General features: G+C 37.1%; 4 protein-coding genes across 5 annotated transcripts; 2 read left to right on the top strand and 2 right to left on the bottom strand.

Moving 5' to 3' along the window:
• Positions 1-29,042: 29,042 nt before the first annotated feature.
• On the top strand, positions 29,043-76,279 carry MSH6 (MUTS homolog 6). Its single transcript, XM_089982081.1, has 21 exons — positions 29,043-29,847; positions 30,476-30,572; positions 43,700-43,802; positions 43,884-43,937; positions 44,022-44,096; positions 55,533-55,601; positions 55,828-55,911; positions 56,049-56,246; positions 56,774-57,297; positions 57,375-57,504; positions 58,524-58,615; positions 61,502-61,680; positions 61,773-61,975; positions 62,058-62,159; positions 72,827-72,989; positions 73,466-73,755; positions 73,858-73,995; positions 74,168-74,247; positions 74,384-74,483; positions 74,555-74,684; positions 75,561-76,279. Exons 1-21 carry the CDS (start codon positions 29,043-29,045, stop codon positions 75,800-75,802), a joined length of 3,858 nt encoding a protein of 1,285 aa, XP_089838207.1. The 3' UTR covers positions 75,803-76,279.
• Positions 76,280-78,990: 2,711 nt separating this feature from the next.
• On the bottom strand, positions 78,991-83,099 carry LOC149820676 (uncharacterized). Of its 2 annotated transcripts, XM_089982082.1 has the most exons (7): positions 82,842-83,084; positions 82,683-82,754; positions 82,476-82,546; positions 82,087-82,228; positions 81,867-81,947; positions 81,015-81,110; positions 78,991-79,436 (listed from the first exon to the last, which is right to left on the bottom strand). In XM_089982082.1, exons 1-7 carry the CDS (start codon positions 82,971-82,973, stop codon positions 79,308-79,310), a joined length of 723 nt encoding a protein of 240 aa, XP_089838208.1. In that variant the 5' UTR covers positions 82,974-83,084; the 3' UTR covers positions 78,991-79,307. The 2 variants fall into 2 exon arrangements, with proteins under 2 accessions (XP_089838208.1, XP_089838209.1); XM_089982083.1 differs by lacking the exon at positions 81,867-81,947 and having other exon boundaries at positions 82,842-83,099.
• Positions 83,100-89,673: 6,574 nt separating this feature from the next.
• On the bottom strand, positions 89,674-90,102 carry LOC149820677 (uncharacterized; the record flags this gene model as incomplete). The annotated part of the gene is made up of 1 exon (XM_089981841.1): positions 89,674-90,102. A coding segment is annotated over one exon (429 nt), but the record flags the coding sequence as incomplete, so codon positions are not given.
• Positions 90,103-101,966: 11,864 nt separating this feature from the next.
• On the top strand, positions 101,967-109,379 carry LOC149820678 (universal stress protein PHOS32-like). Its single transcript, XM_089982766.1, has 4 exons — positions 101,967-102,246; positions 107,466-107,572; positions 107,704-107,822; positions 109,122-109,379. Exons 1-4 carry the CDS (start codon positions 102,057-102,059, stop codon positions 109,201-109,203), a joined length of 498 nt encoding a protein of 165 aa, XP_089838892.1. The 5' UTR covers positions 101,967-102,056; the 3' UTR covers positions 109,204-109,379.
• The last annotated feature ends 34,800 nt before the right edge of the window (positions 109,380-144,179 follow it).

Genomic DNA, 144,179 nt, shown 5'->3' on the forward strand with positions numbered 1-144,179 from the left:
TGAATATATTGAAGGTTAAATTTGCTGAAATATGTTTTGGTTTATACGTGGGTGGTATCATATATTTGATGGAGGCTTAATCTTAAAATTCCTTGTATCTATCTGCTGGATGCTTATTCACGTTTTTCCTTTCTTAAATATTTAGAGTTGTGAATCTTGTTTGTTCTTTGTAGGCATCTCTTTTGAGAAGCCATTGATGTTAAATAATTTGTGGACCATTGAATTCTTTTCCAAGAAACAATTGCCTGCCTTGTTTTTCCTTGCTTTTTTCTCTCTTTCATTTTGTAATTTTAGTTCCTTGTTTTCCCATTTCTACAACAAAATGCATTTTTGATGTCTCAACTCCTACCTGTGATTCATACCCAATTGTAATTGATGCTTAGCAGAAGTTCTTCATGAGTAGAATCACGTGCTTATAAAGTTACGCAGAAGCAGAATACATGTAATCTCAGAGTTTAATTGCCCTGTGCAGCTCTTTGAGATGCCCCTACTTTGGTTGCCTGAGCAAACCTGCCAAAATGAAGCTATTATGAACTAAAACAAGACTACATATGGATAAATTTTCTTGAAGCCAGTCAGCATTTCAGAACCCGTTTTTTTCTGTTTTTAAATGTCAAACTTGATATCATGCACTTGAAAGTTAGTGGATGATGTTGAAAATGCAGATTAGTTTGAGCAGTGAAAGAAAAAATTTGACTCACAAGTTCAAAAAAAAATTAGAAAATATGATGGACATGAATTTTTTAAATTTTTAAACAATGAAAACTAATATTTTGATAATTTAATGTTAAAAAATGCATTTGATTAGTGCATATTTTGTTTTATTAGCAATATTGCAGGAGAAGAACTACCATTTTGTTAGCACTTGATTAGGAAAAAAAATTCATGCACAAATAAACATGCAAAAAAAATTCTTGTATTATTTTTCTCTTCTACACAAACAAGATTCACAACTTTCTAAAAGGAAATGTTTCCATGCCAAAACTTCTCATAGGCAAAATTTTCTTTTTAGATGAGAGTTTTTCTTGCTTCCAAACATGCCCTTAGAGTCTAAAGGAGTCGTAGAGAGGATGCTTGGGAAACAAAGGCATTTTGGGCTTGTCATTAGTGGAATTCAAATTTCCAACTAGGCAGTAACAACTTGATCCTCACCCGTATGGTGCATTTGCTTTCCTCTGCCTCAAATCTCAAATTTGAGGTGATATGAGATCCCAAAACCCAGCGTTTGAGGAGGAGAGAGGTACAAAGGGAGGCAATGAAGAGTGAGAAGAGGAGAAATAAGGAAAAACGTGAGTTACGGCCCTTATGCTACAAGTAAATGAAGAGTAAGAGAAGGTGTTTTGAGGATCTCAAGGCTATGAAATTTCAAACTGAAGATTTGGTGTGGGCTCCACATCCAAGGTGTTCAAATCTGTTATTATTCAAATCTCCTGTTATTAACCCACGTGTGTCGGCGTCTCTTGCCGCAAGGTCTAAACTGGGTGTACTCCTCGGCAGGGGAGACCTCAAGGATTTTACCAATGTGCAGTCAGGGGGTGGGGGGTTTCATGGACTGGGAAAAAAAGTTTCTTTCATAAGAGAATCCTCACAGCATATACAAGGAAGTTGCATTATGGAGCAAAAGTGCAATTTCTCAACTTAACCTAATAAATACAAGAAATCTCTTGTCATGGAGTTACAACCCTTGCAAACTTGTTGGCAGCACCAACAAAACTAATTGTGGGCCAAAGAAGAGGAATGTTTGTTGTGTTTACTTTGGAAATGGCCATAACTCTTAGTCTCTTAAAGTATTTTTTTTTCTATGACGAGCCGTGATGAAAACCCTAGCTGAGGCCCCAGGATCACCCTTCCTTACGTGGCCCACCTCTAAAAGCTATGGACACACTTGTGCGCAAATGGGGTTTGATCCAGCACCTTTATCTCCATACCCTCACAACCACCCCGTTGATCATGCCGACAACCCACTCTCTTAAAGTTGAATTACCCAACGGCATAAAATCATGGTGCCCCCCTCGATCCCTTGGAATCCTCCAGCTTTGCCTTAGGGGGTGCCTACAGGGAGACTCGAACTCATGATTGGAGAATATCTCCCTATCTCTCATTAAGCTCATCGTAAGCGCAATGGACCGAGCTGGCCCGGGCTCAGTCTGGAATCACCAGGCACAGAGAGAGAGTCTTCTCTTCAATCCCCTCAATCAGGAAGAACGAGAAAAAGATAGGGGAGAACGAGAGAGAGAGAGAGAGAGAGAGAGTCTTCTCCTCTCTTCCCTCAGTTGGGAAGAACAAGAGAGGAAAAGAGAGAGTCTTCCCCTATTAACGTATAACTAGGCCAACAAAAGCAAGTTTAGATTCCTAACAAATTAACCATACTGTAGAGCAAAATGCAATTTCTCAAATTCCTAATGAATACAAGGAATCTCTTGTCTTGGAGTTACAACCCATGAAAACTTGTTGGGGCAAACTAAAATACTTGTGGGCCAAGAAGAGGAATGTTTGCCAGTGTCTTTCAGGAAAAACACAACATTCTTTAACGGCCAAAACCAGTCTCATAAAGTTCTCGTTTTTTTACTGGAAAACTAATTCACTCGCTATTCGCACCTCTACTGGGCTCCTAATTGTCAGATCTCATTAATTTTTAGGTATTAACAAATCTATGAATTGCGCTGTTTTTTTTTGACAAATCCCAGAAATAGTGACAAATATCTCGCAAAAATATCATGAGAAATTACCCGAAAATTAAAAACGGCAATTTCTAATGGTTTTCCTATCAGAAACACAAATATCGTGCCTTAAATGCAATATTTATGTTTTTTTTTCGTCAGGAAACCTACCAAGAGGTTCCAGTTGGAACCACTTGATCCTGCACATCAAACACAGGACAATCTGCCCAGGCAGCCACTTTGTCCATGGGCAGGAGTCGTCCTGCATGTCAAACACCACCTGAGGGTACGTTTGAATATCTAAGGCATTCAAACTTCAAGGGATCAGATATCTGCCCCAAGGGGGGTTGGCGTAGTGGGGTGGGGCCTTGGCTGCTAGACGAGCAGTCAAGGTTCTATTTTCATGGGTGTTGTCCCTCTGCACAAGCCAACGCGTTGCATAGGCCCTTGAAGTTTTAGGCTGCCGGTACGACAACCGTAGGAATGGCAGGCTGAACCAGTGTGAGCAGGTCTTTGTGCCGGGTGCAGTTTCTTGGGGTTATAAATCCAAAAAATCGAGGATCTCTCATCCAAGCCCATCCGTTGGACAAGAGATCCTTGGATCTCTCGCTGTTTCCCTTTGTATCATGGATTTCAAATCGCCGATACAAAACTGCCATTTGAAACACCTCAGACCTTGGCATGGGACGCACAATACATCAGATCCTCAGATCTGAGGTATTCAAGTATGCATGTTTAACCAGACAACATACAGTTATATGAGCACGGAAACAGAGCAAGTTGATTGAGAATTTGATGCAATTCCGGAGTTGGAGATCGTGAGAGAACAACTAAGTTATGCTACTACTACCAAAAGCAAGAATAATGGAAATTAGTGAACAACTAAGCATAGAATTAAAGAAAATCTCAATAGTTCCATCCAGCACTATAATCAAGAAACCTCTATCTTGAGTATTTATTTATAAATGGATCCATTGAAAAAAATATCCAATTCTATACAAACCAAAATAGAAACACTAAACCAAAGCAGATTCAAATGGATCTTTTATTAACCTGAGCTGCATGCTGCTTAGCTCCTGCATCAGAAACCCACTATTTCACAATAATCTGCTAATTTTGTCACTAAAAGTTAAAAACGAGGACTCATCAGAGTATCAACCATCAGCTGCTTATCTTTTCTTTCCTTCTTTATCTCCACAGGTCCATGTTTGCTTTGGTTGTTTGAACTAGACAGCATGGAGAGGACATGTATCAACAAAAGATCACATGATGGTGAAAAACAAACTCTGCATACCCACCTTGGATCGTCTAATAAACGCATCCAAGCCAGGCTAAATAACACTCAAACCATAGGACCAACTCAATTTCCTAACAGACTCGGTTTCAAATAAATGGACATACCTGAATTTCTTTTGTAGGCCTCTATTGATGTTGAGTGATACCTGATCACTCTTTGGCCAATAGATGTAATTCTTTTTATGAATCTCTAACGATGACTTAAAATGTTGCCGTTATAGAGTCTATAACCCTTCTCCTAAAAAAACCTAACAAAGGGGAGGAGATTAGGGCACAACACCCTCCTTCCCCGACCTCGATGCCTCCCCCCTTCTCTTATCCTCTCCTGCTCCTCTTCCCCAAGCCCTCCTCTCCTCCGATGGACAGTGGCAAGGCAACCCTCCTCTCCTCTTCTGTCTGCAAGTGCAAGGTATCTCTCTTCATCTTCCTTCTCCTCCTCTTGTCGTTGCCGTAGGTGTAGAACCCAGCCCTACTGGTGTAGCCCCTTGTGGGTGTTATTCTTTTAACTTGTGAAGATGTGGTGCGGCCCCTTGTGCAGGCCAGACACCTTGACTAAGATAGTGATGCTCTACTACTTATCTAGTATTCACATTCGACCCATTCTTAGTTGGCCATTTGTTACTTTTCTAGCTTTGGTTTTGGTCAAGTCATTGGGCATAGTTCTTTTTATGAGGCTGCTTGTTTAGTTGGTTGTCTGGTCATTTTATTGGAAAATGATACCTATGTTTGTGAATGACTCTGGCCTTTGGGTATATGCACTCTTTGGTTTCATATTTTATTATTAGCAAGGTCTGTTAGATTACTGACAAAATGTTGATCTTGGTGAGGGCGAATTCCCTGGGCTAGTACTTACAGAGAGTCACTGGACGCACACATTCGTTGTTATTTTCACTTGTTAATAGAATTTGTTTGGAAGAACCTTGAGTCAATCGATTGGTGTATTTGTATGCAGATTTCTTCTCAAATGTAGCCGAATTCTAGTGTTTGTATGTTGTGTTTTTTAAGAAATTGTTATTTAAATTTATGCTATTTGGTACCCATATTATGGTAGAGTTTAGTATATTATTCTTCGTTATATATGATGTTATCCCTTTATACTAAAGTATGCATGTACTTACCCTCATAGTTGGCTTTGATTGTTTCTTCCTATATTTTAGATAATATTGGTTACTGTGTGTTGATTCAATAGCAAGATTCAATGAAGTTTACCATATATGTTGCACATTAATTCTTGAGACTGATATGGTTTTTTGTTTTTCCTCTTCTATTTAACCTACCTTGATTCTCTGGGTTTTGTTGTTGCAGTCTCCATCTTTTAAAGTTTTAAACTTTGTGGGTTAGAATTGAAATTCTCATAGTGTAGTCGTCTAAGGACATGATTATTAATTTTCACATGTAACTTTGCTTTTGCATCCCCTGCTGGGCTGGGTTTAGCTCTATCGAACACATCCCAAAGGGTTGGGTTAGGATCTGTCGAATACCTCTTCCTCCCCTCGTTGTTGCAGAGCCGAACCCATAGTTTCAGCAAAGCCAAACCCATGGGTTCGGCATAGCGTATTTCTCATGTGAATTCTTATATCTTGATTGAAGGCCTATTTAATAAACTCACTTAATTTGGCCATATGATTTTGCATTAGCTTTATTTCTCATGTGAATTTCCATATCTCGGTGGATTCAAAATTTATAGGGCCGATTTCAATGAATCTTTAATTCTACTAGTATTTTTTCACTTTTAGTTTTCAGTAAAAGTAAGAACCAAAGACATATGGATCAAACAATTGTCATGGTATGGAGTCTGGAAACTGATGTTGTGTGTGAATTTTTTTAGCATATCATCCTTTGCACATATACAGAGTGTGTGTTCTATGTGTGGTTATATCTATTATAAATATATATTGTGAGCAAATTGCCAATGTTCAAACTGATTGGTTTGATAATAGGCGCATACATAAAGACAAATACTAATAAGAGGATGATTGATAAATATTTTGATGCATTGAAGATCACTTTATTTAGAGGATTATTGTGGGCATTCAAGTTTGTTTTTATTTTTATGATCATGTACATATTTTCAGTATTAAGACAACTCTATGTTACACCAAATTTTGTAAATCCGAGTATCATATTCATGATTTACTAGTAGTAGTGCATGTAATATATAGATCTTCTTATGACATTATAATGTGACCTACAATTGTTTAGATATATCAGAGCATTCTAAACCTAATATATGGTCCAACTTGACCCATATATAAGATACGATTATAAAAATGTATTCAATATATAGTTGATGGCATGTCAATTATCATAATCTATTTATGGTTTTTTAATTTTATTTTTAAATTCTTACCATACATATGTTGTCAGAAAGTCCTAATTTGTTGAACTCATGACTAGACCGAAAAATTGATATTAGTGCAATTAAACATCTACCTATTGAAGAGTTGACAAAGCATCTAGGGTCACAAAGAAAATGTAATGTAAGTACCTTTGTATTATTTTTTCTGCTTGAAAACAGGTTTAGAAAATGTATATGACCCTTATTTATATTCTATAATTATATGTTATCTTAACTGTATAATCTTGTTGTTGTCGTTCATTTGATTAAATGTTGTTCTTGTATGATAGTGGATATTCTTATATGATTTAATTTTGTAGAGTGTAGCATGAGCGAATATTATTTGCATAAAATTAATATATCGTTCATGACAATGAGGTGGGTGTTCTTCTTCACCATAGATCAATTCGCCATATGTCAGCCAAAGTGAACACCTAGACGAGATCGACTTCAAATCACAGGTGGGTGATACTTTAAGGGAGGAAGAGAAGACCCTCCACACACCACAGGTCACTGCAGCTTCAGAGTCGTCCACTACGGCCTTTGGTAAATATTAATTCAGTATTTCTTTAGTACAATTAAAAATTTATTACTGTCATTCTTACTAATATTTGTTTATTACAGCAAATTAAAAACATGAGAAGAACAAATGTGTATCCCACCAAAAGTAAATCAAGCAACAAAAGACTTCAATAACTTTCAAGTCTGGGATGCAAAGAGTCATGGGCGAGGGCATCTCTGTATTCTCTAAGAGGCTTTCATGCATCGTTAGAGAGCGAACCAACATCACTCATAAGTCATGGATAAATGTCCCAAAGGATGAGAAGATGAAGTAGCGTGAGGAAAGTTTATGTAAGGATATTACCTAACTATAGTTTGATAAACATATTAATCCATAAAAAAAGTGTTACTAACTATATTTTGATAATTTGGTGTAAGTTGAGTTTGATTTAGACAAATATATAGTTGAACATTGTGCTACTATAGATAATCAACTTTAGCTATCATACTCAAGAGTGTAAAAAGGGTTTTACAAGCATTACAAGAGGTTTGAAAACCATGACGAAGCAACAAAACATCCTCTCGAGGGAGTCGACTCTGAAGTATGAAAAGAGATTTGCTGTTTTTTTACCAAAAACTATTGAACGATAAATATTATATATATATTCAGAAGTAAATAAATGTTTAAATATGTAGATTTTCGTGAACTAATTGATCTTGCTTTAGTTGACAACAGACGTTGGAGAAAAATTTTGCGAATAGAGCAAAACAGACGGTCCAACATAACAGTAGATTGTTTTTATACATCCAAAGGTTTCATACGACAATTAGTTTCTTATTTCTTAAGTTTAGTGTTTTTTTCATATAGTAGTGTAGTGCTAAATATGTTTAATTTAATAGATTCTATTTTTTTTTTTGCATACTGAAATAGAAGGACAAAAACCGACAACGAGTGCATTCTACAAAAGAGATACACACCCTTTCAGATCATATGACATTTATCAAAAGTGAACCAGAAGATACCGTTGTAAGTAACTCACACTTTATAGCAGCGAAACAAAAGCCACATTCATTCATTCTATTTTGTATATTATCATTAGTTAATAATAACCAAATATTAACATCATGCAGAATAAGTTGTACTATGTAGAGATTGAAAGTAATGAAACATGTTTTTTATAAGGAGACTCGTCGATGTCGTAGCGAAATATCTTTGCCAAAGTCCTCGAAGAGCGGTCTGAACATGTAAGAGGAATAAGTGCATTTGACATTTCATCCAAAGGCAAAACATGTGTTTCAAAGCTATCTTCTCAGCTGGAGGCAATACAATGGGAGCTCCAACAATTAGAAGAAGAATAAAGGACAAACCAAGTTTAACGGGAGCGAGAGAGAAGACTAAGAACGAGAGAGAGGGGAGAAACTAGGAAGCTCAAAGAGCAGATGCACACCTTCATGGATTCTCTCAAACTGAACCCCCCATCCTAGATATGTCTTATTTCTCATAGATAAGACCACTAGATGTTTATTTATTGGATGAACATGTCATAATTTTTTATGTCATGTTATGTTCTAAGGACACGTGTTTGTTTATATCTTCTTTTTCTATTTGGCTTGTAATAATTTTTACCATAATAGAATATAGTTAGTATGAAACCGATTATATATATATATATATATATTGAATTGAAGTTGATATCCTCTTGAATGTGAAAAGATGTTTTGTTAATGTTATCTTTATGCTTTTCTAGATTCTCATGAAAGTGTACAAAAAGGCGAAAACATTATCGAGTCTTCAATTGTAATGTGATTACAATATCTCTAAATTATTAGACTGAATTTTTATATGACTATCATTATCATTGTCATAATTATTTTTTTTTACAAATTTTTTTGAATTATCAGATTGTATTCTTTCGTGAAGTGTGTTTATATTATTTTTGAAGATGATGCATATTTGTTTTTTGAAGTGTAAGTTTATATTTAAATATATGTTTGAAGTTGAATGTTTGAGGTGGTTGGAGAGGATGAATGATTGAGGATGTTAGAGAAGTGTATGTTTATATTTGAATGTATCTTTATGGATATATAAACACTGTGTATGTTTATATTTGATTTAATGTTTAAAGTGTGCTTTTATATTTGAATTGATGTACGTTTAAGGAGGTTGGAGATAATGAATGCTTGAGGAGATTGAAGTATATATTTATATTTGAATGTATGTTTTAGGATATATAAACATTAGTGTATGTTTATATTTGAAGTGTATGTTTATATTTGAATGAATTTATGTTTGAGGATGTTTGATGTATATATTTGAATTGTATTTGCCGTTTTGTTTAATATAATATAAAAATAAATAAAACTAATATAATTTGTTTTGTAAGTTTAAAGCCTATAACGGCGATATTTTTTTATTGCCGTTATTTGTCTTAGAATCTATAGCGACGACTTAATTGTTGCATTAATAGCTTAAAACAGTGACTTCTCGCTGTTATCGAATATAACGATGAGTTAATTCTTCTAGTTATAGGCTATAAAGGCGACACAAAAATGTCATCGTTATAAGTATGTCATCATTAAAGGTAGGGGTGATCGGTTCCAGGATGGATGGTTCCTATCCTAGAACCGAAAACCATCCGCTAGGGGCCGGTTTCACAAATTGTGAACCATGAACCACCCGCTCGTTTCATGGATCCAACCAAGAACCGAACCACCGATCCGGTTTGGTTCCGGTTGGATCCCGGTTACGGTCTTAATGCTTACCCAATTTTCTGCAAAGAAGTTATGTTTTACCTTTTTTGTAAATGGGACTATAACCATAACATCCCGAAACATCTTGAAATGGAACATTTTTTTTAAATGGATGTATACAAAGGCCTTGAGCCTGTTTGACTTATAAACCATGACATATAAATGAAGTCCGGGGAGAATTAGCTGAGACTCAAGACTAGAGGAGGACTGAAAAAAAGAGGTTGCAGCGAAGGTTGAGGAGTTGAGGGTAGGGTTTTTTCATTTTGGTTTGGGCTGCTTTTCTTTTGGACTGAAGAGATGGGCCTTCGGGCAAATGATTTCATTTTCAAAAACATAAGTTCATATTATATATAGGACCGGTTCGGTTGGGCCGGTTGGGTGGTTCTCACCCGAAACCGGAAACCGAACCAGTACCCGCTGGTTTTGAAAAATTAGAACCAAGAACCGAACCATACCCACCGGTTATGATCCAAAATTAGCCGGTTGGGTACTGTCCGGTCCGGGTTGGTTGGATCGTGGTTTTTTTGCTCACCCCTAATTAAAGGGTGGGTGCCAGTGTTGGTTCACAAATTAATGTCGACCTATTAATGTTGCCATTATTACTTAACTAAGGCAAAAAATTGGTCATTTTTTGTCGCCGTTATAGACCTATAGCAATGATAAATAGGGCAATAACAGTGAGAAAAGTTGCCACTATTGACCCTCATCCTTGTAGTGATAATTTTGTTGAACATGAGAGAAATTGACAAAGTAACTGAGATGAAAACAAACATTAAAAATTGTAAGGCACATGTGCGCACACATGTACATGTAGAGAGAGAGAGAACTGTTCTCGTTGAATTAGAGGCTTTCTTTTGCAAAGGAAGATTTACTTTTATTATGATTTTTATTCTTTACAAAATGCATTGCAAGTTTTATTTCTCTGTATATATAGAATATAAACGTAAATCTTTTTTCTTCAAATCTTAACAAAAAACTATATAATTGCTTTCATTTCAGGAAACCACAATTTTCTTTTCCTTGTTTTGGACGGGTCTTAACATCCCAATACCTAGTACCTGCAACGAGATTAATATTGGTTGAACTTACAATATTGATGATAGCTTTGAGAGCTCTATGTGGATAACAAAATCTTGCAATCATTAACAAGAACTTTGTAGACATTTAATCTTTACAATAATAATAGTAAAAATTTAAAAATGCACTACAAGCTACTCATTTGTGTGACTTTAAATGTGAGTGTATATACATTTGTGTGACTTTAAATGGGAGTGTATATACATTTGTGTGACTTTAAATGTACTATACTTCATAAGTAAATCAATTCCCTTTTTAGTGTTTCAAACTTTTTGATCTTCTTGAACTTTACAGTATTGAGGCATAAACCTAGTTTAGCCTTGAGGTTATGACCTTGCTTATAAGATATTCTGAAAAGATGCTCCACCATACCTCAAAAAATCCAAACACAACAAAAAATAAGAACTAAGTGTCCGATGCAGAAGCAACTAAGTTCTAACGAGGATTAAACTTTGAAAACAAATATTTTTTTGTTATTTTTAGAAAATAAGAGGGAAATTATGCTAAGTTCACTATATATATATATATATATATATATGTGTTATTTGCAATTTAAAACAACTTTTAATGGGATTTTTGCCTTTTAGGTATGACAGTTTGCACTCTTTGGAATTCAGTTTGGATGACGGTCAAACTCTAACAGGTAGTGTGCAGGAATATCGCAAGCACGTATGCAGTTCTGAGATTGTAATTTTCAGGAAGCAAATCAGATGGAACAATCCTGTTCGACACCAGACGTCACGCTGGGTCGTGGTTGGAGCCTAGCTGACGCTGAACTGAGTTCATTGTGGCCGTTCCACACTAAGCCACCAAGATGCAGCTGATGCTCAGTTGATGACAAAAAACATGGAGCAACAACTGAGTTGCTGGTCGATATTCGCACGCGTTTATGAACACCAACACCCCAATAACAAAGCGATAACAGTTGGCGATTGAAACTTTTATGCACAACACAGATTTAATGCGATAACAGTCAACAAATTCGACGTCCAGAAATATGCTGCATGTTAACAAGAAATAAACTGTTGCAAGGAATGGAAAATGTGCAAGAGCAACAGTGAATTTATATGTAATTGGAACCAGTCCAAGAAACACTTACACGAACAGATTCTTGAAGGATATTTTAGCTGCAAACATGTGATAAACTGCAACTGTCTAAGTTCAGATTGATACGCCAACTTCAGGAATATTTCAACAAGACATGTTTGGGGAATATAACCCTTAAACACATACAACAATCACCTAAACTAAACACAACACACGACTTTGATCGGACAATGGTAGCAGCGATTCAAACAATAGTTCTCAAACAGGAACTTAAGCAAAACAGAAATGTTGATTTTTATAAGATTCGATGAAGATCAGTTAAAACATTGTTTTCTTTTGAACAACAATTACGAATTTCACAAACATGTCTATTTCACCATGCAATAATAAACAAGTAATTTCAGTTGTGGAAAAAAAACGTGTATCTGATAAAACACAGCCACTAACACAGTTCTAGCAGCAACTGTTCGCCACAGAATGGAATGCGCACGACCTAGTTCAACACTAGCTCGATTCACGCCTAGTCACAAGTTTCATATACGCCACAAACTCGGTTCATCCCAAAAAATGATCCAGCAAACAAAGTATAACAATAATGGACAACAAGGAATGGTGTCCTTCACGTCCAGCACTGTGACACGATGATGAAAGCCGGGGCAACTCCAAGTTCAGCTGAAACCCAAAATCACTTTTTCCTTCTTCAAGTTCCTTCCAACCTTTTCAGTTTTTTTTTTAATAGCAAAAAGACTCCATTTTTTTTTTTAGGGAAGCAATGATGGCTCGACTCTCATTAAGCTTTTGGGAGGTCACCTTTCAAAGAGACCAATGAGAGAATAAGATTTGAATCTCCTTTTGTCTCATTGAGCACTTTGGCTGACCAATAAAAAGCCATCAAAATTGAAACGAAGGCTTAAAGTGAGCGGCACCTCTAGAAGCCAGCAATGGGGCAGACAGTGAGGTAGCCGTCTCAATTTATGGCCAATCACAAGAGGCTACTTGACACGTGGATCTACATACAAAATGGATTTAGATTTAGATCTAAAATAAAAAATCTACTCAATAAACTCACTACAACTTCTACTGAGATTCTACAAGGCACTAAAACTATCCAGATTAGTAAGATTCGATTCCTAATAAAAATAAAAATATTTTTATGTGATTCTAAAAATCATAAAAGTGAAACTAAAAATGTATTTTCCTAATATATGATACCAGAAACCTCAAAAAATCAATACATGTAAAATGATTAAAGTACCCTTGAGATCTGATTAAACCCAAATAGATCGAATTTGGCTTGGATCTTCTTCAGTATGTTCATGTATTGGTTTGTCAATGGCGGATCATCCTCTAGATCCTCGAATATGTTGGGATAATCTGGATGCTCTACATCGTGTAATTGTTGCAACAAAAGAAGACATATCTTTTAAGAAATTGTTGTTTTCTTCGTTCTATTTGATAATGGCATCACAAACAATTTGACCCTTGTTATAATGACTGCACAATGCAACAAAACAAAATTCAGGTAAGTAATCAGTAACAGTCTGAGCATCAAAAGCATCATAAGAGTCCGATGAAAAAAGACAATCAATCTTTATCCAATTTACCAGTCACTTTGCAAATGTATGTTTACAAGAAACTCCCGTGCAGAAGCAAAGTACTCCTGTGCGGTGCTTGCAGAGAGAGTTTGAGGATGGGACTAAAAAATTCCTATATGGGCTTCTAAAATCCCAACCTTTAGTTGGTTTTTGTATTCAGTCATTTCATTATCATCAGAGTGATATTGCTGATTCATGAAGCAATAACTTAAACCGAAAAATCCCAACCTTCAGTTGGTTTTTGTATTCAGTCATTTCATTATCATCTGAGTGATATTGCTGATTCATGAACAAGCAATGACTTAAACCGACCACTCAAAAAAAACGCCCCTCCCATAACAATAGGATGAAAACAAGAGAGAATCTAAAGCTTACCAGATGGATGCAGATTGTTACTCTCTAAGAAATCCAATGTTAGAAAAATCGTGTGGGCCTACATATGATAAATCACATGTTATAGGCCGTCTCAGGTTTAGGCCCACATATTATGTGATCTAATATGGTTGGGTCATGTGATATCTCATATGGTATGGTGTTATTATGTGAAGAGACATCTTATGCCCCTTTCTATCTATTTTCAATTTTATGATGGGCTGAATTGAAAATATACTCTTACGTGGTTACAATTAGGTTATGGTCCCCAAACCTTATATAATGGTCTTCTCTTGGGGCTCTTCATCAACATAAAGATAAATCGGTCCCTCTCTCATAAGGTTTAGAAAAAGGCAAGGGCTACGTATAAAGGTTATGAAAGATCATACCCGTCAAAGATCTACCAGAGCACCAGTGGATTCAGGTACGCTTTCGCATCAAGATTCGGTTTATATTTTGGTTTCAACAATTCAGCACAGACAAGATTGATGAGAAAACTCCAAACAGAAGATTTAGAGTTTAACTCTAGACCTTTCCAACAAACTAAATTTTGGATTTTTTGGAGATTCCTACGGGTCTCTACAAATTTTTGAATTTCTGGTACAGTAGGTTTTATCTGTTGTAAAACATGAACTAATGTTCTAATCATGCAATCGAACTAACAGGGATTTCAGGCATTCAGATGAATGAATCAAGTAAAACCCAGAATAACAATAAGGCTCAACAAGATGTGAACTAACTAGATCAAGTTTTAGCTTTAGAATTAATGCAGTGAATATCTGGATATTAAAAAAAAACATAACCCTAGTAAGGATTTTATAATAGGATTTTTTTTCATGACTTTGTGATAAATACATAAAGATCAATATGTTTGAGTTACTTAATGGATGAATCAACAAAAACAGTAAACATGAAAGTTATAGACCCACGTCTTAACTTTTCACATAAATAAACCACTCACGATTTCATGCAGGAAATAGGGAAATAACCAGAAAATATGAAACATTGTCAGAAGTGTTCTGTACTAGACAGGGTACATAAGGGTTCCAGCTCTCTGAGACTTCACAATGATTTTTAGGGATACAGACGGCCAAATGACACAGAGGCCTTAACATCAAAGTTGTAGGTCGGTGTATTAGCTTTACAGAAATCCCAAGAACACCAATCCAACCAGTATCCAAGGCGTTATGGTCAATTTACTAGGGTCGTGTCTGACAACCTGAGTGAGAAAAAAAATGTGCTTCTTGACAGAAACTAAGCTTAGGCAAATCACAAAATGTCGGAAGCTATAACGAGATTTTGATAGCAACCAATAACTTAAAACATCAGGAGATTCATTCATAGATCATAAACTAGTTTCTTGCAGGCCACAATAATCAGGAACAACAAACACTCATAAGTTGTAGAAATCACAAAAACTTAAACACGAGAAAAAAAAAACAAGAGTAGAGTTTGTTTATCTCCTTTGCAGCCACTAAACGAATATAAGTTTGGCTTCAATGGCAGACCACGATCAGACTGACGTCGCCAACGTCTCAAACACCAGCACCAAGGTTTTCAAACCTTGATCACACGGCCAACAACACCCTCACACGCATAGCCGCACTAGGCTTTGCATCACCTTCTTCCTTGATGTTATTAGAAGACAATTTATTCAGGATTTTAGTGACTTAACCATGCTAAATCAAACCAAATGGTGAACAAAAAACTTGTAGAGCATGATCTTAGCTTTTCAACAAGCTAAAGATCATGCAATTTAGACCAATATTTAGGGAGATATGGTCAAAATACAGGGATTGTGTTCACCCTTCAAATAACCTCTTTCTATCTCTCATCACCATTTCGAATTTTCTTCACCCAAACTTAACTTAATACCCTTTCACCATTTTTCTGCTAGGATTTAAGGGGCTCAAAAGGAGAAAAGCTTCTCATTGGCCACATGAGAGGCAAACTCTCTTGAGGCTAGTGAGGGAGCTCTTTACAAACAAGCCTCACCACTCATTGCACCTCAAGTTGGCCCAATGATACAATACACTTTTGAATTGATTGGACCAGCTATGTGGCACCTTAATTACGCCCAATGAGGATGGACTGATGTGGCTGGTCAAGGAAAGCTTAAATATCAATAACCCAGGTCCATCTCTAGGGCACCAATATGGATCCAGGTGGTGGTATTGGATCTTGTCATAAGATCCAAGACTCAAATTGGATCTTTACACACATATTACTTTGGATCCAACATCAATATTATAAAAAATTAAAGTAAAACTACTCAATTACCCTGTATACCCTCTAGTATTACAAAAAGATCCTAGAGGGCACTAGAACTATTCGGATTCGTAGGATCTGACACCCTAAAAAAAAAAAAAGAAATATTAATTATAATTCTCAATGTACCAAAATGGAATCAATATTATAAAATATAACAATTGACAGAAATGGATAACTCTGAGGATCCAATTAGACCTGACAAGTCTTGAATGGAATTGGATCATCTTGGGAACTGTATTTCAGATCGAGCCTGGAGAGTTGGATTCGCCTCCAACTCGCCTTCGATGCTCAAATCATTTGGATGCTCTGCATCAGTTGTACTGGACACCTTGTGATGGGGTTCATCACAATTTAAATATGTTATTTTATGTTAATACATGTGAAAATATATTTTAATCATGAGCTTGTTTTGTTCTTGATTCAGTTAATACTTCTACTTCTACGATATTTGTAAACATAAATTCGATCTCTGTTCTGAGTGATTTTAATTTCAAGAACTGAAAAGAGAACGTTATGATTATTCTCGGATGTATAGATTTGAATCTTGCAATATGAAAGGATCAACCACCTGCTCTTAAAGATAGGAGTTTTGCTGAGGATAAAAGAAACTCCAAGCGGTAGGATTGATTTAATCACATGAGTCTCATGATCATGAAATGTGCAATTCATGAATCCTTAAGGGGCACTATGTCTGAAGAGGTAAATGCCAAGAGGTTCCTTGGAGAAATAAAAAAAATGCTAAAAATAAAAAGGATGAGACAAGCACTCTCATTTCGAGTCTTGTTTCTATGATGTATAAAGGTAAAGAAAACATTAGAGAGTATATTATGAAAATATCCTATCTTGCTTCGAAACTAAAGACACTAAAGTTAGAGCTATCTGAGGACTTGATTGTGCACTTGTTTTTTATATCTCATCCTGCACAATACAGTCAGTTTAAGATCAGTTATAACTGCTATAGGATAAATGGACTCTTAATGAACTCATTTGTCACTATATATGTGCAAGAGAAAATAATGAAGCAAAAAAAGACAGAAAGTGCCCATTTGGTAGTAGCCTCTAAGAACAAGTTTAAGAAAAAAAAATAAGGAAGCTGCAGTGGACCCTCAATCGCAAAAAAAAAACAGAAAAGACATCATGATCCAAAGTCCATTTGTTTCTTTTGCAAAGGAGAGGGTCACATGAAGAATAATTGTACCAAGTATCACGCTTAGCGTGAAAAGAAATATACACTCATTACTTTGTTTTGTTTTAAGGTTAATTTAACTTTTGTGCTCGAACACACTTGGTGGATGGATTCTGGTGCTACCACTCACATAAGTGTGGCTATGTAGGGTTGCCTAAGTTGTCGACCGTCAATTTATGCTGAAAGATTCATCTATTTGGGCGATGGCAAATCAGTTCAAGTTGAGGCAGTATAAACATTTAGTTACTTTTAAAGACTGCGAATTATTTAGATTTGAAAGAAACATTTATTGTGTTGTCTTTTAGGAAAAAATTGGTTTCTATTTTCACTTTAGACAAATATGGTTATTCTTGTTTATTTAGAAATAATGAATTTAAATTATTTTTTATTCAAATTTTATTGAGACTGGTTCTTTATTTACGGTTGATAACCTTTATTTGCTTAATATTGTTGCCTCGTATAATGAAACCTTACATTTAATTTCTCATGGTACAAAACAAAATTTAATAAATGAGAATTTCGCTTTATTATGCCACAAACGCTTATATCATATTTCTAAATAAAGAATTGAAAGGCTTGTGTCGAGTGAGATTCGTGATTCTCTTGATTTTACCAACTATCAGTTTTGTGTTGAGTGTATAAAAGGAAAATGAATAAATATAAAGAAATTAGGTATTGAAAAGAGAACAGACATCTTAGAACTAATTCATACAGATATTTGTAGGTCATTCCCTATGACTTCTTGGAATTATCAATAATATTTTATTACGTTCATAGACAATTATTCTCGTTATGGGTACCTATATTTAATTCATGAAAAGTCTCAGTCCTTGGATGTTTTTAAATCTTTTAAGGCTGAAGTTGAAAACTAACTTGACAAAAGAATTAAGGTCGTTAGATCTGACCGTGGTAGTGAGTATTATAGTAGATATGATGGATTAGGTGAACAACGTCCAAGGCCTTTTGCTAAATTTCTAAAAGTATATGGAATCGTCCCTCAGTATACCATGACAAACACTTGTAGCATGAATGGTGTTGTTGAGAGACGAAACATGACCCTTAAGGATATAGTAAGGAGTATGATTTCTCATTCTACTTTACCAGATTCTTTCTAAGGAGAGACAAAAGATTGCAACTTATGTATTGAATAGGGTACCATATAAAGCAATAACCAATACCTTTTATGATTTGTAGACATGCAAAAAATCTAGCATGAAGTATTTTCATATTTGGTGATGTCCAGCTGAGGCTAAGCCCTACAAGCTACATGAAAATAAACTGGATTCGAGAACTGCTAGTTATTATTTTGTTGGGTATTCTGAAAAATCAAGTGGCTATAAGTTTTATAACCCTTGGAATAAGTTCTTTTTTGAAATGAAAAATGCTTGTTTCTTGAAGGGTGCTAAGTTTGGGATGAGTGATAAGGTAAAAGATATTATTTTTGAAGAATAATGTCTTTCTCTTTCTACAATTGTAGTTGACAATGATCAGATTTTTAATCCTGACATTATTCCTACAAATCTAGATCAAGGCAATGCTTTAGATCTCCCTATCCAAAACCAAGCTTTTACTCCTAGAGTAAAAACTCAACAACCTCAAGAACAAATGCCATTAAAGAAATCCACTAGAGAGAGGAGAAGGGTAATTTCAATTGATTATATTATTTTTCTATAAGAACGTAAGGGTGATACTGGCTTAAGGGAAGATGATCTAATCAACTTCTATCAAGCCATACAAAGTTTCAACTCTTAAAAGTGGATTGATTGAATGCATGAGGAGATTAAATCCATGATGAACAATGACGTGTGAGATCTTATCCCATTACCTAAAGCTGTGAAACCCATTGGTTGCAACTAGATATTTAAAACCAAAAGGGATTAAAAGGGTAATATGGAAAGATATAAGTTTTGTCTTATTACAAAAGGGTTTACTTAAGGAGAAGACATTGATTACACAAAAACTTTCTCTCTGATTTCTACGAAAGACTCTTTAAAGATAATGATGACACTTGTGGCTCATTATGATTTGGAGCTGCATCATATGGATGTAATGATTGCATTCCTTAATGGTTACATTGATCAGACAATATATATGGTGCAACCATAATATTTTGTCTCAGGCAATGTCAAAAAAATTGTTTACAAATTAAAGAAATTCATCTATTGAATTAAGCAAACTTTTCGTCAATGGTATCATAAATTCTATCAAGTTGTCCTCTCATTTGGTTTTAAGATGAATGTAGTTGATGAATGCATATACCATAAATTCAATGAGAGTAAGTATATTGTTCTGCTTTTATATGTTGATGACATATTGCTTGCCAGTAATGATATAGGCATACTGCATAAAACCAAGAGATTTCTGACAAAGAAATTTGAAATGAAAGATCTTTTTGATGCCTCTTTTGTATTAGGGATCCAAATACATCGAGACCATTCTCAGAGTATTCTTGGATTATCGCAAAAGAGCTATATTGAAAGGATTCTAAACAGATTCGACATGAAGGATTGCAAACAAGGTGATACTCATATTACTAAGGAAGACAAGTTTAGTCATGCTCAGTGCCCCAAACACCAGTATGAAATTAATGATATGTAACTGATTCCCTATGTATTTGTTGTGGGGAGTCTTATGTATGGTCAAGTATGTATGCGTCCAGATTTAACGTACATTATTGGGATGTTAGGCAGATAACTTAGTAACCCAGATATGAATCATTGAAAAGCAATCAAACGGGTTATGCAGTATTTGTAGAGAACAAAAGGTTACATGCTCACATACAGAAAGTCGGATCTGTTGAAGATTATTGGGTATTCTGATTCTGACTTTGTTGAATGCAAGATAGTTGCAAATCCACGTCAGGTTATGTTTTTCTTTTGGCCGGATAAGCTATTTTCTGAAAAAGTGCCAAGCAAACATTCATTGCTTCTTCCACTATAACAGCAGAATTCATAGCCTATTATGAGGCATCCAAGCATGGAGTATTATTATGTAATTTTGTCATAGGGCTGTGAATTTTGGATAATGTTGAGAGACCGCTAAAGTTATTTTGTGACAAAAATGCAGTAGTGTTATATTCTAATAACAATCAGAGCTCATCGAAGTCAAAACATATTGACATTAAGTTCGTTTTTAAAGAAAGAGTTCAGAATAGTCAGATATCGATAGAACATATTGACACAAACTCCATGATTATGGATTCACTTATCAAAGGTTTGCCACCCAAGGTCTTTCATGAGCACACTGCTTGAATGAATGTTTTATCATTTTATGATATGCTGGTTTAGTCAGAGTTTGTATTTGGACGTTCTATGATATAATAAAGTTCTTTTTACCACTTCAGAATAAAATTAAAGTTTCAGTTTCATTTTGTATTCATATATTGGGATCTCACTAAAGTTTAAGGAAGAACCAGTTGGAAATAGACATGTTTGGATAACATTACATGTAATTTCCATGCTTCACATTTATACTTGATCCATGTCATTTGGTTATGTGAATATACGTAATCATTGATGGATCTAACTATGTTATTTGTAATGAAGACTACTTTGGTTCTATGTTAACATGGTCAATAGACCAGATTGGTAGAGATATCAATTGATAAGACAATGTTTTTTAGCTCATAAGGTTCTAATGTGTGATTATAACGTTACATATGTAGCCCAAGTGAGAGTTTTTTAGAAAAATTATGTGAGCTTACATATGATAAATCACATGTTATAGGTTGTCTCAGGTTCAGACCCATATTATGTGATCTAATATAGTTGGGTCATATGATATCTCACATGGTATGGTGTTATTATGTGAAGAGACCTCTTATGCTATTTTCTGTGTATTTTCAATTCAGATTTTCAATTCTATGATGAACTGAATTGAAATTAGACTCTCAACTGGTTACAATTAGGTTATGGTCCCAAAACCTTATATAGTGGTATTTTTTTCATGCTCCTCATCAGCATAAAGATAAATCAATCTTTTTTCTTATGAGATTTAGAGAAGGGCAATGGCCATGTATACAAGTTATAGAATATCATACCCGTCAAAGATCTACCAGAGCACCAATGAATTGAAGTACAGTTCCGCATCAAGATTTGGTTTATTTTTTGGTTTCAATGATTGAGGGCGGACAAGATTGACAATCTTTTTTATTTTTTTATGGTGGATTCAAAATCCAACATCAATGGGATAGTTTATAATTCTTTCAGAGAAACTATATCAACACTATGACTTCACATTCTTCATGATTCTGAAGACCCTTTTCTATATATGGATATAATTATTGCATATATATATATATATATATATATATATATATATATATATATATAGTGATCATCCCTTCTGCATGTTGCTTGAACAAAAGTGCTCAATGCAAGCATAGCCTCCACACGGTCTATGGTGCTCCCCTAGTGGAACACGATACATATAAAATGGAACATATGACGAATGTGACCACACTTTCCAAATTTTTCGAGTTCCATTTTCCTTCAAGATGCATTCACGTGAGCATCGGTAATGAAGAGCAAGCAAGTTCTTCTTCCATTCTGCATCATAGCAAGGTTTATCCTTTCCAACCTCATCGGGTCTATGCTCATCCCAAGGCCTCTTTAACAATTTCAGCCAATATCTCATATACCATGTACCCACAATGAGCAACAACATCTTGAAGAGTCTTATAATGAGCCACAATATCAACAAACAAAGAAAGCCCAAAAGCATGGTGCGGAGTAGAAAGGCAGAGACCAATGACTTGGGCGAGGTGGGGCAGGGTAGGGCCCTTTTCTCCTCATCCACTGCCATCTTTAAAGAAGGATTGGAGAAAGGGCGAGGCGAGGGCAAAGCGGAGATTGGAGACAGGGACAGGGCAGGGCGGTGAAGTCCATCTTTGCCTCCATCTTTGCACGAGTTTTGATTTTAACCTTCGTCCCCATTTTTTGTCGTCCATCCTCGGCCCAAACAGAACAAGGCGAGACCCCGTTTTCTCTCGGTCCACAACCATCTTTATAAAGAAGACCATTGGGCAAGCAATCCGGGTTTCATCCTTACGTTCTCGGCCGCAAGGTCGATAGAAGAATCACAACAACATCACACTCTACAGCCAGCGGGCGTTAGTCTGCGGGCTAGGCGCAAACCGCTTAAGGAGGCAGTTGCAGGGATTTTCAGACTCACTGTTGCTTGTTCGCTATCATCTTTCAAAACTTCAGAGGGAGTGGAATCACTTTCTTTAGAGGCATACCCCGAAAGGGGTATCAACAAACTTGACAGTGTTGGATTAACCACCACTAAAGTAGTGGTGGTTATCCACGATGTGGATACACCCTCCATTCGTGGTGATCCTTCCGATAAATCAACACATGATCAAGAGGGAACTGTTACGCAAACTGTTCCCACCCTATGCTCTTTATATATATGGGTACCATGAGCGACCCAAATTCATGAGAAATATAGGAAAATCGAGAGAGTGAGTTTTCTTCTAAGTTTTTAACTCTCTATACAGTTGATTTCCATTAGCAGGGAATAGATCCTGCTCACCGGTTGCATAAAAAGAGCTTGCGCTCGTGGAGGCTACAGCCCAATTGAGGAGAAACCATTCCTTGCTTGATCAACCACTGCTCATCAGCTCTCCTCTGCACCAGTCGACCTCCACCATCGGCAACAACCACAATCCATCAGTGGCTGCATCAGGTTTAAAGTCTCTCTTGTTTGTTTTTTGTTTAACACAGTTTCTGCTGTGTATTTTCCTTGTTCCTGTCTGCGAAGGCTATCGGTAAGGAGGAGCATACTTCAACAATGGGTTATTGGCCCACGCCCCGTATCCGCTGTGTGGGGTGTGTCTTGGTTATCCGGATATGCAGATCGCCGTGGAGCGACGCTGCAGTTGGTCGCCGACTTTCGCCATAGGGCAACAGAAAAAAAAGAAAGAAAGGGCTTACCTCTATTTTGGGGGTTTTCTATCGGGCAGGGTGCGCCGACTGCCCCACTGCGGTTTGTTCTCCATCTGGTGCTGCAGAGCCGACGCAACTGCCGTCAGCGACTATCGAGTTGTCGGAGCACAACAACCGGTGCTGGTTTTGGCTGTTTTTGCCCCACCGTCAAAAGCAAGTGACCGTTGGGTCACTGACGGTGGCGACAACTTCATCTTTGCCGTCAAAACATCGAAAATCATGAGATTGTCGGACTGCCGAGGCCGGCGACAGCCATCTCCCTTTGCAACTGGAGAAGAAAAGTGAAATAGGGTTTGAAAACCCTATTTTGTGTTTCAGTCCCTTTTTAAAGATTTTCGGGTCCAGGTTTGGATCCGAACCCACCCACCTGAACTGATCCATAAGGTTATTTGGATCGGATTCGGGATTCAGGTGGAGGGCCTATTTCTTTCTAGATCTCTGACCTGCAGTGATTTTGGGTCTGGATCAAATCCATGAGTTGATCCGATCTAAATTATCCAACCCGATCCATAAAGGTCTCTTTGAATCAGACCAGTTTATTAGGGGGTAATAGATCCAAAATCCATATGACCCAGACCTGTTTTGATTTTGGATTCGGTTTGGTTCTGTAAGATCCGTTTTGGATCTCTGAAACCACACCTGATCCATTAAGTTCTTTTGGATCGAGTTTGCGGTTCAGACCCAGATCTGATGACCCGTACTAACCCATGATGATAATCCAGGTTGGATCCGGATGCAGATCTTTGGGCCTCAGGTCCTGAATCCAATTAATGTTATCTGGATTGGATCTGGGTAATCCAAATCCGGTTCTTTCATTAGCAGATCCGGAATTCAGTTAAAACCAGATTATACAGTTTTGGATCAGCTTGACAGAACCGATGCAATCAGCCTGTAACAGAGACCGAACCGGTTCAACCTGTTTATGAACCAATCCGGATCTCTTTGGAATCAGTTCTCATACAACTGAGACCGGTTCACTGTTGCAGAGACTGATTTAGAGTGTTACAAACCTGGTTCGATACATTTTGAACCAATTCAGAGCTTCATATGACCGAATCATCCTGTTTTCAAACAAGTTTATGGGTCATATGACTGGTTCATCTAGTTTTCGGACCGGTTTGTGGGTCATGTGACTGATTCATGTAGTTTTCAGACCGGTTTGTGGGTAATATGACCAGTTCATCCAGTTTTTGGATCGGTTCGTGGGTCGTATGACTAGTTCATTCAGTTTTCGGATCAGTTCGTGGGTCATATGACCGGTTCATCCAGTTTTCGGACCATTTCAAGGCGTTGTTTCATATTGGCATTAACGATAGTTAGATGACTTAGTATATCATGTCACCAAAGTGACTAAATATACATATGTCATCAAAGAATTTCAACACTATCATTTAGTTTATGCCGATATCAACATTGTACTTAGATTCATGAAACGATAAACGACCCAAAGGTAGTTTTATCGTGTTTAGAATTTAAGTAGGGTAGAATAAGGTAAATGTGATGAGATACATCGCACATGTGTATCCAAAAGTACTTTATGTCGATGATCTAACTTCACAAGAACCTTAGTTTTATCAAATATGGTCGGTAGGCGAAGTGGTTTCACGTGTCGGAGCTCTTACCAAAGTAGGACTCTGATGACTCCCTTCATTCACCTGGAAATAAGCATATTAAGGGTCTTTATTCTTTTGCTTTTTTCCATTAAAGTTTTAGTCTCATACAAATGCTTCCTCATATATGTCTTTTGTCATGCAGTTTCTAGTCCTGTGATTTTAGATGACTCTAGTTGTATACATTTTCTAGATGGATCAAATTTTAGTGATTGGAAAGAGACTGTACTTTTTACATTAAGATATATGGATCTGGATCTGACTCTAAGGATAGAAGAACCTGCTGCTCTAATTGATCAAAGGACTATTAATCAAAATAATGCTTTTGAGAAGTGGGAGTGCTCGAATAGACTTAGCCTGTTGCTTTTGCAATCTAAGGTAGCTAAGAATATTCGTAGTGCCATATCACAATGCAGAACAATTATAAAGTTTTTAAGTACTATTAAAGCACAATTTGTGAGTTCAAATAAGGCCAGAGTCAGTACCCTGATGTCTAAACTCATATCTATGAAATATATTGGCGGAGGAAACATTCACCATCATATTTTGGAAATGAGGAACATAGCGTCTCAGCTAAATGACATGAAGCTTACCAACTCTGATTCTTTCCTACTGCATTTAGTTCTAACGTCCTTACCCTTAGAGTATGGACCTTTTAAAATCTCTTACAACACACATAATGATGAATGAACATTCAATGAACTTATGTCCAAGTGTGTTGAAGAAGAAGATAGGTTGAAAGGGAAGAAGGTGCAGAGTGCACATATGACTTCTCATGCATCCAAGGTAGGACCAAGAAAGAATGCATTTAAGAGAAATGCTATGAAGAAACAAACAGGGGATAAGACATCCCAAGGCAAACAATCCGGCTCTGATCTCATAAAGTGCTTCTTTTGCAAGAAGAAGGGACACAGGAAGATAGATTGCATAAAATAGAAAAAGTGGTTGAAAAAGTGAGGTAATTTGTCATTTGTTTATCATGAATGTAATTTATTATAAATTTTTGAAAATAGTTGGTTTATTGATTCTGGTGCTACTGTTCATATTTTCAACTGTCTACAGTTGTTCCTGAGCAGAAGGAAAGCAACACTGCATGAGAAGAACATCTATTCGAGAAACAAGATGCGTTCACATGTGAAGGGTGTTGGAACCTGCAGGATTACTCTAGATACAGATGTAGTTTTGGATCTTCATAATATTTTTTATATTTCATCATATATTATAAACTTAATTTTAATTTCAAAATTAGATAAATTTGGATATTGTTTTAAGTTTAAAAATTTTAAATTGTTCATTTATAAGAATTCAATTGAGATTGGTTCAGCATCAGTTTATGATAGTTTGTATAGATTGAACGTGAAGATCTAAACTCAGGAGTCCCTGACTTCTGAATATGCATTGGTTGAAAATAAATGTAGCTTAATAAATGATAAATCTTATATGTTTTGGCATTAGAGGTTAGGTCATATCTCTGAAAAGAGAATAAAGAGACTCGTAAATGAAGTGATCTTGAAATATGTAGATTTTACCGACAATGACCCATGCGTTCATTGCATAAAAGCTAAGCATACAAACACATATAAAGAAGGTGCCAAACGCAATAGTGAAATATTAGAGATAATTCACACAGATGTATGTGAACCTTTTTCTCCCTGTTACACAAACGAAAAATATTTTGTCACATTTATTGATGACTATTCTCGGTATATGTATCTCTACTTGATCTTTGAAAAATCTGATGTTTTCAGATGTTTAAAGAATTTAAGAAATAAGTAGAGAAACAAACCGATAAAGTTATTAAAATAGTCAAGTCTGATAGAGGTGACGAATATTATGGTATGTTTACTGAGATGGGGCAATGATAATGACCATTAACACGATTTCTCATAGAGGAAGGCATTGTGCCTCAATATATCATGCCTGTTAGTGCTTATCATAATGGTATAGTTGAAAGGAGAAATCGAACGCTTAAGAAAATTGTGAGAGCTATGTTAAATTATTCAACACTTTCCATTAAGTTGTGGGGTGAAGCCTTAAGGACAAATAGATCCTGCTCATCGGTTGCATAAAGAGAGCCTGCGCTCATGGAGGCTGCAACCCGGTTGAGAAGAAACCATTTCTTGCTTGATCAACCACTGCTCGACGACTCTTCTCTGCACCAGTCGACCTCCACCTTCGACAACAACCACAGTCCATCAATGGCTGCATCAGGTTCAAAGTCTCCACTGTTTGTTTTTTGTTTAACACAATTTCTGCTGTGTATTTTCCCTGTTCCTGCAAAGGCTACCGGTAAGGATGAGCATACCCCAACAGACAGTTCCATGAGCAAGGCAAACAGAGAGAGCGCTAAGAACTGTGCAACATTAGAGGGGAAGCATACACATCATTATCTTTCCAAACAAACAAAACCAAAGTCTGTTTGAGAGAGAGGAAGAAAGAGTGAGAGGGAGCAATGATTGCCTTAGCTCAAAAGAAGAAGGGGAAAACCAAAAAAAGATCACATCTCTGCCAAATTAAAAGCATCAACTGATGGTTGATATTCTTTCTATCGTTTGGAAGTATAGGTAACTCTTTCAAGGATCCAGGCTTCCAACTTCTTTGATTCCCCGCCATGTTTGGTTGTGCGTAGTTGTGAGTAGAGGTGAGCAACAAGCAGGCCCGTTCGGCCCAACCCATCATGAATCAGACTTGGGCTTAGAAATTAAGCCCAAGCTTGGCTCGAACCAGACCAAAATGGGCTGGGTTATGGCTCGGCCCAACACGTATGAATATATATTTTATATAATATAATAAGTCCAATCCGATTAAGAGAATGGGCAGGTAGTGGCTGAGGGTTTCTCAACGGGCCAGCCCAAACTGGGCTGTTGGCCCAGCCCATCAATTTGGGGGCATGGCTTTGACTGGTTGCTCGGTCAACAGCTCGATTGACTCGGTCTATTAGTTTGCCAGACCCAGTTGGCCCGCTGCTCAACTCAAATTGTTAGCTTCTTAACAGTCAATAATAAGGTAAAATATAGAATTTACTAAAGTAATAAAAGATTTATGAACCCAGCAAAATTCTTGTGATTCAAGGAGTTGCAATTGATTGATTCCTATCAGACAATTACACTTTCTTTCACTTTCCTTTTTCAAACACCCTTTAAATCCGTTCAAACCCTACCACATCATGTAATCATCTCTTATACCCTCTCAATTCCTCCGATACCCTTATCCCAAACAGAACCTTATGATTGCCGGTAGGTGGGTTGGGTTTGACCCATCACTCATATGGAACCTTATAATCAAGGTTTGGTGATAAAAAAAGAGGCCTGATTAAAAAAATACATGAGATCCAAAAGATTCTATTAGATTGGCATAAGGAGCGAGCCGAGTATGGTTTGTGAAATTTCATGCCAAGCCAGGCCTCGGTTTGACTCGAGTTCCAATAAAGGTTCACACAAATTCAATGTAAAAAAGACAAAGTATAATTTTATCGTGTACGGGTTAGGTCTGATTCATGTAATCTTTATAGGACCGTATCATGTTTTTTACAGGGTCCGTTTGTGTGCCCCGAAAAATTAGGGCTTACGGCCTATGTAATAAATATCGCGAGATTTATAAAAATCTTTCGATAATATCGCAAAAAATTGCTTGAAAGTTTAAAACGGTAATTTCTCATGAGATTTTCAATCCATGACAAATATTACGATATTTGCCAATTTAACAGATATTTATCGTGAGATTTTCATTTTTAAATGTGTTTTATTTATAACTTTTTCATAAAAATTATTTTTTATTACCGAGTTTTTGCCAAAAAAATGCGAGATTTATGAAAAATTTCTAAATTTCCCAAGATTTTTCCGTTTTTAACTTTTGTCACTATGCTTACCGCAGCAACTTGCCACTTGCCAGGACTAGATCTCATCCATCACCCTAATATTCTGCATCAATCTCCGTAAACGAGTCCCAACCCGACTCACGGGTCCAACAAACCCGATGTCTGATGGGTCCGTATAATGGGCCGGGTCGTTTCTGCCGACCCACATACAATTATCTCTCTCCGATTCTCTCTGATATATATATATATCTGTCTCTCTCCTCTCGCCAAACCATCGAACGCTATATGCTGCGTTGTGGCGGGAATCCATATCCATCTCTCTCTCTCTCTCTCTCTCTCTCTATATATATATATATATGTCTCTTCACCTCCCGCCAAACCATCGAACGCTCCACGCTGCGTTGTGGCGGGCATCTCTCTCTCTCTTAAACTCACCGAGCTATAGTACCAGTGGAAACTAGTCTCTCGCTGTCTTAAACTCACCGGAGTTGCAGTAGAAGAGCAAATCAGTCTCTCTCTCTCTCTCTCTCTCTCTCTGTGCGTGTGCGTGTGTGTGGGAAACCTAGTTGGTTGATGGCGCCCACTCGACGTCTTAGCAATGGAGGGACGCCAACCCCAAGCAGGCAACGGCCCATCACCTCTTTCTTCTCTCCCGGGACCAAGCCTTCCCCCCCAACCCCAAACCCTAAGCCCGCCATCCTCATCCCATCCCTCCAACAATCCCCCCCCTCAGACCCCTCCTCTTTCAACACCCCTCCCCACTCCAAACCCTCCCCCTCTTGCCGCCAGGGAGACGAGGTCGTCGGTCGCAGAATTAAGGTTTTCTGGCCGCTCGACGATCAGTGGTACGAAGGCTGCATCGGATCGTTCGATGCGGCGACAGGGAAGCACTCGATTCAGTACGAAGATGGCGAGGAGGAGAGCTTGGACCTCGGGAACGAGAAGTTCGAGTGGGCGGAGGTTTCTCCGTTGCGGAGCTTTCGCCGGTTGAGGAGGATCTCGATCGGCAGTGGCGATAGGAGGGATTCTCCGGTCGAAAGGATCGAAGATGAGATTGGTGAGGAGGTGAAAAAGGATGATGATGATATCGATAACGATTCGGCGGACGAGGACTGGGGGAAGGATGTCAGCGAAGACAACGAAGGGGAGGAGAATGCGGACGGTTCGAACGAGAAAACCCCGGGGTCAAGGAAGCGGAAGCGCGACAGTGGTAGAACACCGGGTAGCGATGGTAGTACGCAGAAAAGGAGGGTCCGGACAATGAGAGTGAAGGATGAAGGTAAAGGTCTGGGGATCAAGATTGGTGAATTTGGGGTTTCGCCCTATGACAAAGAGAAGAGAAATGGGGAGAATGGTCAACCGTTTAATGCTGGATTGGGTAATGTTGCATATGAGTTCTTCTTCTTCCTCCTCTTTCTTTCTCTCTCAAATTTCATGTTTGGCTTTAGAAATAAATGAATAGTTTTTGTACTTTTGAAACTTTGGTTTCCAGAGAAAAAGAAACCATGATCTTCTCATTACGTTGCTAAGCTAGTGTGAAGTTCACTAGTACAGTCTCATATTTAAGATGAACCTAATGGAAGTAGCCTGACCATCTCTTTGATGCCTTTGAATGATTAAAATACCAAATACTTTTTTCTTTAAATACTATACATTTGATTCCATCCGTAAATCCATTTTTCTTCCCTATGAGTTCCCGTATTTATAAGAATTTGAATTGTAACCATTTCTACTGTTTCTATCCTGTTAATATGTGTATACCGACAAAGATGATGCGATCTCATTGATATGGAGACATTTCATGTCTAAGACGTTTAGGTTTGTGCTTTAGCTAATTACGTTGTTTCTCTGGGCGCCTGAGGTTTGTATTGTATCCTGGACATGTGATTGACTGTGGAAGGAGTGCAATATTAATAGATCCTTCTGTTTTTGTTTCCCTAAATGGAAATGAGCTAGGTATTTACATTCCAGTTTATGGGACTAAACCATGCTCCAATTTGTTTCAGGGGGGTCTATAGCATTTGGAATGAGTACCACTCTCACAGGAGATGCTGCAGAGCGGTTTGGTAGGCGTGAGCTGGAGAAATTCGAGTTCCTCGGAAGGTAGTTACCAGTATCTTTCTATTTTACGTTTGTTTTTTAATTTAGTCATGCTGTGCCTCCTGAAAATTAGAGTTATGGGGACCTTCATTAATGTAATTAGCTTGAAATGCTGTTAATTCTCTGTACGTTTTGTGGAACAACCAATATGCTGAATGAGTATGTGAGAACGCCTCAATTTTCCTTGTGACGCAATGTCATGTACAATTCACGATAAGTGTGTGATGGCTGACAAGGCTAAAATTTGAACATGAAATCTTGTTATGCATGTTTGAGGTACTTGCTTTTCAATGGGAATTCCAAGAAATGCATATGGAGTGGAAGCTTGGTTCACAAAAGTAGGAGGTATGCGACTACAAAGGTTAGAAGAGAAAGCTATCGAGCACGGTCCCTCAGGTTCTGGGTTCCAGGTGCCTATGATATGTGGGCTATCCGGACAAGAGACCTCATTATGCTACTGAATTATGGTTTCTGGTGTAGGTTGCAATCTATGTCACATGGGTGCGGAAAAAAATAAAATTATATATATATATATATATATATAGATATAGATATAGATATAGAAGGGGGTCCGGGTGTTCCCCCTGCGCAGGTCCCCCCCCCCCCCCCAAGTTTTTTTTTTAAAATTCCGCAGCCCATTTCATAGGGCAATTTAAAAAAGAAAATAAAATCCAAAAATGGACCAAAATGACCATGGGTGCGTTGACCGCACCCAGGGTCAGGTTGACCGCACTGGGTGCTGCACCCGCATCACGTCGACGCGGGTGCGGCACCTGTCTGGCCGAATCCCTGTGACATAGGTTGCAATTCAAATTAAGGGACATGATTGTTAAGATATATATATCTATCGGAATACCCATCAAGGGTATTCCGGTCATTTAAGTTGTAATAGGCGTCAGCCCATTAGGGGATGACTATGTACTTTATTTTATTTTATTTTTTTTGTACCTTGTTACTTTTTGATAAAGGTACTGGGGAAGCTCCAACTAGCTGTTGGAGCTGCTCCCAACTGTCACAAATGTGACCTTTGGGAGCAGCCCAACAGCTAGTTGGGCTGCTCTCATGTGGCTCCTTGTATTATAAATAGGCTTCTAAGGCTCATGTATTTTCCATGCTTCAAGAGAACATTTTATGCAAAACGAGAATATTTTTGACCTTTGTGTGGGTGGTGTGGCTTGATCAATCAAGTGTTTTTCTTGATTGATTGTGTTCTTGCAAGTCTATAAGTGACATCTCTTTATATTTGTTCCATTTCATTATATAGTATCAGAGCTTTGGTGATCTTGAGGTATTATAAATTCAGATAATATCAAGAGGAGGATCATGAGCTTGGTAGAGCATTGGTTTGTAGATCATTGCATCGAGAAGCGCACTATCGAAGAGCTCCTCAACAAATCTTGTATTATCTTCCTTTATTTCCCTCTCTCCTCTCCTTGTTGTAAAACATGAAGAATGAAAGAGAAGTAATCGTCTCCATTCCCGTGCGACTCAATGATATGAACTATGTGACGCGAGCATCCAGGGTGAAGTACAAAATATGGGAAAATGATCTATGGGGCTTGGTTGATGGTACCGAAAGAGGGCCTAAACTCATTCTTACCAAAATTGAGAATGGAAAGGAAGTAACTCTTCAAGGAGAAGAGATGTTTAAGTCCGTCTTCGATTATGAAAAGAAATGAAAATAGTGGAGGATGGGTCATTCCAAAATAATTGGATGACTCATCAATAGCATGGACATCCACAAGTGCTCTAGCTTAGCGAAATTTGATTTCGTTAGTGATGCATGGAAATATCTTAAAGATATGTAGTCTTAAGGATATTGTTCAGGTATGCAATGTGCAAAACAAAGTGAGAACTATGACCTAAGGAGAGATGAACATTATGGAATATTACAATGCACTCTCTCTTCTTTGGGATGAATTGGCTCTTCTAGAGCCAAAATGACATTGCCCTCAAGATATAGAACTCCGTGAAAAACAAATTAGAATGGAGCATTTCTACCAATTTGTTAATGAGCTTATACCCGAATTTAAAGAGACCAAGTCGGCCTTCATTCATAGAGGAGGTGAGCCTACCATAGTTGAAACTCTTGAAGAGTTAACTATGAAAGAAAATAGGTTGAAAAAACCATCCGCCTCAAAGGATGAAGAATCCGTGCTTGCTATATCAAAGCTCAGAAACCATACTAGGAGTTATAAACCTTCTCACTTTGTAAAAAATAAGAATGGAAGAGATTCCAATGACTATGGAAGAAGTTAAAGTGATAAAAGAAGCGATCATGAATACAAGAAGGGTGGCAAAATCATATGTTACCATTGATATGAACCGGAACAAATCAAGCCATTTTGCCCCAAAAGAAGGAAAGAAGATCAAAGAGTTGATAAAAGGGTTGCTTCATTGGGACCATCCTTTAAAAAAACTGGTGTAGACGACTCCAAATGCATCGGCTAATTATTTTTGACGCAATTAATGAAGGCACTACAACTAATGTTAAAAAATCAAGCTTCTTCCCTCTGAGGGGCGTCTTTATATATGACTCCAAATGAGTCTATATTATCTAAATGTCATACTAACCCAAATAACTTTTATGTTTCAATCGTCGATGAAACTTCCTTAAAAATTAAAAGTTTTGGGTTTTTTCAAAAATAACAAACCTTCTTTATACCAAATATTAGAGAAATACCAAAATTGAATTTAAATGTTTTATCTGTTTCTCAAATTACAGATCATAGATGAAAAGTTTTGTTTTCATCTAATGATTGTTTAATACAGGATCTCCAGTCCGGGAAGCCGATTGTGTGAGGTCATAGAAGAGATCTCTATATTATAGATAATCTTGAGTTATCAAAACATACATTTTGGAATTTTGTGAAAAAAAAGATAATAGAAAATTGACACAAAAGACTAGGACACCTAGTGTGTCTAAATTACACTTTGTTTTCATTTCTTACAAGTTATAAAAAAAAAGATTTTGTTTGTGAAGATTGCATCCTTGGTAAAACAAAGTCTTTACCCTTTGGGCCAAGACGTTTTATATCTAAAAATACATTTGAGCTAGTACATTCGGATGTATGGAGACCAGCTTCGGTTTTTCCAAAGGAGGCGTATCTTATCATGTTGTGTTTGCGGATGATTATAGTACACTCTTAGATATTTTTTCTTAATTTTTTAGAAGTATTTGATTGCTTTAAAAAATTTCATTGTTATTACAAAGACTCAATTTAAAACCAATATTCAGATTTTTAGAACCGATTCCGGGGAAGAATTTATATCAAAAGAGTTTAAAAATTATCTTGACCTATATGAGATTATCCATCAAATATCTTGTCCTTATACTCTTCGACAAAATAGACTAACCAAAAGGAAGCATAGATATATTGTTGAGACCACTAGAACACTTCTTATATCAAAAAATGTTTCAAAAGTGTTTTGGGCCGAAGCCGCCCTTACGACAGTTTATTTGATAAATAGATTGTTTGCAAAAAACATTGAAAACATCTCTCTTATTGAAAAATTATTTAAAACATCTCCCGATTATAAAAAGTTGAGTCTTTGGTTGTAAATGCTTTGTCCTTACCAATAAAAACTACAAACTTCCACAAAAGCAATTCTTTGTGTTTTTTTAGGCTATGCCGAAAATCAAAAGGGATATAGATGTTATGACACTAAAGGGATCAAATTATATATTTCAAGAAATGTTACTTTTCTTGAAAACAAAAATGAGTTTGACAAAGAGAAAATCCAAGAGAATTGTGATTATTCATTTATTTTTGACCTTATCAATGAACATGAAAGATATGAAAACATTCTTACGAGCACACTCATGATGCACATGAAAATGTGAATGAGTCTTGGTGATTTAGACCTATCTCATAATGGAATATAAACCTATACTTGACGTACTGAAGACCATCCACCATGTGCTTTAGAAAGATATTTCCAAAATCAAGATTTAGATTCTTTTAGTATTAGAAAATCCATGAGAATTTTAAAAGCTCTTAATAGATTTGTATCCTATGATTATTTTGAATCTAGGTATAGATCGTGTCTAATGACTATACACTCGTATATAGAACCAACATCCTACCACGATGCTAAAAATCATCAAGAATGGATTAAAGAGATGAATGGTGAATTAAAAACTTTAGAAAAGGCAAAAACTTGGAAAATTCAACTATTACCTAAAAGAAGAAAAACTATAAAATGTAGATGAGTCTACAAGATAAAAACTAAATGGGATGAGACATTAGAAAGATATAAAGCTAGGCCAATAGCAAAGGGATACAATCAAGAATATGGGATAGACTATGACGAGTCATTTGCTTTAGTCACTCGAATGACAACTGATAGAACCCTTATTTCTATAGCACCAATTAAAAAATGACAAATCTTTCAAATGGATATAAAAAATATTTTTTTAATGGTAATCTCAATGAGGAAATTTACATGGATCCTTTACTAGGTTTAAGTTTAGCACATGGAAAAATCCTTTTGTTACAAAAAGCTTTGTATGGTTTAAAACAAGCCTCAAAAGCTTGGTATGATAGGTTCAGTAGTATGATGACACAACTTCATTTTAAATCTTGTTATACTGATACTGTATTGTTTGTTAAGTTTTCTAATGCAGTAATTATAATATTACTTCTTTACGTGGATGATATGATTATCACATGAGGTGACAAACAAGAAGTTAATCATATCAAAGATGTGCTAAAAGACAACTTTGATATGACAGATCTTGGTTTTTTACGATACTTTCTTGAAACAAGAGTGACTTACTCACTTCGTGGTTATTTTTTGTCGCAGACTAAGTATGCAACAAAGATCATAGAACGGTCAAGACTCTCAGATGAAAAACGAGTTGATAATATCTCTCAAGGATCCAACTCCATATAGACAAATGATTGAAGTTTTGTGAATCTTTCTATTACTCGTCCTGATATTTTTCATGCTATTCATTCTATCAGTCAATTTCAACATGCTCTCACTACAATACATATGAGTGTTGTAATGATAATTATTATATATATTAAAAATTCTATTAATTATGGATTATTGCTTTCATCATCTTCTTCGTTAGAAGTTATTGCATATTCTGATTCTGACTTGGGGATGGTGTGATCATTGCAAAATTTTTCCTTTTTTCTTTTCCTCTTTTTTTTTCTTTCCTTTCTAGCCTTTTTTTCATTTTTGAAGGGGATAGAAAGAAGGAAAGAAGAGAGAAGAGAAATAAAGAAAGAAGAGAGGAACTCTTTTGCAAGGTCTCACTTGACCTTTATTTGAAAAGATTTTGAAATTACTCGCCTCCGTTTTTTTTTAAAATTTGCGATAAAAATGGAGAGACATGATTCACTCGTCAGTACGAGGTTCAACCGTTCCTGTCGCCTTTAATAGGGGTAATCGAACCAAGGATCGAATAAATGCCTTTTGCTTTGCCTAAATATTGTCTAAATAATTATTTTAGAATCCTAAAATGCACAAAGAATCATGCTTGTGCAATGAAAATGCAAAGACGTATGCTTTTGATGAAGTATTTCAGAAATTTTGGGATTTTCCAAGTGATTTTGAAATTAAGACTAATTAGAGAAAACCGATTTTGAGACTCAGAGCCAATTTCAAAACTTGATTTTGAATTTCAAAGTGAATTGAATTTGAGAATCAAACTCAGAATTTAGATAGAACTTGGAGGTTTTTGGAGTTTGAAATGGAAACGGAGAATAAAACTTGAATTCAAACTTTGAAATTTGAAATCAGAAGGGAATTTCAAAGTTGAATTTAACTTTGAAATTGGAATATTGAATTGATTTTGAAATTGAATTTTTGAATTTGGAAACGAATTTGGAATTTCAAAGTTGAATTGAACTTTGAAATTGGAATATTGAATTGAATTTGAAATTGAATTTTGAACTTGGAAATGAATTTGGAAATTGAAGTTTGAATTTTGAAAGAAGATAGAATTGAGAATAAAAAGATGAATTTTAAATTGAAAGATGATTTTAGAAATATATTTGAAAATTTATCTCAGAAATTACTTGGAATTTGAAAAAGATAATTTAAAAAACGATTTGGAAAGAAATGCAATTCTATCCTAAATGATGAATGCTTTGAAAGGATTTAAAAAATGGAATTGAAAAACATATTTTATTTTTTAGGAGAATTGAAATAAGATTAGAATTATAATACATTCATGACTATGGTTACAAATATATTATAATAAATCTATATTTAAACTCTAATAAAGAATAAAATAAATTTTTGGTGCCTTTATAGGATTTGAAATGAAATTAACCTTTAATATATCCTGACTATGGCCATGAATATATTTTAAGTTAATTTACAAGTCAAATTTTGATAAAGGAAGAAAATTTCATAGAAAATATGATGATTTTCAAAAGGAGACCCAAGTGAAGGTTAAATGTTATTCCATAAAAGATAAAAATCCTAAGTATTGTTCATATTTTGACTATGGCCATAAATGAGAATCATTTACTTAGGATTAATTACCTTTTATTAGAAAGGTACACGTGCCATTCATGTTTCACTATTCGTGAATTTTTGAAATAAAAAGCAAAAATGAGATGAAACAGGCAATTCCATGAAAAATGCATGCTCATACATTCTATTCTAATACAGGAAAGATAAAAATTCTCATTAATATCTAATTATTACAACTTTGAATTGAAATTTAGATGATAAAAATCCTAATTTTAAGGAGGAAATTAACATTCTCTATTTTTTTTTGCAAAACAGAGTTAACACAAGACAAGATTGCAGGATATGGAGGATAATGACAAATATTAAACAAAGTCTAAATGTCATGCTTATACTAAATGGAAAATGCATATATGAATGTGTTTATCCAAATGAAAATACATCTTGTCTAAATGGAAATGAAGATGCATTTATCTAGATGCACATGAGAATATATTTACTTAAATGCACATGGAGACCGGAATTTAATGTTCTAAGGGGTATTAATGCAACAGGGCAAGTGCAAATGTACAGGTGACAGGTGTTATGCTGTGTGCTTGTTGTGTGGAAGATGCTGCTGCATGTAGATGAAGGCAGCCATGCTGATGGTGCTGCTGATGCATACTGTGCAACCAGCCTTAGGGATATTAAGTGCAGCAGGCAAAGGGGAGGAAGTTGCTGTAGGTAAGTGCACAGGTGGGTAGTGTGTGGGTAGTGTTTGGAGCTGTGAAGTGGGTGTAGCTGCTGTAGTGTGTGCAGGGTTGCAGCAGGTACAGTGGAATTGTTATGTAGCAGGTGTGAAGGAGGTGAAAAAGGTGACAATAGGTAGCAAGGCATAGTGAGGAAGAGTAGCTGGTGGAAGTGGAAGGCCGTGCTTGCTGTGTAACGAATACACAGGTGCACAGGAAATGCCAATGCTAAATCCAATGTATACCTGATGTGGGTGCTAAGTGTAAATAGGTGGAGCTGGTTGGAAGTGTAACAGTGCTGCAATGGAGTGGGTGCATCAGGTATTATGACAATGCAGATGCAGCAAGTAAATGATATAATGTGCTTGAAATGGCAGGTAAGCGGTGAGGGTGAGTGTGTTATAAAAGTGCAGATGGTGGTGCTGTGCAAACAATGAAGTGAGAAGACATGTGCTCGCAGATGGATGCTGTGCACAAGAAAATGCAGGTGCAGCTGGAGGCTACTGGTCACAGGTGGCTGGAGTCTATGGGTATTAACGGGAAGGTACAGCAGGAGGGATCGAGTCTATGGGTGTTAACAGGAAGGTGACAGCATGTATACTGCAGTAAATGCAGTGGTGCTGAAAGTGTATAGAAGATGTGGCTGTAATGTGATGGAAGTGTGCAAGCAACAAGTGAATGTAAGTGTGATGTACAATACAACAACAACAACTACGCCTTCATCCCAAAACAATTGGGGTCGGCGATACGAACCAAAAAAGAAAATCATTCTGGGTCTTCCACATGAATCCTTCTCCTCCAATCATTTCTATCCAATGCCATGTCCTCGGTGAGGTTCAAAGCATTCATATCCTTTCCTATCACCTCCATCCATGTCTTCCTAGGCCCACACCGATCTCTTTTAACTAATATATTTTCTCATTTCTCCATCCTTCTAACTGAAGTATCAATAGGCCTTCGCCGAATATGTCCAAGCCACCGTAAACGATTCTCTCTCATCTTATTTTCAATGGGTGCAACGCCTACCTTCTTACGTATCTCCTCGTTTCGAATCTTATCTTTTATTGTATTTCCACACATCCATCTCAGCATACGCATCTCAGCTACACTCATTTTTTGAATATGATGTCTCTTGGCAACCCAACATTTCGTACCATATAGTAAAGCGGGTTTAATAGTCGTCCTATAAAACTTTCCCTTCAACCGCAATGGCATTCTACGATCGCACAATACTCCAGTTGCACTTTTCCATTTCATTCACCCAACCTTTATCCTATGATTTACATCTCCATCAATTTCTCCATACTTTTGAATGATAGATCCCTAATATTTGAAACAATCATCCACCGATATTTCTTGCTCACCAAGCTTCACTACACTCCCATCACTACTTCGTTGCTTACTAAACCGACATTCCATGTATTCTGTCTTATTCTTACTCAACTTAAAACCTCTTACTTTCAATGTCTGTCTCCATAATTCTAACTTAGCATTAACCCCAACTCTAGACTCATCAATCAAAACAATATCATCAGCAAACAACATACACCACGACACATTTTCTTGAATTGATCTCGTAAGCTCATCCATCACTATAGCAAATAGGAAAGGGCTTAAAGCAGATCCTTGATGTAACCCAACCGTTATAGGAAAATTGGTTGTCACCCCTCCACAAGTGCAGACATTGGTTACTACTCCTTCGTACGTATCTTTAATTATAAGTGTGATGTACAATATTCTTCAAAAAGCATGTTATGACGCGTAAATGAATGATCACTGATCATATCATCAGTATATTCTCTTCCTCTGATGAAAATCTTTGCTTCCTTTTACCTGTTTCAATACAGGTGGCTGTTGGTTTGAAAGATTTTCCATCACGTTTTGCAATTCATTTCTTTCTCAGAGAGGATCCCAACTCCATTCGACAACGGAAGATCTAAAAAGGCTTCATTAATTTCCACAATCACATTTCTTTTGTCACGGGAGCTTGAGACAAGATTTGTGGCTGGATCCAATATTGATTGATCAGAGACGGCTGTCACTGGAGAATCAATCTTAAGATTCAAAACGATTAGATATGATAGTGATATATCAATGTCAAGAATATCAAAATTTAGAACATCATCTATATCAATATTTCCCCTTTGTTTCATTCTCAGTAGCAGGAAGAGAGGCTTTCAGCTGGACACCTCCATGAGCATGCCAGAATCATCAAAATCTAATCTACCTCTCCATGTACCAAGCTTTGACTTCTTTGCACCAAATTTTGAAAAGTAAGATTGCTGGAGGTTTTGGTACATGCTATAGTATGAAGAATATGATATATCTTTGTTTTGTACCGGATGAACACAAGATTATTTGATAAAATCGCTTCCAATGATCGATCAAACTATCGAATCGGGGATGATGATGACGACACAGATGTTGCAGATGATGCTATATGCCATTAGTGGAATGTAGAGGTGGTATGCAAGTGTACAGAGAACTAAAGCCGGGGTGCAGAAGACTAGTCACTGCAGAATGCAAGTGGTGAGATAAAGATGCTATTGATGATGAATGATAACAAGATATAATCAAAGTATGGGGAATATAATGCAAAACACACCCAGGACATCCAGACATAAGGCATGACATGCTGAATAAAACTAAGTACGATTCACTAAAAAAATACAAATGCAACTCTAACCGAGATATGAAGGTACATTAAATGACGTTCAACATATGCTCAGTAATGTTGAGGTGAATGGGAGAACAGGAAGCATTGGAATTAATGGGATGTGGCACAAGGCAAAAATGTAAGTGAATTAACATACAGATGGGATGCAGTATATCAAATAAAAGGAAAACGAAGAAAAAAAATGTGATATAACAATGAAGATGGATCGCTGAATCAACGAAATGCAAACGATGTTGCTGCGACGTAAAATTTACTGAATGAAGATGGGATCGGATGGTGCTACAGGGGACGTTGATGCATAAATTCTCTGCAGCTTCCTTGTAGCGGCAAGGTTTACCAGTAAATTTCTCTCACCATGAATCTGCATTGGTTCATAGTGGCATCGATGCGATCTAATGTAATATACCATAAGATGTGATGCTGCTAAATCGAACTAAAAGATTGAATAAAACAAAAAATAGTACCAGATTTTATAACGGAGAGTATGAACAAAAGTGAACGAGATGCAATCAGATGTTATCAAAACAAGACACCAAATATAAATAGATGATTAGAGTAAAACAAGAAATCAAAGTAAAAGAAGAAAAAGGAAATGGGATCTGCTTTATGATGATTAGAGTAAAAAAAATAAAATAAAATACAAAACACAAAGAAAAGAAAAAAAAGAAAAAAAGGAAAAAAGGAAAAAAGAAAAAGAAAAACGACAATGCTCGATCAAGATGGAAAATACAGGGGAAATGTATTGGAATGGGGAATCGTAATGGAGCAAAATGCTTAAAGCAACTGAAATGCAGTAAACAAACGCCATTTGATGCTGTCAAAATTAAAAATCAAATGCTAAGAGATAATCACAAGGGAAAACAAAAACTCGTTATATATAAAAAAAATGTAGGAATGCTAGTATTTCGTTGCTGTAGCAGCAGGTAGATCGACACTGCTATATGCAGGTCGATCGACACTGCTATATGCAGGTCGATCGACACTGCTATATGCAGGTCAATCTTACCATTTGCGCCTTTGGATAAAAGAAAGAAAACGAAGAATGAAATAAAAAAAACAAAGAAACGATCAAATAAAGAAAAGTTTCACAGAAAATCAGAAGGGGGAAGAAGATGATTACTTACCTGTAATTGCAGGTGCGTTCGACCTTCAGCTGCTTGAAAGGGAAAGCACCAGGGAAAGAAGAGAGCGGAAATTGAAGAAATAAGAGGGGAAGAAGAGGATGATCGTGAAGATCGAGAGGGGGAAATGCTGGGGTGAAAACGGATCAAGCGTGAAAGGGGAGGGGTGGAGACGGATGATCAAGGATGCTCCCTGTGGTCTATCTTTATAACGAGAGACCATTAGACATTTTACAAATTGGGTCCCCTTTATTTCTGATTTTTTTCACAATAGTGGTTCATTTTAAAAGTTTTCTCAAAAGAGGCTTTTAACCACGGAAGTGTTTTCAAAAGGGGGGGTTTCTAGGCTATTTTTTTCGTATTTTCTTTTCTTTTTTCTATTTTTTTGTTATTTTCTGTGTTTTCCATATTTTTTTGTGTTTTTGAAATAAAACTTTATAAAACTATGGAGGAAATAAGGGTTTTTGAAATATTTTGTAAAAACTTGAAATTTTTATAAAAGAGGGGTTTTATGAGAATACAAGGTTAATCTTCGGGAATTTCTTCAGAAAACGGGTCTGGATCCTGAGTTTTGAGAAGATATTCGAGTTTTGGACCTCAAATCAAGGAATACAGAGCAGTGGATCCAAATGGATATCGGATGAACTGCCTGAGCCATTCAGAAAACTATTTTTGTATTTTTATAATTTTGATTTGAAAATTGGATAACAAGACTCAGAATTGGATTTTGATATCAGATCTGAAATTGGGTCAGATATGGAAAATGGATTTGGATTCCAGTGAATCCGAGAAATAAATGATATTTTGATAAAAAGCTGACTCAATTATTCAGAAAATGGGGGCCAAGGGCAAAAATAGAATTTTTTATAATTTTTGAAAAATTTGGGGTGTTCACATATGCGAATGATAGACGCTCAACCACTGGTTCCTGTGTTTTTTTAGATGATTCTTTAATTTCATGGCGATGCAAGAAGCACCAGAAGGTGTCACTCTCTTCTACTGAGTAGAGTATCGTGCCATAGCAACAACTACGTTTGAGTTATTATGGTTGAGACAATTATTAGAAGCTTTGAGAGTTTACATTGCAGAACCCTCAAGATTATGTTGTGACAACAAGAGCGCTGAATACGTTGCAAGCAATCATACATTCATTGAGAGGATAAAACACATTGAAATTGATTGTCACTGCGTTTGTGAAGAATTCCTGAGAAAGACTATCACGTTGCCTTCTGTTCCATTTGAGTATCAACTAGCAGATTTCTTCACCAAAGTACTCCCGTCACCTAGATTTCACTTCTTACATGGCAAATTCTCAGTTGTTACACCATGAGTTTGAGGAGAGGTGTGTGTGTGTATATATATATATATATATATATATATATATATATATATATATATATATATATAAACTGGAATACCTATTATGGGTATTCCTCTCATTTCAGTTGTAATAGGCATCAGCCCATTAAGGGCTAACTATGTACTTTGTTTTATTTTATTTTTTTGTACCTTTTTACTTTTTGATAAAGGTAATGGGCAGCTCCAACTAGCTGTTGGAATGTGATCGTTGGGAACAGCCCAACAGCTAGTTGGGCTGCTCCCATGTGGCTCCTTGTATTATAAATAGGCCTCTAAGGTCCATGTATTTTCTATGCTTCAAGAGAGCATTTCTATGCAATACAAAAATATTTTTGACCCTTGTGTGGGTGGTGTGGCTTGATCAATCAAGTGGTTTTCTTGATTGATTGTGTTCTTGCAAGTCCATAAGTGACGTCTCTTTATATTTGTTCCATTTCATTACAGTGATAACTATGTTAGATAAGTCATTTATCTAGGAAAAATGAAAATATGCAGAGTTTTCCTAAGGTTAAAACTGTAGAGCTTTTGAAATATGAAGTGGGACAACTCTAGGAACGTTTGAGGTGCTTGTAATTTTATTGTCATCTCAATGGCTTACTCTAACAATATTTGATGCTTGATATGTGCTTTGCCTTATTGTGCGATATATATTTCTAGAGTGCAGCTGCTGAATAAGTTTTTGGCATTTGTAATGGAAGTTGGAACTAAGGCTACAAATGGAAAATCACTTCAGCCCTGTGTCTCGATTATAGTGTTTTTCGATTATAATGTTTTTTATGTGTTCCAATGAACTACTGTTGTTTGTGATTGTAGGGGGCGCAGGGATGCCAATGGGAGAAAACCTGGAGATGAATACTATGATCCAAGAACTCTTAAACTACCTAATGATTTTTTGAAGAGTTTGTCCGGTGGTCAGGTACCTGTGATTGTATCCAAATTTTCTATTTCAATTTTATAGTATTGTACTTTTGTGTTATAACTATCCTTGTGTTTGTAGAGGCAATGGTGGGAGTTCAAGTCAAAACACATGGACAAGGTTTTGTTCTTCAAGGTATAGTATACCTTATGTACTGTTTGGTTATACATTTATGGAGCAGTGTTAATTAATTATGACTGATTTATCTTTCTGTGACAGATGGGAAAGTTCTATGAGTTGTTTGAAATGGATGCTCATATAGGAGCTAAAGAACTGGATCTGCAGTATATGAAGGTAAGTTAAGAGTGCACAGACAAATATTATGCTACTGCTTTGTTTTCAGATTTAGTTTCAATTATCTTTAATGTTCAATGGCAACAGATAGAGAACCCTTATAAAGGACACTGACACCATATAGAAACAAAGCCAGCAAAGATTGCTGTGTCTTTTATCTTTTAAGCTGTAAAGAAGACACTTGTGCTCATCAAATATCGACACAAGAGGAAGTCATCCTGTGTTGTGTTCAAGTACCTTGGAATATGATTGAAGCCTAGAAGAATATGTGAACTTATTCTCAATGTTCTTTATGGCCGCATACCAGGATTGTTCTAAAATATTATGGCAGAAACAGAAGCTGATATCACTTGATTTTGATAAATTTGAGTTCTTGTTTATCCTCTACATGTTCGTTGTTGGTTCAGTTACGGTAAGTTGTATGATTTGCAAAAGACTGGATTTGTAGATATATAATGACTCGGGGCCACACCTAACATGCCCTTGGTCAAATGCAAACAAGAAAAAGAATAAAAATAAAAATAAGAAACCCAAAAATGTCCCTAGTAGACTTGTCTATTTACATATGATAAAAAAAAGTAAATTGCCCCTAGTGGGCATTACAAAAGATGTTCATAAAAAAAGTATATATATATATATATGAGATTATCCATATATTCTAACACCCTCCCTCAAACTGATGGTGAGATCACCGATAGTTTGCTTAGGAGAAAGTAGAAACGGGGGGATGACAAAGCTTTGTTTAAGAAATTTGCAAGCTGATAATCTAAAGTGACATATGATACTTGAATGGTGCCATACAAAAATTCATCCCGAACATAATGAGACACTCTTGTTGTCACAACACAACTTTGAAGAAATAGAGATGATGACTTTAATATCTTTTAGCCTATGTCACATGGGTGCGTGTACGGGTGCGGCGCAATTTTAAAAATTTTGGACACGGGGACTAGGCTATATAATAATAATAATAATAATATATCCTGTGTGCATATATGTGGATATTGTCCTCTAAAGTTTGACACCAGCATGAGTGTTTTTATAAACTTTGCAAGTTGTACTTTTGCCCTTGCATAAAGGGGGGGGGGGGCAGCGCCCCCCGAAAATTTTTTCTGGGGCTTATGTTTGAGACTCATGCTATATATATATATATTTTAAAAATATATATATAAAAATATTTTTTTTTGTTTTTTACTCTAAAAATGGACAATTTTTGGAGTCAGTCAATGTTGACAGAGTCCAAAAAAGGATGGACTCAGCCTCGGTGCGTTGACCGAGTCCGACTCGGCGTTGACCAAGTCCGGGCTATGTCCGAAGCTGCACCCGTGTCGGGGCGTGTCGACTCGGGTGCGACGCCTCCCTAGCCGAGTCCGTGTGACATAGCTTTTAGCAGACTTCTTAACCAGACAAGTTCAGTTATAGCTGTAGCCATCGTCCTATACTCGGTTTCGTAAAAGATAAATGCACATTTTGTTGTTTCTTTCATCTCTAAGAAATTAGTGATTCTCCAAGAAAAACATAACTTTTAGTAGAAACATGATCATTGGGTTACCACTCCAATCAGAGTCAGTATAAGCAATTAAATTGGGAGAGGATAAAAATAGTTTTTTTTTATTGTTTCCTTCGTATATTTAATAATTTGCATAACAACCATGTGAATAGCAGTAGGGGCATTTTGAAATTGACTTACATTGTGAACGACATGAGCAATATCTGACCTAATAAATAGACAAATTTGTTAGTGACCCAATAATTGACGATAAGGAGTGAGACTTATAAAGGAGTTTCATTATCAACTCTTATCTTAGCATTGATTACTTTTGGAGTCTCCATTTTATTTTCGTTGGTCAAGCCAGACTTAGCAATAATATCTGATGCAAGTTTTATTTGAGAAAAAACATGTTCTCTAGGAGAATATGCAACTTTAATCCTTAAAAAATACCTTAAAAATTCATGGTTAGACATATCAAAATTATTTTTAAGAACAATTTTAATAGAATCAATGCCCCTTTTATCATTTTTTAGTGATGATCATATCATCAACATATAATAACAAAATAATTATGTAATCACCTGCATTCTTAACAAAAAGCGAGTATCAATATAACAAGTAAATTCACTATCAAGAACAACTTTACTAAAGCGGTCATACAAAGCTTTTGGAGCTTGTTTAAGACCATAAAGAGCTTTATTAAGCTTAAGGATTTTTCTTTTTTCCATCTCAAGACTCTGGAGGATCCATATAGACTTCTTCACAAAGATATGTAATGAAATACAAGTGTCAAAGAAAACAATGTCACAAAGTGACTACAAGAAGACACAATCACATAAGCACAATGCCTCTAATGGACTAGATACAATATGCCATAAAGGGCAAACACCAAACATACACAAAAAAGATCAGAAAACTTAAAAAGCAATAATGGAATCTATTATTGAAATGCTTGGGAAAGCATTACTTGAGGATGTGGTCAAGCACCCATATTTATACACAACAAGGGACCCAAGGGGGCTCCCATAGAGTCGTTGGGAGGCCCCCAACGACTCTAATGAGGTCCCCATTACATGGTTTAAATAAAAATTTAAAATTAAAAAATAAAAACTAAGAAAAATAAAAAGAAACAAAAAAAGTAACCCTAATGTACATGCAAGTTTTAAAAAGAAATAAAAAATACTAAGTTGCCCCTAATATGTCCTGGTTTGTTACAAGGGTGGCAAACAATTTTTCTTTTTCCACCATTGTTATTTTTTCAAAAGTGAGGAGGTTTATATGTCCTCATGTTATTTTTTGGTTTAGATACTGCATGGACTTTAGCAAAGTCCTTTTTAAGAGCCAAACGAGTTTTTTCTTGGCATAAGTCGGCAAGATTTTCACTAAGCGGAGTAGAAGCCCTATGAAGAAGGGATCCTGTTAGTTGTTTAAATTCAGGATGAAGCCCATAAAAATAAATTGAAAAATCTTTCACCATTTGCTCTTGCTTCATGGCAATAACACTCCCTTCACATTGAGGTTTAAGGAGAGCAAGCTTATCCCATAGAGGAGATAAAGTACTATAATAGTCTCTAATACTCATATCGTCTTGCTTGGTTCTTATTTTTTCTTGTAAAAAAAATGCTTAGCAAAGTCCTTTTGAGTATACATACCTTTCATGAAGAACTATGCTTCATTTGCCTTCTTGAATTTGGCTAGATTAACACAAATTTTGAGCTCCACGTTATTCATGAACCATGCTCAATTTCCCAATCTTCAATTTTGAATTGCTATTCTTCAATAGCTTTGATTTTTTTTTATCACCTAAAGTTTTTTCTTCATTCCCTTCTTGGTGAGCTTTAATTGTGGTTCTGGAATGGTACCACATACATATTCCAAAGTTTCTTGCCTTTGAGGTTGTTTTTCGTAGCGGCTGCCCACATTCTATAGTTGGTCCCATTCAATTTGAATGAGAGGTCAATCATTGCATTTTTGTCGGTTGTGAAAGAGTTAAAGAACATGAGTGTGAAGCTTAATCACACTCAAATACAAAAAAAAGAAGTCCCAAGAGTGTTCAAACACCTAGGGGCTCTGATACCATGTAATGAAATACGAGTGTTAAAGAAAACAATGTCACAAAATGACTACAAGAAGGCACAATCACGTAAGCACAAGCCTCTAATGGGAAAGATACAATATGCCACAAAGGGCAAACACCAAACATACACAAGAAAGAAGAGAGAACTTAAAAATAATAATGGAATCTATTTTGAAATGCTTGGGAAAATATTACTTAAGGATGGAGCCAAGCACCCATATTTATACACAACAAGGGACCCAAGGGGGCTCCCATAGAGTCGTTTGGTAGCATTGTGACATTGGGGGGTATCCCAATGACTCTAATTAAGACCCAATTACATGATTTAAATAAAAAAACAAAAACTAAGAAAAATAAAAAGAAACAAAAAAGTAACCCTAATATACATGCATGTTTTTATATAAAAAGACTAAATTTCCCCTAGTGGGCATTACAAAGGACAAAAAAATGATATATATATATATATATATATATATATATATATATATTAACATGATCCCCATTTAAAAAAATATTTTTGACATCTAATTGGTAGATAGGTCATTGTTTAATAGATGCTAAGGCTATTAAAGTTCTTTTGTTAGTCATCCTAGCAATTGAAACAAAAGTTTTCTCATAATGAGTTTCATATTCTTGTGCATATCCCTTAGCAACTAACACAACTTTATATCTTTCTAATGGCCCATCACTTTTAGTTTTGACTTTATAAACCCATCTACACCCAATAACCTTTTCTTCCAAAGGAAGATTTACAATTTTCCAAGTATTAGCTTTGTTGAGTGCTTCTAATTTTAGTGTCATAGCATCTATCCAAGGTGAATGTTGCTTAGCTTCTTTAAAGTTGGAAGGCTCGTGATAGGAATGAATCATCATTAGACAAGTTCTATAATTTAGTGAAAAAGAGTCATATGACACAAACTTTTGTTGAAGTCTACTACTCCTTGAAGATAATCTAGGTTGGGATTCCTCTAAATGGTTCTCTAAGGAAAGATTTTGTGAATACATGTCAAAAGTATTTTGATATTCATTTCCCTCACGCCCAAACGCCCAATATACATTATGTTTCATTAGAAAGTGATGAGAATTGTTATCACAAACACTTTCATTATCACAAATTGTATCATTAGATTTTTTAGAGTCATTTCTAGGTAACAAGTCAAATAAGAAAATCTTGGGTTTTTGATGTTCAAATCCATTTTGTTCTTGAAGAAAAGTCACATTTCTTGAAACATAAAGTTTATTATTTTGAACATCGTAACACATTTAAGAGCTTTTGGTGAGAGTTTATCTTGTCTTTGAAAAAAAATAAAACATTTGCAACCAAATTTTCTTGATCTTTTGAAATCCGTAGATATTTTGAATAAATTTTCAAAGGGAGAAATATTTTTTAAAGATGAGGATGATATCCTATTTATAAGATATATTGTGGAAAGCGCGGCTTCGCCCCAAAAATTTTTTGCAACATTTTTAGAAATGCGAAGAGTTCTTGTTATGTTGAAAAAGAAGATAATGAATTTTTTTCAAGGATGCAATCAGTACATGTAAATTCTTTTTCATTACAAAATTTCTCAAAAAGAAGAAAAAGATACATCTTAGAGAGACTAGGATGACCAAGCCTTTTGTACCAAGTGGTAATATCCTTAGTTTGAACATGATTGCAAAAAGACTTAAATGGTTAAAAAATTCATATAATATAGGTCTTTTCTTCTATGGCCTTGTCCAATCGGCTTTCCGGACCTTAGATCCTGCACATAGCAATTTGAAGATGAAAAAGAGATACTACAAGCAAAATCAGGTATTTAAGAAATCAAAAAAAGATTTAAGTTAGATTTTTGAATAATTCTATTTTTTAAAATAAAGGATTTTTTGTCATTGCTCAAAATTATTTCAAGAGTTCCTATCCCTTTAATATTCAAGGATGTACCATCGATCGTAAAAACAAAAGATTTAAAAGAGCTAGTTCTTGGTTTGGATAAAAGAGATACATTTGGTGTCATATGAAAGGCATATGAAAGGAAACAAAAATCCAAGGAGACATAACCGAAGTTGATGAAGCCGCGACACCGAAAGTAGAAGGTGTGAAAGAGTTGTTTCTCACGAATTGTTGAAATGGTTCTGTAAGTTGAGCAATGGAGTCCTTGATGTCTCTATCCCTTTTTGATCTTTATTTGAATTGCTTGAGTTATCTCCAAGAGAAGCCACTTTTCTCTTAAGCATAGGACAATCGGGTCTAACATGTCCCGGTTCATTACAATGATTACACACGATTTTTCTTCTACCACTATTGTTGTTATAGTTATTTTTCCAAAAATAAGGAGCTTTATATGTTTTCATATTATTGCCCGGTTTAGATACCACATGCATTTCATCAAAATCCTTTTTTAGAGCCAAGCGAGTTTCTTCTTGGCATAGATCGGCAAAAATTTCACTAAGAGGAGTTAAGCCTTATGAAGTAGGGATCCTTTTAGTTGTTCAAATTCGGGCCTAAGCCCATGAATGAATTGAAAAAATCTTTCTCTCCATTTGCTGTTGCCTTATGGCAATAACCCTTCCTTCCCATTGAAGTTCAAGGAGAGTAAGTTCATCCCGTAGAAGAGATAAAATACTATAATAATCTCTAATACTCATATTTTCTTACTTGGTTGCTCTTACTTTTTCTTGTAAAAAGAAATACCTAACAAGGTCGTTTTTGAGTATACATATTTTTCATGAAGAACTGCTCTTCATTTGCCTTCTTGAATTTAACTAGATTAACATAAATTTTGAGTTTCACATTATTCATGAACCATGCCAATATTTTGACATGCTCAGTTTCTCAATCTTTACCTTTTCTTTATCATTCAAGGCTTCATTTCTTTCCTTCTTGGTGAGCTTTAATTGTGGTTCCGGAATGATGCCACATAAATATCTCCAAAGTTTCTTGCTTTTGAGGTTGTTTTTTATAGCGGCCGCCTACATTCTATTCTCAATCTTCAACTTTGGATTGGTATTCTTTAATGACTTTGGCTTTTTCTTTATCATTTAAGGCTATTTCTTCATTCATTTCCTTCTTGGTGAACTTTAATTGTTGTTCCGGAACGATGCCACATACATATCTCCAAAGTTTCTTGCTTTTTAGGTTGTTTTTCATAGTGGCCGCCCACATTCTATAGTTGGTCTCATTCAATTTGAATAAGCGATCAATCTTTGCATCTTTGTCGGCCATTGCGAAAGAGTTAATGAAGAACAAGAGTGTGAAACCTAAATACACTTAAGTACAAAAGAAAGAAGTCCCAAGAGTGTTCAAACACCTAGGGGCTCTCTGATACCATGTAATGAAATACAAGTGCCAAAAACAATGTCACAAAGTGACTACAAGACGACACAAATGCATAAGCAAGATGTCACTAATGGACCAAGTACAATGTGCCCCAAAGGGCAAACATCAAACACACACAAAGTGAGAAAAGAGAACTAAAAAATATAACTAACAATGCATTAAGAAATGCTTGAAAAAGCACTAAGAATTAACGGGGTATTCACCCCTATTTATACGACACATGGGGCCTGAAGGGGGGCTCCCATAGAGTCATTGGGAGCTCCCCAACGACTCTAAGGTGAATACCCAATATGCCCTTGGTCAAAATGCAAAAAAAAATAAAAAAAATAAAAAACCCAAAAATGTCCCTAATGGACATGTCTATTTACATATGATAAAAAGACTAAATTTCCCTAGTGTGTTTTACAAAAGACATTCATAATATATATATAGATGATTCATAATATATATATAGTTATACACTGCCAGTCCCAAGCCCGGATAAAGGAGGAGGGTTGCGGTAGGCCTGTGACAACCAACATAAAAACTTAGTCATACCCTATGAAAATGAACCAATATGAGAATTTCGTTGGGGCATTCCCTACTGAGCGACGCGATGTACTCTCTAGGCCCGGAGGCAGTGATAAATGGGCAAGGGTTGCTAGGTCGTCGCCCAGAAGCGACGCGTCACACCGACGCCCGGGTGTGGTGTCAAATAGGCAAGGGTTCCCTCACTTTGTTGGACGGGTGGGGGTAAAGAAGTTAGTCCAAGACCATAAAATTAGGTTAGCCACTTGGAACATAGGGTCTTTAATTGGTAAGTTGGTAGAGTTAGTAGATGTTATGTGTAGGAGAAAGATTGATATTTTATGTCTACAAGAGACCAAATGGGTAGGTGAGAAAGCAAAAGTGATAGAACCTTGGGGATATAAGATTTGGTATACAGGAATAAATAGGAATAGGAATGGAGTAGGGATTGTTATGAGTCGTCAGTTTATAGATCATGTAGTTGAGGTCCGTAGGAAGGGTGATAGAATTTTACTTATTAAATTAGTATTAGGTACGGATATTATTAATATTATTAGTGTTTATGCACCTCAAGTAGGTTTAGATGATTCCATTAAGCATCAATTTTGGGAAGATTTAGATGGAGTAGTACAAGGGATATCTTATGGAGAAAAGCTTTTCATCGGCGGTGACCTTAATGGACATGTAGGCATTAGTAGAGATGGATTTGAGAGTATCCATGGAGGCTATGGTATAGGAGAAAGAAATGAAAGTGGAGAAAGGATTTTAGATTTTTGTTTGTCCTATGATACGATCTTAGCAAACACTTGGTTTAGGAAGAGGGAGTCTCACCTAGTAACATTTAAAAGTGGGGTTAATACGAGTCAGATAGATTTTTTCCTACTTAGAAAGAGAGATAGAGGTTGTTGCATCGATTGTAAGGTTATACCGGGAGAAAGTGTAGCTACACAACATAGAGTCTTAATTTTAGATCTTAGAATTAGACAATGCCGCAAAAGGGATAGACATAGGATAGATCCTAGAATTAAGTGGTGGGCACTGAAAGGAGTTAAACAAGGAATGTTTGTAGAACAGGTAGTTAAGGAAGTTGATTGGTGTCTCGAGGAGGATTCAGAATCAATGTGGAATAAGATAGCGGGTGGCATGAGAAAAGTGGCTAAGGAGGTATTGGGTGAGTCTAAAGGCGGTGCACCACTAGGTAAGGATACATCATGGTGGAATGAGGATGTCAAATTAGCTATTAAGGTTAAAAGAGAGTGTTATAGAAATCTAAGTAAGAGTCGTGATAATGAGAATTTGGAGAAGTATATGATAGCAAAGAAGGAAGCTAAAAAAGTAGTTCGAAACGCGAGGGCTAAGGTATATAAGGAGGTTTATGACAAGTTGGATACCAAAGAAGGCGAGAAGGATATTTATAGGCTTGCAAAGATGAGAGATAGGAAATCGAGGGATTTAGGTATGGTTAGATGTATCAAAGATGAAACGCAAAGGGTTTTAGTTAAAGATGAAGAGATTAAAGAGAGATGGAAAGATTATTTTATAAGCTATTTAATGATAGTCATGCTCAAGATCTTGGAGACTTCTCCATTCCTTTTCATGAGATAAATCGTGACTTCATGCGCAAGATTCAAAAGAAAGAAATTGCAGAGGCTTTGAAGAAAATGAAATCTAGAAGGGCTGTTGGACCAGATGGTATACCTATCGAGGCTTGGAAATGCTTGGGAGAGAAAGGTTTAGAATGGTTGACAAATCTTTTTAACTTGATTTGGCGAACAAATAAGATGCCTAATGAGTGGAGGAAGAGTACTTTGGTGCCTTTATATAAAAATAAGGGTGATATACAAGATTGCACAAACTATCGTGGTATAAAACTCATGAGTCATACTATGAAACTTTGGGAGAGGGTGATTGAGTCTAGGTTGAGGATGGTTGTCATGATATCGGAGAATCAATTTGGTTTTATGCCTGGAAGATCAACTATGGAAGCTATACATCTTCTTAGACAACTTATTGAAAGATATAGAGAGAGGAACAAAGATTTGCATATGGTTTTTATTGATTTAGAGAAGGCATACGATAGAGTACCTAGGGACGTTCTCTGGTGGACAATGATGAAGAAAGGTGTTTCCCTAAAGTACATTAGTATAATTAAAGATATGTATGAAGGAGTAGTAACCAATGTCCGCACTTGTGGAGGGGTGACAACCAATTTTCCGATAACGGTTGGGTTACATCAAGGATCTGCTTTAAGCCCTTTCCTATTTGCGATAGTGATGGATGAGCTTACGAGATCAATTCAAGAAAATGTACCGTGGTGTATGTTGTTTGCTGATGATATTGTTTTGATTGATGAGTCTAGAGCTGGGGTTAATGCTAAGTTAGAATTATGGAGACAGACATTGGAAGCTAGAGGTTTTAAGTTGAGTAAGAGTAAGACTGAATATATGGAATGTCGGTTTAGTAAGCAACGAAGTAGTGATGGGAGTGTAGTGAAGCTTGGTGAGCAAGAAATACCGGTGAATGATTATTTCAAATATTTGGGATCCATCATTCAAAAGTATGGAGAAATTGATGGAGATGTAAATCATAGGATAAAGGTTGGGTGGATGAAATGGAAAAGTGCAACTGGAGTGTTGTGCGATCGTAGAATGCCATTGCGGTTGAAGGGAAAGTTTTATAGGACGACTATTAGACCCGCTTTACTATATGGTACGGAATGTTGGGCTGCCAAGAGGCATCATATTAAAAAAATGAGTGTAGCTGAGATGCGGATGCTTAGATGGATGTGTGGAAATACAATAAAAGATAAGATTTGGAACGAGGAAATACGTAAGAAGGTAGGTGTTGCACCCATTGAAAATAAGATGCGAGAGAATCGTTTACGGTGGTTTGGACATATTCGGCGAAGGCCTAATGATGCTCCAGTTAGAAGGTTGGAGAAATGGGAAAATATATTAGTTAAAAGAGGTCGGGGTAGGCCTAGGAAGACTTGGATGGAGATGATAGGAAAGGATATGAATGCTTTGAACCTCACCGAGGACATGGCATTGGATAGAAATGATTGGAGGAAAAGGATTCATGTGGAAGACCCAAAATGAATTTCTTTTTCATATCGCTGACCCCAATTGTTTTGGGATGAAGGCGTAGTTGTTGTTGTTGTTGTTTGTTGTTGTATATATATATATAAACACAAACAAAAGAACGGATTGTACTGGACCCAGAAAAAAATAAAAGGTAGCTCCAGGCCTGAGAAGCTGATTTCCTCCTTTTGGGTAATAACCTGCTCTTGATTAGCAGCTTGCAGAAGCTGTTCCATCCTTCCATAACTTCTCTACCTAGATGGGAATGCAATTTCTTAGTTTATATTCTATGCGTAACTTGGAGAGAGAGTGGTCTTAAGTCAATCAAAACTGTATCTGTTTTTAAGGTAAGATTTATTTAAGAGATATGTATACCTAGCAGTTTCATAGTTTACAGTCTTGTTGTATGAGTAACTTGCAGCAACAATAGTCTCAAGTAAATTCAGATTGCACTTGTTTTTAAGTTAAGTTTTATTTAAAAAAATATGTACACCTATATGTGCATCAGTATAATTGAAATGCTGATGAAATACATGCTCTATATATGCAAACGATGCCTAACTACACCTATATTCAACACGAAAACATGAACAAATGGATGTATTTACACGATGATTTGGTAGATATTTCTCCATGTTCATAATTTTGATATTTGTGGGAGATCTGTTTCTTCTCCCAAGGCTATCTATCCCAACTCTCCTGTGTTGGAGATCTTGCTCATAGCTATCATTTTGTATTTTACTGAACGCTTTAACTGTAATCAATAGTTGAAGCCGGATAAGCTTGACAACTTCCATAATTGAATTCCTTTGGGAACTATCAGAAATACTTTTGTCTTAAATGTCTTATTAAAAGTTTAAAGCCACTCTCTCTCATGGCAACATGCACCACACATGCATGGGCAGAGTCTCTTACAGAGCTGTAATTGGTTTTTGACGTGAGAGGCTTGTGTGATTTGTAGGGAGAACAGCCTCATTGTGGATTTCCTGAAAAGAACTTTACAATGAATGTGGAGAAACTCACAACAAAGGTAAGTTTTGATGCAAAACTCTCTTTTCCTCAAGGTAAGTTTTGATGCAAGACTCTTTTCCTCTAGTATTTTTTGTGGGGCTGTTTATACTTTATATCACTCTTGAATTACCTGAAAATAGCTAAGGGCATATCCAAATACATGATTTTCTACTCTTATAATTGCAAGTTTAGGAGTTTTTGACTTCATGAATTGAATAATCATTGTTTAAAATTCCATAAATCAGGGTTATCGAGTTCTTGTTGTTGAGCAAACTGAGACACCTGATCAGCTCGAGCTTCGTCGCAAAGAGATGGGTTCGAAAGATAAGGTAGGTTGGTTTTTTTATGTTCTCGTCCAAGAATTATATTTTAGTTAAATTTTCTTAAATGTTCACTTCATATTTTCTTTTGCTTATGTCTAGTTAGTTGTCATTCATACATGACTGACGTGTTGCCACCTATGAAGGTTGTGAAACGTGAAATATGTGCTGTGGTGACTAAAGGAACACTGATTGAGGGGGAGATGCTGTCTATGAACGTTGAAGCTAGTTACTTAATGTCAGTGACTGAAGGGTTCAAGATTTCTGGAAGTAGTGAAGATGGTAGTCTAATTTTGGGTGTTTGTGTAGTTGATGCCTCCACCAGCAGGTTTATGCTTGGACAGGTAAATTTATGCTACTTTTACAATCTTTGTTGGGCAGTTGTTTCGCTACATTTTCTTGCAAGATAATCTCTGTCTTGACTGGTTGGGCTCATCTGTCCTTTTTGATGTGTTCAAGCTCATCTGTCCTTTATGATGTGTTTTTCTCTGACTTGTCTAAGAAACAACCGAACATGTCTTGGGCAAGTCAAACATGAGGTAAGTTGCTAAGATAAACAATGTCTGTACTAATTATTTATCATGTTCAATGCATGATAGCTCATGCATAGTCAATCTGATTCAGAAGGGAAGAACTTTGCATCACATATCTGTGTATACTGTATACTTATTCTTGAGAATCTCTTGTTATTTGTTCTTGTTCTTGTAATTGCTCATTTTTGTAGTTATTTCTTTTTTCCTGACTTAGATTTTGTGGTTCACTAGCGCCTTCATTTCATTTTTGACTTGTTTGTCTGAGTAATGAGTTTTGCATCTACTCTTTGATTATTGTAGTAAGCCAAGGCACTCTCTCTCTCTCTTTTCTTTTACAGTTTGAGGATAGTCAAGGACGACACGTATTGTGTTCAATACTCAGCGAGTTAAGGCCTGTTGAACTTATCAAACCTTCTAAGAAGCTTAGTCCTAAAACTGAAAAGGCATTGCTGGATAATACAAGAAATCCTCTGGTTAATGATTTGATTCCAGATGTAGAATTTTGGGATGCCCAAAGAACTCTTTTTGAGGCCAGAAGGATTTTTGAGCAAAATGCATTAAGTAAAGTAAGCATTTCTGATAATGTTAATGTTCTTGAGAAGCATATGGAGTTACTGCCAGATGTCTTGACTGAGTTGGAAAGTGCAGCTGAGAATGGTCAATATGCCCTTTCTGCTTTTGGTGGCTGTCTCTTTTATCTGAGACAAACATTATTGGATGCATCATTGCTTCGATATGCAAGATTTGAGTTTCTTCCTTATTCTGGGTTTCTAGATGCACCTCAAAGGTCATATACGATGCTTGATGCCTCTGCCTTAGAGAATCTTGAGATTTTTGAGAACAGTAATGGAAGCTCCTCGGGGTATGGCTATGCTATTTCTATTAAGTTTGTCTTGTCTTTATTACTCGTGGTTGTCCTAAGACTAGTTATCTGAACAGGACACTTTTTGCACAATTAGACTACTGTGTGACTGCTTTTGGGAAAAGGTTGCTGAAGAAATGGCTTGCAAGGCCTCTTTGTGATGCCAAATCTATTATAGACCGCCAGGATGCTATTGCAGAGATGAAAGTAAGTCTCTTTCTTTTCTTTTTATTTTTTTTCCTTTTGGTTTTATGCATGAAGTTTATATTAGCTATTTACCGTGCATGATCAGCATGCTTATTATCATCACATCTCTTTTATTCTCTTCCATGAAGATATGTTCCGTTGCTCTATTACTGATAGTAGTTGAGGTTTGCCACTCAATTCAATGTCAGTTTACACTGCCCACATTAGTTTTTGAGTCTCTTTTGTCTCCAAAACATGTTTGCACTTTAGCATGTAATGCCATGAACTGCCAAGGATAATGAATTTTCACTGTTCTTAGTTTTTCGGAGACTTCCTCTTTCTCCGCAAAACATGTTTTGCAATTTGGAATATAATGTAGCCTGCAACTGCTTAACATGGTGAATTATTTTCAGGAGTTTGCAGCATCTAGCTATAATGAACAGTGGAAATGCTAAAAATTGATTATGGAAGTTAAAAACAATTGAAGTTGCTGATAATTAGCTTTTCTTTTAAAAGCTATACCTTTTCACACCCAAAAGATGACACTTTTAATGATCAAGATGTTCATGAGCACATAAGAAGGAATGCCATAACGCACCTTGTTCCTTATTGTGAATAATTGTTCAACTGTATCTGCTAGTCAGTAGTTTGTACTATTGTTTATTGTGAATAATTGTTCAACTGTATCTGCTAGTCAGTAGTTTGTACTATTGTTTCTTAACTTGCAACAATGGCTAACAAGGTAAATTTTTTGGGAGTTACATGGATGTTTGCTAGACTCCTCTAGATTGTCAGTAATTTCAGTTTGTATTTCTGGGTGGTTTTGATATTAATCTCGTGTTCTCTTCCTCAGGTTTGTCAAATTGTGCTTAGCCCATTGTGTTACTACACTTTTGGGGGCTTATTTTTTTTCACTTGCACACACACTTGAGGCACACACATTGATGTGTGTTTATAGAGATGATCTAGTTGTTATAAAATCTCATTTCTGAGATATTTTACTATAACACCTTACATTGGTTATTTGATTACCTTAACAGGATGTTGCTTTTGATTCTGTTCTTGAATTCCGAAAAATGTTATCCAAGATTCTGGACATGGAGCGCTTGCTTGCACGTCTTTTTGCCAACAGGTATATTTGTTGTTGAGTTTAGACCTTGTGATGTTGATGATATTGTTAACTGGAAGCTATCCAGAAAAAAATCTGTGAATAAGGTAATATAAAGTACTTTGCAAGTCTTTGGTAAAATTGCAAATTTCATGTATAACACATGGCCAGCATATATCGAATTTGGTGAAATAATTCTTTGTCCCAGAGGAATTCCAAATGATTACAATCTTCTTTCTTGCTTCTTATGCATTCACTAGGCAAGATGTTGACTATGAAGGGATCTAGTTAAATACGGCGCCTTCATTTCAGACAATTTGGTTTCATGGTGTGGTTTGAAGTAAAGAACTGTACTAAGATTAAAGTACTGAGGTAAGGTAATTAAAGAGCATGGCAGCTCTGACTAATGAGTTAACCTAAATCAAATAGCACAAATATTTCCTTGATCAAAGAAATATGTAGCAGTATCTCTACCATGACAATCGATTCTCACTCCAGTTTTGCTTGCCCACTCTCTCCCTCTTTTTGTCTCCTTTCATGTGCTGCATGCACAAGTAATAGGAATTTTCAACATTTTTACAAAATCATGACTACAATTTTTGTATTTTGGAGAAAATTCTTACATTGATTTCTTTTCTTGCTTTTCCTTATTGTTTAATGTCTTCTTGTCTTCTTTTTTTATAAGCCTTCTGTTGATTAAAGTTTACAAGATACTCTTGTTGGTAATCAACAAGACAACAAGTTTTTTTTTTGGTTGGGTTGACAAACAGCAAACCCATGTGTTGAATTTAGATGATCTTAGTTGTTTGGGTTCTAGTTACATGCTAGCCTGCAATATGTGACCCATGAAATTGATGGCTGTAGTAGGAAGTATGATTGTGCTCTCATTTCTCTTATGAGAAAACCCTATGAAATCTATGTTTTTCTAAGTTCAAATTTACAATAACCTCATCTCCGGGTGAAGGAAGTCATAATACCAGTGGAAGGCAAAGGATTTCTGTATTAGATGATTAGGATTTTAACCAAGCTTGTTCTTTGTGGACAACAGGGCATCCTTTGCTCTAATCAACTATGTGATAGACTTGGCCTTGATTGTTGGAGGAAGCATATATTGTCTTTGATGGTCATGGATAAACATTAGTGAAATAAATATTCTTCTTGGTCCTCCCTTATGGAGCATATAACGAAAATGAAGTTTACATGACTTAAAAATGAAGCTCGATTCAGCTGGAAAAGTGGCTGCTATTCTAATTTCTCTATCTTGTCTTATATTTGGTTGTACCTTTGCCAGATGGATATGACACCAAGGCTATATATGGTCAGGGGTTCTGAACACATGTCTAATTCAAGATATTATTTTTTATTAGATTCTGCTTTTGGATTAGATCTTTCTTTTTCATTAGATCTTACCTTTGGATCTTTATAAAGATCACTGCCTAGTTTACTTTGTTTCTTCATTTAATTGACATGGTTGTCCATTTGGTTTTCTTGTTGCTTCTTGAATACCAAAATTTGATTTGATCAATGTTGTAATTAAAATAATGTCATTTTATTCTTAGTCTGTTTCTGGTTATCTGTTGTTGATTGTTTATTGTGTGACTCCTCGACCCATTCACTTGACACTTGACATGCGTGCTGTTATTTCTGTGCTTGCCATTGTGCAGTCTTTCTTTTGATCTTCTTTTTCTTTTCTTATAGCTTTTGTGATTTTTTTATTTTAGAAAATTTCTTCCAAGGCACACCTCTTAGTCTTGTTCTTCTAAGATATCTTGATAGTTATAACCAGAGTTACCCCAGTCGGGGAAGCGGGAGCGGGAAGCGAGGCACTTTCAAAAATTTAGGAAGCGGGAAGCGTGGGATGACGTAGAAGAAAATTACGAACCGTCTCGGAAGCGACCTAGGAAGCGAACCGGAAGCAACCTAGGAAGTGAGGGGGAAGCGAAAAAAAAAATTGAAAAAATGGGGAAGCGTGTAAAAGGGAAACACACTTCCCATTTTTGGAAAGCACACTTCCCAAAAAAAAGCGCGCGCTTCCCTGCACGTTTCGGAAGCCCGACGTTTCATGCTTCTGAAATGCGCTTCCCCATGCGCCTAGGTGCTTCCGGTAACTCTGGTTATAACCTCAAGTGTGCATTGTGTCTTGGTCATTCCAATTAAGGTTAATCATGAAAACTTGCTGCATGGAACCAAATTGAACACATCTTTTGTAACAGGTAGATGTAAAATGTCAAGAAGGGACCCAGGTGAATATATTATTCCTAAATTCAAAACTTGAATGTTATGTGATTCTATTGTCGTAAGAGAAGTGACAATTTTCCATGCTTTGTTCATGTACCAGCCTGGATTGGTTTTGTGGTAGTTCAGCAGTTTCAGCTGAAATTGCTGAGTTTGCAGTCAATGATATAGGGTTTGTACTTTGTATTGACTTCAATCTTTCTGATCATTCTATCATTGATGAAAATTTCTTATGTGGCTACCGTATTTTTTTATCTTCACCTAGAGGGTGACTTCTGGCCTGCTTCCTGACAAGACAGTCTGCTTTTTTTACCCTCACTATATATGCATCCTAAGTGCTCTTCTTCAGTCCATCTCTAAGTTCAGAGAAAAATAGCCAACCAGTTATGTTTTGTCTTATTAAGTTTTGCATTTATTTGTCAAAAACTCGAATGTGTATTTCCTTTTTGGGCAAAAAAAACTCAGAATGTGTAGTGTTATCTCCCAAGTTCTATGCTGAAATCTTGACTAAGATTAATGGATACTGCACTTTACTTTTGGTTAGCTGGTGCCTATTAATCTTGATGCTGAGTACTAATGCTATAATTTGGAATAAGATTTTGTTCTTTAATTGATTGAAGTGCTTTCAAAGTTTGCTTTTGGACTAATGTTATATCTATATTTGATGATTTGTAGTGAGACTAGTGGAAGAAATGCGAATAAAGTTATCCTTTATGAAGATGCTGCAAGAAAACAGCTTCAGGAGTTTGTTGCTGCTCTGCGAGGTTGTCAGCTGATGGTTCAATCATGTGCTTCATTTACCAGCATCCAGGATAACTTAAGATCAGCCGTACTAAGGCGCTTGCTGACAACTGGTCCAGTTGATTTCTTTCATATCTCGGGAAATTTTGTATGTATTCTGTTACTATCACCATTTACACCTTATGTTTTGTAAATTGAACTGCAGGTGATTCTTTTCCTGACATTGAACCAATTTTAAGGCATTTCAAAGATGCTTTTGACTGGTCAGAGGCTGAGCATACTGGACGTGTTGTACCTCATGAAGGGGTTGATATAGAATATGATTCTGCCTGCAAAGCAGTTGACGAAATTGAAACTAATTTAGTGAGATACGAGAGAGAACAACGTAAACTGTTTGGCGATAATTCGGTAATGACTTGCTAAATGCTTGTGCATCTTTTTTGAGTCCTGTATTTTGGTTTCTGAGCTTCTTCAAACTGGGTATTCATAGATTGCTTACGTCACTGTTGGGAAAGATAGATATCTGTTGGAAGTACCTGAGGACTTGCAAGGAAGTATTCCTCCAGAGTATGAGCTTCAATCCTCAAAAAAGGTAAATCCTTGACGTACCCCAACTCTAAATGAAAATATACTCATCTGCATGTAGGTTTTATAGAAATTCCAGTCCCAAGGACTATATTTTATTGTTATTGTTTATGTTACTTGCTTGTTCTTTTAAAGTGTCTATAAGTATAGATATATACAAGTAATAATTGTAGAAAAACTAGAATTCATAGATAGTAAAAATGTGTGCTGTATTGAAAATTTTACTAGATGTATCGACAAAAGCACATGGGAACTTGAGGCCAATATGCGAGAAAAGTACTCCAGTCTTTTCGAGTAGTCCTTGTACAAGAATTTCGAGGACGAAATTCTTTTTAGGGGAAAAGGATGTAATACCCATGTTTTTTATCGAATAAATAAGCTCAAATCATTATTTTAATTTTGATTCCAATTGGATCTAGGACACATTGTATTGCAGATCCTTGCATCGAAGATGTATGGATCAAGGTATATTTGGGTGGATCCATAGTTATTTTGGAACCAAAGTTTCACCTCATGGTATTAATGAGAAAAGATTTGGATCCTGAATCCAGATTGGTGTATATGAGCCCATGTATCTAATGGATCGAGGATCCATACCACATCAAAACCCATTAGGGGTATTTTAAAGCCTGTAATAATTTGAATCCTCAGATGGATCCAAATTGCACAATTGTGTGGACCCATTGAAGATTTGGGTCACGGGTCACGAGTGTGGCCAAACCGAAACCGTACCCAATTGGAGGTGTTAATATATATATATATATAATAAAATAAATGATAATAGTAATAAAAATATAATAATAATAACATAATAATAATAATTATAAATAAATATTTTGGATCCGAAATTGGATTCGTATGGGACATCGGACCCAAACCATCGATGGCCTGCGGATCCACATTGCTTGAGAGACACGGATCCAACACGCGGTTGGATCCTGGGTCTCGGATCCGGACCCGGGCCACGCCCCGTGTAAAACAAAACAAAAAAAATGTTTAAGTTAAGGGGCCGCTATAGGGCCTGCCTGGTAAGAAAGGGCGTTAGGGTTCTCTCAGAACCCTAACGCAGGGTGATAGCAGAGGGGGCGGGGGGCAGCGCAGCCGCCGGGGAGGAGGGAGTAACTGCCTCCTTTTTGGGGGCACCCTCCTACAAATCCCCACCCGAACCCTCTTCCTCCCGAGCTCTTTCTTTCCCTCTCTGTCTCTCTCTCCCTCGTCTTCTCGCTCTTCCTCTCCCTCTCTCGTTGCGGTTTCCAGCAACTCCCGCCGCCGCCTCCTTTTTATTCCAATCGTCGTCGCTGACGACCTCCCATGGGAGCCCGACATCGATGACGACACCCCCTCTTCCAGAGGAGCGGGTGTGGCCGGTTGCATTTTCGAATCATGACTGTTGGAGGAAAGGGGTGGTCGGCAACACCTCCATCCATGGCATCTCAGAGGAGAAGCACCAAACAAGTAGGATTCTGTATTTTTTGGGGGGTTATGAAGTGTGCTTGAGTGTGTGTGTGTGTGGGAGACCAAAAATCCCCAAATCGGAGAAGTGGGGGGGGGGGGGGTCGAATTGCTGTTCAGTAAGGGGGGTGTACTGTGAGGGCTGTCGAAAATCCCAATCGCTCGATTTGGGGATTCCGACTGCCAAGAACCAATTGAAAAAAAAAGGGTTTTGATTACGGATTATAGGGGGTTTCAGAATTCTGTCAAGGGGGGGGGGTTCGATTTATGAAAAAGGGGTGGTTTGTTTCAGATGTCTGTTAAGAGGGGGGGGGGGGATTTCAGGCAGTAATCAGGAAACCCCGAATCTTTGATTGGGGGTTTTCAGATTTTCCGTTAAGGCATTAGGCTACTGAAAACTCCAAATCTCTGATTTGGGGGTTTTAGGATTTTCTTTGATAGGGGCATATACCTTGATTCGTGTCAGCCGTGACTTCCCTGCTTTCTTTTTTTCCTGAAAGGATGTCGCCTATGCACGGTTGAACACCCTTCCCTACAAATTTATTTGATCGGTCTGTGTATTTCTTTCTCAATAACTTGATTATGTGTGTGGCTTAAACTGATAAGTGGAAATCCCTATTTATTGTTTTCTTACGTAGAAAAAAAAAAGGAATTAGATTGTTATACCATTAGCATGATAGCCTGTTAAATTTTTCTGACTTCGGTTAAGGGGTTCTTGGATTCCTAATAGCCTGTTAATTGTTTTGATTTTTGTTAGTTGGGGTTTCGGGAAAACCGAGCACTCATGCTAAGCCTTGCTCGGATCAGTCACCACTCATAATTTTCTAGTGATGCATCATTGCTGTGTAGTTAAGTAACTGTAGGTATATGCATGTGGAATTTTAACCCTGGAAAAGTCTATTTGTTACCTAAGTGCTAATTTCTATAAGAAAAAAAATGGTTCATATTAGCTGCATGTTATTCAAATGTTGGATGTCTAGTTAGCTGCATACTATGATGCTATTCTGTTTCACATGAAATTGTACAATAATCTGGTGCTCATTGCCTAGTTAGCTGCCTAATTGATGATAATATTCCGTTTCGTAGGAAGTTGCATATCAAGCCGAGTTGTTATCCGAGTTAATACTCATATGCTAAACCTTGTTCCATGTTTAAGTTACCTCAAATTCAGAAATGCTAATGCTCGGGCTATACATGTTCTAATTAGACTCTATATCTGAATTGTTGTAAGTTCTAAAATGGTAACTGTAGCGGTTCATAGTTATGTATTCAACATTGGGTCTGCATATACCAATATGCTTGAAACTCTTAATAATCCTTGGATAGGTATCCCAGTAATGGAACCTGGATATAGCATCATTTTTTTTTTAGAATTGTTCAGAGTTAGGTATTGTAGCAATGAACCGATACACGAGTAAAGTTAAAGTCCAACTGGTTTGATAATACTGCGGTACCTTAAATGGGGAATTTATTAAGTTTCTTATTATTGGGACATCTTGCCTAATGGGCAGTATGGGTTGAGTACCTGATGTAGGTACTTGGGCTGATGAAATTACACTGGTAAGGAAATTAAATGTTAAGTTTTGTTGTCCCGATTGGTTTAAAGGTACCGGGGCTTGTGTGCTTGACAGTTTAAATGTACCAGAGCAGTCTGAGTGGATTTGTGCAATCAAATAAAAGGAAATTGGTTTGTATACCCTTGTGCGTCACAAAGGGTGGTGATCTACTACTATTGTAGTAAATTTTTTAGGAAACACCCCTGTACATCGGAAAATTTAAATAAATGAAAAGATCAACCCACTCATTTTTCGGGCTTACCTTGGAGAGGGTAGGTGGTACTAAACTCCGGGGACATGTTTATTGTTTCGAGCGACAATGGCTCGTTGGTCTCCAGTCCTTGGAGTTGAGGGACCCGAACTACGAATGTGTCCTAGGTGGTAGCTCTTTGTTCTTCTAAAGAAGTTAGAGATGCATCCTGTTTTGGTTTTGGGCCTTTGGAAGGTTCTCTCGGTCACTTACCAGTCCCTTAGGATTTATAGTTTCAGTTAGAATATTCGGGTAAATAAAAAACCAATGAATAATAAACCCCCTAATGTTCTCTTTTGAAATGGTTGCCTTGGCCTGCGTGTACCCGCGAGATAATTAAAGATAAACATTTGAATTAGATCATCTTAGGTATCACATCTGAGTAAGTAGTGTCAGATTTACAATTGTACACATAAACAATTACTTTTGACATGTGAGCATTTACTTTTAGCATGCAATGAAATATGTAGTTATGAGAGATTTACATTTTGCTAATGCTTTTATCTGTTAGTTACTTTTATAACTGTGGTTGTCGTAGTGTAGATTATATATTTGTTATTGTATTGCTGAAAATCATACATGACACCCACGTTACATACTTGACACATGATATACTTGCAAGAAAAATTACAACATTTCCTACTTAGACAGTTGTAGTTTAATTCCAATCAATTTACCATTTTTCAGGTGAAGAATAGAATAAAGTTTATGAGCGACTGCAGGATGAGGCTTTGATCGAGATTTGATTTATTGTTCCTGCGATAATTTGATTTCCTTTTGATTTATTAGTTTATGTTATTGAAACTCTGATGTCGTTATTTATTTGATAAGGAAATAAAATAAGTGATGTTGCTTGCTCTTTACTGTTGTGGAAGGAGGAAGCAGCCACCTGAGTATATATATATATATATATATAGAGAGAGAGAGAGAGAGAGAGAGAGAGAGAGAGAGAGAGAGAGAGAGAGAGAGAGAGAGTTGCACAGAAAACTCAATACGTTAATTAGGCTAGGGCTTCTCTCTATATTAAATAGAGAGAGGCAAAAAGGAAAAATTACATATAAGCCCTTATGAGAACAAAAATTCAGAAAGCCTCTAATATAAGAGAACTTAACATAAAACCACCTATTCTCAACACTCCCCCTCAAGCTGGAGCATAGATATCAATCATGCTCAGTTTGTCACAACATTTTGAGAAGTTTGGCCTAGCAAGAGGTTTTGTAAACATATCTGCAACTTGGTCTTCCCACTTTAGGTATTTGGTTGTGATATGACCAGCTTGAATCATATCTCTTACATAGTGACAATCAACCTCAATGTGCTTTGTTCTCTCATGAAAGACAGGATTGTTTGCTATATATGTTGCCGCTTTGTTATCGCACATCATTGTCATTGGAGAGGTAACCTTCACCTGGAGATCATGAAGAACAGTGCGAACCCATATCAATTCAGCAGCTGTTTGAGCCATAGCCCGATATTCTGATTCTGCACTCGACCTGGAAACCACATTTTGTTTCTTCTCCATGAAATCAAGTTGTCTCCCAAAAACACACAGAATCCTGTGGTAGACTTTCTATCTACTACAGATCCAGCATAGTCAGCATCAGAATAGGCTACTATCTCCAGAGTTCCACCTTTCCTGAACAATAACCCCTTTCCAGGAGAGGATTTTAGATATTTGAGAATCATTATGGCTGCATTCCAGTGTACCTCAGTTGGGTTGTCCATAAACTGGCTAACTTTGCTTACTGCTAAAGCAATATCCGGCCTGGTCACAGTTACATATAATAACTTCCCTACTAGGGAGCGATAGCTTTTGCTATCAACAGGTTTTGACCCTTCTTCAAACAACTGAACTTTATGGTCCATGGGAATATTAGCTGGTTTAACTCCCAACATGCCCGTTTCCTTTAATAAGTCAAGAACATACTTCCGATGAGACAAAACCATCCCTTCACAGCCTCTAGCAACTTCTATACCCAGAAAATACCTGAGTGAACCAAGGTCTTTTGTAACAAAGTGTTTTTGAAGATGAGCCTTTGTGGCTTCAATAGCTTTCACATCATCTCCTGTAAGAATGATGTCATCCACATATACTACCATAACAACTATGCCAGAGCTAGTTTTCTTTATAAAAAGGGTATGATCTGCTGCTGATCTATTAAAGCCAAAGCTTGACATCACTTCAAACAACTTTTGAAACCATGCACGAGGACTTTGTTTCAAACCATAAATCGCCTTTATCAATCTACACACCTTCTGACACTCCCCCTCAACCTCGAACCCTGGAGGTTGTTGCATATAAACGGTCTCAGATAGATCCCCATATAGAAATGCATTTTTCACATCTAATTGGCACAAGCTCCAACCATGTTGAACAGCGACTGAGAGAACAAGACGAATGGTACCCATCCGTGCAACAGGAGAAAATGTTTCAAAGAAGTCAATTCCATATGTCTGAGGTCTGAGTATACCCTTTCGCGACTAATCTGGCCTTGTACCTTTCAATAGAACCATCAGATTTATACTTTATTGTATATACCCATTTACATCCAACAATGTCAGCATCAGCTGGGGAATCAACCAGATCCCAGGTATGCTGAGATATTAAGGCTGTCATTTCTTCTTGCATAGCCAGCTTCCAGCGAGTATCAAGTTCTGTCTGTTGATAGTTCAGAGGAATAGTTTCAGCAGATAAGGCTGAAATAAAAGTCTTCATCTGATGTCCAATGCGGGCATGGGAGACAAAGTGAGATATGGGATATAAGGTACATTGTTTTGTCCCCTTTCGTAGAGCAATAGGCCTGTTATCATCATCCTGGAGATCACTATTGTCAGTAGAACTTACCTTAGGAGAAGAAGAAGATGAAGGCTCTTGCGGAAGTGGAGCTCTACGCACATATACCAATGGAGGATTATTAAATTTGGACGTGGATGAAGTTTGGTTCGATAATGGGGGCACAGATTCCAAAGGAAAAGGAGGTATAGGTAATGGAAAAGACTCAGCTGGATCAACCTGCAGCGAGGAACTGGAAATAGAGTAATATGGAGAGGATTCCAGGAAAGATACATCCGCACTGACATACTTTCGGCGAGAAATAGGATCATAACATTGATAGCCCTTTTGATTTTTTGGATAACCGATAAATATGCATTTTGTAGCTTGAGCGGCTAATTTATCACGGTCAGGGCCAAGTTTGTGTACAAAACAAACACATCCAAATATTTTTGGAGATAAAGAGAAAAGGGGAGCATTAGGTTTTAGGATATGTAATGGAATTTGATCACCCACAAAAGACGAAGGCATGCGGTTGATCAGATAGCAAGCTGTGGTAATCGCATCACCCCAGTATGACGCAGGAACATTGGATTGAATCATAATGGTCCTGACAACATCAAGGAGATGTCGATGTTTTCGCTCAGCCACCCCATTTTGTTGAGATGAATAGGCACAGGAAGTTTGGGGTTGGATGCCATGATCTTGGTAAAATTGTAACAGACCTTTTGATTTAAACTCGAGAGCATTATCAGTGCGAACAATCTTGACAATAGATTCAAACTGAGTTTTTATTTCAAGAATTAGGGATTTTATAATACTTGGAACTTCAGATCGTTCTTTTATTAAAAATACCTATGACAACTTAGAGAAATCATCAACAATAACAAGATAATAACGACACTGAGTCCTAGTAGGAATCTTACTAGGACCCCATACATCTGCATGAAGAAGTTCAAAAACTTTATTACTAGACTGACTCTGACTCGAAGGAAACGAACTTCGATGATGCTTGCCCAACTGACATGCCTCACACTGAAATGATGTGGTGGAAGGAATCTGAGGAAAGACCGACCGAAGCTTTGACAATGAAGGATGACCAAGACGACGATGCCACTGAACAGGATTGAATAAATGTTCCACTGCAGCATGAACAGTACCCATTGGATGATGTAGGTAGTAAATTCCATTTTCTTCATAGCCTCCACCAATCTTCTTCCCCGTCAGCAAATCCTGAAAATGACAACCCATTGGATCAAATATTACTCTACAGTTTTGTTCTTTTATAAGGCAACTAACAGAGAGTAGACTTTGAGGAAAATTTGGAGCATGAAGAGCATTTTTCAACTGTAATGAGGAGGATATAGAAATATTTCCCTGACCAACAACCGGGGAGGAGCTCCCATCGGCTAAGGAGACTCCAATCTGAGCCTTAATATCCTTTAGATCTGAAAAAACACGAGAATTGCCACACAAATGTCTAGATGCACCCGAGTCAATAACCCACTTACTATCAGTCGGATGAAGATGATTTCTGGTTGAATATGCAACACCAGCTACAGGAGGAGTGAAACTCAAAGGTCGAAGTGCGATCAGCTCATCATATTCCGCACGACTAAGGGTGATACTACTCTCATTTTCAGCGATATTCTTTTGTACATTTGTAGCCTCGATAATAGTCACATTTGCTTTAGGAGTATATGACTTTGATGAAGAAGAGGTTGGCCGACCATGCTTATCCCAGCAACGATCTTCTAAATGTCCAGATTTTCCACAGTATGTACATTGAAGCTTTCCTCTGCCACCCATACCACGTCCACGTCCTCGTCCTCGTCCTCTGATATTCTGAATATTTCCACGCCCATAACTAGATGGAACCACAAGAGCATATGACTGAGTTATTTGCTGAGATTGTGGCAGTGAGATAGCAAGTCTACTCATACAATTGTAAGCATCAGCAAGAGTGGGAACATCTGATCCAGTCAACATTTGAACTTTTGCAACAGAGAAATCTGAAGAAAGACCTGTAAGAAAACGAGCAACCATGGTTTGTTCTTGATGATTCTTTTGCTTCGAGCAACAAAGAGGCCTGTGAGCATTAAGTCTTTCAAACGCAGCTTTGACAGAGGCATAGTACTAGGCCAAGGTCTGATCTCCCTGTTGCAAGTTATATATTTCCTGTTCGACTTGCAGGATACGACTCACATTCGTTTCTTGTGAGTATGTATCACGAAGATTGTCCCACATCAGTTTGGCTGTATTATAGTAGATCAATCCATCTGCAATATGGGGTTCAACACTATTCATGATCCATGACATAACAATGTCATTATCTTCATCCCAAGTAACATATTTTCCCAATTTCTCAGTGGGTTTGCCTTCCAACAAAATGTGTTTTCGACGATGTCCAGATACCGACATCATAAATGTTCTGGACCACCTGGCATAGTTGGTTTCATTCAACCTTACAGAAGAGCCATACGAGAAGGGGTTGGCAAAAACCTTATACTCCCCAATCTGTTCCATTTTAGAATCACTTTTCGAATTTTCAGCCATACTGTTCACTAGAACAACAAGAATCCAAGTAGAATTTTCAACACTGTAAGGAATCAGCCCCGCTGTTTCCAAACAAGAAAACAGTCCACAACCAGCAGATTATCACTCTTGCTGCCCTTACGACAAAGGGATAGCTGCACCAAATACACCACGGCCAACAATAATATTCAGTTGCAACACTGATGAACACGACAACTGCTGTTCCCCAAACATATAAAGCATAACTACCAATAAGTCTTCAGAAGACAATTAACTAGAGCAATCATATCTCTATCATACACAGCAAACACAAAAAAAATCCAGAATCACGCAGCAACACAGAAGCCAACAGCTCACGGCTGAACAGAAGCCAAACAGCATGAACAACCAACAGCTACAACACGCACCAGCAGGCCAAACAACATGCTGGAACGCAGCAACACATAAGCCAAACAACATGAACAGCCAACAACTACAGCACGCACCAGCAGGAACACGTCAATCTTCAGAGAATCACGACAGGAGATGACAAAACAAACCCCACGAAAAAAAATATTCAAAGGAAATGGTTACGGCTCCAGGGAATCACGACAGGAGGAGATCCATCCTTAGATCTGACGACAAAGAGCGTGACAACCATGACATTCACGACAGCATGCTGTAAATCACTACTGCTAACACAGGAGGTTCATTTCTTCAAAGAACAAACAACCATACGAAGGAATACAAGTCACGACAAGGGCACGATAGCCAGACCTGAATATCGCTCCCTAGTTGGTCATTAGATCTGATAACAGATCTGGACCAGATCTGTCATCAGATCTAAAAAGTAAATCCACACCTGGTTCGAGATCGTTGCAGCAGATCACGCTCCTGATGTGGGTCACGCTCCTGGTGTAGATCACGCTCCTAGGATCGTAAGCTCTGATACCATGTGGAAGGAGGAAGCAGCCACCTGTGGAGAGAGAGAGAGAGAGAGAGAGAGAGAGAGAGAGAGAGAGAGAGAGAGAGAGACGGCTGCACAGAAAACTCAATACGTTAATTAGGCTAGGGCTTCTCTCTATATTAAATAGAGAGAGGCAAAAAGGAAAAATTACATATAAGCCCTTATGAGAACAAAAATTCAGAAAGCCTCTAATATAAGAGAACTTAACATAAAACCACCTATTCTCAACAAATGTAATGTTTTGGAATGCTTAACCTTATAGTATTAATTGTTTTCGCTGTTATAAAAAAAAATTTCTCAAAAATTTGGGTTAAAATTTCAGGGCGTTACACGAAGAGCTTCTGATATGGTACCAGGTTTTGTTTAGTACGTTAGCAGATTGTATTTGATTCCAGTCGGGGGTTCACACTGCATTACAAGTGAAATTTACTGGGGTGAGGTGGTTGTGACAACCCTCACACCATATCCTTCCTTTAACGCCAACCACCTCTCCATTACTGAGTTGTGTTCGACCCTTTTTCTAGAAGGTGACTGACATATTATTACGACCCATCCTAGTCATCCCTTGAATCCATTCACATAGAATTTGAATAGGCTTCTGCCTTCACGTACACTTGTCATTTTCATATTGTCCTTTTATCTTCTTGCTTTGAAATTGGTGTGCTACATCTCAAAAAGAAAAATTGCTACCATTTGTGGTGATGCCCTTTAACAATGATATCGATTGGATGAGACCTCAATATTTGCCAAAAAGTTCATGAGTACATTTTCCATGCTTCATTTGCTTCCTTTAGCATCTAATCACCTATGTCTTGGGAGGTTTTCTTATGTTCTTAGATGTTATGCGGGTTGTGCCATCCCCTTCATTTATGCAGCTTTATGACTATTGGTTCAATGATTGAAACCTGCCTTTAGGGCTTGCTAAGGGGATGGAAACTGGTTTTATTGGTTCTTTGAACTTGCTTTCTTATTATTTTTATTTTTTAAATAAAAGTTGGTGCTTTGGATTCTTCTACATTGAGCTGAATGATATTTCAAGAGAACAATCCTGTCAATGGACAAATCTTATTTTGAGGTTAATTGTTTGAAGGTGCTTTGTTAGGTCTTATTGGCCATTGGTTTACACGTGTTCTCACTGTGTTTATTTATTCAACTATCATAGGGATATTTCAGATACCGGACTCCAAAAATCAAGATGCTCTTAGGAGAACTTTCCAATGCTGAAGCTGAGAGAGAATCTAAACTAAAAAGCATCTTACAGAGATTAATCATCCGCTTCTGTGAGCATCATCTCAAGTTACGACAGTTGGTCTCTGTAATTGCAGGTCTTCCTCATCATTTGTAACTTATATGCTGCATCAGCTGCCTAAGTCTCTGCTTGTTTACTTTTGAACATATTCTATAATCGCTCAAATGTCTGCCTTGGGTATGTGCACTGAAATAGAGTTTTGGGTCACATCTTGGAACACTTAGTATAATTTTGTTTCTTTTTATGCCAAATGACATGATATCATCCTTTCTGCAGTGCACAGTTTTACAACTATATCAGTTATAAAGTTTTTTTTGTTTTTTATTCCAAATTATATATAGTTACAGACTTTCAGTATTTATTTTAAAATGTAGAACTGGATGCTTTGTTTAGCAATTGCAAGTGCTTGAAAAAATTATTGTAATTTTGTTCTTTTTAGGTCAAACGATGTGCTATCATCCTTTCTGCAATGCATAATTGTCCGACCATATCAGTTTCAAGTTTTTTCTATTAGAGCTTATATTTAGTTCTACTGTTTATTCTAAAATGCAGAACTGGATGCTTTGTCAAGTTTAGCATTTGCAAGTGACTATTATGAAGGGCCAACATGTAGGCCCACCATCCTTGGTATCTCATGTTTGAAGGGGACTCCAAGCCTTTCTGGTAAATGTTTGGGACATCCTATCTTAAAAAGTGATTCAATAGGCAAGGGATCTTTTGTTCCCAATGATGTAAATATTGGTGGAGCTGGAAATGCTAGTTTTATCCTTCTCACTGGTCCCAACATGGGGGGTAAATCAACTTTCCTTCGCCAGATTTGTCTGGCTGTGATTCTGGCACAGGCAAGTGTTATTTCTGTTGCAGTTTTGTTTTTTTAATCTTTGATTTTTTCCCATCATATGTAGTTGTCAATTGTCTTCTCATACTTGAATTTTGTTGCCTAGATTGGAGCACGTGTTCCTGGAGAACGCTTTCAGCTGTCACCTGTTGATCGAATTTTTGTTCAAATGGGTTCTAAGGATCACATTGTTGCAGGCCAAAGTACATTTCTTACAGAACTGTCTGAGACTGCAACTATGTTGGTAATAATTCATTGCCCGAAAATGTTTTAGTGGTATCTGCAGTGAAGAGCTTTGAACTCCTGTGTGCCTCTTTCTCCTTTCAACAAAATGTTCTTTTTAAATTTTGCCATTCCTATCTTTCTATTTATTCTATCGCCTTGTTTACAAAAGTGTCATTTTGTGCCTCTTACAGTTATCTGCTACTCGTAATTCTTTAGTAGCATTAGATGAACTTGGTCGAGGAACATCAACTTCAGATGGTCAGGCGATTGCGTAAGTGCAAATTCTGATTTTCTTTACCTGTCACTGCTTAATGATTTTGTGTTGATTTAGTTCTCTAAAATTTGCTTTTCAGATCAGTTATTATTGGCACTTCTCTTCTCTTGTTTTTAACATTGATGTTCTGCAGGGGGTCTGTTTTAGATTATTTTGTCCACAAGATAGGATGTCGAGGCATATTTTCTACTCATTATCATCGGTTGGCTGTGAAATATGAAAATGACCCGCAGGTATATTTTCATGTTTGCTTGCTTATGACAAGTTCAGATAATTGATTAGTTTCTTCTGTGCTTGATTGTAGGTGTCATTATGCCACATGGCATGCCAAGTTGATAAGGGTGTCTATGGGATTGAAGAAGTTACATTTCTCTATAAGCTGACTCCTGGTGCCTGTCCCAAAAGTTATGGTGTTAATGTTGCACGTTTGGCAGGTATCTAAGCTCAAGTTGCCTTGTCATTCCATGGTTTCTGCAAAACATAACATTTTCACTGAATAAGTTGTAGAAACCACGAGGGCTGCACCACTAGTCATGCTTCTTACAAGAAGCTCCGGCCCGATCATTTCCTTAATATTTGGTCAGGTTGCCAGTTTTTTTTTTGGGTTGTTTTTCATGAAACTAACATTACAGATGTGATCTAATAGTTTGGTTAGTGGGAATTGGCTCTTGCCTTGTCTGATCATGACACAGGCATGATTTTATGAGCCTCGAAAAATCGATTGCTTACAACGTGCAATATTTTCTTGGCTCATAAAACCATCCTTTTTGTCGAAAAGAAAAACACAATCCAGGAGCTGATACCTAGCGTTTGGACCATACTGAATCCATCTATGAGGTCTGATTGGATCAACGCAATCCCGTACCTATGATTCTAGCTCATTCAGAGGTTCAGGTCATCATGGCTAGATATTACCCCTGCACACACTCTGTAGTCTGTATGAAGGGGTCCTTTTCTTGAAGTCCTATGCCAATGCTTTTAGTCTTTTCTCTTGATTACAAAGACTAATATACAGGCTGCTCCATACTGCTTTATTTGTTTGTCTGAATTCTGAATCAATTTTCGAAAAGATTCAGAGAATTGGCTGATTCAGGCTTGAATGTAATCGGGCTGAATTGGTTGGTATAATGTTTTTTAATCCAAAATCATAAAAGATAAAAAAAATACAAAAAAGTGCCCATTCAACTGTAATTCCGCCAATTCAGGGTTGAATTGGCCAATTTTTTAGTAGGAACAGATTTGACCCAGGAGCATTCTTTTGGGGCCAATTCTGTTTCTGGTTTGATTTGTTAAATTGGCCAAAACTGCAGGTATCCCCGACTCTGTACTCAGAAAAGCTGCTTCGAAGTCCAGTGAGTTTGAGGCAGTTTATGGTAAGCACAAGAACAGATCTGCAGAGAAGTTATTGGATCTTGACGGTGAGAATGGAGCTGTCCTTTTCCAAGATTTACTGGAGATGATTGTAAGAATGAGTCAACAAGATGTACAAACATGTAAGGATGCAAATTTGTTCAGTGAATTTCAGCAAAGAGCTAGATTGCTGTTGCGATAGATTCATTCAGGTATCAAATTTATCTTGCATACATTTTGTGCTCGTGTGCGAGAATGATGTGATGCTATAGGCTAAGTTTCTAGAAGCTTGCCTTTTTGAGAGGGGGGAAAGCAAGCCCTCAGTTCAAGCTTACACTTATTTTCCTGCTTGGTGCACTCTTAAGGGAAAGAGCAGATCAGGGGGGGAGATGCCACACTAAAAACATAAATGGCATCAACAACAGCTTCTCTTTGTGAAATGTGGAGTGAAACGTAGGCTGATGACCAACCCCATTTGGATCTGTATGCGTGCTGCTGAGTTTTTGTTTCTTCCTATTTTTGGCCCTGATTATTGTGAATTATGAAAGTCGATGCTTTCAAGTTGTCATTTATAGGAGGCAAAAATGTGATAATTCTCAACCATTTTGAAAGTTTGTATAGCATCCCTGACACATTCATGTGCTAGGATGAATTTAGTACATGCTGTATTTAAAGGGGGTTAAACAGGTTACAGTGCCTTGTCTTATGTGTACATGATCCTAATTTTCTTCCGGAGCTCTTTGGTTTTTTCTCACAAAGCATTGGCTGCATTTGAGTGATACATGCTGCCTGCCTTCACCCAAAACTGAATTGGTCGTTTTTCTTGTGCCAAATGGTGCAGCTGTTTGTTTGTCACAGTGATTTTGTTGGAGAGAGAGAGAGAGAGATGGTTCGGCATGTGGTAAAATTGGACACGTTTGTTCCTCAAGAGATTGGATGATTCTATATCATGATGTCATCCAATGGTTCACATTTTTGTTTGTATCGATCTATCCACCAAATGTCAGATCTAATCGTACAAATGTGTTTAGCATTGATTTATTTATTGTATTAGGTGTTATGTGTAATGCATCATAAAGTTTAATTTTTTGGGGGTTAGGCAGATGTCTCTTAAGCCCCATGTGGCAGGGGCCTTCAGCTTGGCTCAGGACCCTGCTTACTGCATGGGATACTACCTCGGTGGTTGTAAAGTTCATTTTTGGAATGATAAAAAATCAACTACTCACAATTCATGAAAAGGGTGATATAAAAATGCCCGAAAACATCATTTTGAGTCAACTTTAACACTTACAAATATTTAAGAGAATGTGCTAAACATAGGGATGTCAATAAACCCGATTTTATACCAAATTTGATTCTATTTTGTTGTATTTGCTTAGTGAAAACCATATCTGATGTGGATATGGTTTTGATTTATTTGCTAATGAAGCTGAAGTGAATTTGATGGATATCCAAATTGTTTACATGTAAAAAAGTGGATCTGGTATAAGTTTTTCTTTCCACCTGAATCCAAATTCGAATTCATTTAGCCAACATCTAATTAGTCAAATACGGAATTGATCACATCCGAATGGTTTACATCCCTACCTAAACATGATCAAAAGGTTAAATTTTGGTTTTCGAGCTTTGGCTTATGCAAATCAAGTATGCACCACGATAAGTTATGGAGGTACAGTACTATTATAGAATCACTTAGGGTTGTCAACCGGTCGAATCTGAGGTCAGGTACCCGATTGATCCAGATCTGCAAATTCAGGTTTGGTATAAAAAATGAAGATCAGAATAAAATGAAAACTGGTTTGGGGGATTATTGAGTTAAACCTATCCAGGTTCAGATCCAGATATGTGCAGGCTTATAATGGGCTCGGGTTGGGCATGAAAGGACCTATTAGTCCGGTACCCGATCGGAATTAGCATGGAGTATCTTATATGTTTTTAATATAAAAAAATGACACTGACTAACTCGAACTCCTCAACTCATTTTAATAGAAAACACAATAATAACCACTACACCAAGATGCCAGTAGTTGAAAATAATTGAAAAAAATGCTCACATATAGTAATATTTTATTCCCTTAACCAATCAACCCGACACCGATCAGACCCGCTGAAAATCGACCAGGGTTGGTCAGATTGAGGTTTCTTCATAGTTGACTCGATAAATATCTGAACTCTAACCCGAACCTGCTTATTAGTTAAATGGGCGGATCAGGGTCGATCCTGCCCCAACCCATTGACAGCCATAGAGGCATCCATATTATATTTAAGGGTGTCAATGGGTCGGGTTTGGTTCGGACTCAGGTGGAACCAAACTTGGACCAAATTTTTGGGTATGGTATCAGTCTGGACCCAGGTCTACTATAAGACAAACCATACCCGATAAGAACTACATGAATCAGACTCGGTAAAATAATATTTTTATCATTTTTACATTGAAAAATTGTGGGTCTTAATCGGAACTCGGGTCGAGCCCGGGTCTAGTATAAAATTTTGCAAACTATACCTGGGTCCATGTATTAATTGGACCTTTGGGTCCGGACCCGGGTCTTAATCAGATCTTCTTATTTGTCACCATACCCAGACCCTATAGAGTTTGGTCCGGGTAAACCCGACCCGTTGACAACCCCTATTTATATTCCAGGGAGAGTAGAGCGAGTGAGGGTGTGTTTAGGTGTTTGCAACAGCTTGGGCATTTGGTGTATATCCCATTTGCCAAATCATATTCTCTCATTTGAGATCTGAGGTACTCAAACATCTTTTATTTTATTTTATTTTATAGGCAAGCTGGGGTTAGGCAGACCCCTACCAGTTATACAATGGTACCATTGGGATTTGAACTTGCAACATCCCAACACAAGGTGACTTGCACTAGCTGCTCCTACCAGACAAGCGGAGCCCCCTGTAGGTATCTTTTAAATATTCTATATAGATAATCTTACAGTAACAGTTTATAGTTTACATACGGCTGTGCTCGTAGCTTTCAAAGGTGGGCCTTGTGAGGCATGGTCGTCGTGGGGCCCTACCGGGGTTTTCCTTAGGTGAGGGTTCGGTTCATCATCATTAAAAAAAAGTTTATAGTTTGTATGAAACTTGCTGTATAATTTTAAATTGTTACTTTATCTTTTGTGCGCCCGTTGTGAGTGGGTGTACTCCATAAATAAATATATGTATAAATCAGAACAAGAGACTTAGATGTGATTCAGACTATTTATGACGCATTGCCCAATATAAAATATTGCTCTTGTTTTCTTCCTCTTCTGTTTTACTTTATTGGACAATGTGGGGCCCACCATGGTGGTGATCAATAAAAAAGAACATGCAAAGTTAAAAACAAATTCAAAGTGGGCAATGGATTCTCACTGTGTAGTTGAAACTCAGAATATGCAGCAGTGAAGAATAACTAATCTTTTTTTTTCTTTTTCTTTTTATGAACATGAATACAACTGTATAGCCATCTAAAATTGAGGTATAAAAATCTAAAAATAGCCCCAAGTCCAAAACAGCTCTCAGATGAAGCTTCATGGTTGTAGGCAGCACCTAATGCTGTGTGTTTTCCTACGCGGTTTTTGTTTGAAATTTGGTTCCTCCTTGGAGGGTTTTGAGCAGATTGTCCATAGGCATGATATTGAAGCCAGAGCTTTGCTTGACTTGGTGCAATATCAATGAACCAGATCTCTATATGCTACCATCTTCCATATGAACAAGCGCTAGACTTCAAGCTGCTGCTGCTGCTGTACATCGTCGCCATCGTCATTGTCATCGTCGCCATCGTCATAGTCATAGTCATCGTCATCATCATCATCTTGGTTCCTTTCATTGTGTGAACCATCATACTCCTGAAACAAAGGATTCAAAAGATGGATGACTTAGTATGTAGTAAAGATAGCCAGCATTGATCATGTATTCTGGTAGGGTCTGCTTAAACCCATCTGGTCAATAAAAAACTTTTGGCCTATTTTACAAACTGAAAAATATTTGCTACTAATGAAGGTAAGGAACTAATGAGCTAGAAATCATAGGTCCAAGTTGTATCGACTCAATTTAACCACATAGATGTGTTCAGCATGGTTTGTTTGCTAAGGATCAAGCCTTGGATCATACTTTTCTGATGTAAAAATGTGATATTTTGAGTTATGAAATTTTGGCAAATTGTGGACTGTTGATTTTTCTACCCCTTTAAAAACCTAATTAGTTTTCATAATCACATGATTCAAAACAAGTTTCCAACTAAACAAACCATGTAGATCACATCTGTAACATTTGATCTACAAAAAATTGGAAATTTTTGAAGAAAAAATGATTTCTACTCATTAGTTCCTTACCTTCATTAGTAGCCAATATATATCCTTTACAAAACATGACAAACTTTTGAGAATTGTTTTGTTAACTAGGCATGTATTCATAATATTTCAAAAGTTAGGCATGGTTTTTGTAAATTTTTCAAAAAAGAAAACAGATACCATAGTTGATCAGGGTGAGCATCAGGATGTTCTAGAAGCCCCTGGATGTCGCGAGTTTGATCATCTCTCAGATCAAACCTGCGGCTCGGGTGGAGCAGCACTATTGGGCTGGTCCATTCTTTCTGGGTTTAACACTATAGGGTGGGGTCAATTAGGGCTTGATCTTTGTGGTTCCTTGTTATAACAGAGGAAAAAAAAGGTACCCCACATTAGATACCACACTTAAGAAACGCAACAAACTTTTTATACCAAAGAAACAAGTGAAGCATCAGTCATATCAGATGACCATAATATCCTTCCTATCAATATGGAAGTATACTGTTTTTTCTCATACTATTAAAAATTATATTCAAGACTCAAATTAGATACCAAAATTAAGGCTAGGTTTGAAAGGCAACTAACTTTTTATTGTAAAAAGGACCAAGCAAAGCATAAAGTACATAGAATGACCATAATATCCTTTGGATATGGGAAGGCACTGCCTTTTCTCAAACTAATTTAGTATTAAACAGTAGAAAACCCTACATTATGTATAGGAATCATAAAGATTCCAGGTAAGTCAATTAAAATTTGATGAATTATGTACCTAATGTGGTTTCTCAAAGAAGGCTGTGCCATTTTCATATTCCAATTATATGATCATAAAAGCCATGTGAAATTCTTGAGGGGCTTAAGGAAACAAAACAAATAATCTATTGGGCTATACTTCAAATGGATGAAAAAAAGGGTTTTTGAAGATCTTATTATAGTGACAGTAGCTATGGCTAGTTCAACATAATCTGACACTACCATAGTACTAGAGGAAAACCAACTTGTTTGTCTAAACAATCATGTCAAACCTGTGATGTCTACATATATAAAACAAGGTCACGAAGATTATGTGTTTCACTTGTATATACCCTTTACACACAATAAATAACAAGGGGGAGGAAAAGAAGCAAACACAAAGCTCACCTGCAAATGCTCTTGTTGTCGTCGTTGGATTGCAGAGATTGCATGAGCCATTATGTAAAAGGGCAGTAGAATTCCACTGGCTCTTAGAAGAAAGAGCTGAAAATTTTACCAATGAGAAAAATTTAGAGATCCCTTTAACTAAGACCCCCCCCCCCCCCCCCCCCCCCAAAAAAAAAAGAGAATAAAAAAGCATTCAAGAAAGAAGAATTCTTGATATGGTTTTGTTTACGTGAAGCCAAAATGAAAGCAACCAATTGTGTGCTATGTGGGCCAGCATTTTCCCCATAGTATCCTACCAGCCAATCCAAGGCTAGATCTAGAAATCCAATTGCTTGGTTTACTCAACCCATTGCTTAGAAGGGCATTTCATAATGCTATATTAGCTACATTATGATAAGGACAATGATTCGAGTCCTACGAGTCAGAATCTGAAATAGTAGCAAGGTTGTATAGGATGCACCATTTTCATCAAGCCATGGGCAACAACAGGTCAAGCTGGTCTCCAGTTTGACCAGTCAAGTTCATCCCTATCAATAACAACAGTAGATGACTGCCCCCTCTGATGGCAGTTAAAACAAGCCTCCACGATTGGCTACTGCCACGTGGCAGCCATTGGACATGCTTGTTTTCTGAATTTTCCCCATTACCTTTAGCACTAGTCTGATGATATCTCCAGTCAAACCGATGGAACCAGTTTGATTGTCAGACTCAGCTGAGTCATGAAATTCGAATTGAAGGGATTTGGCAATATGAGTTTAGGTGAAAAAAGGAAGGACACAAAAATAAGATAATAAAATAGGACCAAAAAGAAGCAACAGAGAAAGAGGAAGAAGAAAAGGAAGAAAAGCTTACAGTGAACAGTGTGAAAGCATACTGCTCTCCTCCATCACCCAACAGAATAAGAACATGGCGTATGAGCAGGAGAACAGTAAACTGCAGTTTAAAACCACACCAAGAAACATATAAATGAAAAAACCAAAATTTCCCAATTGCAAAGAGAAAGAGCTCTAAGAAGTCAAAAAAAAAAAAAAACTCAATAGAAACAATAGGGGAATTTGAAAGACTAATCTACCGTTAGCGCCACGGATCGACAACATGTTGAAAGAGAGCTCTCCCTGTAGTTGTGCTCAATAAATTCACCATCTGCTGCAACGATTGCAATTAATCCTGGATTTTGGAGCTCCAGGTCCTCTCTAATGGTATGAGACTCACCCCTGCAGAGTCATCATTTTTCATTGTCATGGATTGCAAATCTAAGCCCAACAGCCACAAAAATCAAAATAGTTTTTCCTTTTGTTTTCCTCTCTTGTGAACCTCCAATAAGCAGGGCAGAACAGAATAACTACTAAATCCCAAGAAATTCTTTTTTTCAAGAAAACAGGGGAGGAATGACAAAAGACACAAACAAAACCTTTCAAGAAACCCAACAAAAGAAAATTGAGAGAGAGAGAGAGCACAAACCTGATAAATAGAGGTATGCGTCCAAAACCATATGTTTTTTTAGCAGGTGCTGTGTACCCAGGTTCAAATTTCTGCAACCTCCCAAAACTCAGAATCTTCCTCCAACAAAACAAAAAAACTCACCAAAACCCTAAAAACCCCAAAAAACATCTAATATCTATAACCCCAAAAGGGAAAAGAAGAAAAAGAAGAAGAAAAAATCCAAACCTGGAGGCAAATCTCGCAAACAGTATCCCCTTTCTCATTACACCATCTCTGTATGCATTTCCTATGAGCATACTGCAAACAGGAAAACCACTTTCAATAAATTTGAACACAATCAGATACCTTTCCCAATGAAAAAAATGGTTCAAAAACAAAAAACACCTTGAGAGTGCCTGAACAAGCACAAGGGCTCTCCATGTTCTTGGGGTCTTCATCTTCCTCTTCATGACAAATCCTACACTGAGGCACAGAAGGATTGCACTCATCCACAAGCAACGCAACATGATCCCCCATCTCGTCTTTTCTTCTCTTCTCTTCTGTGGGATTATTTTCTCCCCTTGTTTTGTAAACTTGAAATGATTCGTTTGAGAGACGTTATCCTTCTTGGTCTTTTTATTGCCTTCTCCAGCGTCCAACTTGGACTTTAGAAATTGTCAAAGTCAGGACAGGCTACCAATGTCCACAAACTCACCACCTCGGGCTTCTTATCCTCTAATTCACATTCATTCCCTCTTTAAACAAAATTGTCAATCATTGGTCTTGTCCTCTAAGCAAGATTTGCAGTGGACAGATAATGATGATCTGATTAATGGGTGGTTTTGAATTTGAATCATAGATTATCATAAATTTAATCCCAAAATACCATTCAAAATGAAATCCTTATATGCCCCCAAAGGGGTTTGGCTTAGAATAGTGGACGAAACCTCGTCCGCTAGGCAGGTGGTTTAGGTTCAAATTCCATGAGCTTCACCCCCTTGTGCAAACGAAAGGGTGGCGAGATAAGCCCCCGAAGTTTTGCACTTGTAAGTATGGCAGGCAGAGCCAATGCGGCTAGGTCTCTAATTCTGAAGGTGGTTTCTCTGTATAAATATGAAAAAAAATCTAAAATGTGTATATATATTTTGCAGTTCGGGTTCAGATCGAATGCAGTCAGTACCATATTCAACTAATGGGATGTTGGCTAAACATATTCGGAATCTAATGAAGAAAAGCTCATGCAAAATCCACTTTTTTACATGCAAATAGATTCCCATATCTTTCGAATTTGGATGTGTCATATCCATTGACCAAATATAGAAGGCTTAGACTTGGTCTAGTTGGGAAGTTTCACAACTTAGTTGGGTGTTGATCTAGTTGGGCAATACATAATTGACCTCTATGTGCCTTCCCAAGTCAACTGGAGACCTGTGTGCCTCCCTAAGTCAGTTGGAGATCTGGGGTATGTGGGGGGCAAAAGCCACAACAGTTAAAAACGGCAAAATATCTGCATCCAAAAATTTGTGAAAAATTGAACATTTTTTTGAAAATCTCATGTTTTTTCAACAAAATCTCAGTAATAAAAAATATAAAGAATACTTTTTATAAGGGAATATAAAAAAAAACTGTTTAAAAATAAAAATCACACTGTTTTTTTTTACGATAAATAGCCAATAAAAACATAATTATCATGCTTAAAACATGATATTTATGTTTTTAACAAAAAACTTACAAAAAATTGAAAATATCACAAAAAATTACCGTTTTTAACTTTCAAGTTATTTATACGATATTTTCAAGTCTCGCAAGATTTGTCACTATGATATGATATCGGGTATGGGAAAGGTTGAGTCTAAAGGTCTAACCTATTAGTCTAAGATGGCTGCCATGATCAACCAAGTCATTTTATGGCTATCTTTGGACCACCTGACTAAACCACAGAACACAGTTTTTTTTTTTTTTTTATGATCAAGCCGGGGTTAGGCAGACCCCCTAGCAGGACAACTGCTCTCTAACATGGCAGACCACAAATCAGAACCTAAAATAACCAATCTTGTGGTTTATCCTTCCACATTAACCTATCACAATCTAAGACTCCCAAGCTAACAATATGCTCAAGTATATGGTTGGCTGAGATTGAGTCCTAGACTTATTTTTATTCTTTCGGTGATCCAATTTGGCAGAGTTCAATCCATTTTTTTCCTTTATTAAATAAAAATACTTCATATAGAATCGAAGATCTGGCCGCGCTAGTCTTAGCCCGGCCATATCTATGATCACCGTCTCGGCAGCGTAAAAGTCTGTGAGTGCCCCTTCAATTCTTAAAGCGGCTTCTGTTTCGTCTAAGTGTCCACATGTAGACTCGAACTCGGGATACAGAAAAAAACCTCTCTATCCACCAGCCTAAGATCATTAGTTGAGAAGTTTTACATGGTGAAGTTCAACCTATTGTCAGACCCAAGGGGTTTGGGGTAGTGGGATGGGGCCTAAACCGTTTGACGGGCAGTCTAGGTTTAAATCTCTATGGACATCACCTCCGGCGTAAGACGAAGCTTGGCAACTCCTTGGGTCGAGGGGTAAGCCTTCATAGTTTTATGCTGATATGGACGGCGATACGTAAGAAGGTAGGTGTTGCACCCATTGAAAATAAGATGCGAGAGAATCGTTTACGGTGGTTTGGACATATTCGGCGAAGGCCTAATGATGCTCCAGTTAGAAGGTTGGAGAAATGAGAAAATATATTAGTTAAAAGAGGTCGGGGTAGGCCTAGGAAGACTTGGATGGAGATGATAGGAAAGGATATGAATGCTTTGAACCTCACCGAGGACATGGCATTGGATATAAATGATTGGAGGAAAAGGATTCATGTGGAAGACTCAAAATGATTTTCTCTTTTGGTTCATATCGCTGACCCCAATTGTTTTGGGATGAAGGCGTAGTTGTTGTTGTATGGACGGCGACCGTAAGTATGGCAGGCTGAGCCAGTGCGACTAGGTCACTGAAAAAAAAAAAGGTTCAACCTATTATCTGAACTCATGTCATTTGTTGAAAAGAGAAGGGCACCCTCATCATGTTGGTGACAACAGGCCGTGTGGGGTTCACAAATTCCTTTTTTTTTTCTGAACGTTTTAAAGTTTGAATGGTTTTGAAGCACCGGCTTCTAGAGTTCATATTTGAATTTTGAAAGGGTTCTGGATTTGGTGGGGCCCATGATGTCATCTTAGCTTAGCTTTTCCCACTGCTGACTTGGTACTTATCCCCATTCTTCATTCTTATCAAAATATGAAGCTTCCAGTGGCTCTTCAATATCAAACAAAGAAGCGACCGTTCAAGCCATTCCAAACAATGACCTTACTCCAACTTCTTGGTCCTTTCATTGTAAATACATCCTACCTGCACTGCCTGCCCTACTTACGATCGTTGTCCAGGCGCCTGGGTTTACTTACCCCTTGCCTACTACATGGAGTCACCACACTTCTGCTTGAGTAATGGGTGATGCCCATGAGATTTGAACCTAGACCACCTGTTTGTAGCCTAGGTCCCATCCCACTAAGCCAAACCCTTTTGGGGCTACATACATGATAATTTACATACAGGCACCTAACATATTACAAATTTAAGTTAAGCTGCCTCAAAAGGAGATAAATACCTATCTTTAAAAAAAAAAACAATTCTGGGCTGAATGATTGAGTTGCTTTTATATAATAAAATTACTTATTTACTTTTTTTATTTTTTTATAACTCTAATAAACCATACCCAGCATTAGGGATGTCAACAGGTTGGGTTTACCCAGACCTAACCCTATAAGGTCCAGGTATGGTGACAAATAAGAAGACCCGATTAAGATCTGCTTCTAGACCTAAAGGTCCTTGTCAAATTTTATACCAGACCCAGGCCCAACCCGAGTTCCGACACAAATTTTCAATGTAAAAGTAATATATTTTTTATTTTACCGGGTCTGGTTCATGTAGTTTTTATCGGGTGCGAGTCTGGTTTCTCTTATAATAGACCCAATTAAACCCAATACCATACCCCAAAATCTGGCCCAAGTCTGGTTTCACCTAGATCCGAACCAAACCCAACCCGTTACCCGGCATGAACACTTGGTCGATTGTCTCAGCCTGCCATACTTACAATCGTCGATAGCTACAAAAGTTACATTGAACGATTTAAAGAAAGAGAAAGGGGGTTTAAAATGCCATTTAAAAGAATCAAGTATAGTTTGATGATATAAAAGGTAAACTCAATCGCCAATTAAGAACTTTATTAAAAACTTAAGGGATTATGTTAAATATTTGAAAAAATGAAGCAACTAAATATAAAATTTTCCATACATTAGGCATTTATATGTAAATTACCCTTGAATTGATTAAAGCAAATAGCAATCAAGAGACTTGGAGAGGTTCCGAGCTCGGGTCACATTTGAGGATGCCAATGGATCAAACTCCATGCTTATTTAGTACTTAGACACAAGTTGGGAATACCACTCTGGCAAGTCGATTCGGGTGTGTTTGAATTAGGGGTGTCAATGGGCCAGGTTTGACCCCAGACCCGACCCTTACCAAAACCTATAGGGTCAGGGTTTGGTGATAAATAAGAAGGGCCGATTAGAATCCGGGTCAGACTCGAATAGTCCAATTAATATATGGATCCGACTATGGTTTGTAAAACTTCATACCAGACCTGGTAAAAAATATTATTTTATCGGGTATGGTCCAGGTCTGGTACATGTAATCTTTATAGGATTCGGGTATGGTTTCTCTTATGATGGGACCGATTAAACCTGGATCCAGACCCGGTACCATCATCTCAAATCAGGTTTGGGTCTGATTCCACCTGGTTTCGATCGGACCAAACCCGAACACATTGACACCCCTAGTTTGAATACCTCAGATCTCTAATGAGTGTATTGGATCTAATGTACGACCCATACTAAAATCCAATGTGAATCTCATACTCGCACCAAAATGAGGATTTGAGATTCAACAACCTCTAGCCCTTGGAACCAAAATAAGCCAAGCTAGTGTTCAAGCTGTGCACTTTGCTATGGATAGAAGTGTGGCACTAAGTTTGATAAAGTATTGCATACAAAAATAGACTCAAGGGGTTTGGCGTAATGCGATGGGACCTAGACGGGCAGTCTAGGCTCAAATCTCATGGGCGTCACTCTCCTGCGTAAGCCAAAGCTTGGTGACTCCCTGGGGTTGAGTTGAGGGGTAAGCCCTCAGAGTTTTACACCGATATGGATAGAGAACATAAGTAGGGCAGGCTGAGCCAGCGTGGCTAGGTCTCTGCGCCTGGGTCGGTTTCTTCGAGTAAAAAAAAAAAAGTATTGCTTTAAAAATGATATACTTTGTTACTAAGTTTGGTAAAAGTGTTGCCTAAGGATGCTATACTTTGTCAACAAAAGATTAGAAAATGTGTGGTAGGGAAATCATGGTTGTCTTGCTTGAGTGCATGCCATCAATGGGCTTAAGGCATGCGATCAATGATTGTGCAGGGAGCATGACTTGCACCTTTTTCTTGAGCAACTTAAAATTTCCTCTTCTTTTTAGTAAAGTGTCCTTTTAAAAAAATGAATAATAATAATAATCTTGTCCTTAGTTACTGCATGTGATAACAGCACTTGTGCTGAATTTAAGATCCAAGGTCATGGGAAAATTTGGGTCTAGGGGTAGTCAGTGGATCCGATTCATTGGGTATCTGACTTTATCTGAAACCAAACTTCTAGATATGGACATAAACGTACCAGCCCGAATGTTGTTCAGGTCGACTAGAGCCCCAGCTTAATAATATTCACGTTGGGATCATAGTGACAAATCTCGCGAGATTTATGAAAATTGCATGAAAATATATATCATGAGAAATTACCTGAAAATTAAAAACAGTAATTTCTTGCGATATTTTCAATTTCTCGAGAGTTTTTTGTCAAAACATAAATATCACATTTTAAACACTATATTTATATTTTTATCGACTATTTATCATAAAAAAATGTGTGGTTTTTTATTTTTTAATATGTTTTATTTATATTTTCTTGTAAAATTTTATTTTTTGTTGCCAATATTTTGTCAAAAAAAAACACGAGATTTAAAAAAAAAAATTCTCACAATTTTTTGGCTGCTGATATTTTGCCATTTTTAACTTTTGTCACTATGGTTGGGATTGAGCTATGGATCTTATTAGAAAAGTCAATAATACAATAACTCAAAGCTTGGGTGGCTTCTACAATATAGCTGATAAGTTAGGCAGTTCTTTATTTTTTGAAGAATGATGTAGATGACACTAATTTTTGAAACAATACTATAACTGACTGTAAACTAGAAAATATAACAAACATGACTAATTTACTTTTTTCTTGAACAGTTTTGTTCTTTTGTTTGGTCGAAATCATGGTGCCTGATTTTTTCAGGCGATAACTTACATTGCATTTGAATTTTTCAGACTGACTGAAGGGTGAAACCATCAACAAAAAATTAACTCAGCAAATGTGTCATATTTTGGGTCATGAATTGACCATATTTGTCTTTTTTTTTGGTCCGGACTAAGGGTACGTTCGACCGCTCCTTTCAAAAAACATGATTTAGAATCACTTTCTAATTTGCTTGAGATTTAGAATCGCATGGGGGGTATCATGTGATTTTGAATCTCAAGCAAATTAGAAAGTGACTCTCATTTGCGAAGGCAAATAAGTTTCACTTTCTCGCAGCTTAACTTTTTATGTTCGACTGCTTATACAAATCGATTTACTTTTTCATTCAAATGAGAAAGTAAATCAGAGTGATCCTACCCAACCACCACAAGAAAAATGCTACTTAGCGACGAAAATTTGGGACGGATTTTTTCCGTCGCCAATTTGCGACGGATTAGCGAGCGAAAACTATTTGTCGCTAACGTTTGAAATATTTGCAAAATCAGCGACAGAAATATCTCCGTCGCTAATTAGCGAGGGATTAGCGACAACATTTTTTCGTCGCCAAAACACTACAAAAAAATGCTAATTAGCGACAGAATGTTTCCGTCCTTAATCCGTCGCTAATTAGCGACAGATTAGGAACAAAAAAATTTCCTCGCTAATTCCGTCGTTAATTTTCGTCCCACCTGAGGCGTGAAATTTTCCCTCCCTCCGTTCAAATTTTTTTCTCCCTTTGTTTTTCCCTCCCATTTGATTTAAACTTGGAGCTTGCCGGAGTCGAAGAGAGTGGCGACGAAGAGGAGGCTGCTGTTGGGGAGCCACTAAAGCCTGTCGGAGTCGCCGACGCCGGAACACGCCGGTTCAACAACATAGGCGTTGTAGTGCATTATGAATGCCAAGCACAACACCACCCACTCCAAGCAAAATATGAGCACGCAGAGACCCCCCGCGAGCTTGAGTATCACCTCTGCGTCGTCTTCTCTGACGTACGACTTGAGGGACTGCAGGAAGTCTCCCGTTCGCGTGAAGATGAGCACCGACACCGACCCCTTGAATATGGCTATCAGCATGGTTGACACCATGTGGGAGGTGTACCAACGTGTGTGCGAGGCAGCGCTGGTGGCCGATGCGCAACCAAATGTGGCAGCAACGATGGTGGTCACGTGGAGAAGGAGGATGAAGAAGCCGTAGAGTGAAGGGAAGAGGCGGAGGGAGAGGGTGAGGAAGATGCAACTGGATGCAGCGCCGGTTCATCGCGATTGTTAGGGGAAGAGCGTCCCGACGCCGGAACGCGTCGGTTGTGCAAAAAAAATTGCTTATTGCCGGAGAACGCGCCGGCAACGAGCAATTTTTTTTTTAATTTTTTTTTTAAAATTTAATGACGGATTAGCGACGGATATGATCCATCAGTAATTTAAAATAGCGAAGGACTCGCGATGGATCATATTTGTCGCTAATCCGTCGTAAATTAGCGATGGAATTAGCGGCGGATAAGTTTTGGCACTACTTAGCGTCGGAAAATTCGTGATGAAAGTTTTCTGTCGCTAATCTGACGCTAATCCGTCGCTAAACTGTTTAGCAACAAATTTAGGTCGTCGCTAATCCACAGGTTTCTTGTAGTGAACGATACCTAAAACACAAAATGGTGTGCGAGTGCCATCTACATCTGTGTCAGTTTTTTTTTTTGTAATTACTCAATAACTACCATTGCATCAATGGGTGTACAAGTCGCACTAAATCTCTTAAATACAAGTCAAAATGCACATAATAGTAACTTATGATGCCTAAGAACAAAAAAATAATTGGCCATATTTGTCATATTTTGGGTCATGAATTGGCCATATTTGTCATGTTTTTTGGTCTGGGCTAAAACACAAAATGGTGGCAAAAGCAAGTGTCATCTACATCTGTGACAGTTTTTTTTTTTTAAATTACTCAATAATTACCATTGCATCAATGGGTGTACAAGTCACAACAAATCTCTTTAAGTACAACTAAAAATGCACATAGCAGTAACTTGATTCAGAGGAACAGAAAACACTATCAACATCTTGAGTTAAAGTTGATAGGTTGGTGGGCATTTAATATTTCAGTGGAAAAATGGAGGTTGATGTTATTGATTGGAACATGATTTTTTTTTTTTTTTTATGATGAGGAACCCTTGCCCAAGCTAGGAAAACCCCCAAGTGGGGCCTCAGACCACCGGCCTTACGAGGCCCGCTCTGAAAGCTATGGACACACCGGGTGTCAGCGGGGTTCGATCCGAGGCCTTCAACTCAACACCTTCACAACCCCCCACTGTTCACGCGGGCGACAGGCTGTCGCGGTCACCTGGACTCTTTATGATAAGGACAGGTGAATGTAGAGATAGGGCTGGTGAACAAAGTTGATAGCAACACATAACTCGTGCATTGCACACACAATATATGCTTCTGTATAACGTTAAAGAAAAGGATGCAGGGTGAAAGATTGTAGATGAGCATTGAAGATAAGCCAACATATTAAACATGCAAGACAAGGATTTGTGAGGAGAGATGGAGATTCCATTCAGGAGGTGGAGCAACAAATTTAACGGCAATATAACGGAAAGTTTAAAAACGAGGAAGAAAAATTGGTTGATTTTTTCCATTTATTTTTGTAAATAAAGCCTGCATACATGTTAATTAGAGGTGTCAACGTGTCGGATCCAGTGGTTCTGAACTCAGGTCTGATCATGTCCACCAAAAGCAAAACCATACCGGGGTCCTGTAAGGATTACATGGACCAGATCAGGTCTATACCCGATAAAATAATATTTTTTATCTTTTTTATACTGAAAAATCATAGATCTTATTCGAAACTCGGCGGGACCTGGGTCTAATATGAAATTTTACAAACCATACCTGCCTCCATATACTAATCGAACCCTTTAGGTCTGACCTAGATTTCAATCAGACGATTCTGACCTTCTTCTTTATTGCCTAACCCTCACCTAAGGTTTGGAAAGGATTGGGTCTGGGTCAAACCCAGCCTGTTGACACCCCTATACACAAACACAAACACAAACACAAACACAAACACAAACACAAACACTTGCATGTGTGTATGCGCACGTGCACACACACAAAGGGGAAGGCTTTCAAAATCTTACAAGGTAGTGGTTCAAATGGATTGGATATAGTCAGATATCTTTTCCAAATCCAACATGTTATTTCTGGTTTCATATCCATAAAGTAAGGTCTGAAGCTGCATTTGGATTTGATATGGATTTGGATAAGATCTTGAACAGTATTTTAGGTCTAATACAGGTTCAGATCAAAATCTGATCTGATTGCATCTTTGATCTTTCACATGTAAAGAGTTTTTTATTTTCGATCATTTTTAGCGATCCAGTATTACCACATATGCTTTGGGGGGATCCAATCCTACCTCATCTGACCTGATTCTTATCCAGACTTGGATTTGGATCTGCAGTTTGCATTTCAGATTCACACTCAGATCAGGCATGATCTGGCCCACATCGGATCCTATGGCACCAATGGTACAAAGCCATCTTGATGAAATAAGATGGCAGTTAGGCTTAATTTATAGGCATATGCAACTTAGGCTTTCAATTATATGGATTTGGATCCAAACTCCTACTAAGAGAAAAATAAAAAAGATGTCTAGTTGGTCTTTCTGGCAGAAGATAATTTAAATAACTAACAGCATTTAAAACAGATGCAATAATCTTTGATCTTTACTTGGTTATGCACCAGATATCCGGACCTAGGTCCAAACTTCAGTCACCCATGTACATTTTGATCCAGGTCAACAAATTCCGTACATTACTATCCATCCAGGTGTCCAGGACAACACCTAGCCCTGCATCATCTAGATTCAGCCCCAGTTGCACTGAAAATCGCCAAAATGGACCGTAATTGTGGATAGCGCTATCCAATCCGTGAAGGTAGGCATACAACTGGGATAGACTCCATTCTGATTTGTTGCCTGTCACATGCTTATACATGGTTTCAAATCCGGATCCAAATATACCTATTCCGACCCAGATTCCGATATTGACCATTGAGCGGGATGATATGGGCTGGATATGTTTTGGATCCAGTTTGAAACTCCAATCCATTTGCATCCCTAGCCCTAGGGATTTCAATGGGTCAGATTTTTTCCGATATCTGACTGAATCCAACTCCATTTAGTAGGATTTGGTGAGCCAAAACCATATCAAATTATAAGCAGATGCGGATATGGTTTTGAATTCAAGCTACTGAATCCCATGAATATCCGGATTTAATGGATATCTGAATCCATTTACATGTAAAAAGTAGATTTGGTATGAGATGTTCACCATCTGAATCTGAATCCGTTTAGCCAACATCCCATTAATCGGATATGATTTGACTACACCTAATCTGAATCTGAACCGTCAACATCCCCAAGAAAGTTTAGCCTTATCCATAATAATTCCGTGTGACCCACATTTTATCTAGTTCTGGGTTCTGCTCTATTTCAAATGAACCAGTGGACCCACCGGTTTGTATCCTTATGCCTGCTGATATGTGCTTTTCTAGATATTATTTGCACAAACCAATGTGAAGGGGCAATGCATAGAGTGAGGCATCCAAAATTTCAAGTCCATATCTGATCCAAATGTCCCGTTCCATGCCCATGAGGGCTCCCCTCATCTTTTAGGATGACGCTTGAACATTACCAAGTTGATGGGATGTCACAATTTCGAAACCCACAGGTGCACATCTCTTGCTGCAAGGTTGAAGCTAGGTGAACTCTATGATGAGTAAGGTTGAGTGGTCATGTCTTCAACCTAGAGTTTTACCTTGTAGGGGGCGAGCCCATTAAGTGACTCAATTCTTCTTAGTGAGGGTTTTTTGATGCAGGAGTGGAGTAGCGTGTAGCTCGGGTTTAAGAGATCCATTCAAATCTAGTTTTAGTTTAGGCTCTTATTTATATTTAAATCTTTTCAATATAATGGATTCATCTTGGATCCAAAATAGACTTAAAGGTTTCTCATGTTTTCTTATAAATACTTATTACATAGTATTTCTGTTTGCTTTGATTCTCTCTAACTAGAATATCATAGAGATTTTTTTTCATCTTTAGGATTGAAGCATAGTGTGAGGCAAAATCTAGTTTTTCAAAAACTTGCAAGAATTTGAAAAGTTTTCATAAATCTCACATTTTTTGGCAAAATCTCAGCAATAAAAAATAAATTAAAAACTATAAAATGTATTTTTATAAGAAAATATTAATAATAAATATTTAAAAATAAAAATACATGTTTTTTTCATGATAAATAGCCGTTTAAAATGTAAATATCGCATTTAAATCATGGTATTTATGTATTTTTCATAAATCGCATGATATTTATGTTTGTTTCATAGATCGCATGATATTTATGTTTTTTTTCATAAATCTCACGATATTTTAAAAATCTCAAATTGCCATTTTAAACTTTCAAGCAATTTCTCACGATATTATCACTAGATTTTCATAAATCTCGCAATATTTGTCACTATGGATTGAAGGTGCATCAGTTTTCCTTTATCATAAAAGAAACCTAAGGTTTTACACCAATAAACAAGGCCAGAGAGGCATGTTTTTTTTATGATTATATAAAAAAAACAAAAACAAAAGTCTCCCTTTCAAAAAGAGGAACCTTATCAGATAGAGGAAGAGCAAACAATGAACCTTAACCAGCATTTAAGAGTAAGGGCAAAGGCAATGCATGATTGTATTTGATGGGACTGAACAACCAAATATTGATTGTATTTGAAAGATGTGGATCCCATGCTGCCAATTTCACAAGCCCACAGCATTATTAGGGCTTCAATATCACACTTACATCTTTATTTTGAAATGCATTGGATACAATAAGTTAAAATGCACATTGAGTACACTTAAATTACTAGTAAGGACGTAAATGGGTTGGATTTGGTTCCCATGACTGATTATCTGAGCCAAATCCGACTTAACTGGGTATTGCACAATCAGATTTATAGGCAGATCCAGATTCAGGTGCCCAACAAAAAAAAAATCAACTCAAGGGAATTTGGATCCGACTAACTTAAATACGTAATTAGACATGTAAGCACACATATCCTTTAGAACAAGATTTGGATTTGAATTTGAATGTAAGACTATATATAGTATCTGAATCTGCTTGTTTTTCATATGTTTCTTGCTAACCAAATCCAATTAAACAGATTTGGATCTGGCTAGATATTAGACCCAAATCTGAACCTTTCACATCCCCACTCAGAGAGAGAGAGAGAGAGAGAGAGAGAGAGAGAGGTATTGGGGTTGAACAAACTGAACAGAGGGTATTCAAATTCAGTTCATTCTTGTGACAAATTGAGCCAAGCTCAAGCTTATGGCGAGTTCGTGTTAAAGGAGCCGAACTCAAGGTAGCTTGTTAACAAAAGAAATAGATTTTTAAAATTGAAATAATAAAAATTAGACTCTAAACCTACTGAGCCAAGCTCAATTTGGTTCATTTACAAAATAAATACATTGTTTCAAAGCTGTAAGCAATAAATTTGAACTCTCAACTTACTGTTTATATGTGAAACACTAACTAAAACTATCTAGATTCTATGATATAAAAAACATTTCAAACCTAACCACCACAAGTTTTATTGGATTTTTGGTGTTTTTTTTCTTTCAAAAATTCCGACCATCTAGATGTGATCTGTATGTTTGGTTTTATAGGAATCGGTTCTTGGAGCATTTGATTCCGATGCATGGATAGGTTTTTATAAGTTTCAAAAATAAATTTTTAAGGCTTCAAATACCATATTTTTATCCAAAATTCATGATCTAAGTGTCGATTTCTAGTAAAGAACACACATCTGTACAGTCAGAATTTTGAAATAAACACAATTTTTTTTCTATTGGGTAGGTTTGGCATGTTTTTTAGTGAGTAGGTTTTCATTCCTCTATGCAAATATATATTTATAGTTAACAAGCTGAGCCGAGCCAATCACTTGTTATTTGTGTTTGGCTTGCCGAAGCTATTTCGCGAGTTCGAACAAGCTCTTTATGACCAAACCATGAGCAGCTTGTCTGGTTTCCCAACTTGGATCTATGAAATTTGAGTGCACGTCAATAATCTTTCCCAATAGCTTAAATTCAGTTGATACATCTGTTATTTTTTTTTAAAAAAAAACTTGCCAAATTACTTTTTTTTTACTTATGACACAATTATCATTGGTACTCTTAACTTATTTTTTTCTCTCTTTTTTGGACTTAAGTTGCAATGAAAATAAAGCATCAACCCCGTTCAACTATACTATAGAGTTTTGGTGGAGACCAGAGAACGCCCAAAAACTGTTCTATGACCTACTCTTGTGGCACAATCGTCATGGTTAGTCCTTATTTGCACTTAGGGCTGTCCCGTTCAACTATACTATATTGTGTGATTCCATTTTCATGACCCGACAAAACCCGAACTCAAACCCCATCTTTAATTATATGGGTGGGTCAGGGTCGACCCTGACCCGGCCAGTTGACAGCCCTATTTGCACTCATGTCTTATCTCCTCGGACTTCAAGTTTCAGTCAGACATTACTTTCAATTCCTAATGGAAGGTGTGCAGCATCTCCTGATTCTAGGCTGAACCAACACCAAACTGTAGACCCCCATTAATGCGAAGAAATCCAGGATTTTAGTCTGAATTCAATGACCAAAATCGAGATCCTGGTTATTCCAAGAGTGCGGAACTAGCCAAGAAGATCCTGAACTAGGAACAGTTATGCAGTTAAACACGGTACGATTGTAAAGAAAAAAATATGCTGCGAAAATGTATTGATTATCTATACATTCTATGAATATATAGAGCAAAAATCAGATCCCTTGATATGCGGTCACAAAAGATCGAGAAAGGTATGCTACGTTGAATTTTGAAAATCTTCTCGTTGTCACGCTGGCCTGCCTTGCTACCAGGGGTGGCAATCGGGTCGGGTTGGCGGGTCTGCATACCTCAACATGAACCCGACCCGTTTATTAAACGGGTCAGCTGTGGCAAACACGAACCCGACCCATTTATTAAACGGGTAACCCGACATGACACGGTTAACCCGTTTAATAAACGGGTCGAGTCGGGTAAACGGGTTGGCGGGCAGATTGGCGGGTCAGGTTTGGGTAAACGGGCTGACCCGCCCGCCTAACCCGTTTATTAAACGGGTCAGCCGGGTTGGCATACCCCTAACACGAACCCGACCCGTTTAATAAACGGGTTAGGCGAGTCAACCCGTTTACGACACGAACCCATTTAAGCCAAACCGGAGCCCGGCTAAGAAGCGGGTTGGCCGGTCGTGACAGATTTTGCCACCCCTACTTGCTACATATTCATGATGGCCTTGCCATATGGTAGATATTCATCGACCATTCCATATTTTTCGCCCATTAAATTGGCTCGACCTCTACCTTGGAACTAGTGTCACAAGAATGGTTCTCAAGGAAATCTTGGGGAGGGGAAATCTAAATGTATTTTCAAAAATCTAGTTTTTTTAAATGAGAAATATGTTGTGAAAATATAAAATTTATAAATTATAAATAAGCATATAAAATAAAAATTGGTCAAATTTTGTTTTTGACACATTAATATTACAATTTAAATATGCTATTTTCTATATTTAAAACGAAGTAGCCGCACTCGACAATGAACCGCGAGTGGCCATCATGGCGAGGTAGATCAAACACGATTTTGCATCAAATTGTTGGATTGCTTCCTCACCGATATATATATAAGGCCAATGAGTCACAATTTAGCCCCATGTATTTTTTTTAGGAAACGATTTACCCCCAATTAGGGAGTTCAGTTTTACTCATTCCCCATCTTCATACCTCTCTTAAATCTTATGATGCAAGTTGTTTTGATCAAATCTGACCCTATAATTTAATAGTAATCGACCTTTTGATCGGGGTTTTAACAAAAAAATATGAATTTTTATATTACAAAAATTTTGTATTTTGTCATATTTTGATTTGTTAATGCAAGTGTGATTTCAGCAATTTAAAGATCTTCACTAAATGATCGATGTAAATCACAACTGTAGAGTCCTATTCCATCAAAACAACTGGCATCAATAAAATCCCAATGAGGTGTATAAATGTAGGGATGACATAGGGGATGAGTGAGACCGATTTCATTTAGAGGCATGAAAGTGAAATGGAGGAAGGTTACCCACTCTAATACTATTTTTGCTCAAATGCCTTCATCTTTGGAGTTGTGGTGCATTAGTTGCATCTGGTGTTTTGCTCAAATACACCCATTTATGTGTAGTTGCATCTGGTGATTTAAAGTTAGGGAATTGTTTTGCTTAAAATACATTTTATGTGTAGTTGCATCTGGTGATTTAAAGTTAGGGAATTGCATAAGATGGAATCACACAATATTCACCTCAACATTAGTTTCTCATCTATATATGAGATTCCAAATAACTTGTTTGGTTAGTTGTGCAAAAGAGTTTCGCTCAATCATTTACGTGAGATTTCAAATCGTTTGGTAAGCTATGCAAATAAGATTCATTCTATCATTTGCATGAGATTCCAAATCACAAGTTTGGCTATGCAAATGAGATTCATTCTCTCGTTTGCATGAGATTTTGAATCACTTTTAAATGCAACCAAACACAAGTGAATCTTTTGTAATTCTAAATCACATGGTGGAATATGTGAGTTGAAATCACATGACTTCAAATACACCCACCCGGATTGCCCAAGTGGGAGTAGGGGTGGCAATCAGGTCGGGTTGGCGGGTTGACGGGTCGTGTCGGCGGGTTGGCGGGTCAGCATACCTCAACACGAACCTGACCTGTTTATTAAACGGGTCGGCTGTGGCAAACACGAACCCAACCCATTTATTAAACGGGTAACCCAACACGACACGGTTAACCCGTTTAATAAACGGGTCGGGTAAATGGGTTGGCGGGTTAGTGGGCGGGTTGGCGGGTCGGGTTCAGGGTTTTACATTGAAAAGTTTACAAGTTGGCGGGTTAGCGGGAGGGTTGACGGGTCGGGTTTGGGTAAACGGGTTGACCCGACCCGCTTAACCCGTTTATTAAACAGGCTGGCGGGTTGGCATACCCCTAACACGAACCCGACTCGTTTAATAAACGGTTTAGGCGGGTCAACCCGTTTACGACATGAACCCGTTTAAGCCAAACCCGAACCCGGCTAAGAACCGGGTTTGCGGGTAGTGTCAGAAATTGCCACCCTTAAGTGGGAGCGGGCTTAATGTGAAGGTGCTGATCTCTTCATCCCAGGTTCAACTCCCACTGGGTGTGTGGTTGTCTTTAATTGGTGGGCTTCTTAAGGTCTTTGGTGTCAATAATCCCAACCGGGTTTACCACCCCGGAGGGGGAGGTGGGCAAAGTCGGCCCGGTTCTCGGTGAGGTTCCTCCTCTTAAAAACAATCATATGACTTCAAATCACATCTATTTCATCTCATGTGATTTACCAAACATACATGTTTATTTTCACAGCATGGTTGGTGAGGATAAACTCATGGTGCACCCTCATTGTGGCATAGACATCGAGTTGAGTACCTAATGGGTTCCCAATCCAGGATGATTGTGTTTCAGCTAGGGTTGGAGACAGATCGAATACTGGCTGGATCCTATCCGATCCGAGTTTGAATGCAAATTTTGTACAGTAGATCCGTAAATTCAATCAATCCGATGGTGTGTGGTTGAATCTAGATCCTAAAGATATAAGAAAAAGACTGGGTTCGATAAAAGAAGACTAGAATCCAAGGTTTTTACATGTAAATTGTGTAAAAAGTCTTGGATTTTGATTTGAGGTCCGAGCAAACCCGGATCTGTTTGCACCCCTAGTTTAGGCTGTCTCTGCATGACGTGTCCTAATAGCGATATCTACAGGTCAGATATAACCTGAAATCTGACCCGAATCCGAATCTAATTAGTCAGATTAAGTTGCTAAATTCAGATTCGATTAATAATCAGATTTAGGTTGGGCATTGAGTTTTGCATTCAAGACCAAACCTGATTCCAAACCTCCACTAAAACTCGAAACCCAACTAAAACCCAACTCGATTAAGTGTAAATACCGGGTTTTAAAGACAATTGGATCTGGATTTCGTTTTATTTGATTTCATCCGACTCCGAATATGATTCCGATTAGGTCAAACCCAATTATGTTGGACTCGGTAATGCCTAGATCCAACCCGAGTCAAACCAGTTTACATTTCTAGTCCCTAGCTTTGACTGCACTCTGGATTGGGTGAAAGAAAAATTCAACATGGCTTGACCTGATCAGACCCCAGCACAACCAAGTTCAATAGGACCGAATCGGCCCCGAAACGATTCAATTCGGGGGCAATTGAAGGGTTTAAGAAAATCGGACGATTTTTATTTGAATCCTGACCGATACAGCTTGAATCGGCTGATTTTAAGGTCTTTTAGTATCATTTTAAAATCTATTTTTTTTATTATTTTTGACGAAAATCACGTTTTAAATGTTCCGATTCAAACATATTTGATTGTACTCAGGTAGATTTTTTTAATCTTTTAAAGAACCGATTCGATTTAGAAACCGGTTATAACCATCCTAAAAGCCCAGACCCAATGTTGTCAGTATTGTTGCGAATCGTCCAGAATCTGCTGACTCGTATCGCCGCAGTAAAAATTGGATTCGGAAATTAGCCATTTTTCAAATAAATCTGAAAATGTTAAAAAAAAGAATTCTTTACTATTTTTATGACACATGTCATCTGCTGGTTAAAAGTTAGCCCATTCAATGCCGATTCAATGTAATTCAGTTGAGAATCGGTATCGACCCATTCAGCTGAATTGCGTTGTCAAACCGATTCGATTTTGACAGCATTGCCCTGATCTGGTTTCCGTCTCTGATAGCTTAATGGATCGGGTCAAACCACCTGAAACCCCATTTCCTAGGGCTATCAACGGGTCGGGTCAGGGTTGCGCCCACCCATATAAGTATTAACTGGGTTCGGTCACAAAAATAGAATCCCATACCCAGACTCACATATTTAAAAAATTTATTTTCATTAAAAATACATATAAAATACAAAGGGTCAGGTACCCGGCAAAAATCATGACCCAACCCGGGCCTGCATATTTCTCGGCTCTAGTTTGGGTCGACCAGAATATTATTCAAGTTGGCACTTGCTCATACCCGGAAAATCAGGTTTAGGTTGGGTCACCCGATACAAAATGGACCCGTTGACAGCCCTACCATTTCGTACACATCAAGTAAAGACCCCGAGGGCAACTAGTAATTAAAAAGATTCTCGAGGCTTCTTTAGTAGCCTCTCAAGAATTCTACGGGTTGGATTTCCTTCGGACCCAGGTGGAACCAAACCCAGATTTTTTGATATTTACTCATAGAAACCGCCCCAGATTCAGAGTTGTGTTGGCTCTGCCTGCCATTCTTACGATCACTAATCACTGTTCTGGCAGCGTAAAACTATGTGGCCTTACCTTTACTTGAATTGAGATTATGGTACTGGCATTAGACCCGGTTTTAATCGGATTCACCATAAAAAACCATATCAGGATTGAATGAAGTAGACCCGGCAAAATATTATCATTTATCATTTTTACATTAAAAAATTATGGATCTTAGTCAGGTCGAGCCTGGGTCTGGTACAAAATTTTACAAATCATACCCACTTCCATATATTAATTGGATCCTTCGGGTCAGACCCAGGTTTTAATCAACCTTCTTTCTCACCAACCCTAACCCTATAGGGTATGGTACGGGTCCGGTACTGGAAGACCCAACCCATTGGCAGTACCAGGATTCTATAAGGATTCAATGAACCAGACCTGGTAAAATATTACTTTTTATCATTTTTACATTAAAAAATTATGGATCTTAGTCAGGTCGAGCCTGGGTCTGGTATAAAATTTTACAAACCATATCCAGATCCATATATTAATCGGACCCTTCGAGTCAGACCCAGGTTCTAATCAACCTTCTTTTTTATCACCAACTCTATACGGTATGGTACGGGTCGGGTCTTGGCAAACCCGACCCATTGATACCCCTGAGTCAGCGAGGGCTCCAAAACCGCGGAGGAAAACCCGCGGTTTTGAGCAAAAACGGAAACCGCCCAATCCCCAGCTATAATAGAAAACTGCCAGGCGGATCAGTGTGGGATCGGAGGCGAGCGACACCTCTGAGCTCTGTTTTCCGGCTAACTTTTCCAGCTTTTTTTTCTGTTCCGATGGCCGGCGATCTGCTGAGGGAGCGTCGGATCGTGGTGGCGATGGACGAGAGCGACCAGAGCGCGTACGCCCTCTCGTGGTGCATCGATAACCTCGTCTGCGACTCGGAAGACGCCAATTCCAGAGATACCCTCATCCTCGTCTACGCCAGACCGCCACGGACCGTCGATTGCGCGCTGGACGGAGCAGGTAATTTTTCATTTCCATCGAGGGCAGAATGGTCCTTGTGGTTGGGTTCAGTATGTCAAAACAGTGAGGGTGCGTGTCATATGACACGATTCGATGTTCTATGACACTCTATTACTTACTGGTATTATCTTGGTATTTGTAATACTTTCAAGTAATATTTCAATAAATATAAATACATATGATAGTTTTTACTGATTAAAAAAATTTAAAAAGTGTGTCCTGTTTTAATTTTTTCAAAAAGGAGATACGTGTCGAACTCGAGTCACGTGTCGGGTCACACGCGTATCTTGTGCCGATTGGGGTTGGTAAGGATGGAAACGGGTCGGATTACATTCAAATGTATGTAAGCACCGTTACTGAATCCACAACTTAATCGGATTTGGATTGGAAGTCGAAGGGGATAAGGTAATACCGGATTTGGATCCGACTAGCTAATAATAATCACATACAATTTGTACGGGTTCACATTTGGACTCGGTTTGGGTTTTGATTCATTTTCATTTTCATATACGAGACTGCATATGGAACAGAATGCGGTTATCAAATAGATGCTATACACCCTATCCAATCCGTCTAAACAATTTTGGATCATGCCAGACCCGAATTTGAATTTTTGTCCTATTTTGAATTTGATCCAAACCTAAAATACTGATTCGAATGAGAAATCTGAGCCTGATCCAAATGCACATTTGGATCCTATTTTAAGGGTCCTAAACTCCTAATTAGGAAATAAAATGTCGGACTCAGATGAATCGGTGGCCCAACGACACAGGGCCGATACCGATACTGAGACATTGAGTAATACAACTACACCATTGGGTTTTGAACCTGCAACGTCCCAACACAAGCTGACACACACTGGCGGCTCCTATCAGACAAGCAGAGCCCCGTTGGTAGGTAACTGGAGTGGTAAATGAGCTGAATGATCTTGAAGTGTTAAGCTTGGCTCATTCTTGTGGCAAGTTGGGATGCACATGAGCTGAGTTCGAGCCGAGCTGTTCGAACTCTGCTCGGTTTAAAATCACTTTGTCCAAGCTGGGCTCGAGCTTGGAGCCGAGCTTGTAAGGTGCTGTTTGAACTCTGCTCGGTTTCAAGCTCTAGCCATGATGAGCTTAAACAAGATTTATTAAATAAAAAATTTGCAAAGGGATGTAATTCCCTAACCTTCTTAAGGATAACCAAGGGACCTACCATTAAGCCAAAACATGTCTTTTGATTTTTATTATTGAAAAAAATCTATACATACTAAAAATTCTTAGCTAAAAAAAGTGCAAAAGGCAGGATTTAAACCCAACATGTTCTTAATAAAGACTAAAGCCCTACCCATTAAAGTAACAATGAAGTTCTGATTTTTTTTTCAAATATATATATATATATATATATATGGGGTTTGCAATGAACGGAGCCTTATCGGGCTCCACAGGTTGTTCAAGCTCAGCTCTAACTCATCTGAGCTTCATACACCGGTTCAAGCTTGACTCATTTATGAAGCGGACGAGCCCAAGTTGAGCTTTAACCGAGCCAGCTCGGTTGGGTGTGCATCCCTAGTATCAAGCCAAGTCGAGTTCAAACTCATAATGAGTCTGAGTTAAAGGAGCCAAGTTAGAGCGGTAAGAAATAAGATTACAGTAAAAATATTTTTTAATACCTAATGGGGTTATAGATGTTGAGCTGAGTACCTATTATCTATATTCAACTTCTTGAGCCTATTTTATGAGTTTCAACGAGCTCTCTATGATCCAAGTTATGAGCTCTTTCAGCTTGTTTCCCAGCCCTAATAACAACTTCCAACAAGCATCCTCCTTATTATATGAAGAAAATATTTTTGTTGGATCAATTAGTGAAAAAAAGAATTGATTCAATATGGCGGGACTTAGCATTGTTGGGGAAAATACTTCGCCAACAAACTGCCGAATCATATTAGAAATAGAAGGCAAATCCAATACCATCACTGTCATCGATCCCTATTCTAGATGCAACTCATTACTTGCACATTGGACAGAACCGACCCACAAGCAGAGGGTACCCGGGCCTCCACTTCTCTTTTTTTTTATCGATTGGCAGGGTCAACTCACCGACGAGTTGCTAGATAACATGGCTGCACCTGACAAGGGGCCTTGCATGCCCGGGACGGTAAAGGTATCGACAACAGTGGACAAGAGCCATTGTTCGTGGATGTCCCCTTTGATGGTCGACCCTCGTTCGGCAGGTTATTGCCAAATGTGGCATGCCGATAAGAACCAACCCCACTGACAAGAATGGCCAGTGAGGGGCCTGGGATCACCATGCCACCCGCCGCTGGATGGGTGAGGGAGCCAACAGTGGTGGTTCTCATCATCAGCCAACAACCGCCCAGCATGAGGACTGACGTCGATGGGTAGATCTCGATCGATGCTCGGACGCCAACAGGATCCAGCCAATTGGTGCCCTCCCTGCCTGCCGAGGGTGACACCGGTGGGAGCAGCAGAGGAGTCGGGGTTCGCGCCTCCACCATTGAGTTGCAGCAGGGGAGCAATAAAGGAGCCGCTGCCGGTGGGAAGATCCCGACCGACGTTTGACAGTTGGTTGGATCTAGGTTGTCGGCGCCCCCACCAGCATGCCGAAGGAAGCGGTGGCGCAACTTGCTTGGAAGCAATGGAGGGCGCCTCTATACCGACGACCTCAGCAGAGAAGGGTTTCTGTTAGGAAGCCGAACCAATTTGGAAAACCGGATTGACTCATTAACAGTGACAGAGACCGATTCAGTCCCATTGTCCCCCAGTTCCGAGCAGGATTGGACCAGTTCAGAGCAATTTTCGGCCGGTTTGGGCCATATTAGGGCTGGGTACTTCCGGTCGAGCCTTCATACCCTGGTTTGTTCTTCGATTGGCTCGACTCCTTCGAGTTTTTTGGTCCAGAGGCAGGGACTGAACCAATGCTTGGAGTGTGGGTTGAAAGAGTGAGAGATTTTGTTTATTTGCCCCTGAACTTCTTTACTTTGGGTCAATCCTACACTAAATCCATTTGATATTTTTGACCAAGATCTGAATTAGGATCCTAATGACTTTAGTTGGTTTAGGAAAAATATTTTGGGCTTTTAAACATACCAAAACAGTTCAGACTACTCAGGTTTTTGGCATGCTTAGATGCCCAGTCTCATTTTGTGGATCCTTAACCCACAAGGTGGAGCGCAATTGAAAGAAGCACAAGTGGAATCAAGACTTGAGGGTAAGTCTTCTCCAACCGAAGGGACAATGGTGCAAGAGAGGAGTGACTATATATACACTGTCCATTGGGTCATTTGAGATCTATATTATTTAGTTTGGTATATGAATCATTTGTAATGGATTTCGAATCCAAGATCAGGGTTTTATTAGATTATGATGAGTTTTATCCTTTAGAGGGAGTTTATGGAGTCTAATAAAATTAAAATTATTTTCCTATAAATATAGGGAATATCTAGGATCATAGGAGGTCAAGCTCATAGCTCATATTGAAGATAAATTTCAGATTTGTTATTTTCTTGATTTATTTCCTATATTTTGTTATATTCTTGCATTTTTTAGTTATTTCTTGTATTTCCCAACTTTATCTAGATATAATTGTAGTTGACCTTCATAAATCGAGCCCTCTCGGCTTATGTCACATAGTCCATGGGTATATAGCTTGTTGTATAACTAGGGGTGGGCAACGAGCTGGCCCCTCCTGTTAATGGATCAGGCCATTGATCGGGCTGACCAAGTCAAAGCGTGGGTCTTAGGTCCAGTTTGGACTGGCCCATTCGAAAAACCTCATCCTACGGTTCGCCCATTAGGCCCGGGTCGGGCCTCTACACACACACACACACACACATATATATATATATAGTCGCAGATATCAACGATATTTTCAAAATATTGCAATATTATCGTTGTATTTTCAACCATCGCTATTATAGGTAAAATATCATAATACTTTGAAAATATCATCATTTACATAATAGGTAAAATATCATGATATTTTGAAAATATTATCAATTTCATAATATCGCGATATTATCATGAGAATATTGTGATATTATTAATTATTGTTACTATTTTTATTTATTTTATGTCTTAAATATGCTTTTTCTTCTTTATTTTGTATTTTAAACTTTTTATTATATGTATTTTATTATTTAAACAAGATATTTTCTTGCTTATTTTTGTTATTTTTTTTATATTTTTATTTTTAAGCCTTGATTTTTTTTCAAGATTTATCACCAAACCTATAATATCACCATAAATCGCCTCTTCGATATATATATATATATATATAAAGGGTGGAGCTAGGATTCTAAACTAGGGTGGGCATAAATGCAAAGTAAATAAGAAAAAAATAATTATTAATAAAATATACTAATTCATGACATTTAAAAAAAATCAAATCCCTGATCCTACAAGCTTCATAAATTGTGTATTTATGCTAACTGATAAAAAAACCCTAATATTCTAACCAAAATCAAATTAAGCAATATTCATGGATTCATGCCTAATGGTAATTAGAAAAAAAACCCTAAAACCACAACTAAACATTTATGTCATTCTAAAAAAACCAAATCAAAATCTTAATTCCTACAAACATTATAGGTTATGCAATTATGTTAATTGATAAAAAAATCCTAGTATTCTAACCAAAATCAAATCACAACAATCATGGATTCATCATGCCTAATGGTAAATAAAAACTAAAAACAAACAAAAAACCTAAAACCATGATTAAACATTTATGTTATTCTAGAAAAATCAAATCAAAACCCTAAATTCCACAAACATCATAATTATGCATTTATGCTAATTGATAAAAGAGCTCCTAATATTCAAACTGAAATAAAACCATGCAATATTCATGCTAATGTTATTTAAAAACACACAGAAAAACCCTCAATCTAACAAGCATAAAAAAACTGTTTTTATGTTAATTAATAAAAAAAATCTTAATTTATACATGTGGACTGGGCTGTGCCTTGCCGGGCCAAAAACCCTGTTCGGGCCGAGCATGGGTTTAATTTATAGGCACAAGCCTGGCCAGTGGCGAGCCAGGCCGGGCTAGCCCGCAGGCTTGGGCTCCCAGCCCATTGCCCACTTCTATGTGTAACTGATAAGGGTCTGCCTAACCCCAGCTCTGCCTAACCCCAGCTTGCCTATCTAAAAACACATATGGTCCTTTTTCGATTTTGAATCTCATGTAACATTGACCTATTGTGGTGGAAATTGAAATAGAGTATCTGGTTTCAATGGATGTGGTTGATTCCATGGAGAAATACAGTCAAGAGATAGCTGCTTCTGTTGTGGAGAAGGCTACTGCAATCTGTAAGGGCCTAAAGCATGTAAGTTTTTTCTCATCAGTCATGGACATGATTTACTTGTTTGTGGTGGAAGACCATATTCACATGAGTAACTCAAGTCATGGTTCTTTGGACATTGTTCTGATTTGTGTAAATGCAAAAACCTTGGGCAGGTTAAAGTTGAGACTAAAGTTGGGTGTGGAGATGCTAGGGACGTGATAAGTGAGATGGTGGACAAGGTTGGGGGTGACATTCTGGTCATGGGAAGCCATGGTTATGGAGCCATCAAAAGGTAAGCAGTTAGTTTACCGAACTATTTTCGATACAAAAAGAGGTTTTGTGTGTTTATCTCAGTAGTTATCAAAAGCTCGCTTTGGAAGCGTGAAACGATATGCTTCTCACCTTTCAATTTTTTGTGAGAAACTTGCTTCTGACAAAGGAAATGCATAATTCTCCAAATAAGAAAAATGAACTTTCTTAATATTGTGTATTTCTTATGTTAAAAGAATTGTGCTTTCTTTTAAAAGTTATGCTTTTATCATAGAACCTACATACATATTGAATATTTTCGATAAAATTACTTGATGTTTATGTTAAGTGAAAAAAACTGGCTTTTTTAACTATATGTATATGTCATTTCCACTTGTTTTTATGTTGGCTTTGATATCGATGTAAATCCATTGTGAGATTACGAGGAAATCTACCAAACTATCAGCTTCTCCTACAATTATCTAAAAATGTCTAACTTTGTCTACAAAAAGATGAAAAAAACTGAAAATAATAGGAAATTCAAATAAATTGGATGTATGTCATCTGAAAAACTGAATAAACTCTAAGATTTCTCATCTTTTTATAGATGAGAATCACTGGTCACAATCAAAACAACTACCTACTTGATAAACTCTAATGTAAGGTAAGTTCCTATCAAGATTTTCCTAATTAGTTATGAATCCATTATTTGGACCTAATATCCAAATACTAACTTGAAGAAATCCAAAACATAGGTGGATTAAAAAAATCCAAAACATAAGGTGGATTCAAATGAACCCTTATGGACCCGGTTCTTCTACTTTGCTCGTGCATCAGTTTCTTATCTGCTGCTTCTTGTGATTCCTAAATGCTTCACTCATCCAAGCATTTCTTAAAACTCGATTCTGGCTTCACTCTTCATGCATCTTTTCTTGCACCTGTTCCCAATGTTGTCAGTATCGGTATCGGCCCTGTATTGTTTGGCCAACGATTCAGGTGAATTGGCCGATACCGATACTCAAGTGAATTGTTCTGAATCTGCCAAAAAATAATATTACGTGTCAAGCAGAACATGACACGTGTTAAAGACATTAAAATAATATTAAGTATTTTTTATATTTATTAAAAAATAGCCAATTCAGGGGTGAAGTGTATCGATTTTCTGCCGGCTGATACGTATAGTATCTGCCGATACGCACCAATACTGACAACATTGCATGTTCCTTGTTTTGGGTAATTAGTTTTATTTATTTACACCATATAGATGTTTCCTTGGGATAAGTGGATAATGGTACTGATGCTTTCTTCTGGTGTGTTGTGATTGTTGTCTGTGTTTTTGCAGGGCTCTCTTAGGGAGTGTGAGTAACTACTGTGCACAAAATGTAAAATGCCCTGTTTTAATTGTCAAGAAGCCCATGGCTTAGAGCTGAGGCTGCTGAAGTGTAGACTTTTGGTTTTGGTTTGTGGTGAATGTGCCATTTTTTTTTGACTTATAGAAAAAAATGTGCCTTTTTTTTTGCAGAGGTTGTGCATAAAAATGTTTGTATGGGAACTAAAATCTTCAAAATTCACAGCTTAAATAAACAGATATTGGCTTCAATACTTGTGCATTTGCGGAAAACCTTTTGCTAAGCTTAATTTTTGGTTAATAGTGTGGATAAAATAGTGCTTTGAAGTTGATACTGGCCATTTTCACTCAAAGTATGTCCATAAAATATAAATAGCAGGTTTACTCTTTCTTAGATGCTAAGATGTATGCTGTCGTGATAAACATTATTACCAAACCTTACCGTTTGTGGATATTTTGGAAACTAGAGAGAGAGAGAGTTTCACATTTAGGAAACTCTCCTTCTCCAGTCCTCCCTCGAGAAGAGGGGCATCACCCCCTCTCACTCTCTTTATATATATAAAAAAAGAGGGAAAAAGAAAAAAAGAAAAGAGAAAGAGAGGAAGGAGGAGGAGCCCTCTTCTCCGGTTGTTCGATATTTTTCACCATTGAGTTTATTTTTTTTCTCGATTCACGTAAAAGTACAGGTCTTTTCTTTTGGATCAAGTGAAAAATTGAATGCAAATTCGATTTTCATGTAATGATTTAGTAGAAATCCTTGTGAATGAGTAAACTTGAATGTTTACTCTAAGATCCATGGTTAAAACCAATGGATTTTCATCTCTTTCGAAATCTGGTTTGAGAATATATATATTGGATGAGCCGTCGATTTAGGGTGTGAGTGTTTTCCAGTTAGTTTCTAAGCAAGATCAATCCCATGTTAAAAGGGAAATCATGTTCTGGGTTTACATTAAAAGGGGTGTATTAAGGCTGCATATTCCTTTTTGCTGTTTTGAATCCTGTGGAGTCTCGAATGCAGAGAAAAAAAATTTGTATTCAATACAAACATAAAATTTTTCAGAATGTGTGAATGTAATTTGATTCATGTTAAGGTCGGAATTTCTCTTATGCTTTGATTGATTCTTATACATGCTAAGAACGAAATTCTTTCACATGTCTTGACCCATTATGACACGTGTTAGCAATATGTTATTGCAAGATTATTTCAGTTGCATAAGCATACATGTGATAAATATAATTTTGGCTTGTACAAACTGTTATATATTGGCCACATGTTCAATGAGATTGATTCATAAATGTTTACAAGCTTAGTTGAATTGATTTAAGATTAAAAGCATGCATTGGTTCACATGTTTACTTGGATTGGTTTATGGATAGAAGCATGCTTTGGGTATGGTTATGTGAATTCATATATCTGAATATGAATACATGCTTAAAGATATAGTAATTTGCATACATGAATGTGCACTTAGGAAGCATGCGATTTATTTCATATATAACATGTTGTTATGGTTTTTGCATATGGTGCATCGATGATCGAAAGGAATCATTGTGAACCTCTACCTTTGGATTGCTCCTTCTTTATTTATTTTAAATGTATCATAAAAATTATATTTAATATTTTGCACTGTATTGCACTGTTCTATGCTTTTCTACGGGTGGTAGTCCCGTGATGGTTCTCGCAGGATAATATGCGAGTTTTTGCCTTTGTTTGCATGCTAAATTATAAATTAAAGAAATGAGATAATAATAATCAAATACAAATAAAAAAATAGTGTAATATACATTCTGAGATCTCATGTCGAAAGAATAAGAATCTTAGAGTTTCGATTTTAGAGGGACCACGAGGATATAAAAACTCTGTATGTTTTATTGATTATTTCTGAACCCGATATTGAGGCTATTTCTTCTGGCCACGGTTTCAGGGAGAGTCCGTTACTTTACCTGGAGGTGGTGTGTAGACACAACTATTATTTTGGTATACCACGAAAGTGATACTATTGGATGTGGCAGTCCTTAGTATCCCGACATTAGATGTAGAGGTCTAATATTTTGAAGGTGATTCGGTCGAGGGTTAAGTTTGGAACCTAGTAATAAAATATAACTTGTGTGCTAAGTTATCCTGGGAAATCTACTTGACCTCAACAAATTTTACCCGTTTGGTGTATCCGCGGACAACGGTAATAAAAAGAGGAACTTAAATTTGTGTGCATCTAATAGGGGCATGCATATATTAAGAGAATTTGATCAAAGATAATAAAGTATTCATGCATGTATATAGATATCATGCATTTTCCTGTTATGCATTAGATCATGCATATTTACTTGTGTCTCTACTTGCCCAGTATGAATGAATGCATGATGTTATATTATATTGCATGTTGAATGTTCTAAATGATTATCTGAACCATGTTCTTATTGCAATAACATTCCTCTAAATTATTGCATGAATTCTTATATGTATTCTTTATGCTTACTTGTTTCATTAGAGGGATTCGTACACAAAATTCTTCAGATTTCTGACACCCTTACTTTTGTGCTTTTCACAGTCGTAGGAGATCAGTGAAGCGACTCGCTTCTGAGAGAGCTACAAGTACTACACGTTTGCTAGACAGCTTTATAGATGGACAACGTGGCTTTCTGACACCCTTACATGTTTTTCTTTACTTTTCTTTACATTTAATTGTCTATGCACTCTGAATTTCTTATGTAATTATCCTGAGACCATTATTGATTATTTAATAAATTTTAGTTTGCTATGATTTGGATGATAAATGTAAAATCCCTTATAGTGTGTTTGTTTATCCAACTGTGAGTGGAACCGTAAAGGTGTAACGCCTTAAAATTTTAACCCAAATTTCAAGAGGAGTTTTTTTTTTATAACAGTGAAAATAACTGATACTATGAGGTTAAGCATTTCAGAACATTACAGTAGAGAGCAAGCAACACCATTTTTTATTTCAAATATCAAGTAGATAATGACATCAGAGTTTCCAAATAACAAGACTAATAAAAAATTGAAATTTAATGAGATTGTCCTGGGAACACAATAAATCAAGCATCTCGATCGAAGCCTCACCTGCAGCCACTCATAAACTCTATTTTTCACCTGAAAAATGGTAAATTGATTGAAATTAGACTACAACTGTCTAAGTAAGAAATACTGTAATTTTTCTTGCAGGTATATCACGTGTCAACTATGTGATGTGGGTACCGTGTGTAATTTTCAGCATATACAAGAACAAGTAAAGAATCTACACTATAACATCAACAGTTTATGAAAACTAACTAACAGATAACAACATTAGCAGAATTTAAACATCTCATAACCACATATTCCATTGCATGCAAAAAGTAAATGCCCACATGTCAAAAGTAACTGTTTATGTGTACAATTGTAAATATGTCACTACCTACTCAGATGTGATACCTAAAATGATATAATTCAAATGTTTATCTTTAATTATCTCGCGGGTACACGCGGGCCAAGGCAACCATTTTAGAAGAGAATATTCAGGGGTTTATTTACCCGAATATTCTAACTGAAACTATAAATCTTAAGGAAGCGGCTAGTGACCTAGAGAACCTCCCAAAGGCCCAAAACCAAAACATGATACATCCTTATCTTCTGTAGAAGAACAAAGAGCTACCACCTAGGACATATTGATAGTTCAGGTCCTCCCAACTTCGAGGACTGGGGACCAACGAGTCATTTTTGCTCGAAACAATTAAACACACGTCCTCGAAGTTTTGTACCACCTACCCTCTCCAAGGTAAGCCCGAATATGAGTGGGTTGCTCTCTTATTAATTTATATTTCTCGATGTACATGGACATTTTCCCAAATTTTATTTCCTACTACCATAGTAGTAGATCTCCAACCCTCGTTATATTACAAAGGTATACAACCCAAACTTTTCTCTATTTGATTTCACAGACCCACTCAGAGTGCTCCGGTACCTTAAAACCATCTAGCACACAAGCCCCAATACCTTTAAACCAGGCATGCATGGATATTTAAGTTTAAGTTTTATATTTGTATGAGGTCTACAAACTCGAGAGATCCACTCGAGATTCTCAAGTACCAAACTTGGTATTTTCATGCCAATGTTAACCCAAAACTTTAACCATTCAATTATGCAAACCCACCTAGGGTGCTCCGGTACCTTTAAATCAGTTAAGCACGAATGCTCCGGTACCTTTAAACCAGTCAGGCCCACAAAAATTCAATTCAAGTTTCTCACCAGTGTTATTGATATTTCACACAAGTTTAATAGCCCAATACAAAGTGACTTGCACTAGCTGCTCCTACTAGGCAAGCTAAGCACCCAATGATTTATCACATGTAAACCAAAACGAAAAGCCACAAGATTTGTGCATGCATCCACATTGATTGATCAGGTGAGAGAAAACACAATACATTTACAGAATTCAGGCACACTTAATCTAAATTTATCACATGAAATCAAACGAAGATCACAGGGTTTAAGCATGCATTTAACATTGATTAACCAAATTACATGTACAGAATTCAGACATGATTGGTATTTGGATTTAAGCATGCATCTACATTTATAAATTAGTCAACAAAATGTCACAAAGCATGTACAACTACCATTATGTCATTTCTATGTTGCCATTAAAATTTAACCAACATCTGCCATTACTAGTATGATGCACATGTCAAGATTTTTCTACAAGTGTTCTATGGATAATTCACATCTTACCCATGGAAATGGATGCAAACATGTTCATGTGTGATACATAAAAACGTTATCAGTATTATACATTTGGCGTGCGCCGTGAACACCTACTATATGTACATTTTCTCACCTATAATGGTTCAACCTAACTGTTTAATTTGCAACCCACTTATTATGAAAGCTACCAGGATAGTTCCATGATGGCAACCAAGAAATTAGAACTGATTCATTGTGCAGGGTTTTATTCTTATTGTGTCACGGAATCAAGGTAAATGCACACATAAGTTCCTGTGTGCAGGTGTGGGTACAATAATATGCATAACAAAATTGAATGATGAACTAGGTGTGTAGGTGTCTGAGTTTGATATAGGCAAGCAAAATAGCACCAAGTCATCAGGCTGAACACTTCCTGTTGGCAAAATGAATCATTATAAATGTGAGTGGACCAACCCCAAGCAGAGCATTATAACAATCAATAATTGAATTTCTCAATAGTTTCTAAGAAGTGTTATTCGAACTGAAATAGGGAATTTTAAATTGTTAAACAATAAGAGTTCTTAGGTGGATTTTTTTTCTCTCAACAATGAGTGCCAATAGCCAATAAGAATCCACCAAGCGGAGACTGATAGTACAAAAAAAATTCAGATTTTTGCCTGGTAACCCTGAGATACCTCTTCACCAATATTTTTGAAAAATTTCAGGGAAATAAACATGTGGTTTATAAATAGAAATATACACCCCTACACCTATCAGAACTGAGACAATACCATGATTGAACTTCCCTGTTAAGCATACCAAGAAAAAAAGACAGCTTGATCAATTTAGTCAAATCTTCAACGACCCTCACAATAGGGCAAGTAAAACCACAAGAGTTCTCCACATATTTTGGGAAAAGGTAGCGTAGAGGGCATTTATCACTTTTTTTGCAGAGTGAATGACTCATTGAAGTATAGGCCAGATGGTTCATTTAGTCCATCAATATGAATAGTGAACTGGGACTGAGACTTGATAAGCAACTGTTACAAGTAATCATAAATTTCGAAAGGCAAACAATAATTTCTTAAAACAATGAAGAACCGACAATAAATATTCGCCCCCTCTGAAGTAACATATGATTATTGCCTAAGCTAATCATTCCAATGAATTTGTGCAAACATGAAAACAGAGAATAACTAGTGTTTACCCATCTCCACCCTCAAAAGTTTGAACTCAAAACCCTTAGCATAATCAAAAACCCCAAAACCCTCTTTACATTAAGGATTTGCAGAAACCCCACACAACATGCTGAACATGCGGTACACCTGAAGAAGAAAAACAATAAACCTACCTCTTTCGGTGTGATGGTGGCTGCCACCGCGAGATGAGAGGTCTCGGGCTTCGGTTGCTCTGCTGCCGAGCAAGAGATTCGAGAGGAAGAGCGAGAAGCCGAGGGATAGAGAGAGAAATAGGAAGGCAGAGAGTGCGGGAGGAGAAGGAAGAGATGAGTGGGAGGAAGAGAGGAGAGGGAGGAAGGGAATAAGTAGGGAAGGAGCCCGAAATGGAAGGGGATCCGTTACCCTCCCCTTCACATCGCGGCTAGGAAAAAACCCACCCCCAAAACTCGCACAACGTTAGGGTTTTGAACCCAAACGCCCTCCCCCATCTCTCTCTTTATCAGGTTCGGCCCTGTAGCGGTTGAACCCTTTTAATCATACCTTTTGTTTTTTTTTGTTTTTTTTCACTTAACATGACAGCGGGTGCGGTTTCGGTTCGACCGCGACCCACTTGTAATTGGGTTAGCGTTTTGAACCCATCCACGGAACCGTATCTTCTTTTAGATTTTCTTTTTGTTCTTACCTTTTAACGCTCCATTGGGTATGGGTTTGCTTTGACCACACTTGTGACCCACAACCCAAATCCTCAATGGGTCCACACTTGGGCCTATCCGGATCCGTGCATCTAGATCTCCTCTTAGATTTTAAAGTATAATTTTTTAATTTTTGAATGTAACCCCAATTAAAATTTTATTTGAGTCCAATGACTTTGTTATGCCCCCATAATTTACTATGGATCTAAGATCCATCTTGCTCATGAAACCCTTTAAGAAATCCAGATCTAAGGATGTGAAGTTTTCTTCACACTATGGATCCGAATTAAGATACATGGATACAGACAAAGCTAGTATGAATCCACACATAAAAATTTTGATTGGATCCTACCCTATTTACCTCTCCGATGTCCAGGATACAAATGTGGATCCAACCATCGCCTATGCTATTACAAATCCCAATAAAGTGTTATAGGTCTAATATAAAAATTTTCTCATTAACATTTGATTTAAACTTCGCGGATCCACTAAATTTGACCTGGATCCAATGTCAAATTTGACCCTGATACTGAGGATCCAAAACTGGAGACCCGATCCATTTGACCAAAATCTGTTATTAAATATTCAATTTAAGGTTTGCGATCCGATATCTAAGATCTGAATGGAATGTCAGAGTTCTGAATAGGATATTAGAGATCCAATATTAAAGATCCAAATATGATATCTGAGATCCAATTACAAATAAACAATTAAAACCATAAAAACAACCTCATACCAACTTAACGACCTAAATTTCTAGTTTATTTATCTGATAAAATTCATGGGTATTACAAAAGGCATTGGGTCTCTGGGAATATTTCTGCAATTGTTTTTTTTAAAAAAAATTTGTATTTTCAAGGGGTATGAGTTGAGGTCGTTACAAGTTTGGTATCAGAGCCACCACAAAATCATCCTTTTAGCATTAAAGTTTTTACTTTTGGTAAGAGCGCCCTGTCCTCAAGTGTCAGCAAGTCGTGCCTTGTTCTCCATAGTAGTGTCCTTCACTGGTAAGGCTATTTAATACTTTTATTTAAGCATGTAAATTTATTATTCTTGATTGCATTCATAATTTAATTATTTTTTGTGTGAATTAACTTCTTGGGTGATTGTATGAATGTTTTGTTCTGGATCAATCCTAAGGGGGTAGGATCGATCACAGTGTATTTTTTTAAATTTTTATGTTTTAGATGTATCGCCGCAACCGTGCTTCGACCTCTTGTGGTGCTCCCACAGACTGACAGAAGTAGAGGGATTTTATGATGAATGCCCTCAATACCCTGACCGAGACGATGATGGTGCAGGCGGCACAAACGATACAGACAGCTACTGGTGCCCAACCCGTCGAGGTGGTTCAAAACACAAGCAATGTTTCTTTCGAAAGATTCCTGAAGTTGGACCCAAAATTTTTTTCAGGCAAAGTCGACCCAGAGGCAGTTGAGAGATGGATCGAAGAGATTGAGCGAGCATTCGACATCCTACCTATTCCTGAGGATAGGAAGACCCCTTTTGTCATGTACCGTTTGAAGGGCGATGCTAAGAAATGGTGGGACACCTTGTGAAGGGTGAAGTATGCTGATTTAAATGTGATTCCCTAAGAGGTATTAAGGGAAGAGTTTCTGGACACCTACTTTCCTTCCTACGCTCAAGAGCAGATGTAACAGTGGTTCCTCAAGCTTACTCAGGGAAGCATGAGTTTGGTGGATTGCACCACCAAATTCAGAAGCTTAGAGCGGTACTTTCCAAACTTGTTTGCTAGTGAGAAAGCAAGGGCGACTAAGTTCATGCATGGGCTGAAAGATGGGCCACAGACCTGAGTGCTGATGAGCTGGCCTACTACCTTGGCCGACGTGATAGAGTCTACTATAGTCCTGACGAAGGACTGTGAGAGGTCTAGAAATGCATTTCAGAAGGGAGGTGGCAACAATGGTAGATTTTCGGGTGGAGTGAGGAAGAACCCACCTGTAGATGAAAAGACTCAAGGAGGCAAGAGGCAACAGATCCGTGAGGGGTGACATCAGGGTGTACAATGGGGTCAACCCCAACAACAGAGGCAACAGAGAAATGCCCAACCAGTATGTCACAAATATGCCAAGAGCCATCCACTGGCTTTTGCCCGATGTTTAAAGGGGTCTGCTACCAGTGCCAACAGCCTGGGCACATTGCTCCATATTGTCCAAACAAGCCAGCGGCTCAGGGAGGACAACAACAACAATCACCACAACAGAGACCTCAATAACAACAAGGTCAGTGCAGGACCAATAGGCGAGTTTATGAGGCTACAATAGCTACTCAGGGCGATTAGACTGACCTGATCAAAGGTATATTCCTAGTCACTGATTATTTTGCACGTGCGATGTTTGATTCAGGTGCGACCCATAGTTTTATTTATGCTTCCTTTGCAAAATTGCTTGAATTGGTTCTATCTCACCTTAATAAGGCTCTCGATGTGATGGCACTTATGGGTGCATCCTCTACCTGCAAAAAATATTTTTTGGCAATTAGCATTGTTATCGAGGGACATGAGTTGTCTGCCGACCTGATCATACTAGATATAACATTTTATGATATCATTCTGGGTATGGACTGGTTGTTCAAACATAATGCTACCCTCCAGTGTTGGGGCAAATAAAGTTATCTTCGAGCATCCCAATTTGTCTGTGTTGTTATACCATTTGACGAGACCGGCGAGCAAGACAAAAATTGTTTCAGCCTTGAAGATCTCTAAGTACCACAAATAGGGTTGCATGATGTTCTTAGCTAGTGTGTCCGTGCAGGACAGTCAGACGACACTGTTTGAGCAGTTAGACATTGTTCACGAGTTCTTGGATGTCTTTCTCGAGGATTTGCCAGGATTGCCGCCGCATCGAGAAATCAAGTTCTCAATCAAGCTAGTGCCTGGTACGACATTAGTTTCTTGAGCTCCGTATTGAATGGCACCTGTAGAGCTGGTGGAGCTGAAGAAACAGTTGCATGAGCTTCTTGACAAAGGCTTTATAAGGCCAAGTGTATCTCATTGAGGTGCACCAGTCCTCTTTGTCAAGAAGAATGATATATTAATGCAGCTTTATATTGATTACCGCATGTTAAACCAAGTGACGGTAAAAAAAAAGTACCCATTGCCTAGGATCGATGATTTGTTCAATCAGCTAAGGAAGGCAAAGGTGTTTTCAAAGATCGATCTTCGTTTTAAGTACCATCAGTTAAGAATCAAGGCGGAGGATATTCCGAAGACTGCATTCAGGTCTAGATATAAGCATTATGAGTTCTTGGTGATGTCTTTTGGACTCACCAATGCCCCTGCAACATTTATGGACCTTATGAATCATGTTTTTAGTTTATGGCTGGATTAATTTATCATCGTGTTCATCGATGACATTCTTATATACTTTGAGAGTGTGAAAGAATACTGAGAGCATCTATGGATTGTACTGCAAACATTGAGGGAACATCAACTCTATGCTAAGTTCTCAAAGTGCGAGTTCTGGATTGATAGGGTGATGTTTCTCGGCCACGTGATATCCGAGAGGGGCATGGAGGTTGATCCAACCAAGGTGGAGGCCGTGTTGTCTTGAGGGCAGTCGAAGACAGTGACTGACATCATGAGTTTCTTGGGATTGGCAGACTACTACCGTCGATTCATCCAAGACTTCTCACGTATAGCTGCCCCTATGACTCGACTGTTGCAAAAAAGAGTGAAGTTTGAGTGATCACCTCGATGCAAGAATAACTTCCAGGAGCTGAAGAAGAGGTTGACGATAGCACCAGTTTTGATGTTACCTTTTGGGACGGGTGGTTTCATTGTATACAACAATGTTTTGGGGACCAGACTGGGTTGTGTCCTTATGCAACATGAAAAGGTCATAGCGTATGCTTCTCGATAGTTGAAGATGCATGAGAAGAATTACCCCACACATGACTTAGAGTTAGCGGCAATGGTCTTCGTATTGAAGATATGATGCCACTACCTTTATGGGGAATAATTTGAGGTCATGTCCGATCACAAGAGCCTCAAGTAGATATTCACTCAACGTGATTTGAATTTGAGGCAACGTAGGTGGTTGGAGTTTCTGAAGGATTACGACTTTTCCATCGCTTACCATCCTGGTAAGGCGAATGTGATGGTAAATATGCTTAGTAGAAAGGCGTCAGTCATAGTAGCTAGCCTGATTGGACGAAGTTGGGATCTGGCCGAGGAGTTTGTCAGATGGTAGCCTTTTGCTGATGACTTTGGACATGTCCTTTGTGTTGAGATGCAGGCATGACCATAGATCATAGATCAGATCGAGGAGCTTCAGGAAACCAATCCAGATTTTGAGAGGTTATGCTTGAGTGCCCAGAAGTTAGAGGCGCAGTTTCATCGAGCAAAGGACGGGACCATCATGTTTGGAGACAGATGGTGGGTCTCAAAGGCATTGCGGGAGGAACTGATAAGCGAAGCCCACAGGTCTAGATATTTCGTTCACCCTGGTTCTACTAAGATGTTCAAAGATCTTTAGAGAACCTATTGGTGGAATGGGATAAAGCGAGACATCGTTGAGTTCGTGTTCCGGTGTCTCACCTGTCAGCAAGTGAAGATCGAGCACCAGAGACCTGGTGGACTTCTGCAGCCACTTGAGATCCCAGAGTGAAAATGGGATGATATCTCGATGGATTTCATCATAGGGCTGCCTAAGATCTGACGATAGCGTGATGCCATTTGAGTGATAGCGGATCTTTTGACAAAGAGTGCCCACTTTCTCCCCATCAAAATCAGTTAGAGTTTGGAGACTTTGGTTGATCTCTATGTAGATGAGATCGTTAGATTTCATGGGGTGCCACATTCGATAGTGTCAGATCAAGATTTGTGTTTCACATCTTGATTCTGGCACCAGCTTCACAAGGTCCTTGGCACTACCCTGAAATTTAATACCGCTTTCCATCTATAGACGGACGAACAATCAGAGCGTATGATCCAGACGCTCGAGGATATGTTGAGAGCGTGTGCTTTGGATTAGACAGGTGATTGGGACAAGCATGTAAAGCTTATAGAGTTTTCATACAATAATAGCTTTTATGCCAGTATCAGTATGGCTCCGTATGAAGCTCTGTACGGTCGACCATGTAGATCCCCCGTGTGCTGGGATGAGGTTGGAGTGAGAGTTGTGGAGTCTCAAGAAATCATCCAGCATTATGCGGACCAGGTGCATTTGATTCGATAGAGGCTGGTCACAACGTAGAGCAGGCATAAAAGCTATACCGATCAACGGTGTAGAGAGCTTAGTTTTGCGGTAGGCAATCATGTATTTATTCGGATCTCGCGTACAAAGAGTGTCTTCCTATTTAGAAAGAAGGGGAAGTTGAGTCCTCAGTATATCGGACCTTTTGAGGTTTTTGGTCGAGTTGGAGAGATCACGTATCGAGTGATACTTCCTCCTGAGTTTTTGTAGATCTACGATGTATTTCATATCTCAATGTTGAGGAAGTATATACCTATCCCCTCACATGTGATTCACTATCAGGCGATCGAGGTACAACCTGACTTGACGATGGAGGAAATACCTGTTGAGATTATGGATCGTTAAGAGAAGACATTACAGAGTAGGATGATTTCATTCATGAAAGTGCACTGGCAGCATCACGGGCTGGATGAGTGCACTTGGGAACCTGAGGCGGATATGCGTCAACACTACCTACACTTATTTAGTACGTTTTAATTTTGAGGACAAAATTCTTTTAAAGGGGTAGGGATGTAATATCTTACATTTTCATACTTAATCATTTTTATATTTTATCAAAAATTTGGCTGTCTGGGAGAAAAATCATTTGAGGCTCGATTTTGAGACTGATGTCTTTGAGTTTGGGCTTGGCCCAGGTCCCATCGACAAGGTCGTAACGAGCCAATCGAAGCGAGATAAAGAGTTTTATTTTTTACTTTTAAATTCAAGCAAAAATTAGGCAAAATTCTGGTTATTTTTTGACAAAATTTAGAATTTGATATTCGTGTAATATGTCGTTGGATGTGTCTCATAATTCTGAATGCAACGATATTTTACTTTCCTGAATCTGAGTTACAGTTGTACCGAAAATCATAATTTTTCAAAAACTGTGCAGTTTATCGAAATGGATCCAGAGGATGATCGGGTTAGATCTGATGCTTATGATCCAAATTAATATGGGTTTGGATCTGATTCAAGACTCACTTTAATCTAGGTCTGATCCAGATTTCGATCCAATTTTATTTTGGATATGGATTTAGATTTTTGGATCCGGATTCAGATCCAAATCCATGTCTAAAAGCAATTTAGCTTTAAATGTAGTTTAAGGCTTTAAAATAAAGTTAGTTGGGGTTAAAAAGACTACTAGAGTAATTAAACTAACTTTAAAATTCAAAATTTATTTAATTAATTATTAAATAATTAATTTATTAATTCTAAAAATTTGGTTTAGGGCTGAGTAGGACTTCTTAAAAGAGTAATCCTACTTACCTAAGAAGGCTTAAGAAGTATTAGGAGAGTTTTTAAAGAATTAGAAAGTTTAAAAAAAAAGTCAACATGAAATTTTTTAAAATTTTGAAAACTAGAGCGTAAGAAACTCTCCTTCTCCAGCCCTTTTAGAGAGGGCTGGAGAAGAGGAGGGCGTCGCCCCCTCTCACTCTCTTTATATAAAAAAAAGAGGGGAAAGGAAAGAAAGAAAAGAGAAAGAGAGAGAAAGAGAGAAAGGAAGAGAGAAAAAAAGAGGATGACAAAGGAAAAGAAAGGAAGGAGGAGCCCCCTTCTCCAGTCGTTTGATAATTTCCACCATTGAGTTGGTTCATTTTCTTGATTCATGCAAAGGTACGGGTCTTTTCTTTTAGATCAAGTGAGAATTCGAATGCTGATTCGATTTCCATGTAATGATTTAGTAGAAATCCTTGTGAAAACTTGAATGTTTACTCTAAGATCCATGGTTAAAACCAATGGATTTCCATCTCTTTCGAAATTTGGTTTGAGAAATATATATATATATATATATATATATATATATATATATATATATATATATATATATATATATATATATATATATATATATATATATATATATATATATATATATCCAGTTAGTTTCTAAGCAAGATCAATCCCATCTTAAAAGAGAAATCATGTTTTGGATTTACATTAAAAGGGGTGTATTAGGGTTGCACCTTTCTTTTTGTTCTTTTGAATCCTGTGGAGTCTTAAATGCTTAGAAAAAAAAATGACATTCAATACAAACATGAAAATTTTTAAAATATGTGTGAATGTAATTTGATGCATGTTAAGGTCATAATTGCTCTTATGCTTTGATTGATTCTTATACATGCTAAGAACGAGATTCTTTCATATGTCTTGACCCATTATGACACGTGTTAGCAATATGTTATTACAAGATTGTTTCAGCTGCATAAGCATACACATGGTAAATATATTTTTGGCTTGTACAAACTATTATGTATTAGTCACATATTCAATGAGATTGATTCATAAATGTTCACAAGCTTAGTTGAATTGATTTGGGATTAAAAGCATGCATTGGTTCACATGTTTACTTGGAGTGGTTTATGGATGGAAGCATGCTTTGGGTATGGTTATGTGAATGCATACATCTGAATATGAATACATGCTTAAAGATATAGTAATTTGCATACATGAATGTGCACTTAGGAAGCATGTGATTTATTTCATATATGGCATGTTGTTATGGTTTTTGCATATGGTGCATCGATGATTGAAAGGAATCATCGTGGGCCTCGAGCTATGGATTGCTCCCTCTTTGTTTATTTTAAATGCATCACAAAAATCATATTTAATATTTGCACTGTTCTATGCTTTACTGTGGGCGGCAACCCCGTGATGGTTCTCGCAGAAAAATATGCAAGCTTTTGCCTTTATTTGTATGATGAATTGCAAATTAAAGAAATGAGATAATAATAATCAAATAAATATAAAAGAACAATGCAAATTAGATGTAAAGGTCTAATATTCCAAAAGTGATTCGATCGAGGGCTAAGTTTAGAACTTAGTAATAAAATACAACTTGTGTGCTAAGTTACCCTAAAACCCTACTTGACCTCGAGAAATTTTACTCATTTGGTGTATTCGCGGACAACAGTAATAAAAAGATGAATTTAAATTTGTGTGCATCTAATAGGGGCATGCATATATTAAGAGAACTTGATCAAACATAATAAAGTATTCATGCATGTGCATAGACATCATGCATTTTCCTGTTATGCATTATATCATGCATATTTACTTGTGTCTCTACTTGCCCTGTATGATTGAATGCATGATGTTATATCATATTGCATGTTGAATGTTCTAAATGCTTATCTGAATAGTGTTCCTATTGCAATAGTATTCCTCTAAATTATTACATGAATTCTTATCTGTATTATTTATGCTTACTTGTTTCATTAGAGAGATTCGTACATAGAATTTCTTGAATTTTTTATACCCCTACTTTTGTGGTTTTCGCTGCCGCAAAGGATCAATGAACCGACTCACTTTTGGGAGAGCTACGAGTGTTACACGTATGCTGGATGACTGCACTTGAGAACCTAAGGTAAATATGCATCAACAATATACTCACTTATTTGGTACGTTCTAATTTTGAGGATGAAATTCTTTTAAGGGGTTGGTGATGTAATATCACGTATTTCCATACTTAGTCATTTCTAAATTCTTTTAAGGGGTCTGAGAGAAAAATCGTTTGAGGCTCAATTTTTAGACTAATGTCTTTGAGTTTGAGCTTGGCCTAGGTCCCATTGATAAGGTCGTAACAAGCCAATCGAAGTGTGATAAAGAGTTTTATTTTTTACTTTTAAATTCAATGAAAATTTGAGTAAAATTTGGGTTATTTTTGCATGAAATTCAGAATTTGATATTCGTGTAATATGTTGTTGGATGCATCTCAGAATTCTGAGCACAACAATATTTTACTTTCCAAGATTCGAGTTTTGACTTGTCCAAAAATCATAGTTTTTTAAAGATTGAGCAGTTTGTCAAAATGGATCCAGAGTTGGTTTAGGTTGGATCCGATGCTTATGATCTGAATTAATATGGGTTTGGATCTGATTCAAGACCCACTTTAATTTAGGTCTGATTCAGATTTCGATCCAATTTTATTTTGGATATGGGTTTAGATTTTTGGATCTGGATCCAGATCTAAATCCATGTCCAAAAACATTTTACCTTTAAATTCAGTTTAAAGCTTTAAAATAAATTTAGTTAGGGTTAAACAGACTCCTGGAGTAATTAAACTAACTTTGAAAATTCCAAATTTATTTATTAATTATTTAGTAATTAATTAAATAAATTTCAAAATTTCCATAGCAACTCATTATTTATTAATTATGAAAGAAAGATTGTTTAAACAATAATTGCAAGAGTCATATCAGAGTTATTTAAATGACATAAAAGTAAAAAAGAAAAACTAAGCCACGCTGCCCCTTTGTGAAAACTGTCTAGCAAAAGTGTGACACTTGTAGCTCTCCTAGAAATGAATCGCTTCACTAATCTCCTGCGGCTGCTAAAATCATAAAAATAGAGGTATAAAAAATCCGAGTAAATTCTGTATGAATCCCTCTAATAAAATAAATGAGTATAAATAATACAGATAAGAATTCATATAATAATTTAGAGGAAATACATTTATGATAATTTCATAATTTAGGTAATCAAGTAAGTGACCTTGAACAATTACTAAATAAGAAGAAACATCTTATATCAGCAGAGAACATTAACTAAGCATTAAAGACATGCCATTATGTGAAAGAAAACACATTCCATGCATTCATTTATATATCATAAGTAAATATGCATGATATAATGTATAGCAGGAATATGCATGACTTGAGTGCAATGCATGAGTAAATTATTATTATCTTTTATTAGAGTTTTCTTTTCATATGCATGTCCCTATTAAATGCACACAATTAGGTTTCTTATTTTATTATCGTTGCCCGCGGATACACCAAACATGTAAAATTTTTTGAGGTCAAGTATGATTCCCAGGATAACTTAGCACACAAGTTGTATTTTATTACTAAGTTCCAAACTTAACCTTCGACCGAATCACCTTTGGAAAATTAGACCTCTACATCTAATGTCGGGACACTAAGAACCTCCACATTCAATAGTGTCACTTTCTTGGTATATCAAAACAATAATTTTGTCTACACACCACCCCCAGGTAAAGTGGCAGACTCTCCTTAAAACCGTCGCTAGGAGAAAGAACCTCAATATCGGGTTCAGAGGACCAAAACCAAAACTCTAAGATTCTCATTCTTTTGACGAAAGATCTCAGAACATATATTACGCTGTTCTATTATTTTTATTTGATTATTATTATCCTATTTTTTTAATTTGCAATTCAGCATGCAAACAAAGCTAAAATCTCATATAGCCTCCTGCGAGAACCATCACGGGACCACCGTTCGTAGAAAAACATAGAACAATGCATTACAGTGCGAAATATTAATGTGATTTTTGCGATGCATTTAAAATAAATAAAGAAAAAGCAAACAAGGGCTTGAGGCCCACCCGACCTATGATGATTCATTTTGATCATTGATGCACCATATGTAAAAACCATAGCAACATGCAATATATGCACTAAATCACATGCTTCTCAAATACCCATTTATGTATGCAAATTTCAACCTATGCGCATGAAATAAGATTACTTATAAGCATGTTCATATTCAATTCATATAATAGTGACAAATGCATGCTTTCCTTTAATGCACATATATATCTGTCAAATTAGCGATGTGCATGTGCTGCAACATTCATGTGCACGTATTCATCGATCATATGCATGTACTTTTGTGTAACTATTCACTTAAATGCTTGCATTTATGAGTGCTCAATTAAAAAATGTGAACATTCATTCATATAACCACATTCTTACAAAACATATTTATTCAATCAAGCCAATGTACATGAGTCAACTATACATTACTGGGTTAAGCATAACCCATCAATTCTAACACATGAGGCTTTTCATTTATAACTTGTATCGAAAGACAACTTACATGCACACAACTAAGATCTGGGAATTTGGAATGCACACTAAAAGTCAAATTCTAGATTTAAAATTACATCAAGTGTTATATAAGATTTTCTTTGAAGTTGCCTGTTCAAGCCTAGCCGACTTAATTGACTAGGGTTCAACTCCGATCCAACCGAACCCAAACAGGCACCCGCCTGTCAAAACAGTCTTTCTTTAAAATTTTAAACCTTTGTTTCAAAAATTTATATTTCATACTTCAACATTTTGTTTTGCAGAACTTACACCGAGTCGACTCAGCCGATTGAGGTCGCAAACAGGCCCAACCGACCCTAGTCAGCTGGGTTGGGTCTGAACCAACCTCGGGTTGGGCCTGACAGTGGACTGCCAGGCTTGTCTCAGTCCTGCTCAAGGCTAGATTGGGCCTGGCAGGCCCCTGCCAACCTGAGCTAGCCGAGCCAGCCCAGTCGACCCTGTCGACTGGGCCTGACAGCCCATACACAGACCCGACCCAAGCCTGTGTGTGTGTTGTCAGGACATGACACAACCCCAAAAGCTAAAAAAAATACTTTTTAAAATTTTTTAGTCCAAAATCTCTTTTTTATTTTTTTTTGGTGCTCGCCCAACCGAGCCCTCTCGGTTGGGCCCCTGTGTGCACAGCCGGCTGGTAGGCCAAGCCAAGCTAGCTGAACTGGTTCAGCTAGACCTGGCCATCCGAGCCCAACTTGGCTGGTCCATTGACCCAACCCTGAGGCCTCTCTCTCTCTCTCTCTCTCTCTCTCTCTCTCTCTCTATATATATATATATATATATATATATATATATATATAATTTTTCTCATGACCCAACTTGTGTGTACCTGAAACATTTTATGAACATAAGGAAGATGCATATACAGAGTTTCCAAAACATATACTTATGTATGTTTTCTTGCATACACATGAGCATAAACTTTTAATACCTGTAATATGCATATTTAAACAACACATGTGAAAGCATACCCATACTAACAACCCTACAAATATTAAGATTCACCACTATGCAAAATTTCCTTTTTAGAGGATGGATGCATACGTGTGGAATATCTATCACATACTTTCACAAGTCTCCTTACTAAATTATACATGAATGCAAAGGATATGGAATAACAATTGAATCATACGTATTTAGATTTATGATTGCACGTAAACAACCTTAATTCAACATCTTTTTATATATATCTAAATTAATCTACAACATGATCCATCCATACTTTCTCATATTATATAGATTTTGAGCAAAAGTATTTCAAGGAAATCTTACCCATATTCAATACCCCATTCGAATAAAGAGAGGATACCCGTACCTTTGTAATGATTGAAAAAGAACAAGAAAATAAAAGTTGGGTGGCTAAAGAAGAAGATCTTTCTTCTTCTTCCTCCTTCAGCTCTTTCCTCTTCTTTTCCTCTCTTGCTCTCTCCTCTTCCCCTCTTTCTTTCTTTTCCTTTCTTTCCCTTCTCTCTCTCTTTTTTTTATATAAAGAGAGTGAAGGAGGGTGACACCCCCCCTTCTCTATCCCTCACTAAAAGGGTTGGAGAAGGAGAGTTTTTAATATGTGAAACTCTCTTATTCTCTAGTTTCCAAAATTTTAAAAATTTCCATGTTGACTTTTTTTTTCTTCTTCAAAACTTTCTAAATCCTTTAGAAGTCCTTATTAATTCCTTTTGGAGCTTCTTAGGTAGATAGGACTCTTTTAAGAAGTCCTACTCAACCCTAAACCCAATTTTCAGAAAAAATAAAATTTAATTTAATAATTATTTAATAATTAATTATTTAATAATTAATTAAATAAATTTTAAATTTCCAAAGTTAGTTTAATTACTCAAGGAGTCTTTTTAACCCTAACTAACTTTATTTTAAATCTTTAAACTAAATTTAAAGCTAAAATATTTTTGGACATGGATTTGGATCCAGATCTAGATCTAAAAATCCAAACCCATATCCAAAACAAAATTGGATCGAAGTCTGGATCAGGCCTAAATTAAATTGGGTCTTAAATCAGATCCAAACCCATATTAATTTGGATCATAAGCATCAGATTCAACCCGATCCAACTCCATATCCATTTCGACAAACTGCTTAATTTTTGAAACACTGCGATTTTCAGGCCAATCGAAACTCATATTCTGGAAAGTAAAATATCTCTGAACTCAAACTTCTGAGACACATCAAACGACATATTACACGAATATGAAATTCTGAATTTTGCCAAAAAATAACCTATATTTTGCTTGAATTTAAAAGTCGAAAATAAAACTCTTTATCTCGCTTCAATTGGCTCGTTACGTCCTTGTCGATGGGTCCTGGTCCAAGCCCAGACTCAAAGACATTAGTCTAAAAATCGAGCCTCAAACGATTTTTCTCCCAAAATTAGCCAATTTTTTTATAAAATATAAAAATAATTAAGTATGAAAATGTGTGATATTATATCCCCACCCCCTTAAAAGAATTTCATCCTCAAAATTAAAACGTATCGAATAAGTCAAGGTAGTGTTGACGCATATCAGCCTCAGGTTCCCAAGTGCACTCATCCAACCCGTGATGTTGCGAGTGCACTTTCATGAACAGAATAATCCTACTCTACAGGTCACTCCTCCCATTCCACAATCTCAATAGGTCTCTCCTTTGTCATCAAGTCAGGTTGTACCTTGATTGCCTCATAGTGAATCACATGTGAGGAGTCAGGTACATACTTTCTCAATATTTAGACATGGAACACATCGTGGATCTGCAAGAACTGAGGAGGAAGTGCCACTTGGTACGCGGTCTCCCCAACTTAGACCTATAACCTCAAAGGGTCTGACATATCAAAGACTCAACTTCTCCTTCTTTCCGAATCGGTAGACACTCTTTGTAGGCGAGATCTGAACAAACACGTGATCACCTGTCGCAAAACTAAGCTCTCTACGTCACTGATCAACATAGCTCTTCTGTCTGCTCTGCGCTGCGACCAACCCTTGTCAGATCAAATGCACCTGGTCCGCATAATGTTGGATGATCGCTAGAGACTCCACAACTCTCACTCCAACCTCATCCCAACACACGGATGATCTACATGGTTGACCGTAGATAGCTTCATACGGGGCCATACCAATACCGACATGAAAGTTCTTGTTGTATGAAAACTCTGCAAGCTTTATACGCTTGTCCCAATCACCTGCCCAATCCAAAGCACACGCTCTCAACATATCCTTGAGTGTTTGGATCATACGCTCTGACTGCCCGTCCATCTATGGATGGAAAGTTGTGCTGCACTTCAATGTAGTTCCTAAGGCCTTCTATAATTGGCACTAGAATCGAGACATAAAACGTAGATCTCGATCTGACACTATCGAATGCGGTACCCCATAAAGTCTAATGATCTCATCCACATAGAGATCAGTCAAGCTCTAACTCATTCTGATTAAAAGAAAGTGGACATTCATATTTGAAGTCCAACGATCCTAACTCATACCCAAGGCTTGGCTTGTATGTCGACGCGGAAGAAACTCTGGGCACGAGGCACTTCCTACTCATTGGAACTTCATGGTCAATAAGCCATGATTCTCGGATTAGACACAGACACAAACGACAAATGTGGTTCTTAGCCTTTCCCTAAAAGAAGGGTCTAGATGTTGGTCCATCGATTCTATTTAAATTTCATGGAGTAAGATTTTTTCTAAAATGGTTGTCAAGAAGGATAACCTCATTGTTTGAACTATTTATGACGTTTCTTGGGGAGTCAACATCCATTATATGGAAGTTAGGTCACATCATAGATGTACATAATATTAGATGGTTGTCCTACTCCTTCACTTTGCTTACACTCTGCAAAGGTATAACCTTCTCTCCAACTCAAGATCACTACTTTTTTTTTCCTAAAATAAGTTACCCTGAGAACCCTACTTGACCTCGAGAATTCTTACCCATTTTGAGTATCTGTGAGCAATGGTAATAATAAAAAGATGAACTTAAAGGTGCATGCATCCTAATAGGGATGTGCATAAGAAAAGAAAACTCTGATAAATGATAATAATAATTTATTCATGCATTGCACTAAAATCATGCATATTCCTGCTATGCATTAGATCATGTATATTTTCTTGTTCTCTTAACTATAATATATTGGTGAATGTTATATATTTGTTCTCTAATGCATGTTAAATGTCTTTATTGCTAAAATTTGTGGTCTCTGTTGTTTATTAAATTATTCTCTCATGCTTAATAATTGTTCTCTATTACATGAATGGTTAATCGAATTATGAATTTGTCACAATTATATCCCTCTAAAATATTGCATAAATCTTATTTATATTTTTTTACTTATTTATTTTATTAGAGGGATATATACGTAGGATTGTTTGGATTCTGATACCCTACCTTTTGTGTTTTTATAGAGTTAGATGCCTAATGTGGTGACTTGCTTTTGAGATGAGTCATGAGAGGACTACACGATTGCCTGACAGATTCTTTTGGACAACGTGACTCATTTTTTTTGCTTTATTTAGAGTTTATTTACTTATATTTCAAACTATATGCGTTGAAATAAATAAAGTTTGGTTTGGTTTGGTATGAAAGATAAATATAAGATCTCTTGTGGTGCTGGTTGTGTTTTAATTGTAGGACCCCAGGTCTTTGAAAATGTTTCCGCACTTATTAAAAAAAAATTGTCATTTTTCATGGGTATGAGTTGGGGTTGTTACAAGTTTGATATGAGAGTTTCACATGAAAGTGGTGGTGGCATGAAGTCTAACGATCTCAAATAAAAGTTTGGGTCGTTACAGGTTTGAGGTTCTGATACCAAACCTGTAACGACGCCAATTCATACCCCTTGAAAAATATAGATTTTTTTTAAAACAATTGCGAAAATAATCCTAGAGATCTAGAACCTGTATAGTTCTACTCCCAATTGGATAACCAAACACACTATAAGAGATCTTATATTTATCACCCCAAACCATAGCAACTCATTATTTATTAATTATGAAAGAAAGAGTGTTTAAACAAGAATTGCAAGAAATATATCAGAGTTATTTAAATAACATAAGAGTAAAAATGAAAAACTAAGACACGTTGCCCCTTTGTGAAAATTATATAGCAAAGTGTGAGACTCATAACTCTTCCAAAAGCGAGTAGCTTCATTAATCTCCTGTAACTGCGAAAACCATAAAAGTAAGGCTATCAGAAATTTGAGAAAGTTCTATGTAAGAATCCTTCTAATAAAATAAATATGTATAAAGAATACAAATGAGAATTCATGAAATAATTTAGAGGAATTGCATTTACAACAGTTTCATAATTTAGGCAATCATGTAAGTGACATGGAATAATTGCTAAATAAGTGAAAACATCTTATATCTATAGAAAACATTAACTAAGTATTAAAGACATGCTATTATGCGAAAAAAACATATTTCATGCATTCATCCATATATCATAAGTAAATATATGTTAATGCATGCAAATATTTGCATGAGTGTTCACATGCTTTAATTGAAAGGATTCATGAATAAAAGCATGCATTGATTTTCATGTATGCTTGAATTGGTTCATGAATGAAAGTATGTATTGGGCATGATCATGTGAACACATGCATTCGAAAAGTGAATACATGCATTTGAATATTGTTGTTTCATGCACATTTTTGAATGGACATGCATTGAAAAGCATGTGATATGAAAAGAATGCATTGGCATATTCCTAATGATTTTCGTATATGAATGCAAGGGTGATCAAAGCAGATCATCATGAGTTGTGGGATGTCTTGGGTCAGTGTGCTCATTACTTTATTGTTTATGCATTGCAAAGATCATATTTGATATTATGGTTTTAATTATACTATTTTATTGTTGCCACAGGTGGTAGACCGTGAAGAGTTGCGCATATTGATTTGCAAATTTATAGAACTGATATTAACAAGATAAGAAAGAGAATAGTGTAATAAATGTTCGCTTGATGTTCCTTATGCGAAAAGGTAATCTTAGGCTTAGCGGTTTGGGGACCGTGAGAATACTAAAACTCTGTGTGCATTGTTGTTGCTCTTAAACCCGATATTGAGGTTCTTTTTTCTAACCACGATTTTAGGCAAAGTCTGCCACTTTACCTGAAGGTGGTGTGTAGACATAACTATTGTTTTGGTATATCAAGAAAGTGACACTTGTGGATGCTGATGTTCATGATGTCCCGACATTAGATGTTGATTTCTAATATTTTGATCGATAGCGTTGTTTCTTGATATCGGTCGAAGGCTAAGTTTGAAACTCAATAATAAAATACAACTTGTAGGCTAAGTTTTCTGATAGGAACATGCATAAGAAAAGAAAACTTTGATAAAAGATAATAATAATTTATTCATCCATTACCCTGAAATCATTTACATTCCTGCTATGCATTAGATCATGCATATTTTCTTATTCCTTTAACTGTAATATATTGGTGAATGATTGATATTTGTTCCCTAATACACGCTAAATATCTTTATTGCTAAAATTTATGGTCTTTGTTGTTTATTAAATTATTTTCTTGTTTTTAGTAATTATTTTCTATTACATAAATGGTTAATTAAATTATGAATTTGTCATAATTTTATCCCTCTAAAATATTGCATGAATCTTATTTTTACTCTTTTTACTTATTTATTTCATTAGATGGATTCGTACGCAAGATTCTTTGGATTCTGACACCCTACTTTTTATATTTTTTGCATCCTTAATGCCTAGAGGGGTGACTTGCTTCTGATAGGAGTCATGAGGGGATGACACGATTGCCTGACAGATTTTTTTGGATAGCATGACTCTTCTTTTTGCTTTATTTATAATTTATTTACTTATGTTTCAAACTATATGCATCGGAATAAATAAAGTTTGGTTTGGTTTGGTATGAAAGATGAGTATAAGATCCCTTGTGGTGGTGGTTGTGTTTTAACTATAAGGCCCCAAGTCTCTGAAAATATTTCTGCACTTGTTAAAAAAAATTTGTCACTTTTTCTTAGGTAAGAGTTAGAGTCATTACATGTTTGGTATCAAAGCTTCACATGAAAGTGTTGGTGGTATGAAGTCTAAAGATCTCAAATAAAAGTTAGGGTTGTTACAGGTTTGAGGCTCTGATCCCAAACCTGTAATGATCCCAACTCATACCCCTTGAAAATATAGTTTTTTTAAAAAAAATAAATGCAAAAATAATCCCAGAGATTCAAGGCCTTTATAGTTCCACTCCCAATTGGATAACCAAACACACCACAACTGATCTTATATTTATCACTCCAAACCATAGCAACTCATTATTTATTAATTATGAAAGAAAGAGTGTTTAAACAATAATTGCAAAAGACATAAGAGAGTTATTTAAATGACATAAAAGTAAAAAAGAAAAACTGAGCTATGCTGCTCCTTTGTAAAAATTGTCTAGCAAAAGTGTGACACTCATAGCTCTACCAGAAATGAGTCACTTCACTGAACTTCTGCGACTGTAAAAACCATAAAAGTAGAGGTATCAGAAATTTGAGTAAATTCTGTGTACGAATCCCTCTAATAAAATAAATGCGCATAAAGAATACATATACAAATTCATGCAATAATTTAGAAGAAATATATTTATGGCAGTTTCATAAGTTAGGCAATAATGTAAGTGACATAGAATAATTATTAAATAAGAAGAAACATCTTATATCAACAAAGAGCATTAACTAAGCATTAAAGACATGCTATTATGCGAAAGAAAATATATTTCATGCATTCATCCATATATCATAAGTAAATATATGTTAATGCATATAAATATTTGTATGAGTGTTCATATGCTTTAATTGAAAGGATTCATGAATAAAAGCATGCATTGGTTATCATGTATACTTGAATTGGTTCATGAATGAAAGTATGCATTGAACATGATCACGTGAATACATGCATTCGAAAAATGAATACATGCATTTGAATATTGTTGCTTTATGCACATCTCTGAATGGGCATGCATGATTGTGCATTGAAAATCATATGATATGAAAAGAATACATTGGTATATTTTTAATGATTTTGGTATATGAATGCATGGGTGATTAAAGTGGATCATCATGGGTTGTGGGATGCCTTGTGCCTGTGTGCTCATTGCTTTACTAGTTATGCATTGCAAAGATCATATTTTATATTGTTGTTTTAATTGTACTATTCTATTGTTACCACAGGTGTTACACAATGAAGAGTTGCGCATGCTGATTTGCGAGTTTTTGTTTGCATCTTGATTTGCAAATTTATGGAATTGATATTAACAAGATAAGAAATAAAACAATGTAAATAATGTTGTTTTGATATTCCTTATGCGAAAAGGTAATCTTAGGCTTAGCGGTTTGAAGACCATGAGGATACTAAAACTCTATGTGTTTTGTTGTTACCCTTAAACTCGATATTGATGTTCTTTCTTCTGACCATGATTTTAGTTAGAGTCCGCCACTTTACTTAGGGGTGGTGTGTAGACACAATTATTATTTTGGTATATCAAGAAATGGGTACTTGTGGATGCTGATGTCCCGACATTAGATGGTGATTTTTAATGTTCTAATCAATGGTATTGTTTTTTGATACCAGTCAAAGGCTAAGTTTGGAACTCATTAATAAAATACAACTTGTGTGCTAAGTTACCCTAGAAATCTTACATGACCTCGAGAATTCTTTCTCTTTTTGAGTATTCGCGGGCAATGGTAATAATAAAAAGAGGAACTTAAATGTGTGTGCTTCCTAATAGGGACATATATAAGAAAAAAAACTCTAATAAAAAATAGTAATAATTTATTTATGCATTGCACTAAAATCATTCATATTCCTGCTATGAATTATATCATACATATTTTCTTGTTCTCTTAACTCTAATATATTGGTGAATGCTTGATATTTTTTCCTTAATGCATGTTAAATATCTTTATTGCTAAAATTTATGGTCTCTGTTATTTATTAAATTGTTCCCTCATGCTTAATAATTATTATCTATTGCATGAATGATTAATTGAATTATAAATTTGTCATAATTATATCTCACTAAAATATTGCATGAATCTTATTTATATATTTTTTACTTATTTGTTTCATTAGAGAGATTCGTACGCAGGATTCTTTGAATTCTGACACCCTACTTTTTTGTATTTTACACAGTCACATATGCCTAGTGGGGTGACTTGCTTTTGATAGGAGTCATGAGAGGACTACAAGATTGCCTAACAATTTTTTTTGACAGCGTAACTCTTCTTTTTGCTTTATTTACAGTTTATTTACTTATGTTTCAAACTATATGCATTGGAATAAATAAAGTTTGGTTTGGTTTGGTATGAAAGATGAGTATAAGATCCCTTGTGGTGGTGGTTGTGTTTTAACTGTAAGGCCCAGGTCTATGAGAATGTTTCTGAACTTATTAAAAAAAAATTGCTACTTTTTCACGGGTATGAGTTGGGTCGTTACAGGTTTGGTATCAGAGCTTCACATGAAAGTGGTGGTGGTATGAAGTCTAACGATCTCAAATAAAAGTTGTGGTCGTTACAAGTTTGAGGCTTTGATACCAAATCTATAACGACCCCAACTCATACCTTTTGAAAATATATATATATTTTTAAAAATAATTACGAAAATATATAATCATAGAGATCTAGGGCCTTTACAATCCCACTCTCAATTGGATAACCAATCTCACCACAAGGCATCTTACATTTATCACCCTAAATCATAGCAACTCATTATTTATTAATTATGAAAGAAAGAGTGTTGAAGCAGTAATTACAAGGGACATATCAGAGGTATTTAAATGACATAAAAGTAAAAAAGAAAAACTAAGCCACACTGCCCCTTTGTAAAATCTGTCTAGAAAAAGTGTGACACTCGTAACTCTCACAGAAATGAGTTGCTTGATTGATTTTCTGCGACTGCGAAAACCGCAAAAGTAGGGGTATAAGAAATCTGAGTAAATTCGGTGTATAAATCCATCTAATAAAATAAATAAGCATAAAAAATATAGATAAGAATTCATAAAATAATTTAGAGAAAATACATTTATGACAATTTTATAATTTAGGCAAACATATAAGTGACATGAAACAATTGCTAAATAAGAAGAAACATCTTATAGCAGCAGGGAACATTAACTAAGCATTAAAGACATGCTATTATACAAAAGAAAATACATTTCATGCATTCATCCATATATCATAAGTAAATCTGCATGATGTAATGTATAGCAGGAATATGGATGACTTGAGTGCAATGCATGAGTAAATTATTATCTTTTATTAGAGTTTTTTTTATATGCATGTCCCTATTAAATGCATACAATTAAGTTCCTCTTTTTATTACCGTTGCATACAGATACACCAAACATGTAAAATTTCTCAAGGTCAAGTATGATTTCTAGGGTAACTTATCATACAAGTTATATTTTATTACTGTGTTCCAAACTTAACCCTTGATTGAATCACCTTCAGAACATTAGACCTCCACATCTAATGTCGGGACACTAAGGACCTACACATTCAATAATACAACTTTCTTGGTATACCAAAATAACAGCTGTGTCTATACACCACCCTCAGGTAAAGTGACAGACTCTCTTTAAAGCTGTGGCCAGGAGAAAGAACCTTAATATCGGGTTTGGAGGACTAAAACCAAAACTCTAAGATTCTTATTCTTATGACGGGAGATCTCAGAACGTATATTATACTCTTCTTTTATTTTTATTTGATTATTATTATCTCATTTCTTTAATTTGTAATTCAGCACTCAAACAAAGGCAAAATCTCGTATATCCCCTTGCGAAAACCATCACAGGACCACCGCCCGCAGAAAACATAGAAGAGTGCAATACAGTGCAAGATATTAATGCAATTTTTGTGATGCATTTAAAATAAATAAAGAAATAGCAAACCATGACTTAGGGCTCATTCGACACATGATGATTCATTTTCATCATCGATGCACCACATGCACAAACCATAGCAATGTGCAATATATGAACTAAATCACATGCTTCATTAATACCCATTCATATATGTAAATTTCAACCTATGCGCATGAAACATGATTACTTATAATCATATTCATATTCAATTCATATGATAGTGATAAGTGCATGCTTTCCTTTAATGCACATATATATTTGTCAAATTAGCGACGTGCATGTGCTGCAACATTCATGTGCACGTGTTCACCGATCATGTGCATGCACTTTTGTATAACTATTCACTTATAAGTTTGCATTTATGAGTGGTCAATTCAAAAATGTGAACATTCATTCATATAACCACATTCTTGCAAAACATATTTATTCAATCAAGCCAATGTACATGAGTCATCTATACATTACTGGGTTAAGCATAACCCATCAATTCTAACATATGAGGCTTTTCATTCGTAACCTGTATCAAAAGACAACTTACATGCACACAACCAGGTTTTAATATTTGGAATGCACACTAAAAGTCAAATTCCAGATTTAAAATAACATCAAGTGTTATATAATATTTTTCTTGAAGTTGCCTGTTCAAGCCTAGCCAACTTAATTGACTAGGGTTCAGCTCCGATCCAACCAAACCCAAACAGGCACCCGCTTGTCAAAACAGACTTTCTTTAAAATTCTAAACCTTTGCTTCAAAAATTTATATTTAATACTTCAACAATTTTTTTGCAGAACTTACACCCAGCCGGCTGGGGTCTCAAACAAGCCCAACCAACTCTAGTTAGCTGGGTCGGGTTTGGACCAACCTTTGGCTGGGCCTGACAGTGGACTGCCAGGCCTGTCCCAATCCTGCCTAAGGCTGGACTGGGCCTGGCAGGCCCCTGCCAGCCCGAGCTGGTCGAGCCAACCCAGTTGACCCTGTCGGCTGGGCCTGACATCCCATACACAAACCCGACTCAGGCCTGTGTGTGCTGTCAGGGCATGTCACAATCCTAAAAGCTAAAAAAAACACTTTTTAAAAAATTTTGTTCCAAAATCTCTTTTTTTTTGTGCTCGCCCAACCATTTTTTTGGTGATCATACTCGGGGTATAGTTTAGACTTCATCTTCCAAATCGCCCACCATTCATTTCTATTTGACTTTCTTGTATTCAGATATAAAGTAAAGTAAACTCGTTGAGCAGACTATGCTAATATGAATGGTTCATATGTTTCAAACCTTGATTTATGATTGATCTCCACAATGCATAAGGCTTTGTCGACTCTTGTTGCTGTGGGATCAAGCCAATGACACTTGAATAAAGTTACCATGTTATTTATATAAGTAAGTCAACTCCATTATTTCTTCAATAACACCGTAGTAGTCAAGTTTATTTTCACCATAACTGCTACCCTTGACACACACGCTACTATTCATCATTCACTTGTTTACACTATAGTCTTTTGTATGAAATCGATAACCGTTTATGATATACCCATTGTAACATTGCACAACTTTCGTCAGACCATTTTGTAAATCACATATTTTTTTGTCATTAACATCACCATGGCAGACCTACAAGCATAAACAATGACTGTAAACATGACCAATTAAGTATCATATTATTGTTTATATGAAAAGAATGCATGTCATCGTCCTTACCAACTATTTCAACTATGCCCCAAACTTATTTTCACGTTCTTTTTGTACTTCTGAATTAGTGAGATGTGGAAGTTTTTTACGTAACTCCAGATCAAATTATCTGCACTTAACAAATAATTATATTACTGAATCATGTACGTAGAGAACTTAGTATAACATCCAACAGAACAGTCCTAGATATACACAACTAAGTGAGTGTGTGAGCAGAAAAGTGTTGCATCCAAGAAAACAAAGAACATGTGATGCACTTGCATCACTTACTCACCATGGGTATTTACCCGATTTGCATTCTTTTGCATTTTCATTTTCATTTGCGTTCTTTTTGCTTGACCTTTTTAGTCGCATGCGATGCTTAGCGTTAAGCATCGCGCATATGCTCATGTACGCACCTACAATGCATAAATATATAGGCAATACAATATAATTCTAACATTTCTACAATGTGCTTGTACTACAAACTAAGTGTACCTGCAACTAACTTTTACATTTCTATCATACAACATGAATTACACTTTAAAAATTTATTTTAAGAATCCTACCTTTTTGACACGATGAAAAGTAAAGCAAAACTCAAAATCTGAAAAGTCCAGTGCAACCACCACACACGACGACCTACACGACCCTCTCATTAGGAGAGAGTGTTGCAACTGCCACTACAAAAAAACAATTGATTAGCGACGGAGTTATATCGTCGCTACTTAGCGACGGATTAACGAGAGAAATTAATCCGTCGCTATATTTGTAGAATTTTACGAAACTAGCGACAGATTATATTCCCTCGCAAAATCCGTCGCTAAGTAGCGACGGATTGTGCGAGAGAATATTTTGTCGCAATAAATACGATAGTTAGCGACGGAATTGCGACGGCTAAAATTCCGTCGCAACATAGCGACGGCCTAGGCGACGGAATATTTTCTGTCGCCTTTTCATTTTTTGAATTACGATGGCTTAGCGACAGAATTAATCCGTCGCTAAGCCGTCGCTAAATGTCGCATTACCCCTAATCCCAACCCTCTTTTTCCTTTCTCCTTTCGCTGCTCCCGCCCGCCGCCCTCTCCCTCCTGCCGCCCTCTTCCTTCGGCCGCCCTATACATCCCGTCGACCTCTCTGCCGGCCCCCACCATTCGCCGGAAGTCGATCTCCGTCAACCTTCCGCTGCCGCCGCCGCTGCCCGGAGCAACCACAGGTATTTCACCGTTAAATGGATTGGGGGTCGACCCCCTGCATTTTCCGGCAGGGAGTCGACTCCGCCAGGCGGTCGACCCCGGTAGGGGGTCGACCCCCTGCCGTGTCCGGCCGGGGTCGACCCCCTGCCGTGTCCGGCCAGGGGTCAACCCCTGCCTTGTCCGGCAGGGGGTCAACCCCCTGTCGTGTCCGGCAGGGGGTCGACCCCCTGCCGTGTCCCTGCCGGGGATTTGATTAGAGCTTTTATTTTTATTTTCTATGATTAGGGATTTGAATCATAATTTTTTTAATTAAGAATTTTTAGTTAATTTGGTTAGGACTTTAAATCAAAATTTTTTAATTAAGGCTTTTATAGTTAATTTGATTAGGTTTTTTTTATTTATTTAGAGTTTTTATTTTTATTTTCTATAATTAGGGATTTAAATCACATTTTTTTAATTAATACTTTTTAGTTAATTTGATTAAGGATTTTTTTGTATTTGATTAGAGCAGGTTTTTTCCTTGTTTGATTAAGGTTTAAATTGTGGCTTTTTTATTTAATTTTATGGTTTATTTTTCTTATAGTTTATGATGTTTTGGTTTATTTATAATTTATTTTCTTGTATTTTAAGGTTTTATGATTTAATATGGTCGAATAATTTGATTTTCATAGTTAATTTGATTTAATAGAATTTGGTATTCTTATGATAAACTTTCATAATTAGATTTAAGATGACATTGACTAAATCATTTATATATCAAAAAAATATCAATTCATATTTTTCTCAAAATACTCAAATTTTAAACATTTTTTAATTTTTAGATCCAATCCAAGATTTTAGATTGTAAACTTTTTTAAAGTCATGGTGTTTGGATCCAATTCGAGATCCAGATTTGAAACAAAGATCCATAATAAACTTGCTAAAACATGTAAAATAGTGAGTGGATCGGGTCATACGATCCAAAATGAAGTAACTGAGCCATTATCTATGACTGTCCAAGTTATGCGCACATTGTATGGTCGAAACAAACCTTGGGCTTGGTAAGGAACTAACAGACCAGTGTTTTGTCCATTTTGTTTGTTCATTTCATTCAATCTTGAACAAACCATCAAACAAGCCTTAAGAACCATAAATAAGAGTCTAAATAGATGTTTTTATTTTATTTGAATAAATTACAAAAGCCCGTGCACTCTGTTTGCAAAAACTAGCTCAACTTTTAGATTATTACATTGTAGTGCCTGCTTATCCATGATAAAATTCAATAGCCACTTGGTGTATAGAATTACTCCTTTTCCTTCATTGTTAATATCCACTCTTACGTTCTTTTGTTATTGGAATAAGAGATAAATATTTTAACATTTTTTTTTTCTAACCATATATGGCCAACCAATTAGTTTATTACCAGGCGTGTCCTTTTTATAAAGATTCAAAAATCTGCAAACCTCTTTTAACTATATTTCTCATTGTATGTATGCAAATATGATATGATTGTCGCAAATCATTTTTGCAAATTTCACCTAAAATATGTGAATCTCTTTTAACTAGTTTTTTCAACGTACGTTCGCAAATATAATACGACATTCGCAAATCATGTTTATGAATGTTTTCAAAATCTATGAACCTCCTGTAACTAAATAGTTACCTTTATAAATCATTTGTTTAGAGTGAGATACCATTTTTTTCATGGTATTTGATTCACCTCCTGTAACTAAATAGTTACCTTTATAAATCATTTGTTTAAAGTGAGTTTTTTTTCATGGTGACTTCATTTTAAAACATCATTTTTTTGTGCAGATTTCTCAACGGAACTCGCTTGTGCCCCGCCACCCGTGGTAAGTGACAAAAACAATGCAAATCGGGTAAATACCCGTGGTGAGTAAGTGATGCAAGCGCATCACATGTTATTTAATTTATTGAATGTAACACTTTATTGTTCACACACTCACTTAGTTGTTGATATCTAGGACTGCTTTGTTGGAGTTCGGAGATCATGCTGAGCATGATTTTAATGTATGAATATGGAAGTGTTCTTATTTTTGGAGTACGGAGTCCATGCTAGGCATGGTAGTAGTTAGTGGGATATTGAAGTGTGTTTGCTGCAGGTACATGTTTGAGATTTGTTTGATATGAATTATTTCGATGTATTGCAATGTTTGATGTGATTGTATCCATGCTTACATGTAGTTACTTTCAATTTGATTATGTCTACCATGTGAAATTGTATACTGAAAGCATGCTTCGAATGAATATATCGTGTCATGAATAGTTTGCACATAAAAATATTAAGTTATCAATGCATGCATCATAATTCTTGTGATTGTATGACATCATATATTGCATGATAAATTTGATATTTTCTTCATCATAGCATTCTGATGGTTCTCTTTTAACTGGTTAGGATACTATTCGCAACATCATACGACAAAATGACTGCAAACCGTGAATGGATGTACCGTAGGATAGTGGACAATGAGTTATCGCATGAATATATGGATGGTGTTGACAGTTTTATTGAATTTGCAACGGCAAGTGTCAGTACAGTAGATCCCATAGGTCGGATTAGGTGTCCCTGCAAGATTTGTAAGAATAATCGATTTGTAGAACCTCATGGCGTTAGACATCACCTATACAGGAAGGGTTTTGTGAGTGATTATCAGAACTGGACGTTTCATGGAGAAGAATTTAGAAACGATTTTGATGCATGGGTGAATGTGGTGCACGATAATCCATATACGAATTTGATATTTGATGCCGCAGGAACAGAACTGGGTTCTGCTATGAGTTCTAGTGATGTAAGAACTGCCATAGATGAAGAATCACCAAATGATGCAGCTAATAGATTTTATGATTTACTTAGAGATGCTGATGAGCCACTTTGGAACGGTTGTGAGAGTCACACTATCTTGTCTGCAGTTCTTCAACTAATGAATTTGAATTCCGAGTATAATCTGAGTCAATCATGTTTTGACCGTTTGTGCATGATTGTGAAGAGTATGTTGCCTAAAGATGAGAAATTGCCACAAAATTTCTATCGTGCGAAAGTTATGGTCAACGCTCTAGGTATGGGTTACAAAAAGATTGATGTTTGTTCAAATCACTGCATGTTGTATTTCAAGGAGCAGGAAAACGACATATCATGCCCGTCATGTGGGCATCCTCGGTTCAAGCCAAAGACAAGAGGCAATGGTAGCACGAGATCAAAGGAAGTTTCATACAAGTCGCTCTGCTACTTTCCTATCACTCCTAGATTGCAGCGATTGTATATGTCTTCAAGGACAGCTAAACACATGAGATGGCATGCAAATAAAGTTCGACACGATGAAAACAAGATCACGCATCCTATTGACGCTGAAGCTTGAAAGCACTTTGATCGTACTCATCAGAACTTCGCAATAGAAGTGCGAAATGTTAGACTCGGTCTATGTACAGATGGATTTAATCCATTTGGGGGTAGATCAACTCCATACTCATGCTGGCCAGTATTTGTAACTCCATACAACCTTCCACCAAGTTTGTGTATGAAACGTCCAAATCTTTTCTTGTCTCTGTTGATCCCTGGTCCGACCTCACCTGGCCAAAATCTTGATGTATATCTAAGGCCATTGATTGATGAATTAAAAGTACTGTGGGATGACGGTGTTACCACGTATGATGCCCACAAAAAACAAAATTTCAACATGAAGGCCGCTATTCTATGGACAATCAGTGACTTCCCTGCATATGGTATGTTATCTGGTTGGAGCA

The sequence above is a fragment of the Nuphar pumila genome, chromosome 12, assembly GCF_984573655.1.
Source record: "Nuphar pumila chromosome 12, dmNupPumi1.hap1.1, whole genome shotgun sequence".
NCBI lineage: Eukaryota > Viridiplantae > Streptophyta > Magnoliopsida > Nymphaeales > Nymphaeaceae > Nuphar > Nuphar pumila.

Bases quoted from the DNA above. Each gene is read 5' to 3' on its own strand.
- MSH6 (XM_089982081.1), top strand. From the start codon at position 29,043: ATGGCGCCCACTCGACGTCTTAGCAATGGAGGGACGCCAACCCCAAGC. The intron at 43,803-43,883 runs GTACCTGTGATT...TTGTGTTTGTAG, and splicing joins AGAGTTTGTCCGGTGGTCAG to AGGCAATGGTGGGAGTTCAA. The intron at 55,602-55,827 runs GTAAGTTTTGAT...TCCATAAATCAG, and splicing joins TGGAGAAACTCACAACAAAG to GGTTATCGAGTTCTTGTTGT.
- LOC149820676 (XM_089982082.1), bottom strand. From the start codon at position 82,973: ATGGGGGATCATGTTGCGTTGCTTGTGGATGAGTGCAATCCTTCTGTG. The intron at 82,547-82,682 runs GTTTGGATTTTT...GGGAGGTTGCAG, and splicing joins TTTGCGAGATTTGCCTCCAG to AAATTTGAACCTGGGTACAC. The intron at 82,229-82,475 runs GTTTGTGCTCTC...ATGACTCTGCAG, and splicing joins CGCATACCTCTATTTATCAG to GGGTGAGTCTCATACCATTA.
- LOC149820678 (XM_089982766.1), top strand. From the start codon at position 102,057: ATGGCCGGCGATCTGCTGAGGGAGCGTCGGATCGTGGTGGCGATGGAC. The intron at 102,247-107,465 runs GTAATTTTTCAT...AAATTGAAATAG, and splicing joins TTGCGCGCTGGACGGAGCAG to AGTATCTGGTTTCAATGGAT. The intron at 107,823-109,121 runs GTAAGCAGTTAG...GTGTTTTTGCAG, and splicing joins GGTTATGGAGCCATCAAAAG to GGCTCTCTTAGGGAGTGTGA.